The sequence below is a fragment of the Ochotona curzoniae genome, unplaced genomic scaffold (assembly GCF_017591425.1).
Source record: "Ochotona curzoniae isolate NIBS_2020 unplaced genomic scaffold, NIBS_Ocur_1.0 contig_3622, whole genome shotgun sequence".
NCBI classification, from domain to species: Eukaryota; Metazoa; Chordata; class Mammalia; order Lagomorpha; family Ochotonidae; genus Ochotona; species Ochotona curzoniae.
The window spans coordinates 20665522-20787417 of record NW_024465926.1 but is presented as its reverse complement, the minus strand read 5'-3'; the positions used below and the strand labels follow the sequence as shown (position 1 = coordinate 20787417).

Genomic DNA, 121896 nt, shown 5'->3' with positions numbered 1-121896 from the left:
TAAGGGAATAAGGCAAAAGCATTGTACAGGCTCATTGTTCTGAAGCAGGGTGTGTAGAGATGTGTCTAAGGTTCATGTTTACCCTGGTCCTTGAGGCCTTCACACATCTCCTTCCTCTGCCTCCCTCCCAGAGGGAAGGGCCTGTTGCCTTTTCAAAGAAGTGGAGCAGTAACTCTAATTTTGGGAGAGGAAAACGACAGTAGGGGCAGCAGCTGAGACAGGGGCAGCAGCTGAGACAAAGTTCTGAGGAAGCACCTTAGGCTAGAAACAGCCCCCCTGGTTAAGAGCCACAAGTATACTCTGTATCAGTATGCAGAGTACAGTTACAATATTCAGGCGTGTACCACTAGTTTGCAATATCTGTATTCCAGAAGCTGCCAGAAATACATCATCTCATTATCATCTCTATCAGCATCAGTTCTGATTTCCTGCCATAATTAAATAAGGGCTGCTTGTTTCTCCAAGATTCAGAATCTTAAACTGAAGTCCTTTATTTCAAAAACAAAAACAAAGCAACCAGGCAGAGAAAGGTCTGACTAGAAGGTGGCAGCTTTCTTTGCAGCCCCTTCCCACATACAGGGAACCAGATGCAGAGAGGACGGAGAAAGGCCGAGTAAGAAAGATGACAGGACAGCAATGAGTGCTACGGACACCCCCTCAAGCGTACTCTGTCATCTTAGTCACACAACATCAAAAACTGGTGAGCTCCAGGATGTGCTCCATGTCTCACCTGGGTCACTTCTCCTCCCCCACATACCCCACAGAGCAGCAGAACCAAGCAATGTGTTTGTTCATCTACACTAGGACAGGTAGATACGACCTGTCCAGTTACTGCCCTTGTTTTCCAGCACTATTGTAGAAGGAAAACAAGAAAGCAATATAACCCAAGCCCTTTGCAAGCCAGCTGGTGCCGATCCTCCCAGGAATTTCTGCTGCGCCTTGCCCCCAGCTGATCCCATCAGAGAAGGAAGGGGCAGCAGGACAGGTCTGGTCATCTGCACTGGAGTAGAAAGAAACTAAATGCAATTCGGGCCACAAATGGGTTCTGGCACATTTTTGGGTCAGGTTAAAAACATGGTGTGTACAGGAGGCAGACGCTGAGTTTCTGAGGGGAGGTAACGCCCACAGGCAGGATGAACAGTCCAACTACTTGGAGGAGAGGAGCTCCCTGTGCTGAGGACAGGGGAGCTAGGGAGCCTCCAGAAAGGTGTTGGTTCGGAAGATGGAGGAGACGATCTTCCCTGTGGCGTTGATAGTGCCTTCGCTGTCTGAGCTGGACTCAGAGTCGCTGCTCCCCGAGTAGGCACCCAGGCCTGGGAGGATGCCGATACAGACTGCAGCAGAGGGGCAGTGGATGGAGGGACCACTCAGGGAAGTGCTTCCGACAGACACACAGGATGCAGCCTCTGTAAAGAAGGAGGACTGTTACTTCACCACCCTTTGCCATAGCTCAATGTTCACTTCTCAGTGCCAGGCACCATGCATAGGGCTTCACCCATATACTAGCATGGGAGCAACCTTGTGCAGAAACTAAAGGAAGGGAAGGTCCTCAGGGGGAAAGGACTTCTCAAAGCTGGGAATCTGTCAATGTCTCTTTAAGCCCAGCGCCTGTCCACCCTCTCTTCTCCACCAGCTCTGAGAGGGAGGTTTGATGTCCCTGCACCCACACAGCCATGGCAGTACAAGTGGAAGGCTAGTCTGTATTATCCTTAGTTATTCACAGGGCAGGAAACAGCAGAAAGGAAGCCAGCTTCAGAGACACAGGGGCAGAGTTAACAATTCAATTCTTGGCATACTACACCATCCATACTTTCTGACCGGTGCCAGCTAGCACACAATCTCAAAGGGCAAACCTCAGCTGCAAAATAATGTTCCTTATTAAGAAGGTCTGCTTCTCCCTGATGGAGGAGCTGAGCAATTTAGAAACTGATGAAACACGACCCTTGCTTTCCAACTGTGTTCCTTTTACACAACTGTGAAAGAACTGAAGCCAGACAGGTAACATTTAACACTCTACAGAATGTCATCAACTAGCTGGGACTCTTCCTTCTCTGCCACTCCAAAGATGGAACGCCTCAGTCTAGAAAATACAGACTTTGAAGATAAAAGAAAAAAGATCTCAGCTCCACCCATCTTTTCCTCTAAGTGAGGCAAGTCAAATGACGTGGCAAGGGCATGGGGTCACTTACATAGAAAGCCTTAAAACTAATCGTGGATTACAAGATAATGTACCTAAATGGTCCCTGAGGTCAGTGAGAGAGGATGGGAGGTCACAATTCACTGCCCCCAGGGCTTTGCCTGACACACACTAACACTTCACTTACCTAGAAACCTCATGTAATATGAAAAGCATGCATGTCTTCAAGCATATGAAACCAGATGTTAGAAAACAATTTCATTACAAAGGGTTGGCACTGTAGCACAACTGGGTTAAGCTGTTGCCTAGGACATCAGTATCCCACATAGGCGACTGTGTCTTGGCTGAACCAGCTCCCTGCCAATGGCCTGGGAAAGTAACAGAAGACGATGCTAAGTTTTTGGGCCCCTACCACCCATATGGGAGACCCGCACAAAGCACCTAGCTCTGGCTTTGGTCTGATCCAGCTCTGGCCATTGTGATCATCTGGAAGGTGAACCTGTCCTAGAAAGAAAATGGTCAAGTTCAGAGTACCTATAGAGGACCAGAGCTGACCTAAACAAAGAAGGAACCCAGCTAACCAAACTCCCAATTTTTGAGGTTTCAACAAAGAAAAGAGAAATTCAACTCTAACAGATTTCATTCCAGAAGCAGCTAACAGTCCAAAGAGAATTGATGCCCTCTGATTCCACCCATTTGGTGACGTTGTCTGCCAACTTCTACATTTGCAGGCCCAAACTGTCATACCAAATTAACACAGCAAAGTACTAACAGAGAATCTGTGTGAAGCTCAGACAGATGTGTGACTTGGGAGTAGTTCTTCAAACAACAACCTGAAGTTCCACTGAGGTCACAAAGTTATCTTCTGGAACAACCAGAGAGTAAATTCTTCTGCTGAGAACAGGGGGAACCTTAAGAGACACTCTGCAGGGGAGGCTTCAGTTCTGAGCAAAGGAGGACATTTCTTGCCTTGCTTCTGCTATGAGAACACAGCAGGAGAAAAATGGGATATGAAACAAACAAACAAAAAAAACCCCTCTGAAACAAGGGTCTGACTTGGCTGGTTCACAGCCACACCAGTTTTCAATTCCAATGATTCATTCAAATAGTTTCTATCAGGGAGTAAGTACTAAACACAGGGCAATTAGTTTACTAACTGAAACACTTTTAAGATTCCTACAAAGCTGTATAATGCGTACGTGCACACTTATATAGCACTCATTAATTCTATTTAGTCTACCAATTAATCACAACTTAGCAAGGTTTCTATATGCTAAAAAGAGGTCAATGAACACTGCTATGGAAGACAAAATGAGAATAATTTCTCCAAAGTGCAATTTGGCAATATCTAAATTATAAACCGGCATCCTCTCTGACCTAACAGTTGTACTCATATATGTGCATGTCAAAAATTATGCATGTTCAGAGTTATTACTGAAACACTAGAATAGGGAAAGAATGGAAATAATGTAAATGTTTATCAATAAAAACAGAGATGAACATACTATAGGATAATGGGATATGACAAAGACTTTACAAAAGATAAAAAAGCTCTCCATGTCCAATTAGGCAATAATTCCCAAGGTACAGTAACAAGTCAATTAAGCAATAATTGAGAGTGGATTATGTTAAAACAATACTCATTATGTTAAGCAGTATAAAAACAACATATATTCTTTCCAAAGGGGAGGGGGAAAGGGGTTGTAGGTGTTACTATTTGGAAAAGATATAAACATAAGCTCTGTTTTATAAATGACACATGAGTTTAGTTCAGAGTCTCAATCCCACAGGAAGTTGGGATGAACTGCACTCTCTTGAATTTCCCTAACCTAGTCCCAGCAACATTCACACTGGCTTGAAACTTTGTGCCACGTAGTATGTAGGCAGATACCAATGCCTCCTAACAGTAACACCAAAGAAAACGTGCTCCTGGAGACCGAATTAGCCTTCCAGACTCAGGCCAAGCCAGTATCAGCAGCAGCCAGGCATTCTACCTCCCACGGGTAGCAAACCACGTGAAATTAAGAAACTTGACATTTGGGGAAGATACAAAACCCTTTGTGAGCAGAGGTGATACGACCAGGGCTCTGTAAGCATTCCTGGGAAAACACAACTGTCATTTATCAGATCCACTGGCTTTGAATGTATTACTTTTGCAGGGCAGGTAAACATACTCTTGGGTACAAACTCTGCACGGCATAAAATAGACTGATAATTTAAATTTAGATAAGTACACTTGGGAGAGAAAAAATGCCAGACCTTTAGCGGTAGTTCACGCTTTTTTGAGTAAAAGATAAAAATGATGGTGCCACCCACCTTGATTCTTGTCATCTGGGTCAGGATCTGGTTTCAGTCTTTTCACACTGTTGCCACTCTCTGAGCTGTAACAAAAACCATGGTGATTTGAACTATGTCCAATTTGGGTGGATCAAAGCTTAGCAGATCAGGAACTCCCATAACCATTTGTATGAGTCTTAAGCAGACTTAAGAGGCTAGATGGTCTGAAATGAAAAGCCTTCCTTTAGGCTTTTAATCTCCTTCTAATTATACAATTAGTTACAAAGACAACTTAAATTCCTGACACATCCAAGGGGTGAGTCATTATTTTTTCGAGCATCACTTCAACTCGTTATTCTTCATTGTTCAACTTGGTTAGAACAACAGATAGATTTAACAAGTGACAGAAATTTAGTTATATTATTAATGACTGAAGAAAATCTACACAGTGACGTATCAGATCATCTGAGAGGCTCTCAAGGACTCACCAGAAGGACATCTGTGAAGAAATGACCCCAGGGGCCAGCTTTGTGGCCTAATAGGTGAAGCTGCTGCCCACCTGCTCTGTGTGCCTCTAATCCAGCTCCCTCCTAATGGACCTAGGAAAACACTGGCCCAGTCCTGGCCACTACAGCCATTTAGGGAGTGAATCAGCAGGTGAAGATCTGTCTCTCCCTCCCTCTGTAGGTCTGCCTTTCAAATAAATGAAGGTAAAACCGAAAGGAAGGAAAAGACCATGAGATCATCTGCTACCTTCCATCATGCAGCAGCAGAACTGAAGCACAGCAGCTGGATCTGGAACTCGCGCCCCAATGCGAGATGATCCAAGGTGCCACTTAATCTATTGTGCCACACCTGCCACAGATAATCAGCTTACTAATATTTGTCCTTGTCAGTTATAGGCTGTGAAAGCTATCAGTTTTCTTCAACTTTTGTTGTATACAAGTTTTGCATCACCATCTAAGTGTTTTTACCTATCCATTATTACTTGCTTGTTGATGTAGAAATTATTGAGATAATTAAAATTTACATAATTGAGACAATCATATTTCATGGATTCTAAATAATTTTCTTCCCCCACATATTTTTTAAAATGTGTTTACTAGAAAGGCAGTTACAGGACCTGGTGTGGTAGCCTAGTGGCTAAAGTCCTAGCTTTGCATGCATCAGGATCCCATTTGGGCACCAGTTTGTTAAAGATTTATTTTTATTGGAAAGGCAGATATACACAGAGGAGAGACGGAGAGGAAGATCTTCCCTCCAATGATTTACTCCCCAAGTGACCGCAATGGCCGATGCTATGCCGATCTGAAGCCAGGAGCCTCTTCCGGGTCTCCCACGTGGATGCAGGGTCCCAAAGCTTTGGGCCGTCCTCGACTGCTTTCCCAGGCCACAGGCAGGGAGCTGGATGGGAAGTGGGGCTGCTGGGATTAGAACTGGCGCCCATACAGGATCCCGGGCGTGCAAGGTGAGGACCTTAACCACTGCGCCATCGTGCTGGGCCCTGGGAACCAGTTTGTATCCTGGCTGCTCTACTTCCCTTCCGGCTCCCTGCTTGTGGCCTAGGAGGGCAGTAGAGGATGGTCTAAAGCCTTGGGACCCTGCACCCACATCGGAGACCTGGAGGAGGCTCTTGATCAATTCAGCCGGCTATTGCAGCCACTTGGGGAGTAGGCCAGCGAAAGGATGACCTTTCTGTAAATCTGGCTTTCTAAATAAATAAATAAACCTTAATTTTAAAAAAAGCAGAGCTACAGAGAAAGGAGAGACAAGAGACAGAGAGGTGGCTTCCATTCACTGATTCACTCTTGAAATGGTTCCAACATCTGGGGCTGGGTGTGGGCAAAGCCAAGAGCTTCATCTATGTCACTCAGGTCCTAAGCACTTGGGCCATCTGGTGCTTTTCCCAGGTCATTAGCAGAGAGATGCACTGGAGGTGGAGCAAACGGGACTCAAACTGGTACCCATAAGGGATACTGGTGCCACAGGTAGCAAATTTACCCACTATGCCATATGCTGGCTCCACATTCTCATTTTATTTGAAGACATAGGGACACCCAGAAATAGATGGAGATTTTCCATTTCTGGTTCACTCTCTAAATGCCTGCAACAGCCAGGGTTGGGCCAGGTTAAAGCCAGGAGCCCAGAACTCAACCTGATTTCTCACATAGGTGGCAGGGACCCAAATACATGAAATATTACTTAACTGCCTCCCAGAGACAGGAAGATGGATCAGAAGTAGAATAGTCAGGACCTGAACCAGGCACCCCATTACAAGACATGGACATCCCAAGGAGTGACTTCACTGCTAAAAACACTGCACCAGTGGTTGCTTTCAACAAAAGAAAACCATATATTCCTTTAAAGAAGATATGGGACAGACGCCTGTTTTGTGTTTATACTTTACAACATACACACATCAGTAGCTTCCAGATTTTATCAGGCATCAGAATCACTCATGAAACTTTAAAAAATTACTCCCACACTCCACTCAAAACTTTCTAGAATTAGCCTGAGGATGCAGATTCACAGTAGTAACAAATTCCCAGCTGATTCTTAAAAACCTAGGGCACTACAGATAAGGAGCTCATACCCTAGGAGACTAATTTACCACCTTAGTACACAAAACTATAATGACATAGTTTCAACATGCAAAAGGAGAGGAGCTGTATTCAGGTGACTATACAAGCTAATATAGCCCTTTCTAAAATGGATCTAAAATTAAGTTGGAGCAATAGTTTTAACATCCACTTAGCTGCCATCAATAAGAGCACTGTCAAGAGGTAACTAACTGCTAATCCAAAGAGCGTTCCTTGATATAATCCAGTAAAATTGACCCAGGCGCAAATCATGAAAGACACTGGCCCTCTTGCAAATGCTTACATAAGAACCTGAAAGAAATAATCCATGGTTTGGGAAGAGGCCCCTTTCAGGCTACCAACACTCCTCCCTTCTGCTGCTGTACCATGATGACATTTTTCCATGCAGGCAATGTTCCTAGGAACATCTGCAGCAGATGGACAGAGTGCCAAGCCACAATACTGCATCAACACACTCCCTTCAAAACATGGGCCAGTTGCCAGCACACTACATCAATTTTCCTAATAGACTGCACTTAAACTCAACATCATTTTGCCCATGGTCCATACTTGGTCAAATTGGAATAATCCTATTCAATCACTCTGGTGTCAAGATCTGGAGAGAGAGGAGCAAATCAACAAAGAACTCACAGAAACCTCTGGGTAGTGTCACACCCCCTAACATCATTCAGTGCCACAGGAATGTCTGTAAGCCTGTCACAGCGGCCATGTTCTTTCAGCCACAATCCCTTGCAACAGCTGTTCCCTATGCTGGGACGTTCTCTCCTTGTCTTGCCTGTCAGAACCCTCCTTGTCCCCCCTAGTCAACATCCTTCTGTAGCATGCCCAAACAGGAAGTTACGTGTTCCTCCAATTGCCCACCCACATCCTAAGCACAAATCCTTTCACAGGACTTGTGACCTCACTTGCCTTGAAAAACAGACAAACACTTCCTTATTAAAATGGCGACTGTGAACAAAGGTTCTCAGTCTCTCAAACTATCTGTTTTGCCTCTACAATAAAGGTGACAGTGAGCTGCATTTACTATAAATTTTTAGAGCAATGAGATCATGCATGGCAAGCACTTAACACAGCATCTGGCACATGGTAGGTGCCCAATGCAGAGCAGCGCAGCCTTCGTCACGTTTGTTTAGTGAACGAGCAGACAAAAGGATCAAAGGCTACAAAACACACCAAGTCTTGGGGCTAGCACTGCTGCATGCTGGGTAAAGTCTGTAGTATGGGGACCAATTAGAACTCTGGCCACTCCACTTCCAATCCAGCTCCCTGCTAATGCTCCTGGAAAAGCAGCAGAAAATGGCCCAGGCACTTGGGTCCCTGCACCCATGTGCAAGACCTGGTGGAAGCTTCTGGATCCTATCTTCAGACTGGCTCAGCTCAAGCCATTATGGCCATTTGCAAAGTGAATCAGTGAATGCAAGATCTTGTTCTTTCTTTAACCCTGCCTTTCAAAATAAATAAATAAATCTTTTTAAAAAAGGCAATAAGTCAAAGAGGAAGGGAACATAAGCACATCAAAAGGACTTGATCGAGGCTCATGCCAGGTTATCTTTCCCTCTGGTCCATGCCATGACAAGTGGCATTTCAGAGCAGTTAAGCTGTGTAAGTGCTGGCTGACCTCTTAGGCTTCACAGCTCCTGCCAACAGCTTTGCTTGGGAGAACTTGTTCTTGGTTTCTATGGGTTTCACAGTCAGCTTCTTCTCCACTTCTTTCTTGTTTTCTGAAGAAATTCCAACCTTATTGAGGTTACTGTAAGGTACAGGTTAAGGCACAAGCTAAGCAAAAGAAAATCTACCACAGGCTAAAAGTAAGTCAAGAGAAGGATAACAAATATAACCCAATGGCCCTTCAGCTGTGCCATATGTTTGGTCTATTTATGAAGAAGGAAAATGATTCCCCCCTCTTTATTTTGCCAGCCAGATCCAGGTAGCTTAGAGAAAAATGAAGGGACCACAGGGTAGTTTAGTGTATCAAGTCCAAAATAATAAAGCAATTTCTCCTTCTGATTCTCAAGGAAAATCTGAGCACAGCCAGAAAACCTGCCATTTCTAAAAACATGGCCAGCATCAAACCTGCTGGAGAAAATAAATACTGCAAAAGGAATGTAAACAGAAAAAAAAAAAAAAAACCCATGATTTCTCTGAAAAGATGTGTTCTCCTTAAGAGTAAAACCAAAATTTTTCAGAATGTTCTTATGACCATCAATCAATGACACTCAATCTGAGATATCACGAAGACCTCACCACTCTCTGCTGGTACCAGGCGTTGCCCCAGTTACAGGCCTCATCGAAAAGTACACAGCCTCCTTCCTGAAGGCTGCTGAGCCAGGATCTCTAGAGGCCCAGGAGCCTGTGTGAAACACGCTCTGCAGGTGACTTTAATGTGCATACACAACACAAGAACCACAGCCACAGCATTTTTAACAACACCGCTTCATGCGTGATGTCACTTTTTGGCTCTTATGGTCTGTCACTTTGACTTGTTCTCTCTAGCAGCCCCCTCTGCTCCCTCCTTTTTATGGGATGCTTCCACATTTCATACCTGACCACAGACAAACATTCTGACATGCAAGCCCTTACTGAGCTGTGGTGGCGCCTCTCTGAAACAACACTGACATCTAGTGACCAAGGAATCTAAGTAGCACATGCTACCAGCTCAAAGGGGCAGGTGAGGTAGGAGGTACACAGAACAGGCCAGCTGTCTAACTGGCTTTGAACCAAGGAGAAAACCGACTATTAGACGTAAGGAAATTCTGACTGCTCTTCAGGACCTGACTCCGTTTTCCATATCTGCAGTTTTCAATGGTGATTACACACAATGCTCAGCACAATTTTGAGTTTCATCCATTTACCATTTCTAAAGTCAACACAGAAATGGATATCGTGTTAATACTGTCCATTTTTATAGGAAAAAAAGAAAAAAACCAAAGACTTCATCTTGCTACTAGAGAATGCCAAAATCTTTGTATATCTTCAACTTCAGGAATATTAATGAAAAATAACAGGAAAATTAACAAAATAAAAGCACACATACATTATACCAGGACACAGACAAAATCCCACATTCAACTTTTATTGTTTTAAACTGAAAAAAAAAAAAAGAACAAAGTGAAAAAAAGCCCCAAATTTCTTTAGGTGAGGAGCAGGAAGTACTAATCTTATATTTGATCCACTTCAAAGCTCCCTCCCCTGAAAAATGCTGCCAACACATAGGCACATCTCAAAAATTTCAAATAGATGAGGCTTTAAAAAAAAATCACACCTTATAAACATACACATTATTAAATACTGGTCCAAGCCCAGAGAAAACAAAGTCCTACTGCTTACATCGCACAAACCACAACATGCATGAATTCAGAAGACTGTATCATCTGTATCATAAAAGGCATCATCCACAATAACCAAGCAACACCACGAACTAGCTCCTAATTTAAAGTTTCAATAAACAAATGTATAATCCCGCAACTCCTGTCTTAACATTCCTGTCTTACGTGTGTGCTTAAAATGAATACATTATGTCAGCAGGCTGGAAGGCCTTTCTTTTCTGCAATTTTTCCTGTCAGAACTTTCTAAGCACCCAATTAAAACCAATTCCCTTGGAGTCCCTCCAACGCTGTACTGCAGGGTTACCGACACAGAAACATTTCTTTTGCTTCACTACTGTCCTGTTCATTCTCTCCTAACTGAACTGAAGGGCATCTCTCACTCCCAGCATAACTCTCCAGAATGCCGTTTGGGAGATGCTGCCTTATCTGCTAGACTGCCAACATAAAACAAGACACTATTCAATTGAGACACAACCTTATTCTATTTCCTTACAGGTAAATTTTCATGTTAGAAATAATGTAATTCGGGCCCGGCAGCATGGTCTAGTGGCTAAAGTCCTCGCCTTGAACACACCAGGATCCCATATGGGCGCCGGTTCTAATCCCGGCAGCTCCACTTCCTTTCTAGCTCCCTGCTTGTGGCCTGGAAAAGCAGTCAAGGATGGCCCAATGCTTTGGGATCCTACACCTGCGTGGGAGACCTGGAGGAGGTTCCTGGCTCCTAACTCTGGATTTGCACAGCACAGTCCGTTGTGCTCACTTGAGTGAATCATTGGAATGGAAGAGCTTCCTCTCTGTCTCTCCTCCTCTCTGTATATCTGACTTTGTAGTAAAAACAAATAAATCTTGCAAAAACAAATAATGTAGTTCCTTTATCTGTCTATCTCTACAAGCATATATGTAAGTTGTAGTCATAAGGGCTGAGGAGAGGAGATCAGAAGGCTCGATCTCCATCCTTCAGCTGGAACTGAAGTATAACTTCCCATCAACTCCTATCCACTATCAGAAGTAGGGTTGAGACCAGGGGAGGAAGGTAAAAGGTTGGCCTAAATCTTAACAGGCTTGGAGTGTCTGATTAAGTAGACCTCAGCCTAAATACAACAGGAAGCCATGAGAGTGTTTCCAACAGGAAGGTGACCTGACGTCACACATGTTTTTAAAATTTCCTTTGTTGTCTGAAGAAAGGACTGCTGGGGACACAAGTAGAAACAGGAAGCAATTAGATGGTCATAGTAGCCCAGAGGAAGTCTACTGCTACTAATGTGGCTAAAGATATGGCAAGAATCAGACAACCCTGGAGCACAGGCATCTGGGAGTAGACAACTACTAGTTATTAAAATGGAGTAAGCCGGGAAAAAAACAAAACAAAACAAAAATTCAGCAGAGGGCTGTGTAATTAGTGTGAGCATGATGTGGCACAGAACTGAGAATTCTCATTTAGTCCAGTTCCATGTGCAATGTGTATTAAGATATTCAAGGGCAGTAAGAAGCCAAAGTGATGTCATCTTTGCCACTTTCTCAACCCCTCTATGGGGACTGACCAAGCTGTACCAGCAGAGTTGCTCAACATGTCCTTTTAAATCTCAGAAGCCAATTTTTTTCCTGGATGAGGTTGATTGCATTGCCCATCTGTCTCAGATTCTTATCCCACAAAGCACGAATGTCCTGCTACTGACTCTTAGGACTGATGCCTTGAGTTAATCCTAAAGGACATGAACTTGTGATTACAACAGGCTCTGGTGTACAACAAAAACTCTACAAATGACTGTCAGTTATTCAGAGCCACAAGAGACTCTAGAAATGGCCAGGCAGAAGACCCACTTTCTATGTAACACGAAATTGAAATCCATAAATGTTGCTGAGAAAAACAGACATCCTACAGATTTCTCTCAAAGGACAAAGGATATTCTGTATTCTTTCAGTTCTTTCAGCTCTTCCTCTCTTCGCTGCTTTTCTAATAGTTCTTGCTGCCGAGAAACCTCATCAAGGAAGTTGGTCTCATCTTCATCTAAGCCTCTTACCATGTTTTCTGAGGAAATAATTAAACAAGAAACATTTAACAGGCTAAAAGAAAAATGCAGTCAAATAAGATTTTTTTTAATAAACAGCAGATTCTTCAGGGGATTAGAATAAAGAACTACTAAACACCATGACTTTTGGATAAATAACATGGCATAAAATCAAAGCATTTCTCCCATTACTAGATATTAGCATGGAATTAAAATGGGTATCTTGAGTTTTGAAATTGCTTGCTGTGATCTAGAGGAAGAAAACTGTCTCTTTCCCATCAAATGAGCATCTGGAGACTAGATTATCAAGACAATTCCATTACTAGTTAGACAGAGTGCTGCATGAGACAAAGTGCAGCAAAAAGGCCCCTTATAGTCCCATAGACTCATATTTTCTGAAGCTTACTGAATTTGAACTGCTCCTCATATTCCTGCTGCTTCCTGTCTTTCTGCTCCTGTAGTCTTTCATAGAGAGACCGGGGGTCATAAGCTTCCTCTGGACATTCTGAAAGGCAGGCAGGGAGGGAAAGAGATACACTTTAAAATTTGTCATATTATTTTAGAACCACAAAGAATTTAAAAGATGGTCAAGTATCTGCATGATCTGAGAGCAAGCCTAACACCAAAATAGTACAAAGTCCACAGCTTCCATTTGGACTCAGAGAGGCGCCAGCTGATTTCAGAGCCAACCATCATCAACCCAAGCCTTCCACAGCAGCAACCATTCACACCACGGACACACAGATGGAACAGACTAGCCATACCTCCTGGCTGTGTTGTAGAGGGGAAAGGGCAAGGACCTAAGCATCCTGAACTGCTCCCAGCTTGGGAGGTCTTACACAGGTGACTTCACCTCTCTGAGCCTCTGCTGCTCAATTCTAAAGTGCGAACAATGAACACACATTCGGCAGGGCTGTCACTCAGCTGGATGTCAGTCAAGCCATAACCTACGGACCTTCTGGATCTTCAGGTTTTCGAACTTTCTCCCATTCTTCTTGCCTCCTTTTGCGCCGTTCATCTAGTTCTGCCTCTGACACAAACCTCTTTTTGATAACAAGGTTACCATCATCTCCTCCATCCATAATGGAATAATGAGTCTACTAAAAAACAAGATGAAGAAAAACATCTCAAGTGAGAACTGCAACTAAAATTCTAAAGAGAAACAAGATTTAGGAATGCCACACCTAGCAACAGACTAGACTTCTCTTCCAATCTTGAATAAACAAACAAAAAACACAAAAGCACTCAGTTTAATTTACAAGTCATTAATGAGAGCACATAATTACATTTTCCCCTAACATACCAGGTAGTTTTATTTACTGCCTGAAAAGATAGCAAGAGGCTCTGGAATAACCCTCATTTCCCAGTACTTCACAGTTCACAGTAACTCTAACACTGCAGAAATTTCTCCTCTTGGGCACTCACACTTCCCAGCGCCCACCCTCTATTGTTGCATGTGACACTGTTCCTTCTTGAAATTTCTCTTTCAGGGACTTGACATGATTTTGACTCACCTGCTCTTGCTTCTAGGCAGATTCAGCTGGAGAATGGTAGGTGCACAAGGAGCCTCAGGGATGGCATGCAGTCTGTATCACTGGTAATGATATGCCTAGAGGTGCACAAACCATGCAGGCAGAAAGTAAGCCTAAAAGAACCCAATCCTCCCAGCCTCCATTTTAACAAGTTTAATGAAGCTGATTGCTTCTCATATTGTTCCTGACCTCCTTTCCATAAATTCCAGGTTGTTACTTCAAATTCTAACTCCAACCCCTTATTCACACTGACAATAGCCTCAACCACTACATGCCTATCTTTACATAAAAGGTCTCAAATCTCCTATCTACTTCTACCGCAATCTTTCTTTGGAGAAAAGAGGGAAAGGAAGTAAAGAACAGTTTGTACTACTCCCTTACTTTTAGTTGAAAGGCAAAGAGTAAGAAAGATTGAGGCCAGAGAGATTTCATCCTCTGTTTTACTCCCCAGTTGCTGGCTTCTGGCTTGGAGTGGGCCAGATAGAAGCCAGAAGCCAGCATGTCGATACAGAGCTCCCACATACATCATAGGGACCCAAGTGCTGGAGCCACCATCAGTGCCTCCCAGAGTACACATTAGAAGCAAGATGGAATTCGTAATAGGACTGGGACTGGATTCCAGGCACTCAGATATAGGAGCAGATGTCCCAGGTGGCCACCCCAAACACACACTCCACACCACTCCTTTTTAAAGTTCTGCTTTTTTAATTCTTATACCCTCTGTATCTACAGAAACAGAATATATGTTATTCACGGTACTACTCCCTAACAAGGCACATATTCATTCCAAGGTCCGCTCCAAGATGACCTAATAGTAAAAATCATATTTTATTTAAAATCATAGGATAAGTCTGCCATTACAAAAATAACAAACATCTGCTGAGCTCTTACACTAAATACCTTTGACATATATTACCTCATTCATTGCATGCTATCAATGATGAAGCTGACATTCAAAGAAGTTAGGTCACTTGTCTAGGGTGACACAAGTGGTGAATAGTAAAGCCAAACAAGCCTAATATCAAAATCTCATACTTTGGGGCAGGCATATAGCACAGTGGTTAAACTGCTGCTTCGGATACCCTTATCCCATCAGAGTGCCTGGTTTGAATCCCAGATATCCTACTTCCAATCTAGCTTTCTGCTTCTAATACACACCTGAAAGGTAGCAGACAACAGTTCAAACACTTGGGTCCCCCTCACCCACATTGGAGACCCAGGTTCTGAATTCTAGGTTCTCAGCTCCAGCTCGTCCCAGTCTGGCTTTTGTGGGTCTTTCTCTCTACCTTTCAAATAAAACAAAAATTTTAAAAAAAAAATTGTAAATGGGCCTGGCATGATAACCTAGTGGCAAACCTCATCTTGTATGTGCTACAATCCCATATGGGTGACGGTTCAAGTCCCAGATATTCCATTTCCCATCTTGCTCCCTGCTTGTGGTCTGGGAAAGCAGTCAAGGCCAGCCCAAAGCCTTGGGATCCTGCACCCTCATGGGAGACCCAGCAGCAGCTCTGGTCTCCTGGCTTCAGATTAGCCCAGCTCTGACCATTGTGGCCACTTGGGGAGTGAATCAGTGGATGGAAGATCTTTCTATAAATCTGACTTTGCATTAAAATTAATAACCTTTTTTTAAAAGTATACTCTTACCCACTTCACCACACTCATAAGCCACTAAATCTTGGTTGAAAATAAATGCATATCAGTTTTAACTTTTTTACCTACACCTAATTCTGAAGCTAAGAATGTTCATGCACCAATTTTCATGCACCATTTTTATTCAGCAAAGAGAGTGAAACTAGAAAAACAGGCAAATCCAAAATAACAGAAAATTGTTGCAGCCTGGATCCTACGTATTGTCTCTGAGGTTTAATTTAATGTAGCAACAATGACAGAATTTTGAATACTTCTGATTTAGCATCACTCGATGTCTCCAGCCAGAGGGTTATTACAAAAACTGTTCTGTTTCTGTGCGCATGCCAAAAATTCCTCAAGTTATACATAAAAACCTCTTAAGAAACAAAGGCCAATGATTTCTTACATATTCCTGGAAGAGAAAATGTGAACTATGTAAAGGCCTATCAGAGAGGCATACTAGATTTTGAGCTTCCCCTTTTAACCTGAGGCATAGCTCTGTTTTCTCACCTGGATAGCTTCTCCTACACCTCAGGTTCCTGGTAAAAGATTCAGAATGGTATGGGTCTGTATCACCCATCTTGTGTAACCTCCACCTGGCATCTGAATCCATCATCCACATCAGATCACTTAACTTACATTTTAAACTTCCAGCAAGACCATATTACTCCTCCCCCTGCAGTCATCTCCCTTACTGAGCAGAGCTGCCAGGATGGTTGTTTAAACTAAACTGAAGTGTCTCCCTATGAATTCCACAGGTTCAAACTACTGGGACTACACAAAAGGAGCCAAATCTTTCCCAACATGTCAATGCTTTAGTTGTTTGAAGACACCCTCTAAGTTCCTCTTGTTCTGAGTCAAACATCTCTTGGTTATTTTAATGTTAGAAGATGGAGACTTCAGCAACCACGCCTAAAAACAGTGAATTTATCAAAGTATAAATGACTAAGACATGGACAATAAATATCTAGAACAATGCCACTGGCATTGCATCAAATACCTTTCTGTATGCTCATTATACATTTTTTTCAAAATGAAACTAATACACATATGTATTAATAATGACAAAAACTTCCAATAGGCTGAAATAAAACTGGGATACATATAAGAGCGAGCTTATTTTTTAAAAAATGATTGATTTGAAGGAGTTATAAAGGGAGAGATCTTCTACCTGTTGGTTCACTCCCACAGTTATAACAGCCAAGGTTGGGCCAGGCCCCCCACCCAAGTCTCCCACGTAGATGGCAAGAGGCCCAATCACTTTTCCCAGGCCATTAGCAGGGAATTCGACAGAAGCAGAACAGCAGGGACGCAGTACTCACTTAGGATACCACCATTATATGCTTTACCTGCTATGTCACACCAGCCTAAGAGCTCAAATTTTAATCGGAAACTCTAATAAAAATTTTTCTACCATTTATAAATCAAGTTTTGGAAAACACAAATATAAGCAGTCTTACTGCTCTCTTTCTCATCAATCTTCTCTACTAAGTGTTAGGTTTAAACATTTATGTTTCTCTGTGCTATTAGCATCTTTCACACACAGGGACAAAACCAAGAATTATAGTTATGTAGTAAAAACAAATACAGCAGAAACACATTTAAAAAGAAATTAAAAGGGCTTTAGAATTTGACAAAGAAACTCTTCCTCATTAGGTGTCAACAGGTTGCTTTCTTGAAGAGTCACAAGGTCAAAACATTTAAAAGTCTGCTCTTTACAGCAAATGTCACATCCCTGCCATTCCTTTGATCCCAAAATAAATAAGCCAGGCTAGATAGCTACACATAATAGTGAGCAACCATGCATTTAAAGGAGACTAGGCTAGAACAGACTGCCTTAGCCACCTCTTCCCTAAGCTCCTATTTTCTCCTCTAGGTCCTCGCTCCACAGCATTTCAGTTGCTTTTGCTCTTTGCTTCCAATGTCAACAGTGCTGGGGAAGGTTAAAGAACAGAAACGACTGATAAATAAGCGGTCACATTTCTGGGTATCCTGGATAATATTCAAATATTCCTTCCTCAGAAATATTCAGGCCTTTGCAGGATTTAAAATTTCACTGTCAGTAAGAAACCTTAACATTAGATATTTCTCAGTACCCCTCTAATCTAACTGAGCCAGTAAAACACAAGTGCCTTCTGTTGAGTTTCCTTAAGAGTGCAGGGAATCAGAAAGCCTGAAATCAAGAGTCCCTATTTCAAACCCTAGTTCAGCCACTTCTCAGTTTTATGACACTGCACAAGTCATCTAACTCCTCCGGCCCTGGTCTCCTGGTTCACAGGATTACACTTACCAATGAGGATCAAAGCAGTTCTGCACAACACAGAGCTTCTGCGAAGGCCAACAATATAATTCATGTAAAGCACTCAGCACAGTGTTTGGCACATGCTTTGAAAGGTTTGTCATTACTACGAAGAACCATGCTAAGCTCTGGACAAGCTTCAGGAGTGAGAAAAAGATTGTTTGCACTCAAGGCATGGAGGAGGAATAAATCGGCGACATAAATAACTATGACATTTTAAAAGGGAAAGAGATCAAATCAAACTGTGAGAAATTAGGAAACACACAGACAGACACACTTTTAACTTTCACAAAGATAATTAACCAGGCAGGCATTTAGCTTAAAGCATTCACATCTTGTCTCAGAGTGCCTGGCTGTGACACTGGGCTCCAGCTTCAACTCCAGCCCCCCACTAAAGCAGACACTGGGAGGCAGAAGCGATGTTCAAGCAGCTGGGTCACTGCCAGCCATGGGGGTAACTGAGATGTTGTTCCTGGCTTTGGCATGGCCTCACCCCAGCTGTTGTGAGCATCTGGGGAGCAAACGAATGGCTGGGAGCTTGCTTCCTCTGTCCTGTCTGTCTCTGCCTCTTGAAGAAATAATTTTTAAAATTATAAAAAAACTCAAGATTTTTTAAAAAAAGATAATCATGATACAGTACATAATTTGGCAATCCTACATTTTCCTAGTAGTGTATTTTCTACTTTATAATTTTATTTTATCTATAGTTCAAGAAAATTCAGTACTGTGCTAGACTCCATGAGTTATATTTTTTTAAAAAATAATAAACAATAATACTTAGCACTGTTACACCATACGTAATACCAGAAAACAGTGGGGTAACACATTAGCAAAGTGAATCATAATGAGAAGAGGCATCCTGAACTATGTCTCAATCCAGTTTCCCAGACTGGAAACCTTGACAAGCACCTCAACACACCACCAGCCAAATTCTGCTGTTCCTACCTGTAGTGACCTTTCTAATCTGTCTTTTTCAAACTTTAGTTCTAGGGAAAGGTCCCATACTGTTTCATTTCTTCTTTTAAGGGTCTCAGCCTACTTCTCTGTTTCTACTTCATTCCCCCTTTCAATCCACACCATTATTGAACAAGCTTAAAATGTTTCGTGGTAACTTTCTCAACCTCATTAATGCTGACACCAGGAGTCTGGTCGTTCTACAATAAGGCTGTCCTGTGCATTGCAGCATGTTTGGCAGCATTCCTGGTCTCTGGCTTACCAGATGCCAGTAACAACCAACTTCCCACACCAGCTGAAAATCAAAAATGTCTCCCAGTATTGCCATAAATTCCCTACGGGGTAAAATCACCTCTAGGTTGAGAATCATTTACTCTAGGGTAAAGTTAATTTTCAACAGCATGATCCTGTATAGTTTTTTTAATCTTTCCCACTTTTTTTTTTTATGATTTTATCTTATTGGAAAGGCAGATGTACAGAGAGGAAGATCTTCCATCCAATGATTCACTGCCCAAGTGAGCACAATGGCCGGTGCTGCATCGATCCGAAGCCAGGAGCCAGGAACTTCTTTTCCGGGTCTCCCACACAGGTGCAGGGTCCCAAGGGTCCTAGCAGCTAAAGTCCTTGCCTTGCACACACCGGGATTCCATATGGGCACTAGTTCTAATCCTGGTGACCCTGCTTCCCATCCAGCTCCCTGCTTGTGGCCTGGGAAAGCAGTCAAGGACAGCTAAAGCCTTAGGATCCTGCACCATCATGGGAGGCCTGGAAGAGTCTCCAGGCTCCTGGCTTTGGATCAGCTCAGCTCTGGCACTTGCAGCCGCTTGGGGAGTCAATCAGTGGATGGAAGATCTTCCTCTCTGTATCTCCTCCTCTCTGTATATCTGCCTTTCCAATAAAAATAAATAAATCATTTAAAAAAAAAAAGATTTCTAAGTCCTTCCAGAAGTTTCATTGTATCTTACCACGTATAACTATTCCAACAACACTTTATAGCTACAGATATTATTAGCATAATATCAAGCATACATGAAGTATATGATTGCTTACTATACAGATTAACAATGACAAGTTGGAAGACCAGGCTGGAACGAATGCTCCAATATGTATAAATCTAGGTGCCTGCTGCTCTAAGTTAACAGACATTGGTGCCATTAAACAAGTATATATTGAAGCTCTACTGTCCCCTAGGTAGTTCTAGTCAAACACCACACAATTTCTGCAGTTCAAATCAAACGGACAAACATGAAATGTTCATATTATGCTATATAATCAATAACATCTTTCCAAACTAACTCTTGACATCTCCATTTAACTTTAACTGATTAAAAATGCTTACTCTTACTGAGAAATAAGATTTTGATGTACACTTTTTTTTTAAGATTTATTTATTTTTATTACAAAGTCAGATATACAAAGAGGAGGAGAGATAGAGAGGAAGATCTTCTGTCCGATGATTTACTCCCCAAATGAGCGCAACAGCTGGTGCTGAGCCAATCCAGAGCCAGAAGCCAGAAGCCAGGAGCCAGGAAACTCCTCCAAGTCTCCCACACAGGTGCAGGATCCCAAAGCTTTGGGCCGTCCTCGACTGCTTTCCCAGACCACAAGCAGGGAGCTGGATGGGAAGTGGAGCTGCCAGGATTAGAACCAGCGCCCATATGGGATCCTGGTATGGTCAAGGCGAGGACTTTAGCTGCTAGGCCATGCCACTGGGCCCCACTGTATTATTCTTTAAAAAGCTGAATGCCAAGCGGCTGTTGCTTCTGCCTGAGAAAGGTGATAAGCACCTGAAAGGCAGTAACTTTCATCTGGAAGGAGGCAGGGGAGCAGGTTAGGAAATCAGATTATGTTGACTTTTATTTACTTGGCTGCTGCCAAGCTAAATTTTCACATCTCTTCCTCTTCCCTTGTTTGCTAAAATCATTAAAACTAAAAGGCAAATAAACAGGCCTGGACTATAGGGATCTAACTATTGATAGTTATGTAGGGACACAAAGGATTTACATCAGGAATGCTTAGGTGGTCCTCACTCTATTACATTTAAAAATACTAAGTGCTGTCAACTTTATTCGCATTACTTTTTCTCAAAGTGACTCAAACTATCAACCGTTATCTTTTAAAGGATTAAATCTTTTAAATAGGAGATGCATGAAAAAAAATCAAAATCTCTTCATCCAAAACTAAAAGCTTCAAACTGGCACAAAAACAAAAAACCAACCTGGGTTTCCAATTATTTGACAGTCTAGAAAACAAAGTTCATATATTTCAAGTCAAAGTAACTGCTAACACTGCACTGCTTTATTTATACTGGAGATTTGGATATTTAGTTTCATTCAGGTTGGCTGGATGAATGAATGGCTTCAGTGTCTTATATTTTATATAAGTATAAAATATATACATCGAGCACCTCTCCCTTCCAATAACTGTTATGCTTGACTTGAAAAATTACTTCATTTCGTTCATGCCATGATGTTAAGTTAATGGAATCTGGTTTCCTAAAGAACTGAATTTTGTGGGCCTAGCGGCTTGGCCTAGCAGCTAAAGTCCTTGCCCCAAATGCACTGGGATTCCATATGCGCACCAATTCTAATCCCAGCAGCCCTGCTTCTCATCCAGCTCCCTGCTTGTGGCCTGGGAAAGCAGCTGAGGATGGTCCAAACCCTTAGGATCATGCACCCGCGTGGGAGACCTGGAAGAGGTTCTAGGCTCTGGCTTCGGATCGGTGCAGCACTGGCTGTTGTGGTCACTTGGGGAGTGAACCATTGGACGGAAGATCTTCTTCTCTGTCTCTTCTCCTTTTCTCTGTATATCTGACTTTCCAATAAAAATAAATAAATAACTCTTAAAAAAATGAATTTTGTGTTAGCAGACTACTTAAATATTTACATCACTAGTCATCATACCATACTAATTCTAAAATTAGGCAGATTATCCATGTAAAATTACACCACAGAGAATCAATTTCTGCTATGTCCTAAGGCTTTAGTCAGGGTAGCAAAAACAACTGGACAATCCTTTTGTCTGTCAATCAATATGGCTTCCTAGCTTTTCAGTGTTTCCTCCCTGGTGTTAAGTCGCACTGAACTTCAAAATGCAGGGCAGCAGCTAAGAGGAATCTCGCTAATTCAACTATATTCCAACTAAAGACTTTCTTCTAGCCACAAGGCACGTCCCCCAAGACAGAGCAATTTAGATGAAGCCAGCTTCCCCTGTATTATAAAACATGTTCAGAGAAGAATTACTTATACAGTGTTCTCTGATTTGACACAGTAATCTTCTAACACTAAACCTATGTAAAAACTCCAAAGGCAAAGAAGACTAAAAATATAAAAAACATAAGCAATTTAATCCATATCTCATGTCTATTACGATGAGCAGCTTGTAGTACCTGTAGCATCTAAGAAACATACACATCAGGAAATTAATTAACTTTGAATTAACCTATTCATGCTGAAAAACTGAGAGAACTAACTTAAATACTGGTTCCTTTAGCTTATCTTCAGTCCCCCAGTCTACATACACATTTCTCTCACTATGTATCATTCTAATACCGTCATGTTTTCTACACACTGTAACATCTAAAAGCAACTGGGGCTCACAGGAAGGAAAACGGCAGTCTTCTCCAAAGCTAGGGAAAAACCTTGCCATGTTACGTTTTTCCCAGCACTGATATTACTACATCCAACATGACACCTCTCAGATTTTCAAGAGTTGCTGTGACTGTGCACTACTCCACCACCTGAACTGCCTCTGGCATCTAAACCACACACCAAACCATGCTCCATCTCCCGAGACGCATCCCTCCCCTTATGTGAGGTTAAAGAAACAAAAAAGGCTCTGCATTAGACTAACCATACAGAGCCAACTTACTCAAGTTTTGTTTTTTAAAATAAAACTTTTCAGAGGACCTATTATGATGTACAAGGTACCATGCCAGTTATTAAACAAGCACTCACTCAACTTTTGAGCAAGTGGGAAATCTGCTTTCTGTAAAGAGAAGGTTGACATGAGCCATTTTTTAAAAAGATTTTATTTTTATTGGAAAGTCAGATATATAGAGAGGAGAGACAGACAGGAAAATCTTCTGTCCAATGAATCAATCGCCAAAGTGGCTGCAATGGCCAGAGTTGAGCTGATCTGAAGCCAGGAGCCAGGAGCCTCTTCCTCCAGGTCTCCCAAGCGGGCGCAGGGTCCCAAGGCTTTCAGGCATCCTCGACTGCTTTTCCAGGCCACAAGCAGGGAGCTGGATGGGAATCAGAGCTGCCGGGATTAGAACTGGTGCCCATATGGGATCCCTGCATGTACAAGGTGATGACTTTAGCTGTTAGGCTTCAGCGCTGGGCCTGACATAAGCCATTTAAAGAAAAGTAGAACAAGGTGATAAGAATCAAGGAGTAGAACCCTATGCATCAAGTAGTTCAGAAAAGGGAGACTAAAATAAAGCACCAGGGAAACTTATTTATGACAGTGGTTTTTGCACTAACAGTAAACACTACTAGTTTAACTTAACAGTGCTAGAACACAAATTTTACATTCTAAAACCTGAATGAAGGGGAAGTGGCTTTCATGTTTAGAAATGATGAATTTTAGGGAATGGAAACCCATTTTCTACCTTTGTGTCAATAACCTGGAATTTTTTTAAAAAAAAAAAAGGTAAACTAGTAAAGAATCTCGAAAAATCTAGCAGGTGAAAATCAGAATTAAAACAGCCACTTCTGCTGCAGCTCTACACCGCCAATGTGAAGATGAACTGGAGAGGAACATGGCAGATGAAGAGAAGACACAAACAGCTGACTAGGAATTCAGTGGAATTACGCAGATTAAAAAACAACCATGCTTCCCATGTTTAAAGAAACAGAAATGAAGTCTCAACAATCTAAGTTTAAATATTGCAGAATATAAACTGAAAACAGGAACAACCAAATAGAGCTCCAGGAACTAAAAAGTGCAGCAAATGAATTGAAGATTTCAATAAATGAGTTTAACAAACTGGAAGTAATGAGTAAATTACACACACACACACAAAATGGAAATGCAGTGAAACAAGTAGCACAATGGTTAGCAGAGCTTTGTGGTGCTGGCGAATAGATAAAAAGTGTGGAGTCAGGTGCCGAAGCCTAGTGGTTAAAGTCTTTGCCTTGCAAGTGCCAGGATCTCCCATGGCCACCAGTTCCAAACCTGGCAGCCCCACTTCCTATCCGGCTCCCTGCTTGTCGCCTGGGGAAGCAGTCAAGGCTGGTCCAAAGCCTTGAGACCTTGCACCTGCCTGGGAGACCTGGAGGAAGTTCCTGGCTCCTGGCTTCAGATCGGTGCAGCACTGGCCATTGTGGTCACTTGGGGAGTGAATCACTGGACGGAAGATTTTCCTCTCTGTTTCTCTTCCTCTCTGTATATCTGACTTTGCAATAAAAATAAATAAATCTTGAAAAAAAGAAAAGTGAGGTTAGCAGATGCAGGTGATGGTAAGACTTGCTTCTAATATTCTATAGCGTAGAGGGATATACAATCAACACAATGAATTACATCCTTCAAAACAGCTGTAGAGGGGATTTTGAAAATTCTCAACACAAAGAAATGATAAACTTTTGAGGTGATAAATTTCCCCATTTCCATGATCTGACTGTTGCACACTGTGAATATGTTTTGATAACACTATACCCATAATTATCCACAACATACACAGGAAAATAGAGTAAGAAGCAGAGAACAGAGGGGCGGGTCCGTGAAGTCAGCAGACACACACACGGCAGAAGTAATCTTAAAGGAAATGGCTGAAAGATACTAACCAACAGACTCCAGAAACCCAATTATCAAAGAAATGGGACACAAAACATGGTCAGATCCATCATGGTGATTTTGCCCAAATAAACACCATCTTGGAAATGCATTCTACAGTAAACAGTGAATAGATAATTGAGAATGAAGATCATGTGTAATAAAAAGGTTATTAACAGACAAAACTGGGGTCAGTGTGGTGCCACAATAGGCTAATACTGCACCTACAGTGTCAGCATCCCATATGGGTGCCAGTTCAAGCCCCAGCTGCTCCACTTCCAGACCCAGCTCTCTCTACTTATGGCCTGGAAAAGCAGGATAGGATGATTCAAGTCCTTGGGCCCCTGCACCCACTTGGGAGCCCTGGAGGAAGGTCCATGCTTCTGGGTTAGCTCCAGCTCCGCTATGGCTGCAATGGCCATAAATAAATCTTTAAGAGATTCACTTATTTTTATTGGAAAGTCAGATATACAGAGAGGAGGAGAGACAGAGAGGAAGATCTTCCATCCACTGACTAATTCACTTCCAAAGTGGCCACAATGGTGGGAGCTGAGCTGATCTGAAGCTAGGAGCTTCTTTCAGGACTCCCATACCAGTGCAGGGTCCCAAGGCTTTTGGGCCTTCCTCTTCTGCTTTCCCAAGCTACAAGCAGGAAGCTGGATGGGAAATGGGGCTGCCAAGATTAGAACTGGCACCCATATGGGATCCTGGCACATGCAAGGCAAGGACTTTAGCCACCAGGCTACAGCACAGGGCCCATAATTAATATTGTTTAAGAAAACAGATGAAACTACTTAAGTGAGCAGCCACAAAGACTTAGCCTATGGTTGAAGCATGCAGCTAAATGATCTTATTTACCAGTTTTGTGATTCTCTGCATCTGAAGCAGCAGCTTGACTTTAACCAACCATCAACAACCTTGGAAAATGACTTACACCCCTGTCAATGGTCTTGACATCAGTCCACCTTCAGTAGAACCATGAATAATTAATTAGTCCAGCAGGTAAAGGCACTGAGACTCCTGTGAGGAAAATAGCCTGGCCTTTCAGAATGTTTATCAGGAAGATATGCAAGCGGCCTTTATCTCAGCTCAATTCCTCACATCAGAAAAAGGGTCCACACAGATTCTTCTCAAGCTTTTCAAAAGCCAATGACCTCCAATTCCCTTGCTGGCGTCCTACGGACCAATAAATAAACCACACTTCACGTTAGGCCAATCTGGCCTCGCAGCTACCCCCATGCTAGGGCATTCCCAGTGGTAACCCTAACAACAGAATTCCACTCCACATCCACTCAGGCAGCCCATCTGAGGTTCCCGGTCAGGGATCTGACCACAGAAAACCTCCCTTTCCGCTAAGGTAGAGGAACCACTGCTGTGAACCGATGGGGCCCCTGTGCAGACTAACATCAGCAAGGACCACCGCGTCGCAAACAGGACGCTCCACCTCTCGGCCTTTTCTCCTCCAAGCTTCCTCCAAAAACAGGCGCAAGGGTCTGTCTGCCACTGGAAGCCAATGCACTTCGCACACGCGGCACACGACAAACGTTTCCCGTCCTGCCCAGACGGGCTGGACTTCCACCACTGCCGACCGGGACCACATGCCGAGGCATCCGGCCCCCGGTCCCCAGCCTGCTCCTCACTTACACCTGGGAGGACCCACCTATGCAAAAAAAAAAAGCGAGTTTTAAGTCGACCAAGTGGCCCGGACATTACCAAGAGTCGCCTTTCGGCGGTCTCCCTCGACCCCACTCCGGTGGGAGCCTGCCAGCGCTCAGCCCTTGGCCCCTTGAGGACACTGGGCAGCGTGCGTGGCCTGAGAACCGGCCTGGCCCTGATACGAACATCAGCCGCAGCAGCTCCCCGCGTCCGAGGACGAGGCCAGGTTTCGCCGCTTGGCCAGGACCCAGTCCACACTCACCTACCAGAGCAGGAGGCGAGACTCCCTCACCTCGGCGGTGCCCACCCGACACCGCTGCCGCAAAGGCCGCTCGCTCCTCTCTAGGAAAAGAAAAAAAGAAACAAAGAAAAAAAAGAGAGAGAAGGAAGAAAATAGAAAACGGAGGGGGAAAAAAAGCGCTGCTTTTGTATTCCTTTTGACCCTTCGGGGCTTCCTGTTCCTCACCGCCACAACAAAGTTCCGCCCCGCTTCCGGTGGCGTAACCCAATCCCCGACTCTCTTCGCCTCCTTGAGCCCGATGGAAATCCGGTGTCCCCGACAGCAAACTGGAGAGGCTTGATTGGGCCATTCACCGTTCTGCAAGGGGATTGGCCAACTCACTCTTAGAGGGTGGGCCCGGCTGGCATGTCATGTGGCACTGTTCTTGAGCGATGATTGGCTGTCAAGGAGAGGGATTGCCACCGAGGAAGGGGCGTTTTCTAGGGGGTTGAGGGAGGGCCTGGGCGGTACGAAGCGGGGGTGGGCCCAGCGCGTAATGGCAGCGCTGTGCCCTCGCGTCCATCTTTACCGCTCTCTCGGACCTGTCACAAAGGAGTCGCGTCGTTACCGCTGCCTGTTCCCTCCGGTGGGCCTGGGAACTAGAGAAAGTCAGTGCCGCAGCCCTGCCGTGCCGCTCTGGGAAGACCGGTGGGAACGCGGGGCGGGAAGAGTCCGGGTGCTGGGGTCGTCTGTGAGGAAGGGGAACAGCCATTCGAACCTGGGGCGGGGAGATCTGCTTGGGGTCGGGGCAGACTTCAGGAAGGGCCCCGGGAGAGGCTGGCGCTGGGCAGATCCTGGGAAACAGCCAACAGGGATCTCCTCCGGGGCCCGCGCTTAGGGCACCTGAAGAGGTCCTGGAAGAGGGTGTTCCCCGTTTGGGGTGGGGGGAAGGTCTTGATCCGGAGGAGGTTCTCGGGAGTTACCCTTCCGAGGCTGCGGCCAGCGGGGCCCAGGTGAGGAGACAGGTTATCTCCCGTGGAGGCTCCTACCGAGGAGCGCTCCTCGAGAAGGTGCTGGGGCAGAAGGGGTAGATGGGAGGGCGCTTTGGGATGGTTTCGTTTAATGGAGCTCTGGGTTTGGGTGGCATGGGTGGGAGGCAGACCTCCCCTGCGGTGATTTTACAAACGCTTTGGGGTTAAGAGACACCTCAGACAGAGGGGGGGACGAGGAGGTGGGAGCCAGAGCTAGCGGATTTCCGCACTCCGGAGGCCCAAGCTAAAAACTGGGTAAGGATCTTGGGGAGAGGGATTTGTGGGCGGACGTGGGGGGAAAAAAGACAGTCCCGTCTATAGGAAAGCCCGAATGTGGGGAGTAGTGAGAAGGCATCGGGACTGACCAGGGCTCCTCTCTCTCCTTGTCTGGAGCCCGGCCAGTTGTGCCAGATACAGGCTTCAGCTGCTTCTCGGTTCAGTGGTGAAGTAGGTAGGGGTGAATCCATCCCAGTAACACCCCCTACCCCTACATCCGCGTTACTCCAGATGAGGCGTTTGTCAGCCTCGGTTTCTCTGCCTTGGAGGGCCCGGGGTCGAGACGCTGAGGTTGATCGTGTCCGGTTTAGCTCTCTGAGGTTGCTCTCCCTGGAGTGTTGTACTTTGAACTTGGAAGTGTCTGTTACTCACTTGGGAGGTGAGTCCTGCAGTTTCCCAGGCCCCTTAGGTCCCGTCTGAGTGTCCATAGTGGAGTAACTTTTCCTCCTTCCGTCTCTGCTGTGCAATTAACAGAGTGCTAAAAGTGCACTATCCACTACAAACTGCCAGTAAGGCACGATCATTCTACCACCGGTGGGGTTACTGTTGAGGATGGAAAGTGAATGCGCTTTCTGGACTGTAAAGGAGTGTGTAGATATAAAGGACTGGCATTACTAAAGTCCTCCATCGCCTGGGAGAGCCCTATTTTGCTGAGAGCTTCAAGGTTCACAGCTCCTTAGGCCAAATTATAATCTAACCCCAGCCCCAGCTTCAAACCCTGCTTAGATGAGGGGGAAGGGATTTCCAGTTTTTGCCCCTAGTATTTTAATTTACTTTGAACTTCTGATGTTACAGGGTAGGAGTTAGCTCTAAAATATCTTTTTCTTCAGAAGATTTTTGCCTGACAGCTGCAACTTTCCTCCCAAGTAACCTGATCTCAGTGTTGTAAACTGCCTCTTTTGTTCTGTGTATGTGTAGATTATGAATGGGGGATTCTGGAGCCTTACACACACACACACACACACACACACACACACACACACACACACACATACACACACACACACACAGGACTTAAGGAAGTTTATAGAAAAAAAAATGGAGCTAATGAGGCTAACATTATGGAGTACCACGTTAAGCAACTGCCTTCATTGCTGGCATTTCATATGAACAAAGATTCAAGTCCTGGCTGCTCCACTTCAGATCCAGCTCCCTGCTAATGCATTTGGGGAAATAACAAAAGATGGACCAAGTCCTTGAGCCCTTGCCCATATCTGGAGACCCAGATGAAACTCAAGGCCCTGGCTGTTACAGCCATTTAGGGAGTGAACCAGAGTGTGGAAGATTCTCTCTGTAACTCTGCCTTTCAAACAAATAAACACTTTAAAAAAATAAGATTGAGAGAGAAATTTATTTTGGTTTAAAATATTGTGAGATTCTTGCAGATTTTTTATCATATGCATTTTCATAAACATTTTGAAAACCCTTCGTATGGATGAATTTCACAGTGTTTTGCATCAAAGCTAACTTGTTTTAATTCTGTTTTTGATTAAGTTTTTGGAGTACTTTCTCATGTGTGTATAAATGTCTATATTCATGGTCTTGGGATATCTACCAATGAATATCATGCCTTCTCCTTTGTCATTTGCAAATAAGACAACCTTTTACTCTCCATGCAAATTATGGCTCGTTTTGACAGCTCCAGATGAAAAATTATGAGGTACATTGGAGATTGCATTCCGATTCTTTTCGTACTGATTCTTTTTCACCTTACGTAGAGTTTGTGTTTCTTAGGATGACATCTCGTTTTGTAGATCCCTCTGTAAAATACTTGTGTCTATATATGATATTCATTAGTATTGGACTAGTGGCATTTGTTAGAGCTGACTTTCCAAATATTGGATAATTGTTACTTTTGAAGTAATACTTTTGCTTTGTTTTGTTTTCAAAGAGGATCTGGATTTCCTGTTTTTCTAAGCTTATACTCCATGGGTCTTTTTAAAGAATCACCATGGTGATTTTGTGGACTTTGATTCCCCAGGATACATGGTGTTCTGTCTCCCTGCTTAATGTCTTTCTTTGACCTGTGTTTTGCTGTTTTCACAAGTCCTTGTTATTTCTGTACTCAGTAATATTTTTAAGTTATTGATTTATCAAAAGTTTTCCAGCTTACTCTGTGGACTTTCTCTGCTTTGTCAGCAAAATAATTTTTCATTTACCAAGTATCAAGGGAGAAGTAATAACTTAAGATTTGAGATAGCAGTGTGCTATACTGTAGTGAACTGGGACAAAGCAGCTACTCTATAGTATGTTTTGGCAAGAGTTTAACAACAACAAAAACTTGTTCCTGCAGCACAATTATTTACAATAGACTGCTTGAACTCATGAAATTAATTCATTCTGTAAAGAATTGTATAAAATTTTCTGCATAATGAAAAAGTAAAAGATCACTTTGCATCCTTTATATAATTTTAAGGATTGATTTAATTTAAAAGGCAGTTACAGAAAGAGACAAACAGCTCTTCCTTCCAGTGGTTTTGTCCCAATTGGCTGCAGTGTCAAGCCTGGGCTTAGCTGAAGCCAGCAGCCTAGAACTCCATCCAAGTTTCCCATATGGGTGCATGGCCCAGGTATTCAGCTAATATGCTTTCCCAGGCATATTAGCAGGCAGCTGAATAAGTTTGATTCCCTAATATCAGTATGGAGAAATTATTCAGATTTCTTGAGGATGACTGACACTATTATACTACAGTACCTTTAAAAAAATTTTTTTAAAGGTTCATTTTATTTTTATTGGAAAGGCAGATATACAGAGAGGAGAAGAGAGACAGAAAGATCCTCTGTCCGATGATTTACTCCCCAAGTGACTGCAATGGCCGGTGCTATGCCAATCCAAAGCCAGGAGCCAGGAACTTCTTCCAGGTCTTCCACATGGGTGTAGAATCCCAAGGCTTTGGGCTGTCCTCAACTGCTTTCCCAGGCTACAAGCAGGAAACTGGATGGGAAGCTGGGAGCTGCTGGGATTAGAACCAGCACCCATATGGGATCCCGGTGCGTTCAAGGCGAAGACCTTAGCTGCTAGGCCACGCTGCCAGGCCCACCCTTTAAAATTTTTATATAAGAGGCAGAAAGTTTTCCATCTTCTGGTTGCTTCCTAAACGCCCACAGTGGTCAGGGCAGGCCTGGGGTTTGAATCAGAAGCCTATTATACAATCCATGTCTCCCACATAGGTGATAGGAACCCCAATTCCTTGAGCCATTGCCACTGCTTCCCAGGGACAGAAATGGGGGAAGCTAGACTTCTGAGCCAAAGTGAGGAATCTAACCAAAGCACAGGTGTCTTAACTGCTACGCTAAACACCTGCTCCTACAGCAGTTTAAATTGGAAATTTTCTGTTTTGTGCTGGGATCTTTGTAAAATAAAATGTGATAGTGATATGCTTGAAAAGTGAGTCTAGTCAATAGGTACTATAAATGGGAAACATAATGAAACCAGTAATCTGTTTAATCACATAGCCAGGAATCTATTCAAAAGAGTTATTTGGGGATAATAAACTACGGCTTTAGCTTCTCTTCAAGCTTTTTGGAGTTCTCAAGATGTTTAGTATTTGAATTTGGATATGTTTTTTTCTGATGTTAAAATTCGAAAATTGAAAAATAGAATAGTGAAGACATGATGAATGCCGAAACTTAAGCCAACATTTTAGAGGAGACTTACAACTTTTAGGAGGAGTGCAAAGAATGCATACTTTCCCTTTGTTTTATTTCTAAGTCCACTATTGAAGCACTTTTTTTTTTTTGCCAGCCTTTATGGCAAGAAAATAAACAGTACAAATTTGTTATATTTTGCTTTCAGGGTCGATTCCAAATGGAGAATGGTTGCCATTTAGATATATAAAGGTAGTGACCATCGATAAAAATGTGTCCTGAACCAGATGAAGTTACCTTATAAACCACGGTGAAGGCCCAGGAAGAAGCCCCTTTTGTTTCTGAACCTTTGATAACTAAGAAGACATTGAAAGTAGCAAGGAATCAATGCATTCTTTAGATCTGTTAAGAAGTCAGCACTATGTGTAGCTTTCCTGTTTTTGAAATCATAGTTTTCAGGCACAATTTCACAGGTTCTATACATCTCAAATAGAAGCTTTGAAATACCTTACTCAGCAAGTGTATTATTACCTCATAGTTTAATGTTTCAGTGTTAGCCCTCTGCCTCCTGAAGAATTAAATTTCTTCTCTGTGTTTCCTTAATGCAGTGAATCCCTAAATACGGTTCTTGCCCCACCCCACTTCATGGGAATTACAGCATTCTTTTTTCCCTTCAGCTCTTACTGCTTTACAGTTGTTCAGACTTAAATATATCCAAAGGCTATGTATTAATAACCTAACAACTCAGTTATTAAAGGTTCACCAAAACATGAGATTCGTTATACAAAACTAGAATGATATGAGAGTTTGGTGGCCTTTGCTGTGTTTTTCTCCCAATAAGTCTGTCCTGATTAACTTAGCATCATCCCAGAGCTGCTTCTGCTGCATATGCTATAGGGAGTCCTGCAATAATCAGGGAGTGTTTAGTTTTTTTTGGGGGGACATCATCAGTGCTATCTCAAAATGACCTTGGCTTCTTGTTATGATTCACTGTTTTCATTAGAATTACTATTTTGCTTCACCCTTATCGATTCAATTTATGGCTTTTCATGATGCAGAGAAGGATATTTTGTACCAACCAAATTTTGGCTTTAAGACGTGAATGGATTGCAATGCAAGGTCAAGTCCTCTATTCCCTTTTTCCTAATAATAACTTACATAGTCACTTAAAAATTTGCTCATGTGGGAATACTTAAGTGTTCCCAAATTCCTTTTTTGCTGGAAAGTGGGTGAAACGGATGGTCTCCTCCAGTGGACTTGGTGCTTTGTCCAAAGGCCCTGGGTAGGCCACTAAGACTGTTAGTTGCTACTGCCCTGTGCCCCTCACCCCGGATCTCTTTGCCATCCTTACTCAACATCTGGAATATATCTGTCGAGGTTTTGCATCTTTGCTCACTGCCTGGCATCTAATCACGAGACACATGGCTGTATTTATTGAATGGTATTTCCTTGTTTTTCAAAGTGGTAAATATTTTGGAAACATTTGCTGTTTTATTGAATTTCTGACAAGTCCTAATAGTGTCCAATTGAGCTTGCAGTGGAGGGTTTATTTAGATACTATTTTGAGTAGTTGTCCTTAAAGTGAAGCATTGCTGTTGGTACTGCTTATGTATTTTGTTTGACTTTCTTAATAGCAAAGTATTTCTATTGCAGAAAAACCCGCTTTTTCAGTTTTTGTGTGTGCCTGAGGAAAAGCAGCTATATGATATCCTGTTATTTGGTTTTCCAGGGAGAAATTCCCAAACAGTAAGGAAAATGACATTTGTTTTTCTGCCCTGTCCTGCAGCCATCGTTAGCACTTACCTCAGATCTTCCTTAGTGTTTCCTTTATGGTTCTAAGACAAGTTTTCCAATCCTTGAGACTTCAGACAGGGATTATTTACTTTTTCTTCCTTTTTAACTATTATTTGCTTCTGGAAATTCCTTACCCTATTCCAGGCCTAAATTCTATTTTTAAAGCATTTTTTGAATACTAAAGTGATTTGTCTTTGCTCCCTTGTACTGTTTCAGGTCAGGATCATATTCTGTAATTCTGCCAGCCCCACAACCACAGACACCACTGCTGCTAAGCTTAAAACAATTTCAACATTTTAGGAGGAGTCATTTAGAGATACTTTCCCCCCTAACATTTCAGTCAATTCTCTGCATTTTTCTGAGAGGTGAAATTTCTTAAACCAACCTCAGTATATAAGGGTCATATCAATCATCCCGTGCTTTCTCCTGGAGTATAGAAAGTTAGTCTGGGAAAAAATAGTATCTTGTGTCATTTAAATAGCAAGCACCCCCATGTTGCTGTGAAGTAGATAACTTTGGGACACCAGGGAGGCATGTTTAAACATCCTCTCCAGACTATCTTTCCTTTTAGAGAAAAAGTGAGATTCCTGTCCCTTAAACCCCAGGAGTTGGTTTAAGGTCCTTCACAGACACCAGAATCCAAGAATGCTCAAGTTGCTTGATTACCTTACATAAAAAGGTGTAGTATTCACACCTAATCTACGTGCATCCTTCTATGTACTAGAAATTATCTCTGTAGTACCATTAGGCCTAATATAATGTATTGCTTTAAAAATAGTTGTTAAGCAGCTTGGAACATAATGACAAGAAAAAGAATCTGTACATGTTCAGTGTTCGGGAGAAATACAATTTTTTTCTCCTATATTTTTCATCCACAGTTGGTTGAATATACAGATCACCCCAGGACAGGGAGGGCTGACTGTATTTCCTCCACAATAAAATGCTAGGTACTTTAGAGACAGAAACACCCTTGTTGAAATATCTTTAGGTACTGGCAAGTATACTCTTGAAATATAGCTGCTTTTTTGCAATACAAATAGTCTTGGTGACTTCAAAGTTTTTACCATTTAAACACCATCTGCAGCGAGAAAATTGTGTCTTTAAGTTGTCCTGCAGGATATTTTTAAAGCAAACATATTTCTGGGTATATTGTCTATGTTGATCAAGCTTGAGTACACAGATGTACGTATTTAACAGAACACAATACATATGCTTAAGATTTAAACAGCTCATTGTAATATTAACTTCCCAAAACACTCAATTCTACTTTGTTATATGCATGCTGAGTTACTTAGAGGTAGGTATACTAGTGCCTGCAACTTATTTTGAAATATTTTAAAAATTGGATTGATGATGAATTTAGATATAAATAGATATGTGATAAAGCAAGTACGGAAAAATGTTATAGAATCTATTTACAGTGAATTTTAATACTTCTTTGCTGTATGTTTGAAATTTTTCATAATGAAATGGTGGTAGGGGCCTGACATCGTGGCAGCCATCCCAGGCTTCCCATATCGGAATGCCAGTACAAGTCTTAGCTGTTCCACTTCCTAGTCAACTTCCTATACTACATGCCTGGGAAGGCTGTGGAGGATGCCCAAGTACTTGGACCCTTGTCACCCATGTGGGGAGACCCAGGATGGAGTCTAGGCTAGATCTATGCCAACCTTGGCTGTTCCAGCCATTTGAGGTGTGACCCAGACAATGGTTCTTTATCTCTTCCTGTCACTTTGCTTAAAAAGTGAATGAATAAATGCATACAGTTTTTGCTAATTACTGATAAGGGGATGGTAAATGTTGACATCACTGCTTTAGGGGACAATTAATTTTTTTAAAGATTTATTTCATTTTTATTTGAATGGCAGAGTTACGGAGAGAAGGAAAGGCAAAGAGAGAGATTTTCCATCCATTGGTTCATTCACCATATAGCTGCAAAGGCTAGAGATGAGCTGATCCAAAACTAGAGCCTGGAGTTTCTTCCAGGTCTCCCAAATGGGTGCAGGGGCCCAGGGACTTAAGCCATCCTTTACACAGGCTACAAGCAGGGAGCTGGATGGGAAATAGACCAGTTGGGACAGGAGCCGGAACTGGTGCCATATGGGATGCTGGCACCACAGGTGGAAGCATAGCCTACTATGCCATGCTGACAACCCTGGAAAAATCTAATTGCTAATCCATTTTTCTAATGACTGAAAATCATTAAAATTTCTAGTATGTATTGTTTAAAGGACTGTTTGTTTATTTGAAAGGCAGAGTGACACAGAGAAGGAGGGGCAGGGATGAAAATATCTTCCATCCACTGATTCTCTCTCCCCAACAACCTGGGCTTCATCAGGAAGCAACCAGGAGCCTGGAATTCCATTGGGTTCTCCCATGTGGGTGACAAGAACCCAAGTATTTAGACCATGATCTTCTGCCTCTCAAATGTGTTAGCAGGAAGCTGGATCAGAAACACAGAGCAGACATGACTGGAATCAGGCCATCCCAACCTGTGGCTTAATCTGCCACACCTCAAGATCCCTCCTCAAAGTCTACAATGTATCATAGGAAGGTATTTGAAAAGTTTATGGGAAATTAAAACAAGTTTATCTTGATGCAAAAAATGTACTCAAATCCATGCGTACTTCTTTATCATTGCATTTTCCATAATATTTTTTTGAAGACTGCTTCATATATTGCTGTTCTTGTTAGATTTAGCTTTGGCTCAGGGAATTGAGAAAGCACTGATTGCTCTGACACTGTTTTGAAATGATGAGGTGAAGATAACAGCAAACATAATTTTGTACCTGGAGTCTGGTTTTGCTGCCTTTGGGTTGTTCACTTTTCCTTTCTTGGCAGCATATTCCTAAAGTATCATTTCCAGGGGGAAAAAAAAGTATTCTTCCTGTCACTTGTCTGTATTATGAATAAAAGCAAATACTTGAAGAGATGAATCATTGATTCCTGGGCCAGTTGTCAGAAAGGGTTTGACCAGTTGGTCAAATGTCTCTGTGGTAGCTGGTTGTGATGTGGATGTCTGTGCTCTGCCCTGACAGTGAGTATCAGAACCTCTTTCCTTGAAACTAAACTTGCCAAAACTCTAAGTTTGATACTAAGTTTTCCCCTCTCAGAGCAGCTTTAAAAAAGAGGTAAGGACAGGCTTTCAGTCTAGGAGTTAAGATGCCCACATTCCCATATCCGAGTGCCTGGATTCAAGTCCCAGCTATGATCCTGATTCTAGCCCTCCTGCTAGTGCTCACCCTGGGAAGCAGCAACTGATGGCTTGAGGAACTGGCTTGAGGTCTCACACATGGGAGACCTGGACTGGGTTCTCAGCTACTACCTTTGCCTCCCACCAGCCCTGGACACTGCAGGCTCTGGGGAATGAACCAGGGAATGGAAATGCACTTGTTTTTCCCTCTCTCCTTCTCTCCAAATAAATAATTTTTATATTAAAAAAAGAAACATGCAAAATTAATCATAAATGATATGGAAATAGGGGAATTTTTATTTTTTAAAACATGTTTGTTTATTTAAAGGAGAGAGAGTGCTATCTTCCATCCACTGGTTTGCTCCCCAAATGCTCGCATTCACCAAGGCTGGTCCAAGCCAAAACCAGGAGCCACATGGGCATCAGGTGCTAACCTCCTCTGCTTTCCCAGGCACATTAGAAGGCAGCTGGATCAGAAACAGAGCTGCTGGACTTGAATCAGTGATCTAAAATTGAATGCCGACATTGCAGACATTAGCTTAGTTTACTGGCCCTGGTTTTAACCTTTTTGTTAAACAGTAGAGGATCAAAAATAATGCCATCATTTTAGAGAAATAGATTCAGAGAGGAAATGCTTGATTATAACCCTTGCAACCAATGGATTATCAAGAGTATAATAATTTTAAAGGCATTACCATTTTGATGATAAGAAATTTCTATATTAAGCAATAGTATCCAGTGATAAGAATTATTTTATCAGGCCCAGCGCAATAGCATAGTGGCTGAAGTCCTCACCTTGAACGTGCGGGGATCCCATATGGGTGCCAGTTCATGTCCTGGCAGCCCCACTTCCCATCCAGCTCCCAGCCTGTGGCCTGGGAATGCAATTGAAGACAGCCCAAAGCCTTGGGATCCTGCACCCACATGGGAGACCGGGAAGAAGCTCCTGGCACCTATCTTCGGATTGGCTCAGCTCTAGCCATTGCGGCCGCTTGGGGAATGAACCATCAGAGGGAAGATCTTCCTCTCTGTCTCTCCTCTTCTCAGTATATCGGCCTTTCCAATAAAAATAAATAAGTCTTTAAAAAAAAAGAATTACTATATCACAGAGGGTTTTTATTTAAATTATGTCTCTACGTTTTTCCTTTTTTTTTTTTTGTCTCAAAATTAACTTTTAAATCCTGGAAGTTGATATTTTTTAAAGATTTATTGTTTTTTATTGGAAAGGCAGATATACAGAGAGAAAAGGAGGTACATAAAGATCTTCCTGGTTCACTCCCCAGTGGCTGCAGTGGCCAGAGCTGAGCCAATCCAAAGCCAGGAGGCAGGAGCTTCTTCCATATGAGTGAAGATTCCCACGGCTTTTTTTGGGTCATCCTCGACTACTTTTCCAGGCAAGGAATTGGTTGGAAACTGGAACAACCAAGACACAATCTAGCGCCCTTATGATATCCCAGCTCAAGGCAAGTATTTTAGCCACTGAACCATCAACACTGGGCGGTGCATAGCACTTTCACATCCATTATATTTTTTAATTTTTTAAAATTTATTCATTTGAAAGATTTACAGACACACGCACAGAGGTGTTCTGTCCACTTCCCAAATGGTTTAAAGACCGGGGCTGGATGGGGCCAAAGCCAGGAGCTTCTTCCAGATCTCCCATGTGGGTATAGGAATCCAAACATTTGGGCTATGCTCTGCTGCTCTTCCAGGAGCACCACCAGGCAGCTGGATCCAAAGTGGAGTGGCCGGGACTCAAACCGTCATCCATACGGAGTGCTGGCATCATAGCAACAGCCCTGCCTGCTATGCCAAAACACTGGCCTTTCCTGATTTTTACAGCAAACTTTCTACATAAAAAGTAAAAGGATTGGGCCTCGCATGGTAGCCTAGTCGCTGAGGTCCTCGCCTAGCATGTGCTGGGATCCCATGTGGGCGCTGGTTTGTGTCCTGGCAGCCCCATTTTCCATTCAGCTCCCTGCTTGTGGCCTGGAAAAGCAGTCGAGGATGGCCCAAAGCCTGGGGACCTTTCACCCATGTAGGAGACCCAGAAGAAGCTCCTGGCACCTAGGTTCAGATCGGCTCAGCTTCAGTTGTACAACGACTTGAGGAATGAACAAGTGGATGTAAAATCTTCCTCTCTGTCTCCTTTCTGTAAATCTGACTTTCCAATAAAAAATAAATTTAAGAAAATCTTTTTGCTTTTTTTTTAATGTTTTGAATAGAAAACTACAGAGCCTCAAAGGGGTTATAACAGAGTAACATCAAATTACTAGTATTGTTGAGAAATTCTCCTGTAACAAAGTTTCTTCATTAAGTAGTCAGGGGATAAATTGTTGCATGGGCAGAACTCTTCGTGTCAGAGTCAGCCATTCCTTTGTGGAATCTACAAATGCTTCAAAATAGAATTTCTTATCTTTTTTTTTTTAAGATTTATTTATTTTTATTACAAAGTCAGATATGCAGAGAGGAAGATCTTCCGTCCGATGATTCACTCCCCAAGTGAACCACAACGGCTGGTGCTGCGCTGATCCGAAGCCAGGAACCAGGAACCTCCTCCAGGTCTCCCACGCGGGTGCAGTGTCCCAAAGCCTTGGGCCATCCTCAACTGCTTTCCCAGTCTACAAGCAGGGAACTGGATGGGAAGCGGGGCCACCGGGATTAGAGCTGGCGCCTATATGGGATCCTGGTGCGTTCAAGGCGAGGACTTTAGCCGCTAGGCCATGCCTCCGGACCCTCTTTCTTATCTTCTTAAAGTTCTGTACTGTGTACACCTCTATACAGTAAATTGTGGTATGTATGCATTTTCATCAAATACCACAAACTCTTTTGGATACAGATAAGGAACATTTACATGCTTCTGATCATCCATCTAGACATGTATTGACTTTCCCTAAACATGTACTGTACTTACAGTGTGCTGACAATTGGATCTCCAGGAAACCAGCAATCCTGATTTGTGGGGTTTTCCTTTTCTGCTCTGTAAATATTCTCTCCGTGGCCAATTCCAGACTCCACAAGATGGTGATCTTATGAATGTAAGTTGGGAAGACGCATTTCCCCATCAGTAAACCTTGGTGGGCCAGTGTGAGTCCCAGCACCTGACTAGCTGAAAGTCTGTATTAATCTGTAAGGGTCTTAAAACAGCATTTGCATGAAGTGTATTTGAGCGTATAGATTTGGATTTAGGTTATCTTTTGCATATTATCTGGGTTCCTTGATGTTTTTACTTAATCTACAACCAGTTTAAAAGTGGAGAAATGGGACCTAGCATGGTAGTCTAGTGGCTAAAGTCCTCACCTTGCAGGTACTGGGATCCCAGCTGGGCACCAGTTCTGTCCCAGCAGCCTGGCTTCCCATGCAGCTCACTGCTTATGGTAAAGCAGTCGAAGACAGTCCAAGGCCTTAGGACTCTGCACCCGCGTGGTGGGAAGACCTTGAAGAAGCTCCTTGACTCTTAGCTTCTGATTGGCTCAGCTCCAGCCATTGTGGCTACTTGAGGAGTGAGTCACTGGACAAAAGATCTTCCTCTCTGTCTCTCCTCCTCTCTGTATATCTGACTTTCCAATAAAAGTAAATAAATCTTTTTTTTAAAAAAAAAGGAATGTAAGAAAATACTTGCTTCCTACCCTTATTTTACTGAAAAACTTATATAAGTTTTATAATACATATAGAAGAGCTGTATGGGACTTAGTTAAGAATTTAGTCAGCTAACAATCTGTCAGCAATGTACCAAGGAATTGCTCCAAAATAGTATTTTCTGATTTCAAGTGAACAAAATAAGTTTTCCTTGTATCCCCCAAATAAGACTTCTCTTTTAGAGTTGGAGCTTTGTTATGTCACGGTGAAATTGAGGAAAGGTAGACATGCTTTCTGTTCTTCAGGGACCTACAATGTAGTGGGAATAAAAACTTACACAAGTAGTCATCTTTAAGGACAAACATTTGCAGTATAATTTTGAGATATGAAATAAAAATTACGGGCCTGGCACAATAGCGCAGCGACTGAAGTCCTTGCCTTGAACGCACTGGGATCCCATATGGGTGCTGGTTCTATCCCAGCAGTTCCACTTCCCATCCAGCTCCCTGCTTGTGGCCTGGGGAAGCAGTTGAGGACAGCCCCAAAGCTTTGGGACCCTGCACCCAAGTGGGAGACCCGGAGGAGGAAATTCCTGACACCTGTCTTCGGATTGGCTCAGCTGCAGCTGTTGCGCTCACTTGGGAAGTAAATCATCAGACGGAAGATCTTCTCTCTCTTCCTCTCTGTATATCTGCCTTTCCAATAAAAATAAATAAGTCTTTAAAAAAAAGAAGTAAAATTACAATTAGCCATTTTTCATTCTGATCTATCTGCCCTGGATGACGTTCCCCACAAGCCGAGAATGTGTAGGTTCATTATAATGCTTCAGAGGGTGAACTTGCCGTAAACCTATGAAGTTACTTTTTCCATTGCATCGCGATATACTGTATAACTAACTGGAGGATGTAACTTTGTTCTAGTGGGTATTTGGGCTGACTTCTCAAAAGGACAGCATTGAAAGATAGTTTCAGTTCATTTCTTTACCTTCCAAATAAACATATTTTTGTTTGGTTTGATTTTAGTTTGACTTTTGTTTTTATTTTTCCAAATAAACACGTTTAAAGTTAAGAATTTAAGTTCCATGGGCTAGTGCTGTGATGCACTGAAGTAAGCCACCACCTGTAATGCAGCTGACGTCCAGTACTGGTTTGAGTTCCAGCTCTTCTGCTTCCAGCTCCCTGCTAATGTTCCTGGGAAAGCAATAGAAAATAGTCCCCGTGCCTGGGACTATGCCACTCGTGTGGGAGACCTGGGTGGAGTTCCTGGCTTCTACCCAGGCCATTGCGGCCATTTGGGAATGAGTCAGTGGTTAAAAGATTTCTTTCAAGTAAATAAATTTTTAAAAATTCAAGATCTAATAAACCTTTTTTTTTTAAAGATTTATTTTTATTATGTTTTTATTGGAAAGGCAGATATACAGAGAGGAGGAGAGACAGAGAGGAAGATCTTCCATCCGATGATTCACTCCCCAAGTGAGCACAACGGCCGATACTATGCCGATCCGAAGCCAGGAGCCTCTTCCGGGTCTCCCACGCGGGTGCAGGTTCCCAAAGCTTTGGGCCGTCCTCGACTGCCTTCCCAGGTCACAGGCAGGGAGCTGGAAGGGAAGCAGAGCTGCCGGGATTAGAACCGGCGCCCATTTGGGATCCCGGGCATGCAAGGTGAGGATCTTAACCACTTGCGCCACCGCGCCGGGCCCTAATAAACCTTTTTTTAAAAAGATTTTAAAAATTTATTTGTAAGGCATAGTTACAGAGAAAAAGAGAGGGAGAGACACAGAAAGGAAGAAAGAGATCTTCCACCCAGTGGCTCACTCCTCAAATGACTGCAAAAGCCAGAGCTAGGAACTTCTTTCCATGTCTCCTGAGTAGGTGCAAGAGCTCAAATACTTGGGCCATCTTATGCTGCTGTCTCAGGTACATTAGCAAGGAACTGAATCAGTAGTGGAACAGCCAGGATTCTTTGCCCATATGGGATATATGGAATGCTGTCATTGTCTATTAAGCCCCAATCCAAGCCTCCAAACTGCTTTCCTCATCAGCACTCTCAATATTGTTCCTTATTTATAATTATTGGCATTAAACTATATAGGACCCTCTATTCTCTCTCTCACTTTGTTTTCTGAGACATAAGCTCACTTTGACATTCTCAAATCAGTTATTTTTAGTACTTGATTGGTATCCCTTTCTGCAGATTAGGTCTCCCTTTCTGCAGATTAGGTCTCCAACATATGTAGATGGAATCTTTGCACCTTGTGTCCCATCCCACTTTCCAAGGCTCCAAAGTCCGAAGGAAACTATACTCTTGTCCCTGGAATAAGGAGAATGTCATTACTTTGACTCTTTGTTGGTTTAAAATGTATTCTCTTTAAAGAAAAAAAAAAAAGTTTCAGCTTAGTCTTCACATCCTTCTACTATATACTTTGGCCACACCTTTTTAAATGCAGTATTCAAATTTTAAAGATAGTCTGGCTGATTCAGGGGGCCAAAAACATCAGCAGTGTTACTTTGCTCACTGTTGCTGTCTTGATAGAATGAGAGGAGATAATGCCTGCCTGTTGCCTCTCCTCTCTTCTTTTCCTCTCTGTGGTCCTTTGCCATCCCATCCCTTCTTTTCATTTCCCACCTCTTGTATATGTAAGTTGTATATTCACAGTTGTGTGTGTGGAAAAACTATCTTTTTGCTTTCTTCCTGTGAACAGTAATTTAATTGAAAAGTATTGAAAATAATTGGCTGTGAATCTGTCATCAATAAAGGAAACAGGATTTTTGTGCCTCTGATCCCACCAGGTTGCAGGTTTTATCAGCCAGTGCTCAGGCTCTGAAGAGTTCGTTGCTAAGATCCAGATTTTGAGTGACTGCTTAACATTCCCCTTGTCAGTTCCTTCTGTGTCCCAAGTTCAGGGAACAGCTTGATCCTTAAATTTTTGCCACCAATCTCTAGTCAGTGTCTTGCTTCTAAGTCCTTTCTTCTTCCTATAACCAAACTAGATTTTCTAAGCTAAATGAAGAGCTGATCCTGTTTTTGGCTTTCTGAGTTTCTTTTTTTCTTTGTTTTTGTCTTATTTATTTTTTCATGATAATGATAAATGTACCTTGTGATGCTGTGTGGTATGAGAGTAGTCATCCCAATCCCTTTAGGACAGAGACTATTGTTCATCCTTATCCCAGTCCCCACCTGGTGCCTGGAGCAAGGAGCTTAGTATTTTCAGACAAGATAACTGGTATGTCTTGTTCTTAACCTTTTTTAAAAAAGATTTATTCAGTTTTATTGTAAAGACAGATATACAGAGAGGAAGAGAGACAAAGAGGAAGATCTTTTATCCACTGACTCACTCCTCAAGTAGCCGCAATGGCTGGAGCTGAGCCAATCAGAAGCCAGGAGCCAGGAGCTTCTTCCAAGTCTCCCACACAAGTCCCAAGGTTTTTGGTCGTCCTTGACTGCTTTCCCAGGCCACAAGCAGGGAGCGGGATGGGAAGCAGGGCTGCTGGGATTAGAACTGGCACCCACATGGGATCCCGGGCGTGCAAGAGGAGGACCTTAACCACTATGCTGTTGCGCCACAAACTAATGATTGTGAAAATGTAACTTTCTGATATAAACTTGCCTTTTGGAAAACAGTGTTGCTATTATAACATAAAAACTTTGTGACTACTTACATGATTTCTATAAATTCTTGGGTAAGCCCCAAGTGGGAAAGCCACATAGTTTTGCCAATTTTAGTGAAATGCTGTAGCCTTTTGTTATTGAGATCAAGTAGGTGGTAACCAATGAACACTGTCACATTTGTACCAGAACTTTTTTTTAACAGACATCTGTAAGTAGATATGTTACTGAAACATTAAGATGCCCATTTGGTGTAAGAAAGGAGGTGGATTTTTTTTTAATCACAAAAGAAACTTTAGAAAAATAATAAATCACATATTCTTCTGTATTTTTCTGCAGATAGTACTACAAATGTTTTTTTTAATGCCGTCTCTCCTGTGATTTACAAGGATATATGTTAACCATCAACTTTATAATATACAATAAGAAATCATGACTTATTAATTTTATTATCCAAAGATAACTTTTTGTGTTAGAAGCCTATAAAAGTTACTAAAGAAGATTCTTTGTATTCCTAATATCTATAAAATCAAACTAGAAAAGTTTGAGTGATTGAGCAGTCAAGAATCTCCTATTCATTTGCCCTTTCTTTTTCTTCTAGAACTGCCCTCGGATGACCAGGATTCCCCATAGCTGATAATGGTGGGGCTGAACTCTGCAGCTTTCTCTGGCATTCGATTATTAAAAACAGATAGGATGCAAGTTCCTCAACTTCAGATTATGAAAACAGTGCTTGGAAAACTGAAAACTATCTAAATGATTGTCTTTGGTTGGGCCGTGTTCTTAGCAAGCAGAAGCCTTGGCCAGGGTCTGCTGTTGACTCTCGAGGAACACATAGCCCACCTGCTAGGGACTAGGGGTACCGCCACTACCATGGGCAATTCCTGTATTTGCCGGGATGACAGTGGAGCTGAAGACAGTGTTGACACCCAGCAGCAGCAGGCTGAGAACAGTGCAGTACCCACAGCTGACACACGGAGCCAACCCCGGGACCCTGTTCGGCCTCCAAGAAGGGGCCGAGGACCACATGAGCCAAGGAGAAAGAAACAAAATGTTGATGGGCTAGTGCTGGACACGTTGGCAGTAATACGGACTCTTGTAGATAAGTAAGTATCTGATCCAGTCATCTACACCATTAAGGGTTCTACCAGGAACTGTGACTTTTGAAGTCCTTCATTTCATTGAGGACTAAACAAGCCTTGTGCTCACAGGGCTTATGAGGATTTGTTCTTCTCTGATGACACAATAAATGATAAATTTTGATATGTTGTACTTGCTGTCATCTACTATCTGGAAATGTCAAATCATTTCTGTAACAGAAAGTACTAATGAAAGCTGTCATCTTGGGGTGGATGTTTGACCTACTGGTTAAGCTGTCAGGATACCAGCATCCCATTTCAGAGCCTTGGATTCGGAGTCTTTGTGTCTGAGTCCCAGCTCTATCTAATTCCTGATCCCGATTTTCTGCCAGTGCAGAAAAGGGCAAGTGTGGGGTGGCTAGGAAAGGTAGCAGATAATGGTTTAAGTGGTCAGGTCCCTGGACCCAAATACAAGACCTGAACTGAATTCCTGGCTTTGGCCTCATCCAGACCCACATGCTGTGAGCATTTTGAGATGTAAACTATTGGATGGGAACTACTCTGTCCCCGCCTTTCAAAACAAGCAAGCAAACAAACAAATAATAATAAAAAAAAACCCTAAGCTGTCCATGAGAAAAAATAGTAAGTATGGAGTAGTGTTGCTAACTAGCTACAAAAAAAAAGGATTTCACGAAGACTCACTGTTGTGCTTGCCAATCTGACCCACTGACTGGAGATTCACGAGGTTTTTGGCCAAGCGCATGGCTGCATGCAACTTCTGTTTGTAAAGAAAGACTAGGAGATTTTCCATCTTTCTCCTCTTTTTACATCCTTTATTTGACCCTCTCTGATCCGTCTGGGAAGTTTGTAAGCTAAAACAACAGGGCACACCTGTACCTGTTTTGTCATCTTTTCTTGTTTTGTCTAACTTTTAAGTAGAAAATCCCAGATTGAATAACAGTGAAATTAAGGACATTGTTCAAGTTGAAAAACAAATTCTTACTTATGGTTTTGCATGTAATTCAATAATGAAGAGTACATATTTTAGTCCCATGATGGGCTTAGGTTCAAATTCTGGCCCAGCCCTTTACTGGCCACATGACATTGGTCATTGGTTAAGTTCTTCCAGAAGCCCCAGATTCCTCATCTCAAAATAGGGAGCGGTACTTTTTTTTTCTTTTTTTAAGATTTATTTATTTTTATTACAAAGTCAGATATACAAAGAGGAGGAGAGATAGAGAGGAAGATCTTCTGTCCGATGATTTACTCCCCAAATGAGCGCAACAGCTGGTGCTGAGCCAATCCAGAGCCAGAAGCCAGAAGCCAGGAGCCAGGAACTTCCTCCAAGTCTCCCACACAGGCGCAGGATCCCAAAGCATTGAGCCGTCCCCGACTGCTTTCCCAGGCCACAAGCAGGGAGCTGGATGGGAAGCAGGGTCACCAGGATTAGAACTGGTGACCATATGGGATCCTGGCGCGTTCAAGGCGAGTACTTCAGCAACACCGCCAGGCCTGGGAGCAGTACTTTTCTTATAAAGCTTCTCAGGAGATGATGAGCTAAATCATCTAATTGCATCACACACTATTAGTATGTAAATACTTGATAGTCAAATGTATAAAATTTTAATTTTTGAGGCATTTAGCCTCACAATTTAAATGCCTGTGTCCCACATCGGAGCGCTTAGTTGTGAATCTTGACCTCCAGCTTCCTGCTGGTATGGTCCCTTGCAGGCAGCAATGGTGGCTGAACTAACAGAAATGCTTTTGCCCATATGGAAAACTGGGTGATGTTCCTAGCTTCTGACTTTGGACTTGGACTAGCCCTGGCCAATGTTTGGGGAATGAACTGGCAGATGGGAGTTCTCTCTACCTTTCAAATAAGTAAAAAAATTTTTACAGATTTATTTATTTTTATTGCAAAGTCTGATATACAGAGAGGAGGAGATACAGAGAAGAAGATCTCCCGTCCGATGATTCACTCCCCATGTGAGCGCAACGGCCTGGTGCTATGCTGATCTGGAGCCAGGAGCCAGGAATTTCCTCCAGGTCTCCCACACAGGAGCAGGATTCCAAAGCATTGGGTCGTCCTCAACTGCTTTTGCAGGCAGGGAACTGGATGGGAAGTGGAGCTGCTGGGATTAGAACTGGCACCCATATAGGATCCTGTTATGTTCAAGGCAAGGACTTTAGCCACTAGGCCATGCCACCAGGCCCCAAATAAGTAGATTTAAAACATAATTTTAAAGATAGCTTTTTTAGCTCCTCAGAAATTTTAGCATACAACAGGACATCCCTGTTTTACAAAATATGTCCTTAAATTTACAAACTATTGGCATATATTTGCTCGCCTTCAAGAATTACACTTTTTGAAAAACATTTTCACTGTACTATAAAACTGTAATGAAAAGTTACCCTTCCCAAATAAGAAAGTAAATCACAATTTTCATTTACGCCTTGGGGAAAATAGATGAAGAGTAAAGTTTGACATATTTTAAGAGACAGTGATCAGTGGAATACATGGGAGCAAGGTGGGAGCCTTACTTCCAAGTTTTAACGAAATATTGAAAATGAGAAGTGATCCTGTTGATAAAACTCATAAACTCACATGAGGAAAATGGTGCACATTTAAATAGCAGGATCATTTTTACCTTACCTGTTTTTATTGGATTGTAAATATCACCTTTCTGAGAACAAAAAAAAAAAAATAATAAGGCAGATGTGGAGACTGCATTATTGGATGTGTTTGAGAAGATAATGGGACAGCACAATCCAGACAGTTGGTAAACATGGTCATATAGCTTGTCCTTTAGAAGATATCGAAGGAGAATTTTATTACCAATGTAGTTTATAGGGCTGTTAGAACCAAACATGAAAGATAAGACAATTTGGCTTGGTAAGAATTTATCTAAATGAAATTCCTGGTGTTGCTGTCTGGTCTCCCTTGATGCCGTTCTGAAATAAATTGCCCAATTGTGCCATGCCTCATTATCCAGTTTTGTTTTCTCTTGATCTAAGCCAAGTTTTTCTGTTTTTATTTTTTGTCATTCTCATTATATAATTTTAATCCTATATGCTTCTAATGACCACATTCTTCAGTTCTGGAAATTTTTCTAGCCATTATCTCCTTGAATATTGTTCTCACTGGGTTCTGAGTGAATTCCTCAACATTTTCTTTTAAGAATTCATTAAGAATTCATTAAGAATTTTCTTTCTGGCACATCTGGAGTTATACAATCTGTTGAGGTTTTTCTTTCAGTAAATATATTTCATTTCTAGGATTTCTAATTTTGTTTCTAACAGTTCTTCCTTAATGTTAACATATGTTTAAATCATTCTGAAGATCTATTATATGCATATTTTTGGTAGTGACTTTATCCTTAGATTGTTACTGGTTTAGGTTTTTTTTTTTTTTTTTTTACTTTGAAAGGCATATTTACAGAGAAAAGGAAGAATCTTCCATCTGCTGGTTCACTCCCCAAATCTGAAGCCATGAGCTAGGAGTTTCTTCTTGGTCTTCCCTACAGGTGCAGGAGACCAAGGCCTTGGGCCATCATCTTCCATTGCTTTCCCAAGCCACAAGTGGAGAGCTGAGACATGAAACAGTGCCCATATGGAATCCTGGCACTTGCAGGGCAAGGATTGCCAGTTGAGCCATCATAACATCCCTTAGTTATTTTCATATCTTGGGAATTTAATATTCTGACTCTTTTTGATACTTTTTCCCTCACATTTACCTGAGTTCTCTCTCTCCCCTTCTCTCTGCCACTTGCGCTGTTTTCTGTCCCAGAGACCCTCAGTTTGTGACTGAAGCTAAAATGAGAATTGGTGACTCTGAGTTCCCATTCCACTCTGAGAAGCTCAGGTTCCGTTGCATAACTTTGTTCACCTCTTTTGCATCAGTGACATCTTACAGCTTTCTGTCCTGCAGTTCAGGTTATCATTCATAGCATTTTTCAGCTTCTTTCCATAATAGGGGAACCCTGCCTCCAGCTTCATTTGTTATTCTGCCCTACCCTTTCCACAGTGGGTTTGTCCTTCATTAGTCTGCAGGCCTAGGGGGATCTCAGTTCCTCACCATACGTAGCCCAGTAAAGTCCTATGGCTTTAGCATCAACCCCTCACTGGCAATTTCTGCTCTGTCTCTGATCAACAAAGGAGTTTATCTTGTTCTTTGAGAAGAGGGATATGTGTGTATAAAACTGAGGTACTCCTGTTCCTCACAGATTCTTCATTGCATTTTATTTCTTTTCTCCCTTTATCCCCTTTTCCTCCCTCTAAGATAATAATAATAAATTACAAATTTAGTCAGTTTAAGAAAATTCAACCAAACTGTCTAACATTTATTTATGTAGGGGAAAATATTTATATGGACAATTTTGTGTGTGGTTTTAAGAATGTATCTAACTGGCCTGTGTTCAAGTGCTGGCTGTGCTCCTATTTCCAACTTCCCTCCCCGGGAGGCGGCAGTGATGACGGTGATGACTCAAGCAGTCGGGTACTCGCCACCCACGTCGGGGAACTGGACTGAATTTCTGGCTTCTGGCTTCAGCCAGTCCCAGCCTCAACTGCTGCAGACATTTGAGGAGTAAAACAGAAGATGGAAGTTAAAGCGCTCTCTCTCTCTCTCTCTCTCTCCCTTTCAAATAAATAAATCTCAAAAATTTAATCCTCTGTTTTTAACCTCTGTCAACATTATGTGTAAGACATGTATTGCTATATGTAAATCTACAATTACTATTTCATTGTCCCTTTGTGTGCTTGATGTTGTTATCTTTCATTCATTGATGGTCACTTAGTGCAACCTAATTTTTGTTCCTACAGAGAGCTTTGCAGTGAAGAGCAACCACAGGCATGTATTTGTTGACCTACGTGAAAGTTTCTGTAGCATCATTGTGTAAATGCATGCTTCATTTTCTTTGCTGCTAGATAGCTACCAGAAAAATTTATGTCAGACAATTATATTGTTTTCAAATTTTCTTTTAGATAATAATTTCCCTTTGTTATGAAAAGGTGCCAGATGTCAGTCAGCATTCTCCATACCACAAGGTTATTCTGAAGGTTAAATGACTTAAAACAATAATTTTAATGATTTCTTTTCACAGGAAAACCGATCCACATTATGTAAATCTGTGAATACTGAGTCCTTTAACAATTAGAGCTATCGTTGGTCATGGAAAAAATTTTATAATTGTAATTTTCCTAAATACCTCCTTAGGATTTCTGGGATCAGATTTTGAAAACCCACTGAACCAGGGCATAAAATGTCATGTTTGAATAGTACCTGGAATGTTAGATTCTTCCTTGATTAAATTTGGTCTATTTTTCTTCTGTCATTTTATGAATTTTAAATGTGCAATAATAGTTCCCAGAAGAAACCTTTAAAATAAAGATGTCTAAGTAGGTTTTTGTTTCTCTAATTTTGTGTTGGAATTGTCTTCTATCATGGCATTTCTTGGAGCTAAGTGTGAGAAGATGGTGAGCAAAGCTGAGAGAGTGGGTTTTGGTCTCTAGTGTTAGTGTTCTGAGCTTTACTGCAGGCCACTTATTGGTCCTTACATGTGCCTTTCTGCCCACTTTGTGCGTGAGCCATTAAAGGCAGTGACTGAACATTTATACATCCTCTATGTTTATTTGTCCTTACAGGTTCTAACTCTGGTTGTTTTCTTCCATCTATTCTCTTGCATACATTCATAGTCATTTCTTCTTTCTCTTACACTTCCAGTTTGGGTTTTTTGCTTACTTATTTCTTTGTTTTTGTTTTTGTTTCTGATTTTAAGGATTGTTCATTATTTCCTAGAGTTTAATGTCTTGAATATTTGTTTTTCAGTGATCAGGAACCTCCCTATTCAATGATTACATTACATGAAATGGCAGAAACAGGTATTTTTTAAAGTTTTGTTTTTAATACTTCTGCATTAGTGTTTTCTACTGCTATAACAAGATATCTGAGGCTGGGTATTTTAAAAATAAAAAGAGATTTCTTTAGCTCACTCTTTTGATGGCTCAGAGTCCAAGATCTGGCAGCTCCCTCTGTCTGGCTCCTGGTAAAGTCCCTCTAGCTGTGTGATAGCATGATACAGAGAAGCAGAATGGGGAAATGGTGATATGCAGAACGAAGGATATGGTTAAACAGGAAGTGAGTAGAGATTCAGGGTTCAGGCTTGCTCTTTTTTTTAGCAGTCCAGACTCGTGAGCTACTTTCAGTGGTGGCATTCCTGATGACCTCAACACTTTCGCATTTCATGGGCCCTACCAGCTTAATACCACCACATTGGGTTCCAAACTTTAAGGCCTTGAACCTTTGGGAAACACATACAAACAATAGTAACTTTTCTTACAATAGTAAAGGAAAGTGTCCATCTTTTCTTGTTTGTTTTGAGATAAAATTTCTATAACTATTTAGCATGCACAAGAAAGAAAAAAGCCCTTTGTATATGAAAGTTACCTTGTACAAGTTATCCAGTCCACTACACAGTAGTAGGCACTATGTATTGTGCCATGATTACATAGCTACACCTCTCAGTGGTAGATAATCTCATCTAAAGTTAAGGGAAAAGGTTAGGTTTCTTCCTCCCTCCCTCCCTTCTTTCCTTCCTTTCTTGCTTTCAATATAGGCACATCTGGAACCATAACTGTTTTAAAAATGAAAAAAGGTATTTTTTTTCTCCCTCAATTTTCTAAGTATCCCATTTTCTCAAGTTAATTCCTGTGTCATATGTAGTAAGATATACTTAACACTATTTTAATCATGCCAAATACTAAACATAACAAAACATGTTCATGCCAAATAGTACCTTTTAAAGGCTATGGGATGAAGATCGAAGTGTTTTGATTTTAATGTGAAGTATCTTAGACTGACTTTATAAGTTATGTGTTTTCACATTTTTAAAATAGTTACTATTATATAATCTTCTTGACTTCCTTTTAGATGAAGGATGGTTGGATGTAGTCCAGTCTTTAATTAGAGTTATTCCATTGGAAGATCCACTGGGACCAGCTGTTATAACATTGCTACTGGATGAATGTCCACTACCCACTAAAGTAAGGGAACACTCCTCTTTTAAGAAACTGTCATTTGTGCTTAAGCCCAAGATGAGTGACCACAAACAACGCTTGGTATCATACATTTCCTCTTAATACGTTTAGGTTCTGGGTCTTTTTTTCCAAAATTGTTTTCATTATATAAATTTGCCTTTTTGTTATTAATGATGTGCTATATTCTCTATTAATAACTAATAGCTTAGTTTTAAATTTTTTAAATGTTGAAAACATTTCTATTCAAATTTTGTCTGATTTTATCTTTGTTCAGAAACTGGAAGGGAATGTTCAGATGCTGAGCTGATTTTCTTTGAGCAACTTCCTCATAGCGAAATGTTTCTAGTAAGAGAAAAAAAAAAGCTGATTTCTCTAAAGTACTTTGAGTCTTATTCAACTTCATTAAGGATTAGTGCAACCTTGATTATCCCTCTTATAAACAAACGTACTAAACTTGTATTGCTTTATTCAGTATGGCCTATAAATTGCTTTTTGTCGTTTTTCTTGCTGAATTCGGACCCCTTTCATTTGTCTTTTTCAACCTTAGACATTTAGGTTCAGTATGGGAAAACTGACCAGGAAATGGAAAATCTTCAGCCTTGTCACTGATGAATTGACCTTTGCCTGGGCTTGTAAGGGGTTTCTGTTTAATTTGCCTTGGAAACTTCAGTGGCATTTATTCTTGCCTGCAAGAATGTGTCTTACATAACTTCACTACCACTGGGCCTAATGTTACCAATCTTGTTGGTTTTTGGATTGGTTTAGTCTGTAACATTCTAAATAGTATATAGCATAAGTTTGATACAAGTGGTATTTTTTAAATGAAATGGAATGTAACAGTTCCTATGAAAAAAAACTTCTGTGCATCAAATAATATTTTCCCTCAGTATTGATATTATTGGACTAGATAATGCAATTTTTGTATGGTCATTCTATTTATTTAATACCTGGTCATAGCTTTTATCTTAAAAAGTCATTTTGAGGAAATAGTGTGAGCAGTGTATATATCAAATCTACTTTTGCACTTCTGGTTTTAGGATGCACTCCAGAAATTAACCGAAATTCTCAATTTGAATGGTGATGTGGCTTGCCAGGACTCGGGCCATCCTGCCAAACACAGAAACACTTCTGCGGTCCTAGGATGCTTGGCTGAGAAACTAGCAGGTAACTGAGAGGCTCTACAGAGGGAAGATCTTTCCAATGTTTAACATACAGGGGACGTTTCAGTGTAGGTCTTTTGTTAAACCTACTGTCCCAAAAATAAATATTAAAAATTAAAAAAAAAATGGATTGATGAAAATTACTCAGAGGTCATAGAGGTAAATAAAATCCATTTAGTTTTGTGGATTTTCAGAGGGAAATTTAAAAGAAACACAGTTGGGCCCAGCACGGTGGCCTAGCGGCTAAAGTCCTCATGTTGAACACACCAGGATCCCATATAGGCGCCGGTTCTAATCCCGGCAGCTCCACTTCCCATCCAGCTCCCTGCTTGTGGCCAGGGAAAGCAGTCGAGGACGGCCCAAAGCCTTGGGATCCTGCACCTGTGTGGAAGACGTGGAGGAAGTTCCTGGATCCTGGCTTTGGATCGGCACAGCACCAGCCATTGTACTCACTTGGGAAGTGAATCATCAGACAGAAGATCTTCCTCTCTGTCTCTCCTCCTATCTGTAGATCTGACTTTGCGATAAAAATAACTATTTTTTTTTTAAAAAGAAATACAGTTATACCTATTTGCTCTTTAATTAAAAAGAATGAGAAAAGCTTAAACAATATAACAAAGATGATGTATGTATATTATCATATGTTAGCATATATATAAATTATCATATATATTTGTGTATATATCCATATAAACACATATATAAAAATTTTATAAAATTTATCTGGATAGGACCCAGCATGGTAGCCTAGTGGCTAAAGTCCTCACCTTGCATGCACCAGGATCTGATATGGGCACCAGGTCCTGTCCTGGCTGCTCTACTTTCCATCCAGCTCCCTGCTTGTGGCCTGGGAAAGCAGTCAAGGACAGCCCAAGGCTGTCCTTGTGGGGACCTTGTGCCCTCATGGGAGACCTAGAAGAAACTCTTGGCTCCTGGATTCAGATCGCCTCAGCTCTGACCGTTGCAGCCACTAGAAAGTGAATCACTGGACAGAAGAGCTTTCTGTCTGAGAATCTGACTTTCGAATAAAAATAAAATTTGTTTTAATTCAGCGGGATAATAAAAAAAAATGTGCCACATAGAAGAGGAAAGCGAACTTTATTCTGGAGCAATTCCTGAGAAACTATTATTTAAGGGTTTTGTTTGGTTTTTTTTTAGTATTACCCATTTAAGGGCAGTTAAGGCAAAGTGCAGATGAGTAGTTCAGCTTGTTCATTTCATGGATAGTAAAAGATCAGTGGATTCAAAATCAGGCCATGTGAGTCCTGGGGCCGACCTTGCCATGTGCCCCTCACTGTTTTGGAAATGGTTCCTTCACTCCGTAGGCTCAGCTGCTCAGCTGAAATGAAGTACCATGCCTTCCTTTAGGAGGCTTGAGTAAGGTGCTGTGCATGAGAGTGCTCTGTAAAAAGTAAGCAGCTCGACCAAACAATTTGATTTTCATTGTTTACGGATTCAAAATAATATGGCATAAAAAATGAAATTCTGACATTTGTAGTAAAATGGATGGAAATGGAGGTCATAAATTGAAATAAGCTAGACACAAAAAGATACATAAGATTAAGTTCTCACTCATGTGGAAATTTTTTTCTAAGTTTTATTTTTATCTGAAAGGCAACTTTTATGGAGAGAGAAGGTTAGACAGAGAAGTCTTCCACCTGCTGGTTCACTTCTCAAATGACTACAACAGCCAGAGCGGATTTGATCCAAAGCCAGGAGCTTCCTCTGGGTCTCCCATATGGGTGCAAGACCCAAGGACTTGGGCCATTCTCCACTGCTTTCTCAGGCCATAAGCATGAAGCTGGTTTGGAAATGGTTTGGAAGTGGAGTACTCATGCCATGAACCAGCTCCTTTTTGGTGGCTGGCACTGCAGGCGAAAGATAAGTCTTATTTGCCATTGTGCTGCCCCCAAAATATATTTTTAAAATATTTTATTTATTTTTATTGGAAAGGCAAATATACAGAGAGGAGGAGAGACAGAGAGGAAGATCTTCCGTCCAATGGTTCACTCCCAAGTGGCCACAATGGCTGGAGCTGAGCCAATCCAAAGCCAGGAACCAGGCACTTCTTCTAGGTTTCCCACATGGGTGCAGGATCCCAAGGCTTTGGGCCATCCTCGACTGCTTTCCTAGGCCACAAGCAGGGAGCTGGATGGGAAGCAGGGCCACCAGGATTAGAACTGGTGGGATCCCGGCACGTGCAAGGCAAGGACTTCAGCCACTGTGCTATTGCGCTGGGCCCTTCAAGTGGACATTTTTTAAACTATGGAAGCGATGGCAGAAGAGGGAACAAAGGGAGGTTGAATAATGGGAAGCAAAATACAGGTAGAAGCAGTAGGTACTAGTGTTACACAGCACAGGGAGCTGACTACAATTCACAATTGTGTATTATGTGTTGTACATAGAGCAGGAAGAGAGAAGCCAAACGGTGCTAACACTAAAAAAAGACAAGGAAATAGACTAGTTACTTGATTTGGTCAGCTTATACTGAATATGAGCGTTGCAGCTCATAAACTGTCTAAATATTACATGTTAATCAAATGTTTACAAGGTACGAAGCATATGTACTTTTATTAATATCTGATGTGTATTGTATTTGTCTAGGTCCTGCAAGTATAGGTTTACTTAGCCCAGGAATACTGGAATATTTGCTACAGTGTCTGGTAAGTTAGACATCAAAATCAGTTATTCTTAATCATTTGGAATTGTGCTTTTCTTTTCTTTTCTTTTTTTTTTTTACTGTGCAAATTGCTAGAATAGTCACTGGTACAGAAAATGGAATCTGTTGTAAATTCTATTTGCAGGTGTTTCCTGAGTATTTATTCCTTGTGTGTTAAGGGAGAGTGGGTGAGATACGAATTTATTGCAAGCAAAAACAGCTGAGTTGGTCTGATTTCAAAGTTAGTCCTAAGATAGCTACTATGATTGACTATTTTATGTGTCCTTAGAGTCTATGAAACAGTAATAGGGACCTCTACAAGTGGGAAGAAAATTACTTGACATTCTAACATCAGTTCAGTATTTATTTAAGTTTGTACTCCTCCCCATCCTCCCCCATGCCTGCTGCTCTTAAAATTGTCATTGGAGCATCTGATGTATTGTCGGTGACGCTGACATTGTGCTTACACATATTTCCCAGTGTGAGTCTGCAGTCTTAACTAGTCTGTATTTTTAAGTTTTTTTACAAGCCCAGTGAATGCTGTCTTTTCCAAAATTCCAATCTACAAGAAGAGATTGTCAGTATTCACATGTTATAAGCTTCAAACTCCTCAGCTCCTCTGACTGGGCACTCTGGGGATGCAGAAGTAGTAGGCCTTTGCCTTCAAGAGGCTGACTTGCTAGTTAAAGAAGCAAAACCATGTTCAGACAGAACAGTTAGGATGGGGTAAGATCAAGAGCAAAATAACCTGCTGTAAGAGTGAGGAGGTGGGGCCCAGCATGGTAGCCTAGTGGTTAAAATTCTCACCTTGCATGCACCAGTATCCCATATGTGTGATGGTATGTGTCCTGGCTGCTCCACTTCCCATCCAGCTCTCTGCTTGTGGCCTGGGAAAGCAGTCAAGGACGACCCAAAGCCTTGGGACCCTGCACCCATGTGGGAGACTTGGAAGAAACTCCTGGCTCCTGGTTTTGGATCACTCAGCTCTGGCTGTTGCAGCCATTTGGGGAGTGGATGAAAGATCTTTCTCCTTTCTCTCCTTCTCTCTGTAAATCTGATCTGCCTTTCCAATACAAATAAATAAATCTTAAAAAAAAAAAAGGTGAGGAGGTGAGGGAAGTAGCAATATGGGAGGTGAGAGCTGGAGTTTATCATAAGAGACAGACTTTTTGTGGGAGGCCAGAGCTCAGCTGGGTAGTGCCCCAAAGTTAGGATGTAGTGTGCCCAGAAAAGAGGAAAGCAGGTGTCTTAAGGAAGCATCCAAGGCAGGAGCCCACAGCCAGACTGCTTAGAGAAGTCAGTGCTCTGAGGTAGAGAACAGATTTTGGGTAATTGGACTGAGAGGGCTCAGGCCTCCAAATCCCCCAAGTGGAATAGAGAATGGATACAGCAGGAGTGCTAAAAAGGCTTTGTAGGGCCGATGCAGTGGCCTAACACGCTAACCCTTTACCTGTGGCACCAGCATCTTATATGGGTGCTGATTCGTGTCCTGTCTGCTCCATTTCCTGATCCAACTCTGTACTTATGGCCTGAGAAAATAGCAGAGGATGATCCAAAGCCTTGGGCCTCTGTACCCACATAGAAGACCCGGAAGAAGTTCATGGCTTCACACAGGTTCAGCTCCAGCCACTGCAGCCATTTGGGGCATGAACCAGCCAGTGGAAGACCTCTCTCTGTCTCTTCTTCTCTCTCAGTAAATCTACCTTTCACATAAAAATAAATAAGTTTTTTAAAAAGGAAAAGAAAGGAGAGGCTTTGCAGTAGGGAAGGGTAGTGGCTAAGTAAGACTTGCAGAATTTGGGCACCAGGGCCTTGAGTGGGAATTATCTGCCAGGCTGGAGATTTCGCTGGAGACTCCTATCTTGATAGCTGTGGAAAGATGTGATATTAAACAAATTAACCCTTTAAAACACAAGCTCACAGGCCCAGCGCGATGGCACAGTGGTTAAGGTCCTCACCTTGCATGCCCGGGATCCCATATGGGCGCCGGTTCTAATCCCGGCAGCCCCGCTTCCCACCCAGCTCCCTGCCTGTGGCCTGGGAAAGTAGTTGAGGTCGGCCCAAAGCTTTGGGACCCTGCACCCGTGTGGGAGACCCGGAAGAAGTTCCTGGATCCTGGCTTTGGATCGGCATAGCATCGGCCGTTGCGCTCACTTGGGGAGTGAGTCATTGGACGGAAGATCTTCCTCTCTGTCTCTCCTCCTCTCTGTATATCTGCCTTTCCAATAAAAATAAAATAAATCTTAAAAACAAAAACAAAAAAAACCCACAAGCTCATGGAACATGAGCTTAAATGTAACTTGCCTGCCATCAGCATTTGTAGAATTCCATTCATAGAACAGATTAAAAAGCTAAACTATTGGTTGTTAATTTCATTATTTATTATTTTAGAATTTGATAGTGATGAATAGTTCTTTCTAGGGTTCTGAACAAAAGGTCACTTTTAGCTATACTTTGGGTTTCTGTTTGGCCTGCTTAAATGAATGTATGACTCAATGTTATTTAACAGGTCCTTATGTAGACAGTAGTAAGAAAAATAATGCATTGAATAAGATAAATCTGTAAATTAACTCAGTGACTTCAAGTAAAATATGTAGGATTTAAAAGTTGTGTGTTAGTTCTTCATTACTGAAAACAACCAATGGATAATTCACGACTTGAATGGATGAAACATTTCTGATACAAAAAAATACCTAGCACTTAGTGGGCAAGAATGTGAAGTTGATACCTTTGGGTTGGTGCTGTGGCATAGCCTGTTAAGCTACTGTCTGTGGCACTAGCATCCTATATAGGAACCAGTTATAAAGTCCCATCCCAGCTGCTCCACTTCCTATCAGCACCCTGCGAAAGGCCTGGGAAAGCAGTAGAGGGTGACTCAAGTGCTTAGACTCCTGCACTTACATGGGAGACCAGGCAGAAGCTCCTGGCTTCCAACCAGCCCAGCTCCCAGCTCTGGAAATTACAGCAGTGAATCAGTGATTGAAAAATGTCTCTCTTTCTGTCTCTCCCTCTCTATAGCTCTTTTAGATAACTAAATCTTAAAAAAGAAAAGAAATTGGTAACTTGTTATTTCTCAGGGGAATGATTTTCTTTAATGTTTTATTGTCTTTCAGAAGTTACAGTCCCACCCCACAGTCATGCTTTTTGCACTTATCGCACTGGAAAAGTTTGCACAGACAAGTAGGTATATAGTGAGCACTTCTTGTACTAGTGATCTTCTGTATTGAGTATTGAGCATCTTGGTCTGCTGTGTTCCTGCATGAACCCCACAAAATTGGCATATGTTATGTTTGTTTCTGGGTGGACCCTTCAAGTTCAGTAAAGTGTAGCAGAGACCGGATTCTCCAACCTGTGAATCAAAACTTAGTGACCATAATTACTCACTGTTTACAGCTGAAAATTTATTAACAAGACTGTTAGTTTCTAGAAAAGAGTCAAAACTGCATCTCCCCTGGAAACTTTAATGGAGGCCCATTCCAGTCTCCATATTCTCCAGTTGCCTCTCCTTACTCCTTTCTGCCACTAATTTGCTCAACAAGCCATCCCTTATGCTTTCACTAGTAACTCAAGAGTTTGTCTTTCCAAACAGGTGAAAATAAATTGACTATCTCTGAATCCAGTATTAGTGATCGGCTTGTCACGCTGGAGTCGTGGGCTGATGATCCTGATTATCTGAAACGTCAAGTTGGTTTCTGTGCCCAGTGGAGTTTAGACAATCTCTGTAAGTGAGAGCTATCCTTTGTTAAAATTTAAGATTCTGGACAGTAAGTATTCTAGCAGAAAAGTACCTACAAGATCTTACTAACAATTGAATGAACTGCTTCTGATTTTATCATTCTTTGTGTTCAAGAAACAAAAAGATAAATGGCACCATATTTCTTGCTGCCAAGGCCCTTAACTATATGATACTTTCTAGTCAAATAGTCCCAATAGAAACTGTTTCCTCAAACAATATTTGTCCTACAAACAAGTCCAGATGAATCACACTTCTGGGCATCTTTCTTTATTTGGAATTCCATCTTTGCTGTTTTCCCTGTTCCAACTTTGTTCTTCAAAGCCAAGTTTATATCTGACTTACACCACAAAGATTGCTCCTGGATTTCCTTTTGCTTCCCCAGGCGCTGCTTGAATAAAAGCTGTATTACTTCTGGATCCTCCCTCTCCTATAGTAAGCACCAGGCTTACAGGTGGACATCCTCATGCCTACCCCGACATTGTAGGGAGGAGCTTAGCCTGCGTAGTTAAAAAGTAATTCACAAGGTACAATTTGGATGTTGTTTCGCGTAAAGTAGTAGAGAATGGAAGCTTCAGTCTGCAGGGCTACTCTCCACAGTATTTGCTTGATCAGTCCTCAGGGTAACGTAGCAGTAAAGGCTAAAGTTCTAAGTTCCCTGCCCCCCCCCATCCCACTAGCTATTAACGCTTCCATTTCTGGACTATGATGACATGTGGAGATGGCTATAGCTTTTATGTTTTTTCCCCCAGCAGCCTGCCTTAGAAACATGCCACTTTTTCTCTTGCAGTTTTAAAAGAAGGTAGGCAGCTGACCTATGAAAAAGTGGACTTGAGTAGCATCAGTGCCATGCTGAATAGCAATGATGTCAGCGAGTACCTAAAGATCTCACCTCATGGCTTGGAGGTAAAGCTTGCAAATATGGAATTACAGGGGTGGGGTGTAAAATTATTTTACTTTCATGTGCATGCACTGCTTCTGAACAAAAGCAGTGTCTTTCAGGATAGAAGCAAATTTCTTTCATAGAGAATAGAGCTTGGTAGGAAAGAGTGGTTTAAAACATTATTATCTCCTCTTTATCTCACATGCTACTTACCTGTTGTAAGCACGCTAGTATTTACTGGTTAGTTTTAACATGTCTATTTTTAATCTCTGCCTATTTATTCAGCTAGATACAAAACAGGACCCTTTCTTATTTTAATCCCTGCATAGCTAAGTGTGTTAAATCTGGTGCTTCCTCGTCTCCCTGGCTATTAGAAATGTTTCACACATTGTGGTGAAGATTGGTAAAAGAGCTACTTATGCATAGGAAGTTACTACAAGGTGGGACATGTCAGGGATGAGGAATTGTTTCAAGCCTGACTGCAACTGGTTCTGTGAGCTTCTGTTTTGTCAAATCCCTTTTGTCATTCTCTTCTGTAGATTAAGATACTTCTGGCTAGGCAATGTTTATGCATTTGTAAAATGCTCTAATATGATAATAGAACTCTAAGAATGAAGTTAATAGCTTTCCTGCTGTTGTCTTAGAGGTCTTCTAAGCTTAGCACCAACGCAATTAGCACTCCCTAGGAATAAAATAATGAAACAGTTCTAGAGTGTACTCCATTGGGCTTTATGTTTCTTGTCGCTGAGGATGGACTACAGAAGAGACAACTGTCCACCACAAGTTCTAATAATGAAAGATACTTTCAGCCCCCCGGGAGCTTTTCCCCTCAGTGGTCAGTAGGCACGGATGGTAAATTGTCATTCTGGTTTTGCCAGGCTCGCTGTGATGCTTCTTCTTTTGAAAGTGTACGTTGCACCTTTTGTGTGGATGCTGGGGTATGGTACTATGAAGTAACGGTGGTCACTTCTGGCGTCATGCAGATTGGCTGGGCCACACGAGACAGCAAATTTCTCAATCATGTGAGTATCTTAGAGAGCTGTGCAGATGGCGGCAGCAACAGTGCCTTCCTCATTTCTTACTGGTGGGAGGGTAGAAGATGCTTTTTTTCAAATTTTTCAAATAGATTTATTCAAGAGTCTTTTCTTAAACTGAATCAAACAGTACCACATCCCTAACAATGATTTATTAAATTGATTCAGAATTAGAAAAATACAAATGAAACTGCCCTTTGGGCTTTTTTTTCCTCCTGAGTTTTAAATTCACATTAATTTTTCCCACCTCACCTCAAATGACTGGAGAAAATTTCAGACTTTGCTCAGGATAACTCATGTTGAAGCATTCTGCTTTACAGAAATCTATTCTGATTGTCAAACAGAAAAGGAGTGACTTCGGAAACCTGTCACAGGTCCCCAAACTGTTTAGACTTTTGGGAACTAGACAGGTTAAAAGACATTAGAATCAAGTGTTAGGAAGTACAGCAGCCCCAGCTTTAGGATATTGATCTGCCTGAGATGCAGGCAACATCATGCCATGAGCCACTCATAACCATCCCTCCATTTGGAGTTACTTAACTTGCTGCACTGAGCATCTGTTAGGAAGGCAAACTCGACTTAACCTAAGCTGTCTTCCCCGTCACTTTCAGGGCAGGAAGCAGAACGCTGTAATCACGACATTCCCCCATAACAGGAAGGCATGGGGAATGCAAGACAGCAGGAGAGAGCAGAGTATCCATCACACAGGAAAGGTGTTCAGAAAATGCCAAACTATGGCTAAATGTTTTTCGTTCATTTATAGTAATATTTCCATCACTAAAATATACAAGGTTCACTTCAGAGTTCATAGAAAATGGAGTTGCAAGCTTGTTTTAGTGCCTTCCCCCAAAATTAAATCTATTCATAGTGTTTTTTTAATAATTAAAAAAATGAATTTTTTGAAGTACTCTCATACATGACCACAGAATAGACAGCTCAAAATGCCAGGTAATTACCATATTCTCTTGTTTATCTGTCCCAGCCAGTGGAAACCAAAGTTAATCAAGGAGCGCATGTTTTTTAAGAAGGTGTAGCTGTTTGGGATGGAAACACATCTCGGCTAGACCAAGACACGTGCTGCTTTGATCTGTAGAAGCAGATCTGTGGTTAAACACCTGGAATTCTCTGGTGTCTCACTCTGTCATAAAATTTATCCAGACACAGAGGACATTGCACAACAATGGCTAGACCACTCTTGCAAACTTCTAGGAACTTCTTTCAAATGTCCTTATCAGAGACTGCCTAGAAGATCAGAAAGTGGAACCAGAAAAGAATTGCCTGTTTTGTTGTCTGCTTCAACTCTCAAATCTTAGTGGTTTCTAAGTTTTTTCTTAATCCGTTTTCAAAAGGAATGGCAGACTAATGAATTTCTTCTCTTCCTAAATTCAGTTAGATGCAAATCCATTTAACTCTTGACTAATCTGAATAGTGCATGGTAACAGCTGATAAAGAAGTGTCTCTTTGGGGCATACCCATCCTTCCAGGTTTAGTTATATTGTAGTTTAAGAGTTTGGTATATTTTCAGAAAATTTTTCTCAGCCTATTTCCTCACTGCATTGTTTTCCCTATAAAATAATGCATGCCATCAGCGCCTGAGGTCATACTTGGATTTGGCCGGAATTCTTAATCCCCATCTTCACTAAAACATTTTATCATTGATTAACAGTTTTAGTAGAAAAAAGGACTGGGAATAAATTGTCTGATTTGTGTGCTTCTCCTGTTTCTTCTATGTTTAAGCACTGAATTTCTTTAAAACCCACTGCCCTTTTAACAGTTCTGTGAAATAGCTGAAAAACAGTAAATAGTAAAAGAAGAAATTGCCAGGGATTTCTGTATGATGCTCAAATTGAACTGATCTCCAAATAGCTTTCAGCAGGTTGTTCACTATCACCTTTCCCTTGAAATTGCTAAGCATTTAGGTATTTTAAAGTCTTCTAGTACAAGGATTCTTGCCTGGCTATAATTGGAAAAGTAGGGTATGTCCCAACTTTGGAGTTAGAAGAATTTAGGTCCAAACCCTGTCATGTTTTATTATTGTGTTCTTGGACTCACTCACCAAACTCTCCAAACCTTTGATCCCTCTTAAAATAGAACAGATTGCTACCCAAGTCATGGTTCTGGTGAGAAGTAAATAAATAAGCCCATGTGAAAGTGCCTGCAACAAAAGAGGCTCTTGGCAAATACTTGTTGGTGAAGTCATTGTCTCTTCACAGGCCACTAGGTCATAATTTTAGTATCTCCTAAGAGCCATAGTCTTTCCCTCCATCCAGAAGCTGGAAATTCCAGGCCACTTCTCTTCCCTGATCCGGACAGCTGTGCCTTGCTCACCACCCTCTCTTGCTCTTTCCAGGAAGGCTACGGCATTGGGGATGATGAGTATTCCTGTGCTTATGATGGCTGCCGGCAACTGATTTGGTACAATGCCAGAAGCAAGCCTCACCTACACCCATGCTGGAAAGAAGGTATTTTTCCTTCTCCATCATGAATGTGTCAGCTGATGAAAGATATCTGGTTATTATGAAGAGTTTATTATGTTAGACTTTAACATGTTTAAATGGGAGAAGATTAAAAATGGGAAGGAATATTAACCTTTGCATTAGTATCATGAATGTGAATGTTACTGTCCGGTAGAGCCCTTCCTATAGCAGAAACATTTCAGAATATACAAGTCTTAAATTTGTGGGAAAATGATACTCTTAAGAATAATAGGAATCTGGTTTCCATGGAGATATCAGGAATACAAGATTAGTAATGTCACCAAAATGAAGACATTTTTAGAGGTTGGATGGCTGTGGAATAAGTCCTCTTCATTGGCCCTGCACTGTGGAAGAAAGGTTATTTGGTAGGAGATGGAAACGATGGGAGTTTTGTCCTACCCCAGTCAGCTGTATAACTACACTTTCAGACTTGCTATGAGAACAGTATTTGATAAGCTCAGTGCAAAGACAGCACCATTTCCATATGCCAACACGGCCTGGCACAGTAACCTAGCCACCTTGTGCTGAGATCCCATATGGGTACTGGTTCGTATCCTGGCAGCCCCACTTCCCATCCAGCTCCCTGCTTGAACCTGGTAAAGCAATCAAGGATGGCCCAAGGCCTTGGGACCTTGCACCCTCATGGGAGACCCAGAAGAAGCTCCTGGCTCCTGGTTTTGGATCAGCTCAGCTCTGGCCGTTGCAGCTACTTAGGGAGTAAATCATTGGAGGGAAGATCTTCCTCTCTGTTTCTCCTCCTCTCTGATACTTGACGTTCCAATAAAAATAAATTTAAAAATTTTTACATTTAAAAAAAAAGAATGAAATGCCAACAGAGGCACTCATTTTAGGGCTACGCAGATTCTTAAAAGCACATAAACCATCTTCATATAAGAGTATAAAATGGAGGCATTGTTTTCAAAGCTGTCCATTTTTCAATAAAAAATTTTTAAAAGACTGCTGAGATAATATGTTTACTATAAACATTTGGAAAATAGAGAAAGAGCAATGAATATTTAAAACCGTCCATGATTCTCTACACAGAAGTTTTTGGCTTTTGTTGTTGTTGCTTATTTTTGTTTTTATTTGAAAGACAGATTTTACAAAGAGAGAAGGAAGGATAGAGCTCTTCCATTTGCTCGTTCACTCCCCGAGTGGCCGCAGCACCCAGAGCTGAGCTGACCTGAAGCTGGAGGCCAGAATCTTCTTCTGGGCCTCCTATATGAGTGCAGCATCCCAAGGATTTGGGTCAACCCCTGCTGCCTTTCCCAGGCTGTAAGCAGGGAGCTGGATGGGAAGTGGAGCTGCCAGAACACAAACCAGCACCCATGTAGGATTCTGGCATCACAGACAGAGGATTCGTTTGTGACATCACCATCTGCCTATTATTGTTTTTATAAACATCTATTTATAATGAAAGGTAGAAAGACAGATAGAAACTTAGCCTAGTATGCCATGGTGCTGGGCTTCCAGAAATTTATAAAAAAGAAAAATTTAAATTTAGATATTATTTATTGTTATTATACTCTTTACTATGAATAATTTTCCAGGTCATTAAATAAGTTCATTGTTGATACTATAAAGTTCTTAATAGTCCATTTATATTTATGCTGCAATTATTTTGCCGTTTAAAAGTACCGCTATAAGTGATTCTGGATTTTCTCAAGGTAAATCCACACAAGGGAGATTCTCTGGCAACTAGGATACAGAATCTTTTAAAAAGATTTATTTTGGGCCCAGCGTGGTGGCCTAGTGGCTAAAGTCCTCACCTTGAACGCGCCAGGATCCCATATGGGTGCAGGTTCTAATCCTGGCAGCTCTACTTCCCATCCATTTATTTTCTTATTTACAAATAAATAAATCTTTTTTAAAGATTTATTTTTATTACAAAGTCAGATATATAGAGAGGAGGAGAGATAGAGAGGAAGATCTTTGTCCAATGATTCACTCCCCAAGCAATGGCCGGCACTGCACCAATTCAAAGCCAGGAGCCTGGAGCTCTTCCGGGTCTCCCATGCAGGTGCAAGGTCTCAAGGCTTTGGGCCATCCTCAACTGCTCTCCCAGGACACAAGCAGGGAGCTGGATGGGAAGTGGAGCTGCCAGGATTAGAACCAGTGCCCATATAGGATCCCGGTGTATTCAAGGCGAGGACTTTAGCCACTAGGCCACTGCACCAGGCCCTCACTGATTTCAAAAATGCATTTTTACCCTGCATTTTCATCATCATTGAAATTCAGATAAAATTAATGTTTGTCATAGCTTAATAGGCAACACTTTTTCTTAACTTAAATTATTGGTATGTAGGATTCGGATCATTTGCAGAAGAAATAAGGGAGATGAATATACAGCTAAAGCTGTAGCCCTACAGCAGTGCTATTGAAGCCCTTGAAATGCCCGTGTCCTAACAGTGCTCCACTTTGCCCTCCAGGAGATACAGTGGGGTTTCTGTTAGACTTGAATGAAAAGCAAATGATCTTCTTTTTAAATGGCAACCAGCTGCCTCCAGAGAAGCAAGTCTTTTCATCTACTGTGTAAGTAGCTCCTCTCAGTCGGAACCTTGAGTAGAAGCACTGGATAAACTTTTCTCTAGGAAAACAAGATCCTTTTCATTTATGTAAGCTATTGTGGTGGGAAACTGTTATTTTAAGTTACTGGGGAGTTGTTTGATCAGGCTTAAAACTATCCCAAAACTTGATATAGGAAGAGAAAATGCAAGCTATTTTTTGGTATGCAGACCAGTCAGCAGACTGCATGTCCCTCTCTTGCCGTTAGTATGACCAGCTCATTCTTTCTGAAAAATTTTATATGTGAACATTACTTTGCTGCCTTTTTTTTTTTAATTCTGTTGACCTCATGTTTTCATTGTAGATCTGGATTTTTTGCGGCAGCTAGTTTTATGTCATATCAACAATGTGAATTCAATTTTGGAGCAAAACCATTTAAATACCCACCATCTATGAAATTTAGCACTTTTAATGACTATGCCTTCCTAACAGCTGAGGAAAAAATCATTTTGCCAAGGTAAGGAGTCTGTCCGAACTATCTCTAGAACCTCACAAGCATCCCTTGAGAAAATTTAACTTTGAACAAATAATTTTGAAAGGTTATATTAAATGAACTCACAGGAAATATCAGTGACCAAAACAGTTATATACAAACTAATTGTTATGATTAGATCCCTAAGATCTTTGTTTACTCAAAAGCACCAGACCCAAGAAGTTTCACAGGGGATTTCTTCTGCCGAGTCTTTGGGTAACAGAGAACCTCGCCATTATTTTAAATGGTGAAAGAGAGAGAGAAAGAAAGAAAGGAAGGAAGGAAGAGAGAGAAAGAAAAGAAAGAAAGAAAGAAACAAACAAACAAACAAACAAACAAAAAGAATTAAAGAAAAGAATGAAAGAAAGAAAGACCAACCCTATTTTGGCTCAAAATATCTAAGCCAACCTCTGGGTTGTATATCATTTTGGACTCAGTGTCATAGTGGCTCAACAGTTTCCAGGTGAACTTGAACATGTCATTGTAGGCAATAGAACAGCCTGATACTACTGTTAGGCCATGAAGGCCGTCCATGTGCCACTTCAGGAACCTGAGCTTCCTCCCTAGAATCTCACTCGGCTGTCTTAGGACCGCCCAGGGATTCAGTACCCCCAGTGCTCTCAGTGAAAGATGATGACATCTTGCTCTCTTGTTTACCCTTTCCCTTCAAAAGAAAAAGAAAGAAGAGAAAGTATAGCCTGCCTTTTCCTTAGAAGAGGCCACAGATGAATCTGTCTTCTCACATGTGCACTGAAGAACATGTAGTTTTAACCTTGTTCAGCTTCTATTCTGTGATCCTGTTTTTAAAAAGTACTTTTTTTTTTTTTTACAATTAAACAATTAGAATAACAATACCTTTCTGGTTGGGAAGAACTCATGGCCCTATTACCACTACCTGATGCTTTGTGTGTTGTTGTATATTGTATGTATTCCCAAATTCTTTCTTTCATTTTTTTTCCACTCGAATTTTAGAGTGGACAATTTCAAATACATGCAAGAGACAATAGTAGTATAATAGTGCATATATGCACATCTTCTATCTATAGCATCACCTGTTTTTCTTCTCTCACTTCTGTAAATAGCCCCCTTAGCAGTCCACTATCCCTGGTCATTCTAGAATATCCTGTACACCTTCCTTTCTGCCATTCCCACATCTGATCCTTGGACAGATCCTGGAATCTATGTTTTCCACATATATCAGTCGTGGGCTGGTGGTATGGAGCAGTGGGTTAAGGTACTACCTACAACACCAACATCCCGTACAAGCACCAGTTCAAGTCCCAGCTGTTCTGCTTCCAGTTCTGCTAATGTGCCTGGAACGTACTGAAAGATGACCCAATCACTGGGGTCCCTGTCACCCATATAGAAATCTAGATGGAATTCCAGACTCCTAGCTTCTACCTGACCATCTTGGACATTTGGAGAGCGAACCAGTAGATGGGAAAACTTGCCTCTGTATGTCTCTTTCTCTCTCTGTTGCTCTTTCTTTTCAAAATAAAATAAATGAACTATATGTATATATACATATATATACACACACATACACACATATATGTCTCCCAGTCCCACTACTTATCATCCTGACTACTGCTGCCAGGATCTCAGCCTCCACCGTTTCTCCACCTGCATTAGTTTTGCCTTCCCCTCCAACCTATTCTTGCCTTCACTCCTTTCAGTCTCTTCAACACAGCCTCCAGAATGATTTTGGTGAACTTCCAGTGGCATTCCATTTTGGTATGGGAAAAGTCTAAATTCTCACAGTGACTGACAAGGCCCTGCACAGTGGGTCCTGTCTTGGCCCACAGTGCTTTTCTGACTGTATCACCCATGTACTTTCAGCCACCCAGTGATCCTTGCTGCTCTGGAAATACACGTATACAGTCTCAGCATATCTGAGGTCTCCAGATGTCCGCAGACATCACTTCCACACTCCCTTACACATCTTTATTTAAACACCACCTCAATGAGCTCTTTCCTGACTACCATATTTTCCATTATAACTTCTACCTCTCATGCACACACCGCTTGCCCTTTATGTTTTGCTTTGTAGTAATTCATCAACATTTCACAGTCTGTGTGTATTACTTACTTATCTTGGTTATGTCTTTCACCTCCCTACTAGAATATAAGCTCTCTGAAGGCAGGGATACTTCCTTATTCCTCTGTTGAAACAATTTTGGGAACAGAAAGTTCACCTCCAAAGTGAATGGCTCATGTCTCCTACCCAGGCATGAAGACCCTGCATTCACAGAGCAGATCTGCCTGCCTGTCTGCTTCTCCAGTTCATCTTAATGAAGGTGTAATGGGAGGCTTTTAGCTTCGGGTCCCTGGACTTGCAGGGAGTCTACACTGGACTCATAAACCACTTGAAATTACATAAAGATGGAAGTGTGTTTCTTTGGAAAGTCTGCTTCCCATCAAACTCAAAACCATGTTTAAAAGATTGAAATTTGCTGGCAGAATTAAAAGAACCCTGGATTAGATCAAGAGGGATTTGCACTTGAATCCTGACCCTGTTTACTGGTTTGCAACCTTCCACAATTCACTTCTTTAAACTTCTAGTTTTCTTGCCTATAAAATGGGAATGGCCACGTCTCCTTCATTTCCTACTTCAGAAAGTTATTTTAACATTATAATGAGATAGTCTGTGTGAAAACCTGACTAAAGGATGCTTACATGGTACATCTCACAGGTACGGTGCATTTCCAGAGCATCTTTGCTTGCAGGCTATATTTTACTTTGTGACAAATAACTTTCAAATGCTTTTTCTACTCAGGCACAGGCGTCTTGCTCTGTTGAAGCAAGTCAGCATCCGAGAGAACTGCTGCTCCCTTTGTTGTGATGAGGTGGCAGACACACAACTGAAGCCATGTGGACACAGGTGAGAGGCTTCACTAGGGACTCCCCTGCCACAAATGACACCAGGCAGCCTTTCTTCCCCTTCATGAATTGCTTGTACACTGTTATTATTTCCATAGGCTCTTCACTTACACTGTTTAAAATGAATGAGGAATTACTTTGTCATTTATTACCTGGCTGTCTTCTAGAAGGTACTAAAACTAAAGCAGCTGATATGGAAGATTATCTTATTTTGAATAAGATAAATTCATGTTAAAGATTATCTTATTTGAAAGGCAGAGTTACAGAGAAAGAGTGAGACTGCATGTGAGCTGGTTTATACGCTAAATAACTGCCAGGGCTGGGCCAGGCCAAAGCCAGGGACCTGGAACTCCATCAGGGTCTCTCCTGTGAGTGGTAGGGCCCATTGGTAGGGACCTGGATCCAAAATGACAGCTGGGACTCAAATGCACTGTGGCATAGCCTCTGCCTGCAGTGCCAGTATTCCATATGGCCACCAGTTAAGTCGCAACTGCTCCACTTGCAACCCAGCTCCCTGCTTATACACCTGGGAAAGTAGTGGAAGATGGTCCTGTGCCATGCACTACATGGGAGACCCAGAAGACACTCCTGGTTCCTAGCTTTAGACCATCCCAGCTCTGGCCTTGTGGCCATTTGGAAGTGAATTAGTGAGTGGAAAAGTCTCTGTCTGTCTGTCTGTCTTGCTTGCTTTCTCTCTCTTTCCCTCTCTCCCTCTCTTCTTCTCTCCTTCCCTCCCTCTCTCTCCTGTCCCTCCCTCTTCCCCTTTCCCTCTTCTCGCACTGTAACTCTGAAATAAACAGTAAATGAATCTCTAAACTTTAAAAAAAAAAGAGCTCCTGGTTTTTTGTTTGTTTTAAACAAAATGGTATCAGTTGGGATACTCCCACGTCATGTAGAGTGTGTGAACTTGAGCCCTGGCTCAACTCTGATAGTGACTTCCTACTGACATGCACCCTGGGAGGCAGCAAGTGATGTCAAGTGAGCCACCTGTGTAGAGTTCACATCTCAGCCATTGCAGGCATTTGAGAAGTGAACATGTTAGAGGCAGAAGGACAAATAGAGAGTGCATCTATTGGCTCACTCCTTAGATGCCTTAATAACCTAGACCAGACCAGGTCAAAACTAGAAAGCAGGAATTCCCAGGCCAGGAATTGAATCACTAGAGCCATAACTGCTGCCCACCAGGGACTGTGTTAGCAAGAAGCTGGAGCTAGGCACTTAAACATGAGGTGTACTGTGTTTACCAGCATCCTAACCAGCAGGCCACATACCCACCCAGGGAGTCCCTGGGTTCCATTCCTGGCAGAACTCATGCATGCCTCAGGAGGCAGCAGGTGAGGGTTCAAGCAGTTGGGTCCCTGCAACCCACATGGAAGAACTCAGCTCTTGCCTTCTACATGGCTCTGCCCGGGCTGTTTCAGGTATTTGAGAGTAAACTGGTATTAGAAGAAAGATCTCTATCTCTGTTTTGGCCTTTCAAATAAATAAATAAAGTGTAAAAATAATGAATGACAGCCTAGTAGCTAAAACTTTGCCTTGCAACCTGCTGGGATCCCACGAGCACCAGTTCATGTCCTGCCTACTCCTGCCTACTCCGTTTTCCATCCAGTCCAGGTCACTGCTTGTAGCTGGGGTTAGCAGTGGAAGATGACCCAGAGCCTTGGAACTCTGCATGTATGTGGGAGACCTCAAAAGCACCAGACTTCAGATCATCTCAGCTCCAGCTGTTGCAGCCTCTTCAGGAGTGAACCAGCAAACAGAAGATCTTTACAGAGAGAATGAAAGACAATAAGATCTTCCATTCACTGGCTCACTCCCCAAGTGGCCACAATGGAGCTAAAATGATCCAAGGCAGGAGCTTCTTCCAGATAGGTCTCCCACATGGGTGCTGGGTCCCAAGGCTTTGGGTCATCCTCCACTGCCTTCCCAGGCCACAAGCAGGGAGTGGAAGGGAAGTGGAGCTGTCAGGATACGAACCAGCGCCCGTATGGGATCCCAGTGTATGCAAGAGAGAAGCTACCACGCCAGGCCCATAAATTTTTTTTTTTTAATGAACAAAAAAAGGAAGATGAGAAAGAAGACTTTTAATTTAAATTTTATTTATGCATTTATAATTTCAAATTTTATGAATCGTATAATTATTAGCCTTTCAATGAACAAATTTGCTCATGTTTTAGATTTAATTGCAGGTAATTATAAATTGACCTTTTGAACCATTAACCTGATTGCATTTATATCTTTTTTTTTCCAGTGATCTGTGCATGGATTGTGCCTTGCAACTGGAGACCTGCCCATTGTGTCGTAAAGAAATAGTGTCTAGAGTGAGACAGATTTCTCATATTTCATGACATAGGTGAAGAGACACCATGGACTTGTTTCTACTGAATTCCAGCCAATATTGAAAAGAAAAACAAAGAAAAAAAAATCTCTAATCAGTTGTACGCACATTGAAACTTATAGCCATGACCAGATTTTATGCTAAAAGTGGTAGTTTTTCAAAGACAAAATCCTCTTAGAATCTAATCCAACTTGCCAGCCCTGCAAAATTCCTCTCAAGGCCAAGGAAAGCTAACTGCTAGCAGCCGGGTCTGCGGTACTTCCATGAAAAACAACTGGAGACAGAGCTCTCCTGAGTGCTGAAACCACGCCCGAATTCACATCGGGTTCATTTGATTGTTTAAAACAGGATGTTTCGTGTCATATTCTAAAGTTTTATGTTGGGGGAGATGTCATTACGGAGGCGTAAATAAGAGCATTTCTGGGTTAAGCAGAACTTTCCCACTGGTCAGAGAGACACCGGTGTGTTAAATGTGGATATTGCACTGCAAGACTTGAACTATATAGACTTAGAATCACACAGGTCCATGCTCCAAGCAACACAGAGAACCTGAAAGAAGGTGCAGACTGTAGAAAACAAACCCGGATTTTTTTATATTTTAGTGATTCCAAAGAACATTCTAGTTTTTTTTAACTGCAGAAAATTGGTGGTATTTTCACACTCATGGTGTTTCTATCCAATTTCAGTACCCACATTTTGTGAGGAAAAAAAAAAGTCTTACCAATGCAGGAGGAATTGTTAAATTCATTGCAATGTTAGACTGGAGAAAATTTGATATTTAGGATATTTATAAGGTACCATCAAATCAGGTTTTTTGGTTTTTGTTTTAAAAAGTTTTTTTAATCTATTGTTTTTGGAAATAATACACTTTGAAACTCTTGAACTATAGTCTCAAAGACTCCAGAGGACAGTCAGAAAACACGTATTCCTATTATTTTAAATAAATACATGTTTTTTTAACAGTAAATTCAATCATGGATTGTTGACTATGTCTTCATCACAAGTGTTAATCCCTCTCAGGGTCTCTGGTGAAGACCTTCAAGAGTTTGGTTTTTTTCTCCCAGAAAATTGGAAGGTAGACTTATAAATTCAGAGAACTTCTTTTCTAATGGTGTACCTCAGCAGCTGCCTTTCAATTTATGCCAAGTCCTTACTGAGTTTATACTTGAATAGTAAATATGTCTTTTGAGTTTTACAGTGTCTTAAACTCAATGCACATTTTTTTCTTCCTTTCCAATCTTTTCTTGTTTGTAGTCCATTAAACCTGTCCCACTACAGAGCTGATTTCCTTCCTGGCTGTACTTGTTGGGGTGCTGGATTTTTTTCCATGTCTTTAGTCTTCCATCAATCCAAAAATATATAAATATATAAATATATACATATATAGATATATGTTCTTTAGCTTGTGGTGAATATAGTAATTTGCATTGAAGAATAAAACATCTGTTGCCTTTTTTGACTAAGATTTCACAGTTCTCATTGATTTACTAATTTTACTAAGACATTTTCCTCTTAGGTTTTAAATACTGCTTTTCAGAGTAGGAGAAAATCAAGTATTAGAAATAAGAAGTAAGATGAATTACTTACATCTACCGCCTATAACACGCAGGGCCTTTGTGGTATACAAGCTGTATGTCTGTGGAGTTTATGTCTGGTTGAAAGGGGAAAAAGGCCACCATTTGCATTTACTGTAATAAATTGTTAGTGCTCTGAGGGAAAGATTAGATTCCTAGGGAGAACTTTCAGTACCTAATTTAGACACTGGGGATCGATCAGGAGACCTTAAAGAAAGAGGTAGGACATGCGGCACAGATGGGAGCAGGCCACCAGGACTGGGCAGCTGGGTGAACATAGCATTGCAGGTCAGGGCCTACCCAGGGCTGCGGAACCCTGTGGGAGACCTCGCCCCCAACCCCAGCAGATGAAGGTCCTGAAGACCATCTTTAAGATTTTACAGTTTATGCTAAGCAGTAGAAAGCAATGGATTTTTGTCTGTTTTTCTTTCTGTGTGTGTGTTTAAACGCAGTGGATTTTAAGCACAAATTGCCTTGAGCAGAGATTTAAAAGATGACTTTGTCTTCGATCTGGAGAATGGGATGGAGCTGTGACAGCACAGAGGAAAAGCAACTAGGGGTAGATGGGGCAGGGAAGAGAAAGCAAGAAAGAAAGGGAAAGGAAAGAAAAAAAGTGCCACTGGGAAGACCAGTAAAGAGAACTGAAGTACTCCAGCTGCAGGAGGGGTGGTCTACATACAGTGATAGAATTAACAGACCATCTGCCAGTGGTCAGGGCCTGCCGGCTCTGTGCAAAGCTACACTTGAACTTTGTGCTGATGATGGCCTGTTTTTCAAATCCTTAACTTCTAGTTCACACACACACAAAAAGATTCCAGTGTTAAACTGATAACATTATCCAGGGTGTGATCAGAGATGGGATCTTAGAGCTGGTTCAAAGGAAAGACATCTCTTCAACATGGGAGATAACCTCGGGGTTAGCACACCAAGTGGAAGAGAACAGCAGGAGAACCACATCCTGCATCAAGCACTTGGAGAGAAGTGGAAAGCCAGACCAACTGCTGGTGCGTATACGATCTCCAGTGGGAACAACATGAAAGAATTCAACACTGGCATTTCTCCAAGGACTAAACTGGGAAAATTAAGTGTTCCAGCCAAAACTGCTTTTTTTTTTTTTAATGAATTGCCACCTTTATTGGATAACATAAAGCAGAAGATCATGGTGGCATTTGCAAGGTGCCAAGAACAAATGATTCAGTCACAGAAACAAACTTTTAGCAACAGAAAATTATTTTTTCCAAGTTTTAACCATCTTGAATGCCTGACCAGGAAAACTACAGCTTTCTCTAAGATTGTACATTATTCATCTTTTGCTATTGATGTGGAGAAATTAATGCCAACCCTACAAAGAACTTATAAACAGTTAATGCAAAGGAATTTTTTTTAAGATTTGGTTTTATTGAAAAGGGAGGTTTACAAAGAGAACACTGGACTGACATGGTAACCTAGTGGCTAAAATCCTCGCCTTGGATGCACTGGGATCCCATATAGGCGCTGGTTCTAGTCCCAGCGGCCCCACTTCCCATCCAGCTCTCTTCTTGTGGCCTGGGAAAGCAGTGGAGGATGGCTCAAAGCCTTGAGACCCTGCACCCTCATGGGAGACCCGGAAGAAGCCCCTGACTCCTGGCTTCTGGCTTTGGATCAACTCAGCTCTGGTCATTGTGGCCACTTGGGGAACAAATCAGCAGACAGAAGATCTTCCTCTCTGCCTCTCCTTCTCTATGTGACTTAACAATTAAAAAATAAATCTATTTTTTAAGGCAGAGATAAAGATCTTCCATCCATGGGTTCACTCCCCAAATGGCTACAATTGCCAGAACTGAACCAGTGCAGTATTGCAGAGCCAGGAGCCTCCTCTGGGTCTCCCATGTGGCTCCAAGATCCCAAGGCTTGGAGCTGCCATCTAATGCTTTTCCAGGCCACAAGCAAGGAGCTGAATGGGAGGCAGAACAGCTGGGACAGGAACCGATGCTTATACGAAATCCTGATATTTACAAAGGGAGTATTAGCCAATTTAGTCATCACACTAGGCCTGAAAATTTGTAAATATTCAGTCCAGTATCCAGCACATGCCTGAATAACTGAATACCTATAGTTACCTCTATTCCCTTTTTTCTCTAGAGCCAGAGATTGCAAACTTGACAGTCCTCCCAACGACAAATTAGCTGGATGTCCTCTCCCCTTTAAATCTGGAGTGGACCTTGTCTGCTTGATTAGTAGAAGACAGTGAAAGTGATGCTGTCCCAGTGTTCCAGTTCCAGGCCTTGACGTGGCTGGTAGCTCCCACTTGCTGTCTCTCCTGAACTCAGCCATGGTGGCGTGAGCAAACGTCTCCAAAAGACCTATGAGGGGGAGCTCCACCCTCCAGCCAGCATCCTCAACTGAGCTCTCAGCTGAGAACCCAAACTCCTTAGTCTGTTGTTTGGAGTGAATTCCTTGGAAGAGCCCCCTCTGGTTGCATGCCAGCTGCCACCAAGTGCCAAGCCCTGCCCGCACTGCAAACTAGTAAGCAGAATTGCCACCTTAGTGGACCACTAAGGGGGTGGGAGGTGTAATACCAATAAATAACTAGAGCAGACTGCATATAAAATCAAGATCCTTCTGCCCTACTCAGACCCTATAAATGATCTAGGGAAGGTTGGAAAGTTCATTAGCCCAGAAATAAGTGTGGCATGTGGAGAAAGTCAATTAAGTGGAAATGTGCTACAAGCTGTGAGACCTGTGTTTAACCAGGCCAAACCTCATCCCAAATGCAACTAGCATTTTTTGATGCCTTCCTCCTTGATCTCACCTTGTATGTAGTTGTCTTTGTAGCCACCTTTAGTTCCAGATCCTGCTGTTATTAATATGCATTCGAAGGAGTCTTAATTGATTCAGTCTGGCCTTCTGACGGGAAACCCCTGCAGCCATAGAACACACTTCGGGGCAAAAGCAATCATGCAGGGTCCTACGCTGTGGCACAGCCTGCTAGTCCAGCATCCCATATGAACACCACGTCCAGTTCCAGCTGTCCCCAGCCAATGTACCTGGGAAAGCAGTGGAAGTTGGTCCAAGTATCCACCACTTCAGCAAGACCAAGCCCTGGCAGTTGTAGCCACCTGGGGAGTGAAGATTCTCTCCCTCTTTTTCTCCTTCCTTTCTGTGGCTCTTTCAAATAAATAAAAATATTTCATTAAAAAGCTATGTGGGCCCAGCATGGTAGCCTAGTGGCTAAAGTCTTCTCCTTGCACGTGCCAGGATCCCATATCGGCGCCAGGTCATGTCTTGGCTGCTCCACTTCTCATCCAGAGCCCTGCTTGTGGTCTGGAAAAGCAGTCAAGGATGGTCCAAGGGACCCTGCACCCTCATTGGAGACCTGGCAGAAGCTCCTGACTTCGGATCGGCTCAGCTCTGGCCATTGCGGCCACTTGGGTTGTGAATCTGCGAATGGAAAGCCTTTCTGTCTCTCCTGTGAATCTGCCTTTCCAATAAAAATCAATCTTTGAAAAAGAAAAAAAAAAGTTATACAAAGTCAATGCCTAGTGGTTTAATCAAATGTCAAAGCAGCTGAATAATTTTCAAAATCTGGCAATTCTGGAAGGAACCCTTTCCTGAAGCAAGGTTTTCTGATTCCTGGTATCGGATTTATTCTTCTCTTGGATAATTATCCAAAGAGCCAATTACTGAAACACATGGCAAAGCTTGCACTTCCCGCCGTGAGGCTTGCTTTCCACGAGGGGGCGGAACTGTCAAACCAGGCATCCGTACCTCAAGACAAGGAATTGACTCAAGCAACTAATTACGCTTTAAGCTAAACTTCCGAAACACCTCAAGGCACCTCTTAACACCAAGTTTTAAGTGAGGAAATCGAGACTCTTGGCTTCGCGAAGAGACGTGGTATCTGCACAGAATCTCTATCCACGCAAGCCAGCAGGGAGCTCTTCTTTTCCGGGACTTCCTCCCCGATTTTATCCCGCCCTGACGTCGGGTGACGCCGCGCCTGTGATTGGTCAGAGTCCGTGAGGCAGCGGAAAAGGTCGCGGTTGCTGTGGTGACCGGAGGCGGAGCGCGGCGCTCAGCGGGCGGTAACCGACGCTGGACCCGCAGCGGCGACGGACGCGGGCTGGCGCGTGGACCAGACGGCCCTGCCGATGCGTGGCCGCAGCCGGGGAGCCTGAGGCAGGCTGTCCCTCGCAGGCGCTGGCCCGGCTGAACCGTGAGCGGATCTCAGCCCGGGAGCGAGGCCTCCTTCCCCCGGCGGCCGAGCGCCGTGCCGTCGAGTTGGGCGAGTACTCGTGGAAGCCTAGCAGAGGCTGGACCCTGGCCGGACCACGATGGACGCCTTAGAAGAAGAGAACTTTGCGTTATCCTTGTAAGTGACGCCGCCGGGGTTCCTGGCGGCTGCAGGGCAGGGTACAGGGGTGACCTCGGGAGTTCGAGTGGAGGATGGCCAGGGCTGTGCTCAGCATCTTATGTGCTCCCGCTCCCAGGAGGGTGTCACCTGCTGCATGCCTCCATCACAATGCCCCTGCCTCCCACCATTAGTTGTCAGCTAGAGCTGATGGGAGTCCTGACCGCGGGTCAGAACCCGTCCTCCCTCTCTCCTCCACCACCTCCACCGGAAGCCCTGACCTAATTCCCCTCCTGGCCAGTCTTCCACGCCAGCTTCATGCTTGCAACAGGCAGGAGTGACATGAGAGCCAAGATGCGGTGAGTGGATTCCTAGGACGCTGGGGCGCTGGAGGGGCTTTTGGCACAAGTGGAGCCCTTGCATTTGAATTTTGTCTCTAATGTGCTAAGTATGTTTCCTTCTATTTGCAGTTGCTGGATGGGACAGTCATGGGTAGTAGCACACTTGTTTTGCTTTTTGTTTTTGTTTTGTTTTGTTTTCTGTTGTATATGTTGGGAAATGCCTATCATAGCACGTATTTTATTTTTATTTTTAGGATTTTTTTTCTTTTGTGCCTGGCATGATTCACGTCCTGGCTTGTAAAGACAGTTCAGAGTTATGGAGAGAAGGAGAGACAGAAAGATCTTCATCCTCTGGTTTACTCCCAAATTGCCACAACAGCTGGTGCTGAGCCAATCCAAACCAGGAGCTTCTTCTGGGTCTCCCAAATAGGTGCAGGGTCACAAGGCTTTGGGCCATCCTCCACTGCTTTCCCAGGATATAAACAGAGAGCTGGTTGGAAAGTGGAGCAGCCAGGACATAAACCAGCACCCGTATGGGATCCTGGTGCTTGCTGGAGGAAGATTAGCCTATTGAGCCACCACATCAGCCCCATCACACATCTTCTCAATAGCAGATTATGTGAACCAAGGTCTGATGCAAACCTGTTTTTCAGCTCCTCGGCCTCGGATGCAGAGTTTGACGCTGTGGTTGGATATTTAGAAGACATTATCATGGGTGAGCATCCCCTCTGTCACAGCCTGGCCCCATGCGCTCTGCAGTGCTGAGCGCCTGGCTTCTAAGGGTGTTAAAATCTGTAAGCGGTGAAAAAACCATGCAGAGGTGACACAGGATAAGGTCCTCAGAAATGGGCCTTACTTAGAAACAAGCAGCCGCTGGGAGAAGTGTACACAGGTGCTGAGTGCTGGGCTGCCCTGAGCAGACCTACTCTGTATGTGTATGGCATGAGGGCTATCTCATTGGTGCTTTAGTGTTTCCCCACCTTAAGACACCATATCCCCAGCAGCTGTGAAGAAATCAGAGGCTCCAAGTTCAGCAACCACTGCTGTGCTGGCCGCCAGGTGCCTGTTTTTGCTTGCCATTTTGACGTCCGTAAGTCCTACGCATCACAAACAAGCAATTACAGACCCCAGAGGTTTAAAGCAAATATGGGAGGAGGGAGAAACTTTGAAAAATGAGAATTAGGGAAAGATTTGATGTTGTTAGCTAAAGAGTTTAGTCTGTTTTGTCTGAAAGTCACTGTGTAAGACCCTGTCTGTGTCTAGGTCTGTGAAGCTTCGTGTCGCATCTCCTGGGTAGGGCTGTCTCACCTTTAAGCTCTTTGGGGTACACTGGAGGGTTTCTGGAAAATACTGAGGAGTTGGATCAGTCTTCTCACCCACAGCGTCCATGCTGTGAGGAAATGAGCCCTGTGCAAGTCCTGGACATCCATCCCAAAGTCTGGGTCCTGTCTGAAGCATCCCCTGTATTTCAGAAGTCATATTTTATGTCCTTGTTTAAAAATGTCCTATGCCCCAAGTTCACTATGAACTAATCTCTTTACATGAATTCTCGAATGAATTCTACTCAGCAACCCTGTACGATAGTTATTATAAATTGTTCTCATTTTCTGGATGAAGAAAGCGGCAGGGCTGAGGTTGGATCCCAAGCAGTCTGGCCTCCATCAGTCCCAGTTCGCTCCTTGACAGAAGTGAGCTGTGAAGGAGTTGACGTTTGCTCAAGCCATGCAGTGTAGATGTGTTTCCCATAGACTTGGCGGGTGGTGGGGACAGTCACACACAGGGTGAGTAACTTAAAGCCGCTGAACTCTACCTTCAAAAATGGCACCAGCGGCACATGTTAGCCGAACTTTACTGCAGTTGTAAACCAATTTTGGCTTGGTCTGTTTCGACATCGCAATGCCTCCCATTCAGCACCTCCTGAAAGCACCAGCTTGCCCTACGTAGGCGTGGTTGCTGAGAAAGCTTCCCACATGGGAGTGGGAGCGCCTTGTGGTTTCCTTAAGAGGGCCAGTACTCACTGTTGTGTGTGCTTTAGATGATGAGTTCCAGCTGTTACAGAGGAACTTCATGGACAAGTACTACCAGGAGTTTGAGGACACTGAGGAGAATAAACTCTCCTACACGCCAATTTTTAACGAATATGTAAGTAGGCTATTGTTTTTTGTTTTCTTCTTCCTACTGGATTTAAGGTTTCTTTAAAATTGGAATCTGGAACCCAAAGGCGTTAACATTTGCTCACCCATTTAAATAACACACTACGGATGGACCATCAGGAGATGTAATGAGGTCTCGCTTAGCTCGTGTTTCCTCTGCGTGGCTGTTGCGGCTGCGATTTTCAGGCCAACTTGTGATTCCCTTGACAGTTTCTTAACTAGAAGAAACTTGGCTTTGCCACAGTCCCACACTGGCCCTGGGCATTGCATCTGTGTGCCTTTGACTGACCTTTGTGCTTCCAGATAATCCCTTGGGGTGCGCCACGGTGAGTAAGAGCAAATGCCAGAACCACACTCATTTGCTAGTTGGCAGAACACCAGTCCTGGGACCCAGAACCCCACCCCCTTTGCCCCAGGGTCCTCACATTGTCCTTCAGGGCCTCTGCAGCCACTCCTGGGAGAATGTAAACTGACTCTGGGTGCATCTGAGCCTCGAGGCTGTGGCTGACCTCAGAGGTCCTCTGTATAGCTCAAGCAACCTGCTCAAACACTACTTACCCGTGGTTGCCTCTCAGGGTAAGGGGTACTTCTTTACGCATGTCTGGTAGCACAGGTTCCTTCTCCCAAGGGGGCCAGGCCCCACATCATCTCCTGGCTGCTTTCTGCACTGGCTCCACCTGGGGCTTGAGCGGTCACCCTGTGACAGCGGGAATACTGCAGGTGTCACCTCACCTGACACTCAGCACAGAGCCCAACCCAGAATAGGATCTCAGCAAGTGGCTGCCAAGTGCCAGAGGACAGGCTTTCTGAAAAGAAGTCTTGTTCGCCTGAAGCGATCTGACCGGGAGCCTTTCCGCCGTGGCAGATTTCGCTGGTGGAAAAGTACATCGAAGAACAACTGCTGGAGCGGATCCCTGGGTTTAACATGGCGGCTTTCACGACCACCTTACAGTGAGTTGGCTTTGGCTGCCTGGGTTTCCTCACCTTTCTCCTTCCTTAGCCTGAAAATATGACCTCCCTTGCAGTTGGTGCTTAGATCCTGAGTTGGGAAGCCTTCAAAAACTTTTGAATGGGGGGCAGGCATTGTGAGGTAGCAGACTAAGCTGCTGGCTGGGACACCCCACATCCCATACCAAGACTTGCGCCTGGTCTGAGTCCTGGCTACTCCACATTTCTGACACAGCTTGCCGCTCGTGAACCTGGGAGGCAGAACGTGATGGCTCAAGTGCCAGAGTTCCTAACTCCCAGCTTTGGCCTAGCGTGACCCACCCAAGCTGTTGGAAAATCCCTTTCTCTCTCTTCCTCTCTCTGCTATTCAGGGAAAACTTGAATAAAATATTCAAGAGAGAAGTCTGTCATCATTTCTGACACAGCCATCTCTTCCTTTTGCAGGCACCATAAAGATGAGGTAGCTGGTGACATCTTCGACATGCTGCTCACATTTACAGATTTTTTGGCTTTTAAGGAAATGTTTCTGGACTACAGAGCGGTAAGTAATTACTGTTTACTCAGCCACGTTAACCCCTTTGAAATGTTTCAGAAGTAAAACTATTGAGCACAAACCCCATCCTACCCTCAGCATTGCCCCTACCCTTAAAACTGGCCAGTGTCCAGGGACAGGCAGTTAGCCGAGTGGTTAAGCCTCCTGCATCCCCTGTACAGTACCTAGGTTCAGTACTGAGCTCATGGTCCTGCCCCCAGATTCCTGCTGATACAGACCCTGGAGACAGCAAGGATGCCTCAAGTAACCTGGGTTCCCGTCACTTGTTGGGGGCACTGGGATTGAGTTCTGGGCTCCCAGCTGCAGCTGTTGGGGGCATTTGAAGAGTGAACCACTCAATGAGGACTCCCTCTTCTCCTTGTCTCTGCTTTCATTGTCTTTTTGTCTGTCTCTTTAAGTATTTTTTTAAAAGATTTATTTATTTTTATTGCAAAGTCAGATACACAGAGAGGAGGAGAGACAGAGAGGAAGATTTTCCTTTCAATGATTCACTCCCCAAGCAACCACAGTGACTGGAGCTATGCCAATCTGAAGCCAGGAGCGAGGAGCTCTTCCGGGTCTCCCATGTGGGTGCAGGGGCCCAAGGCTTTGGGCCATCTTAGACTGCTTTCCCAGCCTACAAGCAGGGAGCTGGATGGGAAGCGGGGCCACCAGGACACAAACCAGCCGGCACCCATATGAGATCCCAGTGCATGCAAGGAGAGGACTTTAGCTGCTAGGCTACCATGCCAGGCCCTGATTTTTTTCTTTAATTAAAAGAAAAAAATTTTAATGGGCCAGCATTACAGTGAATTAGCTAAGTGAGCCGCAGGGTGCCTCTGGCTAAGACCTGTTGGCATTCTGGTGGAATAGAAGATTCCCAAAAATAATAAGGACAAAAACACAAAAAGTGTGTAATTCTGCCTTGTGTCTGACAGTGCAGCCAATTTGAAAGACACAACTGTGAGTCCCAGGGAAGCCAGGTTCTGCCCACAACCAGCACTGGACATCAACTCCCTTCCTTCCCTATGCGCTTCATGGTAGCCCATGTGTCCCTAAGCCGTGCCTTCCCCAGGTCAGAGGCAGGGTCCTTAGCCAGAAGGGCTCTCTATACTCCTTGCTTCTTAAATATATTTCTCCCCTTGTGTAGGAAAAAGAAGGCCGGGGACTGGACTTAAGCAGTGGTTTAGTGGTGACTTCGTTGTGCAAAGCAGCTTCTCTGCCAGCGTCCCAGAATGACCTGCGGCACTAGGTCCCACCTCCACCCCAGTGAATGGGCTCGTTCTGGACGTCACCGGCCCACAGGCTCCAAGCAGCTCCAGGCCATGGCCACAGAATACATCTTGGAAAGACTGGCTCTGTTCTGCTGCTCTTCATTCGGGTTCAGTATTGATGGGTCGGTACCATGCCTGACCCCTCCGGATCTGCTTCTTCCTGCCCCCTCCTGCATTCAGGGGTCCTCAAAGCCCTCTCAAGCAGAACCTTTCTCTGGAGCTTCCTAGTCAGACCCTCTGGAGCAACCTCATGGCCAGCATTCTACTTGGGGCCATCCCCCCACCAACCCAGCAGGTGTGTCTGTGGCAGTCATGTGGAATAACCTCCCTCATGACCCTGTGTCCCAGCAGGCTTTGCAGGAAGCTTCCTATGTCCTCGGCAGCTCTTTTCCACACAGGCAGTAGGTTCAGTCCTTTAACCTAACAGAGTGTTTTGTCGCGGGCAATACTCCAGCTGCCTGCCCATCGCAAGGCTCCTAAGGCCAAGGATCCCAGCTTTGCCTGGATGTAGCAATCACCTCAAACTCAGCTTAAAAGCCACATGTGAGAATCAAGCCCCTGGCTGACGTTTGTAGTCCTAGCATTTTGTCTTTTGCTGGTCCTGATGTCGTCTTACTGTTTCTAGAAGTCTCTTCTAAGCATTGTTCTTAAAATTATCTATTTTTCTAGATGGACACTCAGGCTCACCTAGTGGAATGATTTTAGAGCTTCCAGGATTAGCCAAGTGAAGGTCCAAGTGTTCCATGCCGCGTCCTCGCTGCGTGTCAGTGCTGTGGTGGTACGGCTGCCTTCCGTGCTGCCATTCCCACCTGACTGGGCCCCAGGGAGTGCTGGAGGCAGGCTAGAGGCTGCCCTGTTCAGTGTTTGCGCATGAGTACGTCAGGGCCCTCTGGGTAAGCCAATGTGCTGTTTTCCAATGGCATAGGGCACCGCTAACTTCTTGTCATCTGCCAATATGATGTCCCCAAGTCAAGCTCACGAGTAGGGTTAGGAAGCAGCTTAACCACTGCTCTGTCCACTTTGGTTTTATACGCAGTGTTTGGTTGAATATCACTAACCTGAAAGTGTGTCTTAATCCTTTGGGGAAAAAAAAAAGCAGCAATGTACTAATTCAGTTCTAGTGAATACTCCCCCTTTTTTAAGTAAAAGAATCTGTACTGACTTTGAACTTGGCTGTTCTGGTCTCATGGGATGTGCTATGAGCTGTGTTTTTCTGTCCCACAATGTCACTGCTCTGGTTCCTGAGTAAATTATGAGGTGTTTTGCAAGAAGCAGCATCCTGCCTGAGTCAGCCTATTCCTTGAACTTGAAAGTAGCCACTGCTGCCAGGTTCTCATTACTGCTCTGGTCTTTGGAAGTTCGAGGTACCCTCAGGGGCAGCTTTGTCACCAGCACCTCTCTGGGGCTTTCTCATTGTCAGGTGTGAGGAACACCACCTATCCCAGGCCACGAGTGCTGCCAGGGGCACCTGAGGAGACCCAGGGCAAGTCTGCCAGGCTGCAAAGAGGTGAGGGTGGGCAAGTACAGAGCTGAAAGAGTGCAAGAATGAGATCCCTTCCCTAAACAGAAAAAGCAAGCAAGACTGTAGCTGGTTAACACTGTGAGCCTGCCCATTGGTCCAAGCCCCAGCAGGGGACGTTGTTTGCAGGAGGCCCCTGGCCCATAGGAGCTGTGCTTAGTTGGGACTGCAGGATTTTGGGTGAGCCAGGCTGTGCTTTAAGGCATCAGATGGGAGGTAGGGACTCTTTCTGGCCAAGGACTTTGCTTTCTCTTATACCTCAAAGTAGCCTGCTATTCCTTATATTTAAACTCTTTACAGCTCACTCCTGGAATGACTAATTATTCATACATCAACATTCACACCGAGACAACAGGTGTCGCCCCTGGCACAGTGGATGCCTAACTGAATCCTTGTCCCTCAGTAGCTGATCAGCTCGCCTGCAGCTGTGTGTTTCTAACTGGCATTGGTCCCACTTCAGATCAAAGAACCAGATGGTTCTCAGGACTGCCCCTAGCTCAGGATTCTCTGAGTGTGGCTTCGTGGTATTCAAAACGTCCACCGGAGGATTTGGCAACTTTCCCCACCATGACCTTCACCAGCTCTGAGCATCCAGTAAGCCAGCCACCTTGATCAGCTCATACGTGTACAAGCTAGAAGCTCAGTAAAGTCACCTGCCTTGCCCTAAAGCCAGAGGTAAGGGATTTAATGATAAGCCAGGTACAGTTCCCACAAAGCAGGCAGGACGGATGGTGAGCCTGCCTCAGGACACTTGGCTATGGGTGCCGGAGGAGTCTGGGCCAGAAATGCCTGATGGCAGGTATTCTGGGACATTCACAGTCTTGATCTGCAGCTTCCTGAAGTTATAGAATCCCCTCAAATCATGATTTCCCCACATACTTTCCAAATAAATTCTTTCATCTTTATTAAAAAAAAAAAAAAAGGCGGGAGGGTGGCAAACAACCACAAAGTCACCATGGAGCACCTGACAGCTTGCCAAGGCAAGGCTGTGGTCCCTGCCCTCTGTCCAATCAACAGCCTCGGAGATGCAGTTGGCTTTCAGGTTAGCGTTCCCATAGGGAGTGTTAGCACAAGGGCTCAGGATAAGGAAGGCAACGCGGAGGGGTTGTCATGGCAGAGATGTCGCTCTGACTGACATTAAATAACTGGTGTGCATGGGGCGCAGAGGGGGAAGACCACAGGCTGCCAGGAGTCAGCATCTTCCTGCAAATGTCTCTACAGGGACGCATTGTCTGGGGGTGGGCGGGCTGGAACCGTGTCTGGAGGAATCTACAAGACTGTGCACTTGCTCAGCTCTGCTGGAACCGAGGCGAAGAGAACCGTGAGTTGCTGGTTAGGCTAACCCCTGTGGCAGGCCAGGGCTGCAGGGCTGCAGCGTGTTAGTGCATTTAGCACTAGGGAGGAGGCTGAGTGCCATCCTCCCCACCAAAGGCAGCAGAAGGCAAAGCAGGGTGAGAACCCCAGCTCCCCCGTCCCCTTGCGCTGCCAAGGAGGAGGTCTCAGCTGTTGGTCTCTGATCTCGTTGCGTGCGTGTGTGTGTGTGGCACGGGGGCCTGTTTCCTCCAGAGTGTTGGCATGGCGCACATCCAGGAGCACTGTGACCCAGCAGTGGCATCTTCACCCCAAGATGGGCCAGGACATGGTGTGTGTGTGTGTTGGCGGGGGGGAAGGGCTTTAGGCGTAGCCCCCAGCCATCTGACTGGTGGCTGCATTGCTGCCCACTCCACGCCAGGCCTGGAAGCTGAAGAAAGTGCTCACCCCGTAGGCAATCATCACTAAACAGGCAAAGAACTGCAAGAGAAGGGAGAGGAACACCAAGGCTGAGTAGGGCTGCACAGGGCCCTGGAAGTGAGTGCCCTCTGGGTCATGAGCAGTGGCAGCAGCCACCACCTCATGCTTAGCCCTACCTCTGACCAACTGCCATGGGCAGATGCATGCCAGGCTCTGGGGAGGGGTATTGGCATTACATTCCCAGCTGGGCAAACAGCTAAAAATCGTAGTAAGGCTGCAAAAGCAAGGGAAAACAGCAAACGGGGCCCTGCAAAGCCAGTGATAGGCAGCCTTAGACACCTGGCTGAAAGATGACATTCTAAGGCCAGCCGTAGGAATTTTCTAGAACCCATCTATAACGTAGAACCTATGGCTTCATTCAGAAGCTCCTGGTCTGTCTCCACAATAAAGCTATTGACTTCAAAACCACCCTCAGTGGGAAAAGCAAGGAAACCCATGTGGTATTCCACACCCTGCCCTATCCTTGACCATAATGCCAGGCCTCAGATCTAACAACTGCTGGCCACAGTTTCCTTATCTGTTGAAAGGAAGTGCTAGGCCCTTCCTCTTCCTCACTGGCCAAGGAAGGCATGTAGGGCCTTGTGAAGTAAAGTGACTGGTGTGCAGGGCACTACAGCCACTGAACTTGGCCTTCAAGTGGAGTGCCTTTAGACAGCCTACACACACACACACAATGGCTTTACCTTAAAGACTGCATGTGCCATGGGCAAAAAAGGGAGGAGGCACACTGTGTGTGGCAAGGTGGCAAGAGTGAACCCAGCTGATCTACAGCAGAATTCCATGGTCACCCCCAAGTTTTCCTCACTCCCCAAGTATCCCAGTTCCCCAATGTTTTACTGTTGATCAGTGAAGCCAAAAGCAGCCTGCCTCCCTCTGAGACCCGTGGGGAGGAGGCAGGTTCCTGGTGAGAGGAATCTTGGTACCTGCAGACAGCCTGGGGAGCCCTGGGAGCCATACTCACGGAGGCAGCCGCATGCTGGTTGTACTGCCGGCTGCCCTTCAGGGAGGTTAGGTTCACCGAGGCGGAACAGGTGATGAAAGCGGTGATGTAGAGCACGGTGGCACTGGCATTGAAGATCATCAGCTGGTGGGGCAGGGAGAGAGTGTCTGAGACATACAGGCTCACATTCGTGAGAACTGCGCAGCTGGTTAGTAGCAAAGGTGAGGATGGAAACACAGGGGACCTTCCCATTGTGGGAACCCATGAGATGCCAGCATGCTCACCCTGCTACCCTGCCCAGGGTCAGCATGGAAGCCAAGCAGGTGCACAAACACCCTTAAGACAGGATAGGTAGAGGAAACAAGATGAGCCATCCTCAAAGATGGGATTTGAGGTATTGCCAGTCCCACCAGACAGAACGCTTGGCCTTGGTAAGAGGTAGGCCTACAACCATCTCTATGCCAACCGTACCTCTGTGGAACAGGTGCCAGTGCAGGGCATAGTTCTGCAGCTGATCTTTGTGCAGGGCCCCAGAGCCCTTCCTGCCTTGGGTGGGAGGATTCTATGGCCTCCTTTTGGCCATACCCTAGGCTCGAGCCCACAGCAGATGCCGCCTGAGCCAGGATTACTGCCAGCAGGACTCCAGGGCGAGCAAGGAGTGACCCTGTGGTGCTGAGCCAGGCCCTCAGGGCATTTGTCCCATAGGCCTTTGATTCTAATGACTAGCATTTCAAAATCAGCTTTTATGAAAGCCTGAAGATTCTCAGTGCTCATACTGAGACGGGCATTTGACAGAGCAGTTAAGGTGTCACTTGGACACCCTTAGGCCTTCTCCAAATACCTTAAGTTCAGCTCCCGCTTCACTCCCAAATCCAGCTCCCTAATATGCATCCTGGAAGGCAGTAGAAGTCAGTTCAAGAACTTGGCCCCTGCCACTCGTGGATGGAGTTCCTGGCTCCTGCCCTAGCCTGATCCAGCCCTGACTGTTGCAGTCAGCTGGGGAATAAACCAAGAGATAGTGGATTAAGATCTCTCTCCTCTCACTCTCTGCCTCTCTCTGTGTATGTGTGTCAGATGGAGGCTGCCTTTGCCAGAACACACACATGCCCCTTCCCCCTGCCCCAAGCCTTGCCTGGAGCCCCCAGCCCATGTGCGCAATCCCAGTCCAGTCTTCCCTTGCTATAGCTAAATCTTCCCCATGCCACTCGCTAAAAGGCACAGGCACACCAGGGCCAGCTCAGCCTTCCAAACCTGTGGAAGGAACCTCCTACCAGCAACAGGTACACCTGGACCCCAGCCCCTTTCTGGGCCTCGGAGACAGAGGCCTCCCTCCCTGCAAGTTTTAGAACCCTGAAATGGAACAGACGCATTCTGTCTGTGGATGACTCGCATCTCTTCCACCACCTCAAAAGGCCCTGAATTGCCCACGGTGCTACTGGTGCCAGCCATGCTGGTCCCACAGTCCCATGGCTTCCTGGCCCCCACCCACAGGGAGCCTCAAACTCAGCGCAGGTGTGAACGGCTCAGAACAGAAGTTTCGCCTGCATGTGGCCCGGCTTCTTTCTGTGGCTGACCTAGCCTCTCCCAGATGGCCCGAGCCAGCCTCCTATACTAGACCTTGACCTTGGCTCCTGTCTGATACCTCACCCTCAAGGGCGACCCAATCCATGCCACCCAAAGGAAAAGGATTCAGAATTGCTAACAGCCCCTTCCCCAACCCCATTCCTCCTCCTTCTCCCTTTCCAGAACCAAGAATAACTTGCCTGGTCTTGGGCTCCTGGTTCACAGTAATTCCCATCACCAGAGCCACCCTCCCGCCATCCCAAGCTCTGCAGCCAGGCCACCCCCCACCAAGACTCACCACCAGCGGCCAGGGCACGGTGTACCACTTCAGGTGCAGCTGAAGCAGGTAGAGGATGAAGAAGACGATTGTCACCAGCCAGAGGAAGACGGCAACGAACATGACCCAGCCATAGGCCGGGTACAGGTGGTACGGGGTGTCGGCAATGAGGGCCCACACCAGCAGCCCCAGCACCTGGGAGAGAGCAGAACAGTGTCTCCCAGAGCTCAGCCCTCCAGCCAGCAATGCCACCTGGCTCCTGCTGTATACCACTGTGCTAGCCCTTACCTGCTCACTCACGCTCCCCTCCCCAGGCTCAACTGGAATGGTGCATGTTCCAAGACACCCTTCCCCCACCCCACCAGGGAGGGTTTCAAAACCTTCTGTGCAACCCCCTCCCCCACCAAACACACCCCACTGTTGTCACTCAGCTGTGTAGCTGGAGCCCTGCCACGACCAGGAAACTGGAAAAGAAGGTGGAAGCGCCAGCACCTCCCCAAGGGACAGCCACAGCCACTCAGCTCCAAGGGCTCACAGACCATGTCTCCTCCCAGTAGAGAAAGGACAACATCAGGGCCCGTGGGGGACCTTCTGTCTGACACGCACCATGTGCTCTCCCAATCACACCTCCATTCAAGTGGAGGTCAAGTGGAAGCCAAGGAATCTGTCATACTGATCCCACGTGTCAGCATAGGCCAACAGCCCAGGAGACTGTGTGTGTAAAGGCTGAGAGCATGTTCTGCAGAGCCACCTGCCTAGTGTGACCTTGGCCAAGCTCATGATTTCCCTGTGCCTCGGTCGCCCTGTCCCTTGCACACAGAACTCTGACATGTAAGAACCCAACATATGGGTGCAGTGGAGATGCTTGCTCTCGTTCTTCCAGAAGAAACTAAGCCACAGCCATACTGTGTGTGCCCAAGCCACAGTTGCATGGGGAAAGATATAGCAACTCACACTTGGCCTGGTGGACCCAGTCCACAGGCATAGCTCACACACACAGCCCCTTCCTTTCTGCACAGGGACACAAACACCTGGCTGCCGATGACACAGGAAGTGCATGGGAAGATGAAGAAGGCTCCACTGCCCATCAGGCCACAGGGAGAGAGCTACCTTCATCTGCCCGGACAGGGTCCAGACATATGCACTGGCCTGAGGATGAGGCAACAACCAGTGTGTCACAGAATCAGCCCTGCTCCAAGCAGTTACATACAACAAGGTTCAAGCTAACCCAGAGCACAGCCAGAACAGGTGCACCTGCCAGTACACCAGAACACACCTGGTGAGAAATGGCCTGAGGCTGAGCCCTTCCAAACACCTGCCCTTTCCCCTCAGCCTCCCCACTCCCACTGAGGCAGCACTGGGCTTGAAACCCTGCTGTGCTGTGTGGCCCAGGGCAATTTCTTCCCCCGGGGGGGCCCCCCCCCCGCCCCCCAAGGAGCGCCAAGAGGAATCCTGGTGCTTTGTGCTGCTGCATCGCCAGCACACCACAGTGCCAGCACATAGGATGTGCTCAGCCAATAGTTTGAGAACAACTTACAGTCTCACCTCCCCATCCATGAATTAGGGTTCCACAGCTGCTTAGCCTATGCTTTGCATTAAAAGAGGAGGCAGAAGCAAGCGCTGGGTCAAGCATCTAAGGTGCCACCTGGGAGGCCAACATCCCATATCCCAGATCCACTTGATTCCAGCTACCTGCTAACGTATACCCTGGGAGGCAGCAGGTGATGGCTCAGTGCTCAGCTCCTGGCTTCGACATGGGCCAATTCTGGCTGTTTCAGGGTGTTTGACGAATGAACCAGCAGAGGAAAAATTTTCTTCCTCTCTTTCTATCTTTCAAATAAATGCATCTTCAAAAAAAAACAAATTTCCAATAAAAATAAATAAATCTTAATAAGTATTTATTTACTTATATTAGAAATTCAGATATACAGAGAGGAAGATCTTCCATCTGTTGACTCATGCCCCAAGCAACTGCAATGGCCGGAGCTGTGCCGATCTGAAACCAGGAGCCAGGAGCTCTTCCAGGTCTCCCACATGGGTCAGAGCTCAAAGGCTTTGGGGCGTCCTCGACTGCTTTCCCAGGTCACAAGCAGGGAGCTGGAAGGGAAGTGGGGCTGCTGGGATTAGAACCAGTGCCCATATGGAATCTCAGCTTGTGCAAGGCAAGGACCCTAGCTGTTAGGCCACCACGCTGGGCCCATAAATAAATTTATATATTAAATAAAAATGTTTAAATAGTCCGGCTAGAACCGTGGAGAGTGCCAAAAAGAAGAAGAAGAAATCTCCTGCTGTGCCAGAAACGCTGAAGAAAAAACAGGAGTTTTGCAGAGCTGAGGATCAAATGCCTGTGAAAGAGGCTTTCCCAGAAGATGCTCCGAAAGGTGAGAAGAAAGCTGATCTATGAGAAGGCCAAACGCTATCACAAGGAGTACAGGCTTATGCACAGAACTGAAATTCAGATGGCGAGGACGGCAAGGAAAGCACTGCTATGTCCTTGCAGAACCCAAATTGGTGTTTGTCATCAGGATCAGAGGTATCAATGGTCTGCAAAGTGCTGCAGCTTCTTCGCCTTCGCCAGATCTTCAGTGGCACCTTTGTGAAGCTCAACAAGGCTTCCATTAACACGCAGAGGATTGTGGGGCCCTAGATTGCATGGGGCTCCCCGAATCTAGTTGGTGAATGAGCTGATCTACAAGCATGGCTATGGCAAAATCAGTAACAAGTGAATTGCCCTGACGGAGAACACCCTGATTTCCCGTTCCCTTGGTAAACACTATCATCTGATTCATGATATCTGTACTGCAAGAAAGCACTTTAAAGAAGCAAATAACTTCCTGAGTTGGGGTAGTGTGAGTGTGGGGTAGTGAGTGTGAGTGTGGGGTAGTGTGAGTGTGGGTAGTGAGTGTGAATGGGAGTGTGAGGTAGTAAGTGTGACTGTGGGCAGTGTGTGTGGTGTTGTGAGTGTGAGTGGGTAGTGAGTGTGGGGTCATGAGTGTGGGTCGTGAGTGTGAGGTAGTGAGTGTGAGTGTGGGGTAGTGAGTATGTGAGTGTGGGGTAGTGAGTGTGTGAGTGGGTAGTGAGTGTGGGTCGTGAGTGTGAGGTAGTGAGGTAGTGAGTGTGTGTGAGTGTGTGTGTGAGTGTGAGACCGAGTGTGAATGTAACTGTGGGGTAGTGAGTGTGGACTCACACTACCCCACACTCAAGTTACCTTCTCCCCAAGGTGGGATGAAGACAAAGACCACCACTTGGTAGAGGTGGAGATGCTGATAACAGGGAAGACCGGATCAACAGGCTTATTAGAAGAATGAGCTAAGGTGCCTGTTCTGGTGTTTTTATAATCTGGTCAGATAATAAACATCGACTCCACTAGTATTGAAATAAACTATTCTATTGATGATAATTTTAAAAAAATAAAAACATGAAAAACTTTTCATGTAAAGCAAGCTCCTATGGGCCTCCACTGATTTTTTTTTCTTTAAGACTTTTTAAAGGCAGATTTAGAGAGAAGGAGAAACAGAGAGAAAGATCTATCTGCTGGTTCACTCCCCTTTGGCTGCAATGGCCGGAGTTGAGCTGATCCAAAGCCAGGAGCCAGGGGCTTCTTCCAGGTCTCCCATGGTCTTGGGTCAGCCTCTGCTGCTTTCCCCAGACTGTAAGTAGGGAGCTGGATGGGAAGTGGAACAGCCAGGGTACAAACCAGCAGCCATATGGAATGCCGCCACCGATAGCGGATTGGCTGGTTGAACCATCATGCTCTTGTACTGCCTATTCCAACTATTTAGAGCAAGTTAGGAAATACCTTTGAGCTAACAATCCGGGGAGCTCCGGCCCAGGTGCACGCTCATGAACACTCCTCAGTTCTCACGGACTTCATCACGATAACCCCTTCGTGCTCCCCCAATCAGCTCAGAAGGCAGTGTGCCTGTGGCTCCCGCGGCAGAAGGGCGAAGTAAAACCCAGAGCTGGAGTCTCCGGGAAGCTGTGTGACCATAAGCTGAGTGACAGCACTTGGGATGGCTCTAAGAACAGGCAGGCACCCTGTCTCTCCTGGGTTCCCACCCCACCCCACCCCACCCCTGACTTCCAAATCAGCACCTGCAGTCTCAGTGCCGCATGGGTCGGGGCAAGCAGTGGGAATTTCTAGTGCTCATGCTGGCTGACAGCGACACTGCCAGGCTTCTTGTGCCCTGGGAGTCTCCTGTGTTCTTGAACAAAGTCCAGCCATACACCAGACAGGCTGTCTGGGTCCCCCGGGAGCTCCCACTGCAGGCTGGGGTTGGGGTACCCTCATGTGTTCTCATTCCTTCGCTGGCTGGGATGAGTGTGCTGGGTGAGCTGAGGGAGCTCCCAGCTGGGCCCCCAGAAACCCTACTGCTGGCTGCCCCCACCCCAGCCACCAGAGAGAGCCAGAAAACTTGCTGTCTCTGCCTGCTATTGCAGTAGCAGTGGACAAGTGACAGTGAGACAGGAGCTCCCCATTGCCCTCCTCCCTGCCTCGTCCCCCTGCTGGGACCCTGTGTGCTGCACCCCAGCTCATTGTCAACGATGAAAGCCCTCAGAGCACCTGCTGTGTAAGGGCGGGAGCTCGGTGAGGTGGGGAGAGGGGAGAGGAGGGGGCTGTGTGGTGTCTGGGAATTTGATCTCTGGGCCCACATGGGTCTCTTCAGCCTATGGATTCAGCTGCCTTGTGTTTCTCTACATACACATCCACTCGTACACAGACATTACACACACACACACACACACACACACACACACACACACACACACACACACACACACACACACACACACACACACACACACACACACACACACACACACACACACACACACACACACACACACCTGTGCTGCATCCCGCCTTGCTTCCCAGCTCCCTGGAGGCCCCGGGCATTACCCTCCCCAGCAGGTGCTCCAGGTAAACAAAGAACAGCCTGGAAATCTCAAGGGCATAGGGGCCTAGCTTACCCTCTGAACCTGGAGAAATCAGGACGGAGCCCTGGTTCTCCACAGGAGGTTTGAAAGAAAGGTCAAAAGCGATCCATTCACAGGACCTTGGCACTGCCAAAGACTGCTTGAGCTGTGGGACAGCTGAGAGAGGTTTCTGTTAACACACCTACAGGACCAGAAAGACTGATCACAAAATCCTGACCAGGAGGCCTCTGGGACCCCAGCACAGCCCCACCCCACCACCCCCGCGGCGGCCAGTGCAGGCCCAGTCCCGGCTGTGCGCATGCTCTGCTCTTCCGCTCCAGCTGCGGGGTCAATGGTGATTCCCAACTATGCAAGCACAGCCTCCACTGGTCCCTAGGATTGTGACCCTCTAGAAAACCAGGGCTTCCTAGACACACAAGAACACTTTAAAAAGTTCAGGGGAAATGGAATGACTGTGGAGTGGGGAGGGATGCCCGGCCTAGTGCGTAAGATGTGGCTGGGACACTTGCATGCCCCATTGAGTTCCGGCCTCACTCCTGACTCCAGCTTACTGCTCATCCGCACCCTGGGAGGCAACAGGAAGTGCTTGGGTCCCTGCCATCCATCCACATGGGAGACACAGCAGGGCTTCCCGCCCTTGCCTTCTGCCTGGTCCGGACCTGGCTGTTGCAGCCATTTGGGGTATGAACCAGCAGGTGGAAGTTCTGCCTCCCCCTTCCTCACCCTCTGCCTTTCAAATAAACAATCTGTTTTTGGGCCTGGCGCAGTGGCCTAGTGGCTAAAGCCCTTGTTTTAAACATGCCAGGATCCCATATGGTTCTAATTTCAGCAGCTCTGCTTCCCTTCCAGCTAACTCCCAGCTTGTGGCCTGGGAAAACAGTCAAGGATGGCCCAAAGCCTTGGGACCCTGCACCCGCGTGGGAGACCCGGAAGAGCTCCTGGCTCCTGGCTCGGATTGGCTCAGCTCCGGCTGTTGCAGTAACTTGAGAAGTGAATCAGCAGACAGAAGATCTTCCTCCACTCTCTATTATATATTTGACTTTCCAATAGAAATAAATAAATCTTTTTTAAAAATCCGTTTTGGGGGAGAATAGAAGGGGAAATCCCTGAGCCTAAGGAACTGTATCATGAAAAATATTTTTTAAAAATATAAATAAATAGGGCCCGGCGCAGTGGCGCAGTGGTTAAGGTCCTTGCCTAGCACGCCCGGGATCCTATATGGGCACCGGTTCTATCCCGGCAGCCCTGCTTCCCTTCCAGCTCCCTGCCTGTGGCCTGGGAAAGCAGTCGAGGACGGCCCAAAGCTTTGGGACCCTGCACCCGCGTGGGAGACCCGGAAGAGACTCCTGGCTTCGGATCGGCATAGCATCGACCATTGCGCTCACTTGGGGAGTGAATCATCAGTCGGAAGATCTTCCTCTCTGTCTCTCCTCTCTGTATATCCGCCTTGCCAATAATATATATATATATATAAAATATATAATATAATATAATATAATATAATATAATATAATATAATATATATATATATATATATAAATAAATAACAGAAAAAATAAGTGATCTATTTTTAAAAGTATGCGCTATTTTGGTGAAAACAAAGTCCATACATAGCTTTTTCCTGGTTTGTATTTTTTCTCACATATGATGAAAACAAATGTTTATACCAAAGTTAACTTGTATTGTGCAATACCTTTCCAAAACGTCCTCAGTTTGGGGTTAAAATGAGGTCACAGTGGATTGGGGTAGAGTCTCATCCAATGCCTGGTGTCCTTGAAAGAAGAGGGACACCAGAACAGAGAGCCACATGGAGGACAGGCACATGGAGGCGAGGTGCTGTGTCCGCAGGGCATGGGCACAAAAGAGCCCGGAGCCTCCACCCAGACCCAAACCCACCCACAGGTGAGTTTTACACACCCCGGCTCTGGAATCGCCAGACCATACAGATGTGTGCAGCCTGTTGCTATCTGTCACCATCTCACTTTGCCACAACGCTGGCATCAGCAACGACAGATGTGTGCCTTGCCAACTCCCGGGATCCAAGTCCTGGTCTACCAACTTCCTGCCTGTGCAAACTCACAACCTCTCTATGCCTCTTTCCCACACTGGTTACAGTGTGTGGGGCTCCCTGGGGTGGTGAGGCCCTTGGGAGAGATAATGCATGCATACAACACACACACACACACACACACACACAGCAGACACTGCACTCAGCACAGATAAAGCCCTAGCCGACTCTGACCATCTGCCCTGTAAGGCAGCTGGGCTCCAGCGACCTCTTCTGGGACTGCACCTCAATCTTCCCTACAATACAATGGAAGCAAGCTTCAGGTGGGACACAGGCCTCCCCTCAGGTCACAGACCCAACCCCCCTCCCACCCACAGACAGTCACACTGATCCTCTTTGTCATCCTCCCAGCTCCCTGAGCAGGATGAGACCTCTGTGGACTTGCTGGACAGCTCAGGGGCATCACCTGAGCTCTCTGATAGGTTTGCTGCTATGACATGTGAAGCACTAAGGGTAGGAGGTCATGCCTCTGCTGGTCCCTTCACGGGTATCACCCAGGTGGCATGGGAGAGAAAAAATGGAAGCTGGAGAGTTAATGAGGATGGGTGCCACGGGCAGTGGTTCCCAGGGTGAGCCTCAGGCTGTCTTGCGGGACTCACCAGCAGGGCTGGCAGGCAGGGGCAGGAGAAAGTAGCCGTATGGTGTCAGGTGGGGACTCGGGCCTAGGCAGTCAGCATTACGTTTTCAGAAGCTCTCAGAAACTGATTTCTGTGTGGAATTTTCAATTCTCAACCTCACAACTCAACCCAGAGTTCCAAAAACAACGATAAGACAGGGAGGCCCTACCTGCTACCTGCCTGGGACCCTCCCCAAGCCCCCAGCCTCCCTCACCCCATTCTCCATCCAGGAAACAGAAGCCCAAGGCAGTCAAATGACCCTTCCTGGGGTCCCCCTCACTTGGGACACATCTGGGTAGTCTGAGGACACTTAGAACTTGGCCTGCCACCGCCCCCCCAACCCCCCAGCCCAGCCTTCACCCACACCCTGGCCCTTGTCCCTACACTGAAAGGGACTTTATGGGGGATAAAAAGCCACCCATTGTGTGGCACGAGACAAAGGGGCAGGGGACAGAGGCTCCAGGCGCCTGGCTTGGTCACAACACCACCACACGCCACCCACTCCCTGGGTCAGAGGGAGGCCTGGGGTAGAGAGTGGGGGAGGCACCTTGGAATCCCCAAGCCAGCAGACATTGAGCATTTGAGAACCCTGGAGTCACCATGGCCCAGCTAGCCAGAGATCCAGGGTGTGGAGTCCGACCCCAGCCTCAAACTGACTCAACCTGGGCAGCCCTGAACAACTGTGCACCTCCCTTTCCTTATCTGTAAAATGGACACACAGGTGAAGGAAGTGAACAGTCACTGAAGGCTCACAGGGCTAGCCTGCCACCACACCTGACTGCTGTTCCAAGGCTCTGGAAACGCAACAGGGCTCAGGCCTCGCCCATGGCAAGCCCCAGCTTAGGTCTCTGGTGGCCTCAAGACCTGGTACCCTCCAAGGCTTACAAACGCAGCCAGAATCCTGTTACCTGCTGTTGTTGAAGAGGTAAAACTGACTGGTACTCACCTACCCCAGTGTCCAAGCCATTCTCGGAGACCCCAAGCAAAGAGCCTCTAGCCACTGTGTGCACATTGGCAACCTCAGCTTTGGCTTCTGACCACTCTCGTTGCTTCAAGGTCTCTGCTCACTCCCAGGCCCAACACGGTGGCCTAGCAGCTCAAGTCCTCACCTGAACACGCTGGGATTCCATATGGGCACCGGTTCTAATCCCAGAGGCCCTGTACCCATGTGGGAGACCCGGAAGAAGTTTTGGGCTCCTGGCTTCGGATTGGCTCAGCTCCAGTTATTGCGGTCACCTGGGGAGTGAACCATCTGATGGAAGATCTTCCTCTCTGTCTCTTTTCCTCTCTGTATATCTGCCTTTCCAATAAAAATAAATAAATCTTCAAAAACAAAAACAAAAAAATAAAAACAAAAGCTTCCCAGGGTTGATACTGTGGCAAAGTAGAGTAAACCTTTGCCTGTAGTGCTACCATCGCATATGGGTACTGGCTCTAGTCTTGGCTGTTCTACTTCCAATCAAGCTCCCTGCTAATCTACTTGGGAAAGCAGCAGAGGATGACCCAAGTGCTTGGGTCCTTGCACCATTGTGAGAGACCTGGAAGAGACTGCTGGCTCCTGTCTTCAGATTGGTTCAGCTCTGGCTGTTATGGTCATTTGGGGAATGAACCAGCAGATGGAAGATTTTTCTCTATGTCTCTGTCATTTCCTCTCTCTAACTCTGCCTTTCAGATACATCTTTTATAAAGAGAGAAAGAAAAGAAAGAAAAGAAAGGAAAAGCAAAGCAAAGGACCTGCTGCTCAGCCCTGCTCTGCTTCCCACGCTGCCTCCAGGCCCTGGAGGTCAGAGCAAAAGGGAGATGGGGGCAGAGTGCAAACCCAGAGTGGCAAACACACCAAGAAGCTGAGGCCCTCAGCGCCCAAGGGAGCTGCCTACCCATTAGCCCCTGAGGGAGAGTCCCTTGTCTGTGTACTTCATCAGCCCAGGATCTCCGACTTTAATGTGCCTGGGCTGGGGCCAGCGGAGGCCCCAGTGGAGGGTCTGCTACACTCTGTGAACTTCCTGGTGCTTGAGTAAATCCTGTCCACCTCAACCACTACTGTCACCCAGGGTCACCCAGGACGACAGGGAGGGATACACTCACATGGGTTCCCATGGCCTCCCCTCCCCTCCAAATGAGATATGTAATGTCCCATGGTAGGCCTGGCAGGCCTGGGGGTCCCCACCCTCATCTCTGAATGCCATACTGGCCTCTCCCCGTAAGCAAACAGGAGAGGCTAGCCCAGCCCAACAGCTGGACTCTGTGAGCATCAGGGCTGGGCTCGCTGCTCCCTGAGTGGCCAAGGAAAGCAGCCCCTCTCCTCCCCACCACCTCCTAGCTTCTGGTCACCATGGTTACCAGGGCAGGTACACCCCCTGCCCAAATCATCTAAAAAAGTAAAGGAACTGTAGACATATGAAGCAAGTGCCACCCATCGTCATGTGGACAGCTTTAGGCCTCACTTCACTTCCCACTGATGGGTGGGCACAAAGTCAACCCAGGACCCTCAGCCAGTGCCACCGCATACAGGGCTACAGTTGGCTGCTGTGAGAACCTGGAGAAGCACCTTTCCCTCTCTGGGTCTAACGGGCAATCCAGCACCACCTTCATAAATATAAACATTTTAAAGAGATTTATTTATTTATTGAAAAGTAAAGTTACAGAAGAGACAGAGAAAGAGAGATCTTCCATCCACTGATTCATTCTCCAAATGGATTTCATTTTTCAAATCTGCAACGCATATGACACGATGGGTTACTAGATGCTGCATTCAGACATCTTTTTCAGGACAGGCTCTGGGGCATAGCTGATGAAGCTGCCACCTGTGGTGCCGGCAACCTGTATGGACGATAGTCTGAGTCCCAGCTGCTCCACTTGTTTTGTCTTTCTTTCTTTCTTTCTTTCTTTCTTTCTTTCTTTCTTTCTTTCTTTCTTTCTTTCTTTCTTTCTTTCTTTCTTTCTTTCTTTCTTTCTTTCTTTCTTTCTTTCTTTCTTCCTTCCTTCCTTCCTTCCTTCCTTTCTCTTTCTTTTTGAAGATTTATTTATTTTTAATGGAAAGACACATTTACACACAGGAGAGACAGAGAGAAAGAACTTCCTTCCACTGGTTCACTCCTCAAATGGCCACAACAACCAGAGCTGAGCTGATCTGAAGCCAAGAGTCAGGAGCTTCTTCAGGTTTCCCACGCGGGTACAGGGGCTGAGGTTTTTGGCCATCTTCTACTGCTTTCCCAGGCCACAAGCAGGGAGTTGGATGGGAAGTGGAGCAGCCAGGACTTGAACTGATGCCCATATGGGATCCAGCTGTTTGCAAGGAAAGGATTAGCCAGTTGAGCCATCGCAGTAGGCCCACCCCCACCAGCTACTCCACTTGTTTTTTGTTGTTGTTGTTTGTTTGTTTGTTTTACCCTCTCCTGCCCAGTTGCTCCGCTTGTAATCCAACTCCCTGCTAATATATCTGAGAAGGCAATGGAGGAGGGCTTAAGTGCTTGGGTCCCTGTATCCATGTGGGAGACTCAAAAGAGATTTTTGGCTGCCTGCTTTAGACTAGCTCAAGTCTGGCAGCCATGGCAGCCATCTGGGGAGTGAACCAGCAGATGGAAGACCTCTCTCTGCCTCTCCATTCCTTTCTGTAACTCTGCCTTCACAATAAATAAATAAATCTTTGAAAAAAGGAAGATGCCCTTCTCCTCCCCTGACACTCAGTTTCTTCTTCTAGGACAATCAGCAATAGTTTCTTACTTGCATCTCCAGAGTCCCCCACCACTCACACACACTCCAGGCCAATGCGCCTTGTATCCACATGTATTTTCTGCACAGTCACCGCACACACACAGTTTATCCCTGCTTTCTTATCTTGGCCATGTAGCAGAGACTGCCCATCCTCACGCACAGAGCTGCCTCGCTGCTTTCTCTGATGGTTGGGCCATGTCTCCCAAGCTGCAGGCCAGGTACACATGTATCCCAAAGCCTTGAGGTTGTCTGCATGGAATGGCTTTTAAATCCCACCCAGATGTTATCTATCATATCACAGACTACAATGCAACAGATACATAACAATATTAACAATATTAACACATTGTAGATCTAGACTGATACCACTGTCCCTTGGTTCTGCATCTTTCTACACTGGAGAATTTCTTTACAACCTACAAGTACGATGCTGAGAATTATGACCCCATTTCCAGAAAGAAGAAAGAAAAAAAAGAAAGGAAACCTTGCAACACAAAAGAGGATAAAGAAAAAAACACCAATAGCAAAATCAAAGAAGCAAATTAGGAAAAAAATATTTGCACATCTTGTACAATGTCTGGTCACTGATAACCCAAAGACCCACAATTCAGTGGAATGAGCTGAGAAATAGACACACAGGGGAACTCATATAGTTCTGAAACAAGGGACAGCAGGCCAACCTCACTTATAAGAGAACTCAGATGGCTACCCTACTGACTGTCATCCTGGCCCATCCTGACTGTCATCATGGCATAGGGACATGCCTTCACGCTGGGGAGATGCTGCGAAGGAGAGGCAGCCTTGAATGGGAGGGATGGCTGTGGCCTCCGTGGGGGGTATAGAACAATCTCTATGGAACTTCCCCCACCCATTCACACAGCTGCTCTGCTGTGGTGGTCCCACATCTGGAAATGTGTCGTACAAGTGCACTCAATGGCACGCGTGAGCTCATTGCTTGCAGCAGGGTACACAGCCGCAAAAGAATGGAAAATCCAACTGCCTGCCAACAAAGGGGCTGGCCATACAAATTACACCCGGTGGCACAAGGGAATATGGTGACAGCTCTGCCAAAGCAGCAGCCCCATGGATGTGGGGACGAAAGTGCCTGGGGGTACCATTGGATGTGGAAAAGGTAAAAGGCTGAAGGATGTGGCCAGACTCGACCCCCTGGGTAAAGAGGGAAAACACCGGAATCCACAATCACATTGGCCCATTATCTCTTTAAATGAGGTCTTTAAATGGTACACAGGAAGCTAAGGGCATCGAAGGACTCAGTGCCAGCCAAGCAGGCACAGTTTTTTTCAGTGCACTCTTCTTATCTTTAATTTGTTAGACAAAGAAGCAGAGCAATAGATGGAGATGTTTCTCATTTGCTGGTTAACTCCCAAATGCCCACAATAGCCAGGATTGGCCCAAACAGAAGCCAGAAGCCCAGAATTCAACCTGGGTCTCCCACGTGGGTAACAGGATCCCAAGCACTTGAGCCCTCATCTGCTGCCTCCTCGCAGGGCATGCTATTCGCAGAAACCAGAATCAGAGGTGAGCCAAACTTGAACTCAGGTACTCAGACCACACCACTACAACACTCCCCGAATTACTAACCACAAAAACATATGCCCCTCCATCACTCAGGCTATGCGGGCTTTTCTTGCCAGAGCTGTCTCCAGCGCAAACCCGCTTGCTTCTTTTTTTCAAAGGCTCCCTGCATAAATGCATAAATGAATCTTGTTTATCTCGTCTTGTCTAGGCTACCAGGAAGCACAAGAAAGCATCAGGTATTAAACTTGCTACAGATTCCTGATACTGTGACCTCTGACTCATCCTTCAAATTAATTGCCTAGTAGTTTAGCTATAAACAATGGTAGTGTATCTCAAAAAAGCCTGAAACACACAAAGAAATATAGATAGAGGCGCTCCTTGGTTTTAGTAGAGCTCCATGTCCACATGTATTAAGATGTCTCATGATACCCCACAAACAGATACAATTATGTTTCAATTTATTTTAAAGAACCTAAAAAAAAATCACTTCCTGGGTCCAACTTGACGGCTCAGTGGCCAAATCCTCACCTCGCTAGCACTGGTATCCCATATGGGAACCAGTCCATCTCCCGGCTGCTCCACTTCCCATCCAACTCCCTGCTTGTAGCCTGAGAAAGCAGTAGAGGATGGTCAAAACCCTCAGCCCCTGCACCTGTGTGGGAAACCCAGAAGAAGCTCCTGGCTTCTGGCTTCAGATCAGCTCAGCTCTGGTCATTGTGGCTGCTTGGAAAGAAAACCAGCAGACAGAAGATACTTCTCTCTTTCTTTCCTTCTCTCTGTATATCTAACTTTCCAATAAAAAATAAACAAATCTTTAAAATTTATTTATTTATTTATTTATTTATATTAGAAAGAGAGATTTTCAGAGAGAGAAGGATCTTCCATCCACTGGTCCACTCCCCAAGTGGCTGCAATGGCTAAAAATGAGAACCGAGTTGCTCTGAAGCCAGGAGTTTCCTTCGGAATCCCCACGCAGGTACAGAGTTCCAAGGCTTTGAGCTGTCTACTTTCCCAGACCACAAGCAGGGAGCTGGAAGTGGTAGAGATATGAACCAGAGCACATAGGAGATCCACGCACATGCAAAGCAAAGGTTTTAGCCACTAGGCTACAGTGCCGGACCTAAATAAATAAATAATTCTTAAAAATAAAATCACTTCCCACCTCCAAATCATCAACTTAAAATATAGGACTAATGGGGCTGACAACCACTGCTACTAATGTCTATCTGAAATTAGGGCCTGGGGCAAGTGCGAAGTCAGTGGCCACCTCCTGGCACCTGTGGGGACTGACACAGGTTGTTCCGCACACCTTAGCCACTGCATGGAGCTGGGGGGGGGGGGTCTTACCACTAACACCCTTCCTCCTACCACAGGGAGAACATCTCAGGAATCTGTATCATCTTCAACTTGACCACCTCCTCCAGGAAGCCACCCCTGGAGAATGATCAGAGCTCCTGGAGAACATGCACTGGTTCTTTCTGAGCAACCTGCTCAGCTCCCTGCTCATGGTCTGGGAATGGTCTGGGAAAGGCAGTGAAGGATGGCTCAGATGTTTGGGCCTTTGTCACCCATGGGGAAGACTCAGAGAGGCATCTAGCTTCAGCCTTCAGCCTGGCCCATCCAGCCTGGCCATTTGGGGAGTGAACCAGCAAATGAAACATACCATGCACTCGCTGTGCCTTTGAAGGAACATGGCCAGACAAGTTAAAAACAACAACAGAAAAATCACTCCTGTGGGGCGGCCTGTGTGGCTGTGCTAAGAACTGATCCCTGTGTGGCCATTTCCTGATTCAGAATTTGGGGGAGGATGAAAGACTAGGTTGCTCTCAGCAGGAGGCAGAAGCCGGAAGCCTGCTGTGAGGTCCTGGTGGAAGCTCCATGCCTGCAGGGTCAGCTCCACTTCAGCCCCAGGAGAACTACCACCTGCCAGAGCTGGGGAAGCAGCTTTGCTTGCAGCAGACGGGCAAGGGCATTGGGAGCCCAGCACCCTGGCAGCTCCGGGTGCATAGGGAAGCCATCCTGGCTCCCAGCCGGTCCTTAGAGTTCAGAGTCCCCCCCCAGCAAGTTGCACCATGAGCCCCTAGTGGGTGCTAACATCCGGACACAGTATTCCAAGCCATCTCCAGGGGAAGTCCACGAGGCCCCTTCCTATGCAGCAGAGCCTCCCAGCGGGTTTGCAGGTCCAGTGCTAGGGGCTCTGCTCCTGTTCCCAGGTGCTCTTACTCTCTCCTCTGCCTCTCTCCACCTGCCATCATCATCCACAAAGCCAGAAGCTCCTAAGACTGCCAGCAGTCAAGTTCCCAGGTCTTGCAGGGAACACACACCTCCAACAGCAGCTCCTCCAACCTGCGGCTCCTCTCCCCAGCATCTCGCCCTCTTTTTGCCCGTCACCGACTTGACTTCCGCGGAACTCCAGCCTCAAACACCACCTCCTCCAGGAAGCCCTCAAAGACCCAAAATTGATCTCCCTCTAGATCCAAGGACATCACACTACCCCTGGGCATCCCAGAAGCTTCCCTTCACACTTAGCCATGAGCCAGGAGAATCAGGAGAGATCAGCTGCTGTCCACACTGCTAGCGCACTGTTTAAGTTCTCGGGTCACTAGGCCACTCCCAGTCCACCTCCTCCCCCTAACCCCAGGACTCTCCACCTCACAACCAGGCTCCCGAAAAAGAGTTTGGAAAGAGTTTAAAAAGTAAATATCTAGAATTCCCGGCCGGAGATTCTAATTCCACTTCTGTCAGGCATGGGTGAGGGCCAAGAATGCGCATTTCAAACAAATCCCGGACAGAAGATTGGAGGTGTGCAGGGGGAAGGGGCCCACAAGGGGTGACCCGAGAAACTTTCAGGCAGAGCTGGTGGAGGCAGGTGCACACCTGAGGGGGCGGGGCGGCGGGATTTCGGCCCAGGATCACCCTGAGCTCTGCAGCCCAGCGTGGGGACGCGGGGAAGGCCCCCTCTCGAGCACAAGAGCGTAGATCCTCTCCCACTCCCTAGCTTCGCGCCTCAGCTGGTGGGGAACACTCCTGTCCCCCACAGCAGCAGATTCGGGAAAAGAGGACATCCCAGGCCTTTAACTGAACAGGGACAACCCCCCCGCCCCCCGACCAAGTTCAGGTGCCGTCCGTGCCCCTGGTCGGGTTGGGGCAGAATCCGGCCGCGGGCTCCCCACACTGCTTCCCCTTCCCCCTCCTCCCCGGCAGCCCGGGCGCCACACCTGGGTCCCTCTGGGCCCGCCAAACTGGTTGGAACCCGGCTGCCGCCCAGAAGCAGCAAGAAGCGCCCGGTTCGGCGACCGTGCCCGAGGGAGTGTGGGGGATGAATGTGTCCCTTGGCCAGACCAAGCGCGGTCTCGGGAGCAGCCACGCGGAGCCGCGGGTGGACTTTGCCTCAGGCCGGGGCCTCAGGAGGGCTACCGGCACTGCCTTGACAGAGCCCAGAGGTGATGAACCGGCGACCGCAGCTCAAGCAGGTAAGTCGGGGAGCGGTCGCGGTCGCGGTAATCGCGGCGCGTGTGTGGATGAAGCGCACCGGCGAGGCGCCGGATGCATCTAGCGAGTCCTCAGGGATGGCCCCGAGGGTGACTTGTCAAGGTTAGGACCCCAGGGTGATCGCAGCAGCGCCTATATTGGAGGCACCCCCTGGGGAACGCGGGCGCGCTGGGGCGCTGTGAGCCAGAGCCCGGGATGCCCGAAGGTACCGAGGGTACGCCGTCACAGAACACCCGCCACCCCCCTACACACACACCCCTCACGCCCCGGCCGGGGTCTGCGCTCTCACCAGCTGCAGCAGCATGAGCACGCCCAGGCTAGAGCGCACGAAGCCCAGGTCCGGGCGCAGCGTCCAGGACGAGGCGCTGGCGCCCTGAGCGGGGCTGCTGGTCCGTGTGCTCACTTTGGACGGGAACTCCGCCATGGCGGCTCGGCTCGCCTCCAGACGTGGCTCCGGCCGCCGGGGATGCCGGCTCCCGCGGTGGCTCCGGGCGCTGGCGAAAAGTCGGGGAGGGGAAACTCGCGGCTGCCAGGTGCGGCCAGATCTCGGGTCCCGCCCCCGCCACCGGACCCGCCCCTATAACTCTTTGCTGGCCGCGGACCTGCCCGGTCCATCGCGGTTGCTTGCTACGCAGACGGCGAAACGGAGGCCCAGGGCTGCCGGACGCCAGAGCCAGAGACCACATAGTTGGTCTCCCACTACGCGCATCGCGGCCTCCAGTGTTTTTCGGTGCGCTCTTGGCCTTCGGCGCCACCTGCCCTGCTCTGCCTGGTATTCCCTAAGCACAGTGTGCTGGAGGCGATCTCCTGGGCCTCCCCAGAAATCAGGCGGATCTCCTGGGCCTCGTGGCCAGAGGAGTCGCGGAATGGGAGGGTCGGAGTCCAAGGTGGGCGCTGGAGGAGGAGGAGGTCGTGGTTCTTATGCGCCTTATTGATGGGGCTTTCGCTGCGACACACCTAATCTAGCAAATGTCCACCTTTCACCTCCAGGTGTGTAATATAGAGAAGGGAAGTGCCTCTCTTCCCAGAGCTGCTATGGAACAAATGAAATCTTATCCAGAAAGTTTTTGGCCTGCCACGAGCCAGGAGGTATGGCGCAGAAGGCCGAAGGTTGCAGCTGGATGCTCCTTATACGGACACCCACACACCCCTGATCGCGGAGATCCATGCGGAAGGAAACATGCTAGACAAGACCTTCTTGGACAAGGAATTTCCCATTCCCCAGGGAGGAGAAAGATTTGCCAATAGTTGGCAAATGTTGCGATTGAAACCAAGCCGGGGAAGGGGCGGAGGGATTGAGACAGAAGTGATGGTCCAGGAAGATGGTCCAGAGGAGGTGACATTTATGCAGAGACCCTAGTGAATAGGGACTGTCAGTGCAAGGGCCCTGGGGGTTGGGTGCGAGTGGACACAGGAGGAAGATCCGGGGTCTGACAGACTGTTGGCATGCCTAAGGTCCCTCAAATAGGTGAGCTGGTGGCCACACAGCAGCTGTGCATTCTCTCCCCATGCTGCAGGCCAGATCACAGAGACCCCAGAGGAGAAGCCTCCCTGCTCTCCAACTTGTGCTGGTGTCCGTAGCTGTCCTGGGCCCAGAACCTCATCCTCACCTGGCTCTCAGCTGCCACCTCCCTATGTCTAAAAATCTCTCCCCCACATCCCCACCCCTGCCTTGCTTTCAAAGACACCATCAGGGCCCACTCCAACAGCCCACGCTAATCTCTCCAAACTAAGAATCTTCACCACTTGACTTTCACTTCATCGACTGATTTCAGAGAGAGTGAGTGCTCGCATCTACTGGATTCATGGCCCAAATGCTCTGAAGCCAGGAAGCAGGAGCTCCTTCCAGGGCAGCCACATGGTTCCCAGAGACCCAACTGCTTGAGACTTGACCTCTGCTCCCCAGGGTGTGTGCATTAGTAGGAAGCTGGCACTGCAATCAGAGCAGGCACTGGCACCCAGGCATGTGACAGGAGATGCAGACATCAACTCCCAGCCCCACAGGCATGCCCTTTTTCTCTACAAGGTAAAATGTACCATTACTGGGTCTGGCGAAATGCCTCAATTGACTATAATCCTCCTCTAGGAAGTGCCGGATCCCATATCGGAGCCCTGCCCTGTCTTGGCTGCTCTACTTCCCATCCAGTTCCCTGTTTATGGGCTGGGGAAGCAGAGGAGGATGATTCAAGGCCTTAGGCCCCTGTACCCATGTGGGGTGGGAAAGGGGAAGGAGACCTGGAAGAAGCTCCTGGCTTCAGATCAGCTTAGCTGCGGCCATTGCAGCCGTTTGGGGAATCAACCAGAGGATGGAAGACCTTTCTCTCTATCTCTTCTTCTCTGTAAATCTGCCTTTCCAATAAAAATAAATCTTTTTTTTAAAACTACCATTTCTAAAGCTGAGGTAGGACCTCGGGTGTCTTCACGTGGCCATTATGCAGCCTGCCACAATGACGCAGAGAGATGAACATTTTAAATCCTGCAGGCTTTAAGCAGAGGGATGGCAGCTGCTGATGGACCCACACACTGAATGGGCTACACCCCACCCCCCATGCACCTGGGACCCTTCTCTTCCACCTGAGGAGCTCAGTTCCCTTAAAACCCCTGCCGAGTCCCAAGTGCTGAACAAAGCTCTGGGGAGCCCTCCGCTTCATCACGACACTGCAAACAATAGGATGCTTGTATTGGAGGCAGATTCGAAAACAGTAGGGTGTTTTTGTTTGGCTTTTGGTTTGGATTTGGTTTTTTTGGTTTAAGCCCACTTTCATTCCTTTCAAATGGCAGCGAGCAACACTGAATCGCAGCACTGTTTTTTTCCCCCAACCAAACCCACTGCATTGCCAACTCTCCCCTCCCAGCCCTCCTCCCCTAAGCAAAAGTGGGAAGAGCTGGGACAGCTGCCCACCGGGAGTCAACACCAGCTCTATGAGAGCCCTGGGTTTCAGGCACGGGTGGGGGGCAGGGAGCCTGGGTCTGAGGGCGGGTATACCCCCACTAGGAGCACCTGCATGACCCTTCTTGACTCTATTCTACAAAGGCCCCCTAATCTGCCACATCTCCTGCTGTGTCTTAGGCACGGCTTCCCTTTGGGTGGAGCTAGGGCACATTGGGAAGGAAGTGGCTGCTTCAGGCACTGGGCAGATGTTTGGTGTGTGCCTTGGGTGTGCCCGAAACTGACCGCTGAGCTCTGAACTGCGGCAGGAGCCCCTGCCTCAGGGAGGCTGATGGGGGAGATGGCCTAGAGGAAACCCATCATCACTCTCTGGGATAATGTTGCCAGCATGAAAGAGCAGGATGCAGGGTGAGGATGTGCTGAGGATGGAGGAGGTCTAGGTAGCCTAATGGGGGAGGTCTGAGCAGACATTGGAAGGATGAATAAGAACCAGACAGGAGAGCAGCATTTTAGGCAGAAAAGACCATGGCGTGTGCAAAAGCCCTGGGACAGGACAGACCATTGGGTTCTTCAAGGCAGCCAAGGATCAGGGTCACTCAGATCTGAAACTCTTGGTAACAGAGGGGATCTTATAAAAAATAAATAAATAACCCATTGAAGGATAGTTACACCACTTGATCTGTAGTTTTGAGGAAATGTATAGGGACCAGTGTTGCTGCCATCCCTTATGAGTGTCAGTTCAAATCCCAGCTGCTCCATTTCCCATGAACTCCAAGGAAAACAGCAGAAGATGGTTTAAATGCTTGAGCCCCTGCTACCCATGAGGGAACCTGAATGGAACACAGACTCCCCCCATTGTAGCCTGGCCCAGCACCATCCATTGTAGTCATTTGGGAGCAAACTGGAAATTTGACTCAGACTTATCACACCTGGAAAGTTCTCTGTGCTAAGACATGAAGACTGGCCTCATTGTCTTGTTTCCCCTGCACACCCTGAGATAATAAAACTGATAGAATTCTTCACTACTGAGTATGATTATTCTTTATCTAGTCTCCGCAGTGGTGGACACCGAGGTACTTTTCATAACTCTATCTAATCTCCCCATGGGTGGCTCCCAATCACCTCACTACAATATCATATGTGAGTACGCTCAGTGACACATCCCTGCACCCCTGGGTGCGACTTGCTGTTGGGAGTATTAAGGTGAAGGGCATTTGCATTTAAACTGTCTTATAGATACAATCAGACTTCTGTGTCCATGGAGTCAATCAACTGTGAATCAAAAACTCACACTTTTTCTTTCCTCTTTCAAGTGGATAGAAATAAAATAATATTTAAAGATGAAAGAAAAAATTGTGTGTGTGTGTGTTTTAATTTATTTTTACTGCAAAGTCAGATATACAGAGAAGAGACAGAGAGGAAGATCATCACTCCCCAGGCAGACGCAATGGCCAGTGCCGCGCCGATCTGAAGCTAGGAACTAGGAACTTCCTCCAGGTCTCCCACATGGAGGTGCTTAGGGTAACAAATCCAGATGTCCTCTGCAGGCCCCAGTGGGCTGCCATATCATCCATGTGCATCGGGCCTGCTATCCACAGCTCTGTATTTTCCACTAAGGAGGACCAGTTCTTGAAGGCAAACCCAAGGTCCAGGGCCAGGCGACCTGGGCTCTGCCATACCCCTACCCTGGGGGCTCCTAAACAAGTTTTTAAAAATAAGATTTTCAGGAAAAAAAAATGTGTTTATGTGTACAGGCGCTTTTTTTTTTTGCCCCCCTTTCCCTATTGTGTAAACAATACAGTATAGCAACTATTAGACATCATTTACACTGGATTTGTTACCCTAAGCACCTGCAGATGATTCAAAATCTATGAGAGAACCTAAGTTATATAAAAATATTACACCACTTTCTCTCACTTTTGGGGGTTGCATTATTTACTTTCATCTTCTTGAATGACAGAGCAAGAGAGGGAAGGAGATATCCTCCCCTGTTCTCCCCCCAAAGGCTGCCCACCCACCCGGTAGAAGCCAAGTAAGTAGTAGCCAAGGGCCCAGAAGTCCATCTCCACATGGGTGGCAAGGCCTGGCACACTTGTGCCATCATCTGCTGCCTTCCAGGGCGCATCAGAAGAAAGTTGGATGACTGGCACTCCAGCAAGGGATGTAGGTCGGCATTTCAGAGGGTGGTACACCCCACATTTCCACAAGCTCTTCCCCCAAGCTAGAACCTTGCACCTTCAGTGACATTTGTCATCCTTGAGATGACGGGATCAATTTTCCATGAATACCAAGGGGCAACTGTATTAGCCAATTGTCCCCAAAGGCCACCTGAGTTACCACCATCAAATATCTTCATTATTTGCCTACTCCTGGGACGTGCATGAGGAGCACTCAAGACTAACAAGCAAACAATACAGCTCCTCCTTTCCATTTGCTTTTCATAATCCTTCCTGGCTTCTACCCTGGTGTAGTAAGACATTTAAACTGGCCCAAAGGGGAGATGTGTGGCCTTTGCCCTCGGTCTCTGGGAGCTAATCTCTGAACCCTGGGGAAGCCCCACATGATAGAAACACCTTTGTTCAAGGTGAGGTTTTGCTCCTGACCTATGACCTGCGGTGGGATGGGGCCCAGGCATCTGTTCTCAGCTCTCACAGATCTGCCTCCCTGGAGCTGAGGCAGAGCTTGGCTCCCTGGGCCATCAGTTATCAGCTGTGCCAGAAGGCGCCCCAAGCAAGGCTCCAGCGCAGGGAGAGCGCCCGGGTCGCTCCAAGGCTGAGCAGAGCGGCTTCTATCGCTAGAGCCCAGCTTTGCAGATCCCGAAGGCCAGCCGGGCTTGGAGACGTCCCTGCACTCTGCCGCTGGGGTGTGCCACGCCCTTGGTGGCCAGGGCTTCCAAGCGCCCTCCTGGGGCTGGGCTTTGTCAGGGCTTCCTCATCCCTGACTGGGTCACTGATGGTTGCTATGGGTACTGGAGGTGGATAGAGCAGGCCCCTAGGCAGGCGCTCACTCTAACCTCTCAAGGCTAATAGATAATGGACAGACCAGTAATGGACAAGGGCTGACATTTCTGACCAAATTAGGGCTCAGAGCCAGTATCTACCGCAGAAGGAGTATAAAGCTTTTGTTATTGCAGCCCATCCTGCTCTTTGTCCCTTGCATGTGGTCCCTGTCATCTCTGCTACCTCTCTGCTGCACTGGGAAGAGACCTGGGAGAGAATTTCCCTCTGCTTAATAAAAATTTGTTTACACTCAGTGTTTTTCTTCCACGGGTAGCAGGTAAATGTAACAGTCACCCGCACTTTGTCACTTTTATTTATTTTTATTTATTATGATTGTGTGATACAATTCCATATGCCCGGGGACTTCCCTTACCCCTTCCCCAAGTTCCCTCCTCACCCCACACCCTCACTGTGTTTCTCTACATTATTACCATAGTATAGTTCTTCATAAATAGGCATATGCCCATCATTGCGGGCATGGACAATAGCAAAGAGTCCAGCATCCTATTGTCAAGATGCATTTAACAGTTGTCAAACATTTTTGCTCATTTGCAGGGGAGTCTGTACTAATATTCATTGTGCCTATGTCTCTTTTGCTCTTGGTCATTGTACTTCTGGTCAGCAGATTCTTCTCCTTGGGGCAGGTTTCTAAGCTGTGTCACCCACAGGTCTACAATTCAATTTTACTTATTGTGGTTGGCACACAGCTCTTTGTTTACAGTTACTTGTGACTCTCCTAAGTTCCAGGTCTGGGTTCTTTTTTTTTTTTTTTTAAGATTTATTTATTTTTACGAGATAGGCAGATATACAGAGAGGAGGGGAGACAGAGAGGAAGATCTCGCTTCCAATGGTTCACTCCCCAAGCAGCCACCACAGCTGGAGCTGAGCCAATCCGAAGCTAGGAGCCTCTTCCAGGTCTCCCACGAGGGTGCAGGGTCCCAATGCCTTGGGCCATCCTGGACTGCTTTCCCAGGCCACAGGCAGGGAACTGGATGGGAAGCAGGAGGGAGGGGTCTGGGAAAGCATCTATTCCTGGGGGAGGCCAGCGGAGCTGGGGGCACAGTGGAGTCGCAGGTGCTGGCTGGGCTTTCACAGAAGAGGAAGCAGAGACTGGGGAGAGACAATGACTTACGCGGGGTCACACCCTCCTCACCCCTGCCCAACTAGAGGCATCAGCCAAACCTGAGCCCACATTTCTCATCCCGCACAGGGATCCCAGAGGCAGCCACGTCCGTCCGGGGGCTCTCCTAACCCCAGCTCCTGCTACACCCCCCTCCAGCTGCTTCTGCCCTCTGCTTCCCTTCCAGCCTGAGCCCTCGCTGCTCCTGCCCAACCCCATCGACAGGGTCTGCACAATTTGGCAAATGAGAGATGCTTGGGGAATGCGGAGGGATGACAAGGCCCTGTGTTAGGACCTGGGGACATGCATCCTGCAGAAGATCTTTGGGAGGGACGTGAGATGATTCTCAATGGTCCGGAGGCAGTCATCTACTAACAGGAAGCACTTTGTTCTGCACTGGCTTTCAGTCTGTGCATGCCCAGGAGAAAGCCCTGTTCCTGCTATGTGCTTTCCACCAAATCCTGGTCACAGCTCCCTAACAGCTACAGTTCTGGCTAGGGGTTCTGATTCCTACACTTTAAGGACGTGACCCTGAAGAAAGGGCGATGGGAGGAAAGCCAGAGCCAGACCTGCCAGGGGAGGGTGGCACAGAGTTCCCACGTCTGCTCTCTGGGTGCCCTTCTCCCAGCCCTGCCCTGTACCCAGCAGGCCGGAAGTTCCTGGGTAGAACTCCCAGCCAGGGTTATTGTTCTCATGTGTTTATTTTTAACATGACCTTCTATTCATGGAGAATCATACAGGTTTTCCATACAAGAATACTTGAATTTCTTTTTAAAATTACATTGGTTTTACAATCTTTTAAAAGAAATATTCATTTGAAAAGCAGGTTTGCAGCGAGGAAAGACAGATCTTCCACTCACTGGTTCACTCCCCAAATGGCGGCAACGGCCAGAGCTGAGTCAAGCTGAAGAGCCGAGAGGTTCTCCAGGTCTCTCACCTGGGAAGCAGGGGCCCAAACACTGGGCCCATCTCCCACTGCTTTCTCCACTGGATTGGGAGTGGAGCAGTGAAGCAGCCAGACTTGAACTGCTGGTATTTAGGGGGTGAGGTGGGGTGGTGCCTGCTAGCCACAACATTGGCCTTTCAAGTGAGTTTTGACAAGAATAGCCCATGGGGGAAAGGACAGTGTTTTCAACAAGTGATATTCCAGAAGTTGGTTGTTTATTCACAGCAGAAGCTGAGCCCTTACCTTAAACAATGTGCAGAAATGGAAAAGACCTCACCGTGAGCCCAAAAGCTGTGAGGCTCCCAGAAGGAAGCTTAGCGGGTTTGGGCCGTTGCTGCCACTGGGAAGTGAACCAGAGGATGGAAGATCTTTCTCTGTCTTTCCTTCTTTACACAGATCTGCCTTTCTAATAAAAATAAATAAATCTTAAAAAAAAATGAAAAAACCTGCACATGGACAAATGTTACATGAATTTGCTGATTAGGTGCAAAATTGGCCTCAACCACAGCATGTGCTCTAGGATCTGTATTTTGGTTTTCAAAACATATATTTTAAAAACTTTAAAAAAAAAAGATTTTTAAATTTTTATTGGAAAGTCAGATATATAAAGATTCACTGATTCAACAACTAGAGACGAGCCAATCCGAAGTCAGGAGGCAGGAGCTTCTTCTGGGTCTCCCACGCAGGCGTAGGGTTGCAAGAGTTTGGGGCGTCCTCGGCTGCTTTCCCAGGCCACAAGCAGGGAGCTGGGTGGGAAGCAGGGCCTCTAGGATATGAACCAGTGTCCATATGGGATCCCAGTGCAGCAAGATGAGGACTTTAGCTACTAGGCTACTGCACAGGGTCCCAAATGTATTCTCTATTGTCATTTTATTTGAAAGGTTGAGTGACAGGGAGGGAGAGACCGACAGTGCCAGACTCTTCTGCTGGCTCACTCCCCAAATGCCAGTACCCTCCAGGCCTGACCTGAGCCCAGAACCCAATCTGGGTCTCCCTTTGAGTGGCAGAGACACACACAGGCAGCTGTGCCAGCTTCTGCTGCCTCCCAAGCTGGAGATGGGGGGACTGTGGAACCTGGGGTTCTGGTATGGAATTCACTCCTGAGCTGCTGAGCTTCTGTTGTTGTTTTGTAAAGATGTATTTATTTATTTTTTTAGTGGAAACTTGGGTATACAGAGCGAAGGAGAGGCAGAGGGGAAGATCTTCCCTCCGATGGTCCGGTGTCCATAAGGGACCTGGTGCGTGCAAGGCGAGGACTTCAGCCACTAGGCCACGGCTTTGGCCTGATGACTTTTTTTTTTCCAAACAAAAGAGGGTTTAATATGTCCCCAGGTAATCCACATTCATCATACAAATATCAAATGTAGGTAATTAAACAGCAAAAGTCACAATAAACGCCCCTGCCCCCAATACAATAACAGCTGCTGCTACCACAGCCTAGGGGACACTGGTATTCACCCTGGTTGTAGATTTTTAGTTTCTTTGCTTATATAAAATATAAATATACAACATAGATTTTAAAGTTAATATTTTCATGCGTACACTCTTAAATTCTATAAGCACTTTAAAACTTCAGAAATGCTTTAAGAGTCTAGAATGCATTTATACCCTACATACCCAGTTTTCTCTGTTTAGTTTCTACATCAGTTGCATGAATGAACTCTAAGAAAAGTTTGCTGGTTTTGAAAGGCAGAGCGACAGAAAAAGAGTGCACTTGTGGCAGACCCATCACGTGCTGGTTGACTCCCCAAATGCCAGCAACCGGCTGGGGGAGGCCAAGTGGAAGCCAGGAGCCAGGACTTCCAGCAGGGTCCCCCTCATGGCTCGGTGGGCCTCAAGAACCTGTCCACCGCGGCCTGTCCACCAGGCAGGAGGCACGAGAGCAGGAAGCTGGGCTGGAAGCCGAGCAGGTGGGACGCCTCAGACTGGCAGGCTGCTTAAACTTGCTGCCTTCACTCCAAGCCCACTCTACCAGTCTGTTTACAAACCATTTTTATTTAAAAAAAAATTTGTGTCCCCGCGGCATCCCACTCAGGCCGCGCCCACCCTCGGCACCCCTACTCAGACCAGACCCTCGGCACCCCCACTCAGGCCGCGCCCACCCTCGGCACCCCCACTCAGACCAGACCCTCGGCACCCCACTCAGACCAGACCCTCGGCACCCTACTCAGGCCCGGTGCTCATCACTGCCGTCTTCCCTTGCTAGGTTTACCCGGGGGCAGCCGGGTAGACCTTGCCAGCCTGCCCCCAGGAGATGCCTGGGTCCACCCACAGCACCCCGTTTCCCACCAAGACGCGACCCCCGAGCCCCGCTCCTAGCCCCGCACCTGTCACCTCAGGCCAGCAGGACGGCCACGCGGTTCTGGGTGGCACGCAGTGTCGCGGAGCCTTAACTACACCATCAGAACTGACAAGATGCATTCTGGGAAGTCAGGATGGCCGAGCGGTCTAAGGCGCTGCGTTCAGGTCGCAGTCTCCCCTGGAGGCGTGGGTTCGAATCCCACTTCTGACAAGAGCTAACTTTTCCTTCCACCGTTTTTGCTTTTTCGCTCTCACTATTCTTCCGCCACAAGCAAACGAGGTGATCTACGCCTTTTTAATGTTGCTTTAAAACTTCACATACTAACTATACTCAGAAGACGTTGCCTTCCAGAAGACAAGTATTTGGCTTTGGCACGTAAGAAGAGAGGTTTCCCTCTGAGGAAACGCCTGTTCTCTCAATTACTGTTCAGCATACGAAGGGTACACAGACAGTATCTGTTTTCCTGCCAAACTGAAGAAGGTGGAGTGTACCCTTCGTATGCTGAACAGTAATTGAGAGAACAGGCGTTTCCTCAGAGGGAAACCTCTCTTCTTACGTGCCAAAGCCAAATACTTGTCTTCTGGAAGGCAACGTCTTCTGAGTATAGTTAGTATGTGAAGTTTTAAAGCAACATTAAAAAGGCGTAGATCACCTCGTTTGCTTGTGGCGGAAGAATAGTGAGAGCGAAAAAGCAAAAACGGTGGAAGGAAAAGTTAGCTCTTGTCAGAAGTGGGATTCGAACCCACGCCTCCAGGGGAGACTGCGACCTGAACGCAGCGCCTTAGACCGCTCGGCCATCCTGACTGCTCTGACGCCCATCTCTGCGTAAGCAAACCTATTCAGAATGTTGGCCATGTGCGCATGCGTAGTAAGTTGCTGTAGGCTCGTTCTCCGCTCGGTCTCGGTGGAGCTGAGTTTCCGCAAGGCTCCAAGGCGACGGTAGAGGGCGCTCGAGGCCCACTGTAGAAGCTGCAGGGCCGTGAACCACTGGAGCACACCTGAACCTGCACGTGGGCTCTGAGCCTTGCTCACCTGCCGAGGCCTGGTATTTCGGCGTGCCTGTCTTTGAGTGTCTTCTGCATGTGGCACTCCAGCCCGCATATCAGAGCCAGTGTATAGACGTCTCTGCAGACGCCCAGACCGCGAGACGCCAGGAGATGGAGCGGTCTCGGGTCAACACGGCAGCTGGGCCGTTCGTTTATCTGTGCCAGCAATTTGTTTGTCCACGCCTCAGCTTAGCAGGAGTCCCGCGGCTGCACCGCTTGGTCTTCCGGGCTCCTGAACGCGTGCCCCTTGCTCAGAGTGTACCTGGCACACAGTAGGTGTCCAGAGAGGACCCGCCCCTTTTCTTCCTCCTTCTGGCCTCCCATTGCTTCTTGACTCATCTGTGCTCTCCCAGTTCCCGAGGATCCTTCCTCCCCTCCTTTCTCAACCCTACACTTAGGCACTGGCTGTGGCTCCAGGGACCGCAAACCCTCCGGGCCCGGAGGGTGTATGGAATTTCCAAGACGCAAGCACCCCCCTGTCCCCTCCGTGCTCCCACCCCTGGGTGGCTGGGTCCTAGACTCCTGTGCCACAGCAGCACAGAACAGTTCTCTGCGCAGGGGGGCTGGGAAGCCTTCTGTGCACCTTCATCGGAGTCCCTGGGGCACCCCCAAAATGTGTGAGATTTGGGGTCACATTCACCCTGCGAGGCCCTATAGGCAGTATGAGAAAGTGTCCATAACCTGCCCCCTCTCCCTGCAGCCCCCCGTGCCCCGCAGTCTGGGCCAGGCTGGCTTCTGTGGCAGCCCCCTGGGTTGGGCAGAGGTCCTGATAGACTCAAACTGTCCCCTCCTCCTTCCCTGGAAGAGTGCACACTCCCTTAGGTTTAGTCCTGACTCTGCTAAAACACAAAGTGGCCGCTTTGAAGGAAGCCAGCCAGTATTTTGATGGTTTGTCAGGGCAGGGCTTGCTAAGTTCCAGATGCTGTGACCAAAACAGGATTTTTGCTCTGCAGACACATCCACCATGGAATATGAGAACAGGCAAAAGAACAAACATGGGCCTGTAGGGGCGGGGGTGTAGCTGGTTAGGCTGTCATTCCCAATTGCAGATATTCCATATAGGCGCTGGTCTGAGTCCCAGCTGCTCCATTTCCCATCCAGCTCCCTAGCGCTGCTCCTGGGAAAGCAGGAGAGGATGGCCCAAGTGCTTGGACCTCTGCCGTCTATGTGGGAGACCTGTGTGAAGTTCCAGGCTCCTGACTTCAGCCTGGCCCAGCCCTAATGTTGTTGGGGCCACTTGGGGACTGAACAAGCAGATGAAAGGTATTTCTTTCTGTCTCTCCCAAGCTGAGACATTGCTGCTGGGCCACAGTGCCTGGAGACTTTGAAACAGCAGAGCAGCTGACCCAGAGTCCTGCCTGCCGCATCCATCGTGCTGCCTGCTTTTCCAGCTTTCCTTGCTTCTATGTGCGCCTGTGAGCATGGCCCTTGCCCATGGAGACATGTGGGGGGTTTGTTGGGGTGGAATACAACTGACCATTGCTCTATGGATATTAAACAATTGTGCAGTCACTCACAAATTCACTTTACTGTTCCTGTTGGCAAGTGTTGTTTAAGATTTATTTTATTTTCATTGGAAAGGCAGATTTACACAGAGAAGGAGAAACAAAGATATGCCACTCGCTGGTTCACTCCACAACAACTGGAGCTGAGTCAGTCCGAAGCCAGGAGCCAGGAGCTTCCTTCGGGTCTCCCATGTGGGTGCAGGGTCCCAAGGCTTTGGGTTGTCCTCGACTGCCTTCCCAGGCCACAAGCAGTGAGCTGGATGGGAAGTGGAGCAGCCAGGACACAAACCAGCGCCCATATGGGATTCCAGCACACACACGCAAAGTGAAGATTTAGCCACAGTCACAATATTACATTGCTTTCCTCAGGAGTTAATAACTTAAACACATTTTTACATTTTACATTCAGAGGAGAATAATGCTTTTACCTTTTAGTAGAGATTGGGAGGTGAACCTGCGGCGGGAGGATCTCTTGGGTGGGATAGTTAGGGAGAATGTGACAAGGAGGAGAGATGTAAGCCAGGGATGGCAGCCTTCCAGCTGGGAAACAGCCAGTGCAAAGTCCCTGTGGTTGGGGCTGGGTGGCTGTGACCTGTTTGGGAAGCAGCAAGGCCGAAGGGGAAGAGGCTCGGCGTGTGTCACACAGAGCTGGCAGGCCAGGGAGCGGAGTGTGGCTTTCTTCTGTGTGTGATGGAGTCTCGGCAGGGTTTTCAACAAGGGAGTCACATGGTCCTGGTGTCCCTACACGTGAGAGGGTGGACAGGAGGCTGAAGGAAGAATCAGAGAGCCTGGGGCAGAGGAAGGATGTTGGCTCGGCGCAAGGAGTGGGGGTTGCAAAAGGAGGTAAGTTCAAGCTATCTGTGTGCTTTAGCTGTGATTGGAAGTAAAACAGACAAAACCTGCAGGCTGTGTGTGTGTGTGTGTGTGTGTGTGTGTGTATGTGATGTAGTGGGAAGACGCAACAGGAAGACACTAAGACCCCGCAAAGGCTGAGTTACCAGCTGCCCACCACTTCCTTGGGAGACAGGTGCCTTGAGGGAAGCCCCACCCCCACCGCCCAGGGAGTTGAGGCTCAGACAGGTGCTTGTTTCCATGGGGGTCCTCTTTGGGGCAGGAGCCCCATCTCCACCATGTCCTTCATACCACCAGCCTTTCTGGGGGTACCCCATTATAGAGAAAGGAAAGCAGAGGCTCAGCATTGCCCACAGAGAAAGTAGTCACCTCTTGGGAGCCACTGGCAAGCCTCCCCTCAGCCGCACCACCTTCCCCCAGCCCCACCCCCCGAAACCTTGTAGGTGAGCACTTCCGGGCCTGGAGGGAGCTACATTCTACATCCCCAAAACCAAAAATGGGAAAGATGCCGACTGCCACTTGAGTCCTGTTTCTTCCTCCTCAGCAGCCTAGACACTACCCACAAGCCCAGAGCAGGCCTCCCTGGCCCCTGCTCAGGACAGTTGTCCAGCTTGGTGTACAGAGGGAAGTCCCTGAGCTCAGCTTGGAAAACCTGCCCGAGCCGGGGAAATCCCAGCGTGGTCCTTCCTGGGCCCAACTCTGCTTGACACAGAGGGAGTCAGATAGCCCTCTAGGAGGGACCCAGAGCTCATCCACCCGCGGGGGCCCATGGAGACACTCGTGGCATTCCCGGGGGGCCCCAGCACACATCACACCATCCCTGGCTGGGTACAGGGTGGTAGGAAGCTGAGCTCCGCGAGGGCTCCCTGTCCAGCTAGGGCTGCACTTGCTACAGGCTATCACCACTGCCCACGATCACAGAGGAGGAAGAGGAAGCTCAGACAGGTCAAGAGACTCACCCAGAGTCCTACGGCTGCTCAGGGGAAGTGCGTGGAGAGGTGGGGGTAGGGGATAGCAGGGTTGTTGTGTGTTTTCTTCACACTGTCTCCTGAGAAAGGAAAAATAAAGTCACACAGGCGTGCCAGTTTGGGAGACAGATTGGACCTTGCAATGTTATTCTTAGCTCTGTTTTCATTATTGGAACAGACAGAACAGAAGAAAGGGTCGCTTTTTCCCAGCAAGGCAGTCCAAGCAGCGTGCCAAGCCTTTGTGCTTGGTTTTCTTGGCTAAGCAGGGAGGTCAGAAGCCGCCAGGCACAGGAATACCCCTGCCAAGTCCCTATGCAGCCATCTTGGGTCAGATGGGGAAGCCAGGCTGGCCCCAAAGCATCAGGTGGAGGTTGGACACCAGGAGGATGAGGAAGGTGAATGGGGAACGTGTGGTGCATTTGGACCTGGAGCCACACACTGCAAGGTGCCCCTGTGGGAAGCAGGCGGCCCCAGCTCTTTGCTGTGGTTAATCACGTGGATGGAGGACATCTCAATGTAACCACAATGGACCAAACCGCTTCCAGGTTCTCAGCATTACTTAGCACACCCCAAGGCCTTGTTCACCCTGCAAGGAGAACCCCAGGAATGGCCACAACTCTATGGGGGTGACAGGGCCAGGTTGAATTACAGGCAGTGTGGTTGAGTGGCTGAGGATGTGCCCAGCCACCTTAGTGGAAGATTGCCATTGGCCTGACTCAGCCCAGGCTGTTATGGGCATCTGGAAACTGAATGAGCAGCTGGTAGATCCCACCACCGCCCCCACCTCCCTTTTTCTCCCCTTCTCTCTGTCACTCTTTCAAATAAATAAAACTTGTAAAACAGAAGCACCAGCAGCTCCTGCTTTGCTCAGGAGACTGAACCCCCTTGGCAGCCACTCCTTCTAATCTTTCCCTCTGCTATGCCTGAGCCAAGTCCAATAAAGTGGGGCTTCCAGAGAGGGGAATGGGCAGGAGCCAGCGGCCACAGTGCTTTCCCACTGGACTTCCTCCGGAAATTCTCTCATCTTCAAAGCTCTTCCAGTTTCCCTCTGAACCCCTTAAGGGCCTGCCACTCTTCCACTTTCTGTTTCCTCTGGAGCTGTCTTTAGCCATTCCTATTCGGAGTCACTGGAATCCAGGTCCTAGAAACTTTCCTGTGTCCTTGACCTGGGAACTCCCGCAAGTGGAGGTGCTGGCAGGGTGTGAGTGGGGTCCGTCCACTGGGGACCTGAGGAGGAGACAGGTGCTTTCCCCATAGGTCAACACTGTGTCAGACAATTCAGAGGTCCTGCACCCACCTCCTTGGGGGAACGCATGTCTTCCCAAGGTACTGCCTTTGCCATGGATAGAAGGCATGAACATGACTGTTCATTCTGAAAAAAGGACATGCTTGCCCCACCGTGGCGCTGCCGAGGTAGCAGCAGCCTCATGAATGTGAACGAGCATCTTGCTGTAGCTCGCTCCCCACCTAGAGGAGATGGCCTCTGATGAAAGACTGTTCTAGGTCAGGCAGCCTGGAGAAGGTAGATTTGCTGCAGGAGCTCCAGGCCTTCCCTGAATGTCCCCTCCTCCGGGAAGCCTTCCCTGCCTTCCAGCACGGATGCCCTGTCAGCACCAACCCCCTCAGCAAGGCTTGGGGCTGCACTATGCGTGTGTGTGTGTGTGTGTGTGTGTGTGTGATAGAGAGAGAGACCACCAGACCCAGAACTTCCATTAACTGAATAAAGAAATGAATAAATTACAAAGGCTTCTCCCCCAGACAGCTGCAGCACCCCCACTGAGACCCCAGCCTTTGTGCTGCAGCCCCAGTGATTGCATTTCAGGGTGACCAATGTTGTCCACAGGAGAGAAGACCATCTT

At 45.8% G+C, this 121896-nt stretch overlaps 4 protein-coding genes, 2 non-coding genes and 1 pseudogene across 11 annotated transcripts; 4 read left to right on the top strand and 3 right to left on the bottom strand.

Annotated features, from left to right (window-relative positions):
- Positions 1–466: 466 nt before the first annotated feature.
- Positions 467–26654, bottom strand: PSME3IP1 (proteasome activator subunit 3 interacting protein 1). 3 transcript variants are annotated; one of them, XM_040982664.1, is made up of 8 exons: positions 26460–26654; positions 13864–13958; positions 13305–13449; positions 12756–12854; positions 12248–12369; positions 8633–8766; positions 4454–4518; positions 467–1406 (listed from the first exon to the last, which is right to left on the bottom strand). In XM_040982664.1, exons 3-8 carry the CDS (start codon positions 13429–13431, stop codon positions 1189–1191), a joined length of 765 nt encoding a protein of 254 aa, XP_040838598.1. In that variant the 5' UTR covers positions 13432–13449; positions 13864–13958; positions 26460–26654; the 3' UTR covers positions 467–1188. The 3 variants fall into 3 exon arrangements, with proteins under 3 accessions (XP_040838598.1, XP_040838600.1, XP_040838599.1); XM_040982666.1 differs by having other exon boundaries at positions 13305–13446; XM_040982665.1 differs by lacking the exon at positions 26460–26654 and adding an exon at positions 17804–18247.
- Positions 26655–26926: 272 nt separating this feature from the next.
- On the top strand, positions 26927–73140 carry RSPRY1 (ring finger and SPRY domain containing 1). 3 transcript variants are annotated; one of them, XM_040982651.1, is made up of 15 exons: positions 26927–27085; positions 44086–44590; positions 50391–50443; positions 51492–51604; positions 52636–52762; positions 55363–55421; positions 58531–58597; positions 59007–59138; positions 59941–60056; positions 60912–61055; positions 63418–63529; positions 65974–66076; positions 66414–66566; positions 69358–69462; positions 71713–73140. In XM_040982651.1, exons 2-15 carry the CDS (start codon positions 44241–44243, stop codon positions 71807–71809), a joined length of 1731 nt encoding a protein of 576 aa, XP_040838585.1. In that variant the 5' UTR covers positions 26927–27085; positions 44086–44240; the 3' UTR covers positions 71810–73140. The 3 variants fall into 3 exon arrangements, with proteins under 3 accessions (XP_040838585.1, XP_040838586.1, XP_040838587.1); XM_040982652.1 differs by having other exon boundaries at positions 26949–27125; XM_040982653.1 differs by lacking the exon at positions 26927–27085 and adding an exon at positions 39014–39337.
- Positions 73141–77470: 4330 nt separating this feature from the next.
- Positions 77471–84225, top strand: LOC121158060 (ADP ribosylation factor like GTPase 2 binding protein). 2 transcript variants are annotated; one of them, XM_040982650.1, is made up of 6 exons: positions 77471–77724; positions 78698–78759; positions 80080–80186; positions 81063–81148; positions 81590–81686; positions 82828–84225. In XM_040982650.1, exons 1-6 carry the CDS (start codon positions 77687–77689, stop codon positions 82927–82929), a joined length of 492 nt encoding a protein of 163 aa, XP_040838584.1. In that variant the 5' UTR covers positions 77471–77686; the 3' UTR covers positions 82930–84225. The 2 variants fall into 2 exon arrangements, with proteins under 2 accessions (XP_040838584.1, XP_040838583.1); XM_040982649.1 differs by lacking the exon at positions 77471–77724 and adding an exon at positions 77802–78062.
- A 1919-nt stretch (positions 84226–86144) lies between these two features.
- LOC121157744 (plasmolipin) lies at positions 86145–105833 on the bottom strand. Its single transcript, XM_040982113.1, has 4 exons — positions 105699–105833; positions 89063–89236; positions 87223–87345; positions 86145–86261 (listed from the first exon to the last, which is right to left on the bottom strand). The coding sequence occupies exons 1-4, from the start codon at positions 105831–105833 to the stop codon at positions 86145–86147; spliced, it is 549 nt and encodes a 182-aa protein (XP_040838047.1).
- Positions 91396–92436, top strand: LOC121157745 (annotated as a pseudogene).
- A 9960-nt stretch (positions 105834–115793) lies between the features above and the next one.
- TRNAL-CAG lies at positions 115794–115876 on the top strand. Its single transcript has one exon. It is a non-coding gene; the product is annotated as a tRNA-Leu (tRNA).
- Positions 115877–116387: 511 nt separating this feature from the next.
- TRNAL-CAG lies at positions 116388–116470 on the bottom strand. Its single transcript has one exon. It is a non-coding gene; the product is annotated as a tRNA-Leu (tRNA).
- Positions 116471–121896: the final 5426 nt, after the last annotated feature.

What these genes read in the sequence shown, in the direction of transcription:
- PSME3IP1 (XM_040982664.1), bottom strand. Translation starts at nt 13,431, where the DNA reads ATGGATGGAGGAGATGATGGTAACCTTGTTATCAAAAAGAGGTTTGTG. An exon ending in TGAGGAGCAGTTCAAATTCA is followed by an intron (nt 12,370 to 12,755) that starts GTAAGCTTCAGA and finishes TTATTTCCTCAG; the next exon opens with AAAACATGGTAAGAGGCTTA. An exon ending in CCCAGATGACAAGAATCAAG is followed by an intron (nt 1,407 to 4,453) that starts GTGGGTGGCACC and finishes CCTTCTTTACAG; the next exon opens with AGGCTGCATCCTGTGTGTCT.
- RSPRY1 (XM_040982651.1), top strand. Translation starts at nt 44,241, where the DNA reads ATGATTGTCTTTGGTTGGGCCGTGTTCTTAGCAAGCAGAAGCCTTGGC. An exon ending in AATATTTGCTACAGTGTCTG is followed by an intron (nt 55,422 to 58,530) that starts GTAAGTTAGACA and finishes ATTGTCTTTCAG; the next exon opens with AAGTTACAGTCCCACCCCAC. An exon ending in GGAAAAGTTTGCACAGACAA is followed by an intron (nt 58,598 to 59,006) that starts GTAGGTATATAG and finishes CTTTCCAAACAG; the next exon opens with GTGAAAATAAATTGACTATC.
- LOC121158060 (XM_040982649.1), top strand. Translation starts at nt 78,022, where the DNA reads ATGCTTGCAACAGGCAGGAGTGACATGAGAGCCAAGATGCG. An exon ending in CGCCAATTTTTAACGAATAT is followed by an intron (nt 80,187 to 81,062) that starts GTAAGTAGGCTA and finishes CCGCCGTGGCAG; the next exon opens with ATTTCGCTGGTGGAAAAGTA. An exon ending in GCTTTCACGACCACCTTACA is followed by an intron (nt 81,149 to 81,589) that starts GTGAGTTGGCTT and finishes TTCCTTTTGCAG; the next exon opens with GCACCATAAAGATGAGGTAG.
- LOC121157744 (XM_040982113.1), bottom strand. Translation starts at nt 105,833, where the DNA reads ATGGCGGAGTTCCCGTCCAAAGTGAGCACACGGACCAGCAGCCCCGCT. An exon ending in TGCTCATGCTGCTGCAGCTG is followed by an intron (nt 89,237 to 105,698) that starts GTGAGAGCGCAG and finishes GCTCTCTCCCAG; the next exon opens with GTGCTGGGGCTGCTGGTGTG. An exon ending in ACCAGCATGCGGCTGCCTCC is followed by an intron (nt 86,262 to 87,222) that starts GTGAGTATGGCT and finishes CTTCTCTTGCAG; the next exon opens with TTCTTTGCCTGTTTAGTGAT.